The following is a 121,896-nucleotide window of genomic DNA, read 5'->3' as shown; positions in this document are numbered from 1 at the left end:
TCCATAATACCATCTTCAGGCCAAGAACAAAACTAGCTCGGCTCAAGTTCACAGCCTCGTGTTTTGAATAGGTAACCCTCTGAAAGCACATAAACAAGGTGAGCTATCTTCCTCCGAAACCCCAGGGTTGGCCACTGCCAGCTGCCCCAGTAACACGCCGAGGGTACTGCAACACCTGATTTCAGCGACGGAGGATCACTCAGCGCCAGGGGAGGTCTGCAGCGCTGCTGGCAGGACAGGCCGATGCTCTGACACCACAGCCGCTGCCTTTGGAGGCAACACGTATGGCCTTCACCGCACCTAGGGAAGGAGGGAGCAGCAACGCACGCACACAGACTGCGGCACATGGATAATCTTTATTGGTAACATCAGTGGAGCACCAGTAAACCATTACTGACTGTAGTGGTGACACACAGCTGAGGCACATGCTAAGGCACTTTTATTATATAAAAAAAAAAAATTTAAACTTTTTTGTGACAGCAATTGGGACACAAGGCTCCTGCATTTAGAGCGCTTCAGGCATACAGTATGGCGCTTCAAATTTAATTATTTTTACTTCGCTCATAAGTAGGTCTAAATGCAGCATATACAATATGGTTAAGAATACAGGTAAATCCAGCAACCAGTGTATGGTGTAGAAAAGTAAAGACTATCTCTATATAACCATGGTCCCAATAGAAAGGCAGTGATATAGACCTTTATTTTTTTTCTTAATTACTTATTACGAGAGATACAAAGGCCTTACATATATCTGTGCAGATTAAAGGGTTTTTAATATACTCTTAGTCAATGGTGCACAATAACTAATCCCAACCCCTGGTTACAGAGCAGGTGCAAGAGGCTTGGACATGTCAATAAAAGAAGGATTTCCCTCCCCTTATCCCCACCCTCTGCCCACTACCCTATTAAATTCCCCTAGATTCTGTCTATTACCATTAAATATATTTGGTCCCCCAGAGATTCTCAGACAAGCACAAGGACATTGTTCTGCTTCCCCAGCCTGTCATTAACTACTGGTCCACGCTACCTTAGATGAAACCGCTCAGACGCAGAGACACTAACAGGACATCATTGCACTTCAGAGATCTGTCCAGACAGTAAAAATAAGAAGAGGAAAAAAAAAGAAAAAAAAAAAAAGACAACTTTGGCAAGTCCTCCAGGTAACTGGTCCCGAGAGGAGCTTCCCTCTTCACCCCTCCCTGGAAACATATGAAAGAAGAAAGGCAAATCGCCATGGCCAAAACACACCGTTTTTCCTGAAACTGCTCCCAAACCATCTGGGTGGGCAGATTAAGAGAGGCAGAAGTCTGAGGTCACTGAACATGATTGCCAAAAGCAAACAAAGAGGGAGGGGAAAGAATACAGGAAGGAGCTTCCCTGCAGCTAGAATCGAAGAGAAAAAAAAAAAAAAAAAAAAGGAGATTTACAGCAAAAATAATCTTTCCCTAACCCTACTCCCTCCAAACTGTGTAAGGATTCACCAGCAGACATGCCACGGACAGTTCTACAGGCCTCTGTGGTGGCCAAACTGCTGGTCAGATTTCAGAGCCCCGACTCTTTGGCATTAAATACAAAGAGGATTAGGAAACTGGAAAGAGGAGGAAACTAGGAACACAGATGCCTGATGGCTCCAGATACACAGAGCTGGGCTTGCTCTGCAGATCCCCAGCCAATTCAGGAGGAGAGGGTTTGCTGAAAGTCCAATGGAAGAGGGGAGGGTGGATGGGTCACTCCATCACGTGTAACCTGGGTCAAATGGGAGGACTTATTCAGTAGCTTTGGCATCACCAGCATCTGCCTTGCCGTCCACTTCCTCATCAGAGCACTCTCCTCCACCCTTCCTGACAATTCGACGTGTCACGACAAACGGCAGGTCCCCGCGCCTAGGGAAGGACAGACGGTACGTCAGTACCACAAGGTTTCACTGAACTCACCAGAACTGGGCAGGCTTTGGAAAGAGGTAAGCAAGTACCTGGCCACGCTGTTTGCTGTGGGCAGCTGCTGCTGTGGGCAGTTACAGCAAGACTACGCTGGACTGGCTGCCAAGGTACTGCACCAAATGCTCCGCCTTACCTGAGTTTGCTCTTCAGGGAGCTGACTTCTCTGTTCATTGCATCAGCTGTTTCAGTGGCATCCTCCAGCTCACGCTGGAGCTTCCTACGGGATGCATTGGCTCGCTGGGCCTCCTCTTCTGCTTCCTCAAGCTGGCGTTTCAGCTGCTTCAAGCGCATGTTTGCCTTGTCCGCCTGAGTGTGTATAGGAAAGAGATCAGTGTTTCCCCAGAGTTACAGCACAGTAGTTAGAGCAGCAAAAAGCAGTTTCCAAAGCCCCCTCTTCCCTTTCTGAAGGGAGCTGCCTAGGACTTCACAGCTCCGAGCTTTTCATTAAAAGCATTACTTTTTCTTCTGTGTCATCTTGTAATTATCACAGTGAGGGACAAGAAGAGAAATCTATAGGAAGGTTAATGCTAGAGCCCGCTTACATGCAGATGATGCCTTGGTCATAGAAGGGAAATCCTCCCACCAGAAGACTCACCAATGCTGCAGGTAACTGTACACACCTGATCTTTGAATTGCTCAGCATTACGCCTCTCATCATCCACCTGCAGCAAGATATCTTTCAGCTTCTTCTCAGCACGGCGCACCTGCTTGCTGGCAGCCTGGCGCTCCCTACACAGAAATACAGCGCTGCTCAGACAAGAATTTATCTCCCATTGTCCCCAACAAGATGACAAGTTACAAACAAGACCTGGGCAAGTTAGAAACAAGGAAGATAGCAAAAGTTCTCCTAACTTAGGGAAAAAAGGGGATGGGAGGCAACGTTTCCCAGAAATTACCAAAAAGCACTGATGTCACACAGATATGACCCTTCCTGAAGCTACAGAGGGACAGCAAGTGTATCACAGCTGTGGTTTTAGGAGTGGTTAAGTCTGGAAGAAGCTAGAAGTCTCTACAGTGAAAAACACGGAAGGTTTGACAAGATCTTACATCTGTGCTACCCAGTATACCAAGGCTGAAGCCCTCACTCAGACAAATCAGAGTTTGTTTAGAAGAGCTTAAAATGCCAGTGGGTGGAGGCTTGTAAAACAGACTGAGTTTCTACTAGGACATACTTTGTCTCCATATCCAACTGCTCTTCCAACTGCGCTATCTTTGCTTCCAAGGCCGTGATGGTAGCCTTGTACTTGGACTTCACTGCACTCTCCATCTCCTGCAGTTTAAGCTTAAGTTCCTTGTTCTGGCGCTCCATCTGCTGGCGAGCGTTCTCATTCTTCTGTGCGTTGCTACGTTCAGCATTCAGGTCGGCATTCATCTGATCAATCTGCGGAGAAAAGTACTCAGCATATCGAGTGCTCCAGCCTGAAAGGCTGATTTATTTCTCAGACACATGCTGACACGCAAAGAAAAATGACCCTCAGGGTGAGCTGAATACCTGGAATAACTCCGATGCAGAGGGAGCTGTCTGTAGGCAGGGCACTTCTCAAAATATCTTAGTTTACCCAGATTTTCAAAGTAATTCCTTGAATAACAGGTTTATCAACCTCCTCTTAGGGCTAAATTTGCCAATCACATACAATGCTCTCTGGGGCGAAGGCCATGGTTTGGCACTTAGCACAGTAATTGTTAGTCTTAGTGAATTACAAAAATCCTGAGGCAAGTGGATCCAATATGTGTGCTTTACTAATTTATCATTTATTTGCTGTCTGTCTACTTCCACTACAAAGCAGCAGCTTAAAAATACTGACTTTCTAAGGTGAAAGGCCAAGAACTCAGTCCACTTCCAAGCCAAGGCTCTGGCTGACAGTCAACCAAGTAGAGAACTATGCTCTCCTCCACCAGAGTAAACAAGCCATTTGGAAAACCATCAGCCTAGCTCCTTGGCTTTGGAGTGCTAAGAAAACAACACGCTTGACTCTCAAAGTTGGGCACATAAAATATGGCAGAGAACAGGCAGATTAAGATCATGGTTTCTATAGCAGCCTAACAAATTCCATATGGTTAGTCCATTTGAAGAAGCATAGAACTGGCAGAAAAGTCATTTTTCAAACACATTGTGGCACTGTTCAGCATGCCAAGTTGGAGCAGCATGCTACAGATCATCTTTCTCATAATCCCTTAATACAGAAAAAAGACACTGGGAGTTTTTTGGGGGGTTTGTTGTTGTTGTTGTTTAGAGGATTTTTGGGGGGGTTTGTTTCTTTTGGTGTTTTTTGTTTGTTTGTTTTAATAAACTAGGGAGATTGTTCCAGCTACCCAATGATTTAAATGATCAAAAACAGTGAGTTAACATCAGCCCTGACCTATTTTCTGTATTGTGGTATTCAGGTGTTTCATCTTTCTTGCATCTACAGACTTCTGAGGGCCTGTACTGTACATAAGGCAGCAGCTGGCATTACTCAGAGTGCAGCTTGACAATTTACACAGACTAGAGAACCCCTACTAGCACATGCAGCCTGAATAGGTACCTGAAGATTTGCCTTCTTGAGCCGGTCATTGATTATCTCTGTGTTGCCCTGTTCTTCTTCTAACTCCTCCTCTAGCTGAGCTATCCGGGCCTCCAGGCGTCTCTTTTCCTCCATGGCCAGTGCTCTATAGGACACAGAATCATTAAAACAGTGTTGGTGGCATTAATGCCTTGAGGAAAATTCACCACTTTTAATTTCACAAAATAAGCTCAGTCTTTCAAGAGCAGAGGGGATACAGTGCATGCTGCAGTCTACATAAAAATAACAGCCTGCAAAGTATTTTCTCAAACCAGCTCCTCCACCCTTAAACAGGGAACATTACTCACCCTTTACCACTGTTGTTGGCAATCTCATCAGCCAGCTCATCCCTTTCTTGCTGGGCCTGGCGCTTGGCACGCTCAGCAGCTGCAAGTTCCTGGAATGAAAACGAGATGGTCAGTGATCCAATGGGAAGCTACCAATTAATGCAGCATAGGAAAAAGTAGTTACTGGTAATGGGGTGGTATGGTCTCTAGCTAGATCCAGACTTAATTATAAGACATAGTCTGTTCTCCACCCACCCCACAGCTTCCTTTGTTTTGCACACTCCTATCACAGCGGCCAAGAAAGGGCCAAATTCTGCATTTTGAAGTGGACCTCATATTTGAACAGAGCAAAAAGTACAAAAGAAAGGAAATAACCACTCGAGCTTAGACTGCTACGCTTAAGTTCTTGGCCAAAGAAAACGAATAAACCCTTGACTTGCATGCATATTCCATTACCTCCTGCAATTGGATCATCTCTGCCTCCATGCTCTTCAACTTCTTCTCATTTTCTTTGGCCTGTGCCAAGATCTCTTCTCTGGAAGTACGTGTGTCCTCCAGTTCCCGCATGTAATCCTTCATCTGCGCCTGAAAAGGGAGGGGAAAAAAAAAAAAAAAGGATGAATTTCAGAGCATCCACACTAATGAATTGGGTTTGTTTGTCTTACAGGAAATATGGAGGGAAAACGGAAACAGGGATTCATTAATCTTCAGCTACCAACAAGTTTGCTGTAAAAACAAAAGGAATCAGCCTCTTCCCATTTCACAAGTAACAAGGAGAAGTAGTAATGGAAGCAAACAAGACTACTTAAATTGCAGAAAAAAATAAAAACTTGTCAGATATAGGGACGGGGGAAGGGAAGGTACAGGAAGCTTTCTAGTGAAGCAATGGAATGAACAGTCTAGGGAGGATTTAGAGTTTTTCAGATTAGACAAATGCCTGTAGGAATTACAAAAGCATAACAGAACTGTCTTGGGGCAGGAGAAGGCCTAAATGATATTTAAGTCCCTCTAGCTTTGCAGCTCCATGAGCCTTTCCAAAAACACTGACATGAGGCAAGCACTAGAGTGGGCTTTCCCTATAGCTTGTCTCCTAGGGAATTAAACAGGCAGATGGGGGTTAGAAGGATATTTGAAATGCCAATAAATCTTTCGCAGTAAAATGCTACAAGGTTCTGCTGCTCTTGTGACACTGATGCATGTTCTCATGAGGTGAAATCTCGCATCCCATTTCCCTGGGTAAATGCTCTACACTGACAGCTAAAACAGTTGCAGCATCTCACCTGCAGTTTGCGGAGTTGCTTGATGGCTTCTTCACGATTCTTGTTAGCAGTGTCTATATGGCTTTCCAAATCCTTCAGGTCCATCTCTAGCTTCTTCCTGGCAGCCACGGCAATGGAGCGCTGTTTTCGTTCGTCTTCCAATTCCACCTCCATCTCCCGCACCTGAATGGAGAAATACAGGCATCAGTGTTTCAGCTCCTTGATTTCCCAACAGGTATTTTTCACACTCCCCTTTCAAACTGTACATAAGTGCAAGCATGTGACTTGTTTTCATTCTTCCTGGCAGGGGGATGGGGCTAACATTCCTCACTAATAAAGCTACACTGGTTCCTTTGATAGACAAAGGCTGTTTCAACAATCACACACACAAGGGGGAAAGTCTCTCACAGCTTTGCAGCACTGCCTGGATAGATACCATTAACAAGAATCTGTGGATTGGCAGTGTCTGTCTAACCATCTTTGGACACCAAGTGCCTTTGCATACAGAACACTTTCAGGATTTACAGAGCAATTCTTACTTGTCTAATCAGCTGTTTCTTCTTTTCTTCATTCTGTTCATCACGTCCCTGGAGGTCCCGGTCAAACTGCGCCTTCATGGCCTGTTGGTTCACTTCTAGCCGCAGTTTGGCATCCTCTGTGGCCTGCAGTTCATCCTCCAGCTCTTCCAGCTGTGTCTTCATCTCCTCCACCTGCTGTTCCAGGGCTCGCTTAGCCTTCTCCAGCTCATGGACCTACAGCACAGTACCACATGTGAGGTTTCCTCAGATAATGCAGACAATTTCACCTATCCTAAGAGCAAAAAAGTCTAAGAACAGCGACTTACATAAGACAGGATACAAGAACACTGTATCTGTCCCTTGTATTAAGGCAGAGATACCCCTCAAAGCCAGCTGCTTGCATATGTGCAAGCTGCCAGTGTGAATCACAATTATCTATTAGTGCTGGTCATGTATGTGAGGCAGGGGGGAGAAAGAGAAAAGTATTTGTTATCCCAGTCCTGACCTACTGCAGACTTATCAGAGCTGGACACCTCTAGTTCTGACAGAATTCAAGAAAATACCTTTTAGCCTCTAAATTTTTTCTTTTCCTTCCCACTTATAACATTTTTTGTCTTGAAATATCAGGGTTACTGTCTTCCATTGCCTGGCTAATCCCTGTATTTTACATATCAGGCTCATATCATACCTTCATTTCTGCCACAACGATACAAGTTAGTTTTCAGTTTGCCCCTATCTCATTTGGTCATTTCCAGGCTCTTCCAACCCAGCTTTCCCACTTACTAATGTGATACAAACATAACGTTCACAAACTCACAATGTGTCCAGTATTCTCTACTACATTCCTCTGCGTTCAAACTAGCATAAGCCTTTTGCAGTATCAAACTAATAGTATCACCTGTGTGACATTTCCTGCCCAGATATTTTAACTTCATACTTACACTTTTCCCAACATCATCCTTTGAACTCATCAGGTCTTCCATCTCTGCACGGAACTGCTTATTGATTCGTTCCAGCTCAGCTTTCTGCTCTATGGCTTCTTCCAGGGCCCTGGCCAGGGAGAGGGCCTTAGTCTCCTTCTCACGGGCTTCTGCCTCAGCACGGTCCCGTTCTTCTGCATACTTGGCAGAGATGTTCTTCTCCTCCGCCAATAGCTACAAGAGCACAGCATCAGTATTCTGAGAAATTACTGACAATTTTCTAACAAGGTAAACATGCATCTTTTCATTACTGCCTTCTTAATAGTGTTCTGCCATGGACAGAAGGAACCAAGAAAATGCAGCTTCAAAGAATGAAGCATGCCATCCCACTTTTAATAACTGTGCTGACCCCAAATGAACAAACTTCTGGTTCCCTAGGCCTCCAACCTATTATTTCCAACTTTCAAAGATGATCTGCAAACAACACTTTGAACTTGATCTTGGTCTTGATAGAAATGTTATTCCTTTGGGAAAAGGAGGACCACTAAACTTCTTATGCATGGAACAGAATTGATTTACTTCTATGAAAGCTTATTTCTTCACTCCATATGCTATGCCTTAGTTCAGAAATAAATATGCATTCTCCAAGCAGCATTGCTTAAGTACTCTTAAAGCAGACCTGTCAATTAAGATGCACCTACTGAATGCCCAGTGACTCAAGTCATACCTGATCAAACTTCTTCTGCTTCTTCTCTAGGTTGGAAACGATCTGCCGCTGATGATCGAGGTCCACAGTAAGGTCATCCAGCTCTTGCTGCAGGCGGGTCTTTGTTTTTTCCAGCTTGTCATATGCAGCTGTCTTCTCTTCATAACGCTGGCTCAAGCCCTCCAAGTCCTTCTGCAGCTTCTTCCTGGCTTCCTCTGCTGACTCAAGGCAGCCCAGACCATCATCCATCTTCTTCTTTGCATCTATTGCCTGAAGGACAGAAAAGATTGCACGTGAAGCCATGCCACAGATAACGCTATATGTAGTTTACTGGCACCAGAAGTTGAGGAAATAAATCTGCTCATTTCTGAGGGTACAGTATTATTTGAGGGGGGAGTAGTATGACTGAACTCCCAAAGGAATTCCTAGATAGAAATCTACAAGCAGTTCATACGATTATCAGAGACCTCTTCATTTCCTCTCTCACCCAAATCAGCAGGATCACCCTTTCCCAGGAAAGGTTCTGTTACTACAAGTTAATTCTGCATTTAGATTTTACTTCCTTCAAGACAGAGATGCACTTATGCTTCCTCTCAAAAGTCATTGGTTTATGGGATGCAGACTCTGTACCTGTTGCTGAAGAACAGAGATCTGTTTCTCCAGGTTTCTCTTTGTCTCCTCTTCTTCTTCCAATTGCTCTTTGAAACTGTTCTTCTCATCCTCCATTTGCTTCAGCTTAGTGCTGAGACTCAGTTTTAGGCGAGTCTCCTCCTGCAGCAGCTCCTATAAAGCAAACACACCAGTGGAATTCAGCACTGCTCCTTGGCTTTAAAGGCTCACAACCCTCAACCACTCTCTCCAGAATGAGTACTTCTGAAGTTGAGTTTAAGTATGCAACTTATTTCACAGATAAGACAACCGAAGACAGATTTTAAATAATTGTCTTCCAGTGAGTCAGCATAGAAACAAAATATTCAGAAGGGTCCTATTCTCTTGTACACTCTACTGATTGAAGTATACTAATTCACCACACAAGCCATCCACAGTCCTCCGAGTAGCACACAAAGCATTAAAACCTTTCCCAACAATAGCATGACTGTACTCTGCTACATGACTTTCTCATATTCAAGTATCAAAGAAATGGACAACAGGCTAAAGTGATTTAGCATGGTTAAAAACAACATTGGTCTTAGCAGAATTGTAAGACAGTGGTCATTTAACAACTTAGGGCACCAACATTTGTTGGCTTATGCTGCCAGTGCTTGAGCTGAAGGATCTGTAGAGACTAATAAGGCCAGTCTTCAAACTAGTGCATAATTTTTGTATTGTGCACTATCTTTGAGTCTGTTTTTTAAAAAGAGTAAAAAGTAAACAGAACATCAAAGACTGTTTAAGGTTACTTAGTATCTGAGGTTTGGCACACTCTTCCTTTCCCTTCCAACCTTCTGCTTGGTACTCCGTGCTTTACCAAAAGAGTCATATTCTATTAACTGTAAATGGTTGTTGTATCCCAAAGTATAAGACTAAGCATGATTTTTTTCCTGAAAAAATACCAAATTACTTGAATCTATCACTTTCCCAACATCCACCAGGAAATAAAATTTTCTGCTTAACTTTACAAATTTACTGGAAATCACACACACAAGAACCCTGTCAAATACTTGGCTATGAAGACCTCAAACAAGAACCTGGCATTCCAGTGCAGTTCTAGCAAAGAGCTCTCAAGCAGAAAGGTGATAGAGTAGGACTTCTAAATCTAAGACAGGGAAAGTTACATATGTTCCACATACTGAAGAAGCAGAAGGAAGATTAACAGCTTGTTTCTGTAAAAATGCTCTCAATACCATGCAATATAACCCTTGAGAAAAAAAAGCCAGACCCAATCCTTTGAAGTGTTGTATATCTAGTATTTAATGGCGTCCAGAGTGATTCCTCACTTTAAGAATTTGTAACAGACACCGGCTGTACAATACACAGATGCCTTGGCTTCCAAAGCTCTCACCTGTGTATCCTGAAGCTGTGATTCCAGAGCAGAGAAGTCCTTTGCTAATTTGATTGATTTGCTGTCAGACTGGTTCAACAGACCTGTGACATTGTCCAACTCGACCTGAAGGAGAGATCAGAGTATCAGTTATTAAATGCATCAGCAAAAACAAAGCTAGGAATAAGTGAGCAGCTACAAGACCCAAAAGTGAAAACTGAGGCACCTCTCAACAGTAAGGCATGTATATCATCTCTCAGGGGAATGAATGCATCATTTCCAAAGTCCCAGGGATGACACATAAGAAGTCAAAAAGAGATTTTTTACTTGGGATCACCTCTGTTGCAACAGCCTTCTGGTTTTGGTTGTTTTGGGTTTTTTTAAGGCCTATATGAGATTTTATACAGCCTGGCAAGAATTTTAAGAGCTTCTATTACACTAACTCTCTTCTATTTTATACTATCTGCTTTAGGACTATATCTAGAGTCTCAAAATTAGATTTTCACACTCCAAAAGACAGTGCACACACTGGCAATGCTCAACTTTTAATGACAACCCTCCATAAAGAGGAAGGCAGAAGACAATCCTCCGTGTGAATCAAAGAGAGTTCTTGTTCCCTTGAAGAAAGGAGGAGAAAACCCTGAAGTTTCCACATCACCATCAACCACAATACAAAACTTCAAGACACCGTCTTCCAAATTAGTTACACAATCATCAGTCTGTTTGTGCCACTCTAGGTTTACAAGCAACTGAATGTTTACAGAACTGTACTATACAAACCACTGCATGCTGAAGGGGAGCAGACATGCTAATACTTTAAGAATTACAAAACTCAAATGGCAACTGGTTACTTCACCTTCTCAGGGCTGCTCAAGATAAGTGACATCAATCCAAAGGTCCTGCCCTGGCAAGGAGTTAAGGAGTTTGCATAGTCCTTGGGAAACAAACTATGGATTTGTTTTTTGTAGGAACTTTATCCTCAAGATGAAAAAGATTTTTTGAACTAGCTATGGGGAGGTACCATCCTACCACCTTTTCTCTCTAGCCCTGGGCTGACTCAGAAGCTAAGGAAAACCAATGCCACTCACCTGCAATTTGTTAACCCTCTCAACCAGTTCAGTCTTTACTCTTTCGCCTTCTGTAAATTTCACCTGCAGTTCTTGGAGCTGAGCATCTACTTTTTTCCGCTTGTGCTCAGCATCCCCTTTGCCCTGGAGAAGAACCTTCACCTCATTGGACAGTTCAGCCCTCTCACTTTCCAGTGCTTGTTTTGCTTTTTCAAGATTTGCTTTCACCTGAAGAGGAGAAAAAAAAAAAACAGCAAAACCCCTCAGACTTTAGATATGGGAGGATCCTTCCAACAGAATACTTTTTTTTCTCCCCCAACAAGCAAGCTAACATTGCATGTTTAGCAGCTAAGTTGTAGACTGCTTACTCAGAAAAAACAATTTGAATGGCCTGCCACTGATAAGCAGGGGACAATCTAACAATCAGAGAAGACAACAATACAGGAGGTAGTCTTGCACCATCAGATTTCCAAATTAAAGGCTGTACAAGTCAACAAGTGCTAGCAGTGAAAAGAAGGTCTTGGCTATGCAGTATAACATGCCTGATGGGAAAAAAGAATGAATGCAACAATTTTAAACAACTTCATATATGCTTCATAGTGAAAAATGATCTACCAAGGGAAGAAGAGCACATGTATCAGAAACCTAGTATCACGAACACTTCATGTTCTTCTGCAGCTCTAACACGTGGTCATAGAGCAGCTACCATTTCAGGAAGGTTGACTGCTTTGGCCTTGTGTTTTCTGTTCCACATACCCGTTTGGTTTGTTCTAACTGCTCTGCCAGCTCTTCAATAGCTTGTGAATGTTTCTGCCTCATCTCTTGGATTTGAGCCTCATGAGCCCTTGCCTCATCTTCGAGGGTCTTCTTCAAAACTGTTACTTCTTGTTCTCTCTTTGACCTGCAAAATTCACAAATTCCATTCAGATGCCAAGGAGAGAACCAAACAGATGCATATATCCACTGACAGCATCTCTAATGCAGAAAAATGCCAAGGTCTGTTTAGCCGTACAAGCTATAAAGACACTTTTCAAAGTTAGAACTTAGCATTGCACCCTTCTTAAGCGCAAGCTGGCAGTATTACTTTCAGCCTAAGTAGTAATAGCCTGAAAGTATGAATGTTTCAGGGGTATCACTACTACTATGGTTAAGGAGCAAATTAACTTTCTTGCATCAGGTGAGGTAATGCAGTCTTGACTACAGCTTGCACACTTACCTCCTTCTGCAGTCACTGAGGCTGCTAACCAGTCTACCCTGATAAAGGCAAAGACTTGCTTTGGTAAGAGACTGGATGCAGCAGCATTTACTAGAAAAGTCAAAAGCAAACCCAAATAAGACAACACAGCTATATGTTGGAGTTACCTGAGCTCTTGCTGAGCAGCTGTAGAATCTAGCGTGTCTTCTAGCTCTGTTTTCAATGCTTCCAGCTCTTCTCCCAGATCCCGCTTCTGTTTTTCGGCTTTATTCCTGAACGCTCTCTCTGACTCCAGGTCTTCCTGCAGCTCAGTGATCTGGGATTCGAGTTCCCTGATCTTTTTCAGGGCCATGTTCTTCTGAGCTGCCTCTTCTTCCACCCTGTGTTCAACATAGGGTTCTGGTCAGAGCCAGATTTAAACCATATGTAAATTAAAACCACCTGTCCTACCAAGAATAATCAAGAAAAAAGCTGGTATTGGTCAGCTCTACAATATTACATTCAAACTTTGATCCATGTATCATCTACAAATTCTAAGTTCTATTTCCCAATACTGGAGAGAGCACAATTACTTACCTTAAAGAAGGGGACAGAGAGAGACTGACAACAGAAGAAAGCAGAAGAGAAAGCACCATTTTACACTGGAAATTGGACACTTCACTGAATAGATGAATATAGCAACTACCAGAGAGACAGTGTGTTGCCACTACTTTTTAACCCTCTCTGAAATCTTACTGCTCCAGTGAAACGTGTGCAATGCACATTACATTCATAGTCTAGTTCTGTACAGAGAACGAGGCAGTGAGCAGCAGCCAAAGAACTCTGATGCCATGAATGTGGATCTTAACAGTTCACAGGCTGAAATACAACAGCCACAGATTCCATTTAGTCCCTATTTTGAAGTGACACAAGACAAGAAATACTTCCCGACCTGGTGGCCCCTGAACCCCGCAGGTCAGGTTCTCACCTAGCCAAGGCTGCCTGCAGCTCCTCTTCCTTCTTGGCCAGCTGCATTTTGAGTTCTGCAATCTGAGCCTGCAGCTCAGCAATCTGGTCATGCAGATCACTGGAGTCCCCTTCAAGCTTTCGACGAGTCTTTTCCAATTCTTGCCTCTGCTTTTCTTCACGTCGCAGACGTTCTGATGGAGATGGGGACACATTAAGTTACACAGACGACAAATACTCAGAGAACATTGTATGAGCAGAGAAAATAAAGTTATTTAAGCAATAGTTTCTTTCCTAATAATACAACTGTCCAAACTGTAGCTGGAGTGTATTATTCTGTCAGGACCTATACATGCAATTGCCCCCATACTTTGCCCTCAAAACATATCCGGGCAATTTCCCTTTCCCTCATCTTGCAGCCAAACTTCCTTCCCCCCCCTTTCACTGTAACAATGCCAGTCTCTCCCAACACTCACACCACACAGGCATAAGCACTCATTAAGCGATGCTGAACACAGGGTCTGCTCTCCCTTTACTGAAACTAAATAGGCTGGCTCCTGCTGTGTTAACCTGGGCAGACTCCAGATGAAGTGCCTCTAGCTTGAACTCTGAAGAACTTGTGCAAACAGGATATCAGAAACAGCACTAACCCTGCCAGATTGATGCTGCTGGAAGTAGAAAAGTGGAGACACTTCCACAGCAAGAGAAGAAAGAGAACCAGCCTCTCTTCTCCATTGGCCTGCTGCTTTGGAGAGGATTTTTATTTAGATCAAGGGCTCAGCTGACAAGGAACATAACCTTCAGCCAGCCACTGAACAGCTCTATCAAACCGATCAATAGCACACACACTATAGACTAATTTTTAACCCCTCAGAAACTGGAGAGGGCTAAAACTCTAGAAATGAAACTGAAGTTCAACAAATTTTAACAAGAAACCACCTAAAACTAAACAGGCAAGTCCTTTGCAGGGTCTGCCTTTAAAAAAAAACTAAACCAAACAAAAAAAAAAACCAAACAAACAAAAAACAAAACAAAAACCCTAAAACTACCTTCAAGGTCTGTGATCATGGCCTCATGCTTATTCTTGAGTTTGGCTAAACTCTTAGATTTCTCTTCTTCCTCTGTCAGGTTCGTTGTAAATTCAGACATTCTGTCTTCCAACAGTTTCTTTTCCTGCAGAATTGAGAAGGCAGTGTCAAAGCAGCTGCTGGAATTACAGGAGACTTTTCCAGAGTTAACTGTGCTTAAAGATGCCAATGTCATGAGTGCCTACTCCTGCTACAAGGAAACTTGGAACAAAAGAAATCCTTTCAGGATTACAGATAGTATTCAAATAAATGCTTACTTAAAGATTTGTATTTGATCGCCCTTTCAGAGCTGAAAGGGAAGTCTGTTTATGAAATAATTTCATACTGTTGGGCATAACAACGTATCAGAAAGTTTGCTCGTGGATTGCTACTTAGTCAAGGCTATTTAAATAATATACAATACTAACTTGTAAAGAATATAGGCAGGCACCTAATTTCAAAAATTCAGGTCAGAGTTGTCAAAGACAAGATTGAATTCATTCATAAGTTTCCCTGTAATATGGGAAAGGTCAACCTTTGGTGCGTGGCTCCAGGAGAAACACCTGTGCATCTTTAGCCTGCATAAAGAAGCTGCAGGAGTCTTACCTTAGCCAATTTGAGATTCTGATCTTCCAGAACTATCACATCTTCTTCCAGTTTCTTCAGTTTGGCCTCTGTGGTCACTTTTTCTAGCTGCAACTTCTGCCTCGCGCTTTCTTCTTCTTCAAGCTGCTCCTCTAGTTCCTTCACAATACCCACAGAAAAGCAAGGCATGTGTCAGTGCTGCTCACTAACCAATGTCATAGCACAGTAGCAATACGAGAACTTGGAAGGTTTCTTTACCCTTCCTTCAAGGTATTATTAGTGCTTTCCGTAAGTGACATCTCTGCCACGACTCAGTGCAGCATACTGCATTCTAACAAACAAGTTTTCTGGTAGAATAAACAATGCTATTTTGCAAAGAATGCTATAATTCCTAAAACACCTGGCTTATGCAAAAATTTGTCTCATTATTTGACAAGTGGCCATCATCTTCATCTTCAAAACCAGAACAGCTCATTCCAGATGACTGACTGAATGCCTCAGGCTCAGCACCAGAATCACTGTGTTCTATTGCTATTTCCACAGATAGATTTCTCTATGCTTTTTCCTTTTGTTCTCTCTCTCCCATTTACCTCCAAGCTGAGGCAAAAGAACCACTCTAACCCTTACTAGCCTCTTCACTGACAAGAGACAGCATTCCTAAAGCATTACCTGGATGTTCTGCTGCATTTTCTTCTTTTCAGCCTGCAGATGTTGACACCGTTCTTCCTCTTCCTCCACCCTTGCTTCCAGGTCATGACATATCTCCTCCAGTTCTTGTTTCTTGGCTGTCAGGCGGGCTCTTATCTCCTCAGCTTCAGCACAGAGTTCAGTTTCTGCTTGCAACTGTTCCTGCAGCTGCATCTTCTCTGCCATTAGCTACATTGGACACAAAGCCAGAAATAAGACAAGCTCCAATTTACCAAAGCACTTAGCAATCTGTGTTAAGTGAAGTTATGTGCTCCTGTGTTCCACAGTTACAGTCTTAATCACTGCAGCAGTCTCCTGCTGCTAGTCAAAAGCTAAATATCAAAACAGTTTTGAAGTGTTTGTTCTCCTTCACTAACCATGCACTGCAACCACATATTACATGAGCCTTAACAAATTTCTCAAGACCATATCCATTGGAAATCAGGAGATTGTCTAGTTTTGCCCTACAAAAATAACACAAGTAATTATCAGCCCTACAGAAAAACAATCCTGCTGCCACCTTCTGTGTTCCAAACAAAAAGGATTCCATTAATGATGAGGTTGAATTCAACCAGCTTGCTAGAATACTCAAAGGAGACTTTTCTTCACATAATGGCTATAGAAGGGCAATAGGTGGTCACTGTGCAAAATGACCTGCTAGAAGAACTGAGCTGGGAAAAAGGGCAAAGGATATTGAACAAGATCGCAGCAAAGTTACATATTTCAACAAGTTGGAATCCTGAAGTTTATCCATCAGACCAATAAAGCAGAGGAGGAGCTCTCAAGCAGTTGGCCAGGTAGAGAGAGAATGACTTTTACACATGAGATTTGCAAAGTCACCTGAGCCTGGAAGGTCTCCATCTCGCTCAGTCTATTTTCTGCAGCTAGCTGCCTCTCCTTGACCTTTATTAGTTCTTCTTCCTTGGCCATCATCTCCTCTTCCTGTCTGCTTACTTGCAGAAGGGGCTTCACCTGAAAGGGAAACCAAGGGAATGAAACATGTATAAGGAACAAGGAAAACAAGAAGAAATGCTCTTGTACTTGATAAGCATTGAATAAAACAACATTTTAGGCAAGTGTCATATTTGAAGGACTGACCAATTGTTTTGTTGTGAACACTGGGAGGCTCACAGAGGACTAGATATCATCCACTCTGCCAATAACACACTTTCTGCCTGCCCAACTTTTCCCCCAGGTTGGGATGCATCAGGAAAGGGTTGGGTAAATTCCAGACCTTCAAGGGCTAAGTAGTAATAGCAGGAGAATAAAAAAGTTGCCATACAGAGGGAAAATTCACAGGTAGGTCAATGTAAACAGAAACCAAACACCACCCACCTTTGTGCTCCCCCATCAAAAACCCTTAGAAGTCATTTCATAGGAAAGAGAAGAAAAACTTAAACTCTGCTCTCAACTCTAATTTAGCTACAAAGTCTCATGGCTAAAAAGCAAGAAATCCCATACATTTAGAAAACAGACCATTTCTTCATGTGTTCATTGTCTTATAAAGGTAAAATGACTACAAGTCTAACAACAAGACCAGACCTCAGTGTTTTTCCTTTGCTCTTACAACCCTGGAGAAAAAGATGGCAAGCCATCACCGTATTAACAATTTTTGTCTAGCTAAATTGACTAGCCATGTAGTAAGTGACTCTTTGAAGTGCCATACCACCAAAGCAAGCAATCCTCTTACTCTTCTTAGGTGCAAAGCATTAAAAGATGACTTCTGCTTCTCTGCAAGATTACTTGGATATAGCCTTGCACTTGGTTTATGCAGGCATACTGCATAGCTATAAAATACGCTGTGATATTCTCTGCCTAAATGAATCAAGGTGTAGTTGCAAGCCAGCCCAATTGTAGAGGAAGTAGTTTTTGTGCTCTGGTTCAACCTGAGAAGCTGAAATTGCAACCAAACTGTCAAAATTGCAAAGGGAAAAGTATTACCTTGGTGAACAACCTCCACCATTGCCAGTTCCGCAGTTTCAAATAGGCAGCGCAGTTCCTCTGAAGCACTTTCATGGCTGTCAATTGCTGCTGGCGCTTGGCAAAGGCTCTGCAAGGTAAGTGGAGGTCAGACAAAGGAATCCACAGTAGCACACAATTCTCTCCACCAAGCCCTTCCTTAGATACCTCTACATTTTTACTTTAGAAGGTTCCCCTCCTAAAAAACCAGCAAAATTTCCAGTTAAATTCCCCTATCTGTTAAAGTTTTTTTTTTTTTTTGCTCAGGTAAGAGTGGTTATCCTTTCCTTTATTCAAATTCCTATTTAATAAAGTTTTTCCTTAATGTCTTCTAATCTGAAAAGCCTCTCCATTTTCACTTCAAAAAAGGGAGATCTGAAACAGAGGTGTGTTTTCCTGCCAATCTGATAGACACTACTTTTGTTTTTAGAACTGTACTATTTGCAGTCCTACCTAATAGCTTAAGAGAAATCCTGCACCTCCTGGATCAGTACTGTACTAAGACCTTTTCATTTTCACATTTGCAGTTTGCAGCTCTTCTGTCAAAAGCTTTGCCTGCTGTACAGTATTCCTACAGAGAGGAACAGACTTTACAGCTCTGGTAGTATGTGGGATAGCAGCACACTGTGTTTCTTGGAGGTGCCAGAAGTCCGGCATTACAGAGATCAGAAAACCCTAAAAACAATCATCAACTGTTACATAAAATGAATAAATCATGACCTTTCTGACAAAAAATAATTTCTAGTCAGTTCTTTTTGTAAGAGAAACTTGTACCTGAATGGGAGAAATACATGTTTGTAATGTACTTTACAAAATATGGTCCTTACTTTCTGGCCAGATAGCCTCTGCAGCATGCTTGGAAGCCAATAATGACATCTGTGATCTTCAGGTCTCTCTCTTCTTCAAGATGAGCAAGGACTCCAGCTCTGAAAAACACTTTACTCTGTCCAATTCGATAAAGATTGGAATCCAGCTCCAATGCTTTGATCTAAAATGAGAGAGAGAAGAATTTATCTCCTGCAAAGACTGCTTCATGTGAAACATCACAAAACATATTTGGTGTCTCATGGCTGTAAGATACCCCTTCCCTGCAATGAGCAACGCGGGCCAACCAAAGTTGCTAGCTCCCAATGATGAAGTCCTGTCCCAATTAGAGGAGCTGGAGCTCAGCCAAGCACAGCACGAAATGGAGGTAACCAGAGACAGAAAATACGATAGAAAGCATTGTTCAATACAACACCACATCAAGTATCCAGAACTACAATGATGCTGTGAGGAACATATGCCCAGTCCCAAGAGCCCTCTGCCTTTCCTAAAGGAAACACATCTGTTGATCCTTCCTATTTATTTTTTCCCAGTCCTAATCTTTGCCAGAAAAAGGCACCCCAATCAGCTTTCATGTCCTTTAAAGGATTTGCTGTCAACACTTACGCTAGTTACAAGGAATAAGGTATACTCCTTTAAGACAGAAAAAAAGCGAATCCCTTACAGCCAAATTCAACTCAGTCTCCCCTAGTCTTCAAGCTCCAGAGCCAAAGCTCTCTCTTTGAAGCAGGCAATTCTGCAGAAATTAACTGGAGCCTTCACTGAAAGCATTTGTCATCAACAGGCCATTACAAAAAGTTTGTTGAAGCTCATACTTTAAGCATGTCCTAAAGGTAGCATTAATGCTTCTAAGCATTTTGATTCCATGAATACTGCTGGCATCTCAAAGTGTATGCATCTGTGGAAACAGAAAGATCCTCTTTGCCTAGGATTATTGAACCTCATGCTAGTCAAAAGCCTTCATCTGCAAAGCCAAGAGACAGCTTTTTGCACCCTCCTTCTCTCAGACAAAACATTTGACACTGGAATTTTGGTCTGTGAGTACAAGATATATTTAACATGCACAACTCCAATTTCCACACCACACCCATGAAGTTTATTCTATTCAAGTAGAGCTTCTGGGATGTCTTACCATCAGCACACAAGCCTGCTTTCCATCCATAAATCCTTTGGGAATTGCATTTGGAGTTAAGATTTCATATCTGAAAAGGAGAGAGCATGAGACTAGTTACACAAGTATATTTGAAAACAACAACAACAACAAAATTAGTAATGCATTCCTATAGCATTATGAGTTTGACAGCTTATGGTCTTGTTAGAAGAAAAAAATTGCATCTGTAGGCAGCAGTCTTAGATGGGGTCCTCTACGCCTCACCTTAACTGCACACTTACTAGAGAAGTCAAAGATGCCTTTGGGAGGCTTTGTGCCAGGGAATACCAAGGGACAGATGCTCTGTGTTGCTGCCTTTGAAAACAGTGGCAATCTAGTTGCAATAAAATACTTCCATTTTTGCACTTATGTCTTAACTTTGCCAGGGTAAAGACTACTTCAGATTCTTTTCTAGGCCTTACCTTTGTCTGAATTCCTGGAACACAACTCTGTTGGGGAAACCTTGACGACAAATACGGATTCCCTCCAGCACTCCATTACAGCGAAGCTGGTCAAGGACCAAGTGGGGATCTAGTTTTCCAGCCTAGGGAGGAAAAAGCATATTTTATAAATACCACAAAGCTTTTACAAAAGGGGCTTACCCCCTTGCCTCCCCTTCTTTTTAGTAAAGCAGCCAGTTCTCTCTTTTCCAGTTAGAAGCAATTGAAAGCTTTTATGAACTGCAAAGATCAGTCTCCAAAACTGTGGCAAGTATAAAGTTATTTAGGATGACCTTAAAAAGATGTCCTGTTTTCTCAGGGTATCTTTAAGATCTCTTGTAAAACCTGACAAGAGATAGCAACCCAGCCACATGCCCCGGGAAGCCCATGCAAGACTGCATGGGATGTACTGTTATAAATGTCTTTACCTTTTTCTCATGGTTGGGGATAATACAACGGACGAAGTTGGGGTTGGTGTTCCTCAAGGTAGCCATCAGTTTAGCCAGCTGTTCTTTGTAGAGCTGTCCCACTGTTCGAAACATACCCTTCCTGGTTTTAAAGGCCCCTGGCAATGCTGTATCTGACATACCAGCTACCTGATCCAGCCCAACAATACGGTCAACTAGAGAGAGCACAAGAAAGTGTTAAAATTCTTCCACAAACAAAGGAAGGATTGGAACAAAAAAAGAACATCTGGGTAGAACAGGATAAATGAGAGGAGCTGCAGGATCCTTTTTGCTTCATCTCTACACAGATGTCGACACCTGTACAGAATTTGTGCAGGGATAGGAGCAGGAAGGAAAAAAAAAAAGCAACAGCTCACTACAGGAAGTTTGAGTGATGGAGTCAAACTTACTCCCAAACATATTTTACTGATGCTCTGGATGGTAGCTCTGGAAGAGCAATCTAGAAGTGAATTTCAGATGCTTCTACTTGCTTAGGTTACAATGAAAAACAACAAACCAAGAGTTCTAGCTGCTAGCCCAGCAGAGTCAACTATTAGTTAACTCTGACCCAGAAGGGATTGCAGTTAGAGAAAAAGCCCAGCTTCACTCTTGCATTACAGGCAGAACTGCCATGACCAGTGATCAAAAAAGCCACATCAACTTGTAAACTAAGCAAACACGGTAAAAGGCATGGTAAAAGGCATGACAGATATCAAACCTCAAGATACCACTGTTTGAGTTATTTTTGGAGTACAAGTATTCTGTGACAGCGACATGAACAACACCACTAGGAGAAAGTCAGAACTCCCTGCCCCAACAGTTTCTCCACTATGCCACAGTGACATCCAAGCACTAATGAAGCTATCACCTTGATGGGCAGACTCTACAGATCCTTTTTTTCAATAGAAGCCAGCTAAATCTGGGAGTAGCAGGGGCAAGAAGAAACTAAAGCATTACTTATCCCATTGCTCTTCTACACGGAGATAAAAATTCACCCACCTAACCAAAACCAACTGTATCACTATAAATTTCCACACCCCCAGTACATTTTTACTAAGGGCTTCAAGCTACTACTTTGCTTTATCTTTAGTGGCTGGCTGATGCCTACACTCAGGCTCCCAATCTTCACTTCAGAAACATCAACTTGTGCTCAACTGGCTTCCGATTAAAAAAAACTGCTAAGAGAAACCGCTACAAAAGAAGAAACAAGAAAGGATACTCTGATTTACAGCTAATATTAGCTTAGAACTACTCAATTCTAGAGCAGCTGTTAGAATAGGGTCAAGGTTGTCTTATCAGAAAGAAAAGAAGGTTATGTTACTAGATGACATCACAGGGAAATCCACAGAAGAGTGTCCCAGATTGCAGCTGGAACAATCCTCTTAAAAATCTTGAGCCCTGCAATCTGCATCAAGATAGCAAAAAGGACAGTCACTTGCAACAGAAGATCCAGCTAAGAACAATAAATGAGAACTGATCAGCTGTGGTTCGGTTGACATTTCAAGTCCAAAAGGAGTCTCACACAGTAAAAGGCCTTGTTAGGCACAAGTTGGTGACGGCCATTTTTCATGCTGTACAAGTTCCTTTTCCAAACTAACTTTCTTATAAATGATCAGCAGCTGAAGTCAAATCCCAATACTAGAATCAATGTTAAACTGGGTTTCAGTTTAAATGCAGTCTCAGAAATCTTCCTTCCAAATCTTGCAAGAAATACAGCCTCGCTAGTTCTATGTTCAAACACTTGACAGGGATTTGCTTTTAGCTGTTCCTATGCAAGTCTTGCAAGAGCAACCTTTAGCACCTGAATACGTCCATATTTTTCTTGTATCCACTCTCAAGGTGAGAGTTTTAAAGTCCACGAGGAGCTACTAGCACAAAGCAGAGGAAACGAACAAGAAAGACAAGCAGGTATGACAAAGGGACAAAGAGAAGTTAACAGAAGCATTTCTTGCATGGCTCTAGGATGCATTACACACATGACACGACAGCTGGGTTTCTCAGTCACCTGGTTCTAGATGAAGAATAGGAAAGTGTTGATAGAAATAGGCTCTCTGAACGTTCTGCATCTCTGCAACAGACAGAGACGTCAAAGAAAACCCACCACAGAAAGTGACAGCAACAGTAAGACTCAAAAGCAGATAAATCCAGAGAAGATAGAGCAAAATACTGAACAACACTACAGCAAGAACACACTAGTTGCAGGACTGAAAACGTAGATTCAACCTCAGATCTTGTGTTTGAGTGTTGCAGCTACGCAAGCTGCTGGGACATAATGGTGCATTCATATTTTATCCTGGCATTCTCAGTTTCGAGAAGTAATTGCTATATATGCAGCAAGCTTAATGTAAGTTGATGCAAGTGAACCTCTCTCTTGAGAGTTACAGTGAACTTTTAATGCAATACCACAATCTAAGCAAAGTATGTTCCAGATAATGCTCATCTTGGTGGCTTAGGCTTCAGGGAAAAAAACAACACAGCTCATCAGAGACTTTTGATGATCAAACAAATTCTTCCACATAAAACAAGAGAAAACAAATGAGATTAAGTTTAATTACATACCATCTTTCCACAGCTCAGACACAAACTTATCCGACGACTGGTGGAGAAGAGTAGCAATGTTATCATTCAGTGGATCCATGTTCTTCATCAGCCATTCATCTGCTTTATAATCCACCTGGAGAAGATAAACACATCAAGAAACTTGCGGGGGATTTCCTGCAGCACAAGATGCAACAAGATCCTGCAAAGTCTATAAAAGTAGCACTGAGGTTTGCACAATCAACAGCAGATTACCTAATCATTCTTGGATTTGCCATCTAAGCAAGCATACCTACAAATTCCAAACCCTAAAAATCAGCTGCATGTTCTGTTCTGTCAGTAAAGGGAATGGATTTGCAATGCTAGTTTGCACCACCCAGAGTGTGACACAAAACAACTGCATCATCATTTTGGTGATGAAGTCTTGATGCAAGGTTTCTGAATAGTACCTCTAATCTCACCAAGTCACAGAGAACAAATTTATATTGGCGTCAGTTTGACATGTCTTCAACTATATATATATATAATTTGCAGGCAAATCCCCTTAGGTCCTGTCAGGTCCACAGCAACGGAACAACTTTGTGAAGTCTTCCACTGGTTTCCTATAGGCAGCCATTTTGTAAAGTGGCCATTTCTAAGAAGCAGTGGTTATGCATTATAAAATTCAGGAGACATTCCAATGTTCACATTTTAGCTACTAATTCTTTACCTTGCCAGCATAATGTATGATACAGAAATCAGCTTTGTCTTTCAGCTGTTTTGGCTTCTGAAATTTGGGGTGGGTGCCTTGTTCTTGTACAACTTTTTCCACAAAGCTTTTGTCTGTTGCTTTTGGGAACCAGCACTCTTCATCCAGCAGGGCCAGTATACCAGGAGGCCCAGCCTTAAAGAAGGGAAACATCAAAAACATCGTTAAATACATGACTACACCAATAATTAAGATGTTTAGATGGCTAGGGGGGAGAAAAAAAAAAAAAAAAGATACCTAAGCCTGATCCCCATCACACACATCACATTCACCTGTTGTGTGCTATCAGTTCAACTACTTCCATACTAAAAGAAATTGTTAATAATTCTTCAAAATCCTCATCTGAATTCTGAACATTTTTATGAGGTCTCTTTCATGACATTTGTCTAGGTTGTTTTACATGGAAAATAAACATCTCATTAATAGAAAGAACACTATCACACTGTTCTCCAAATATCCAGGTGTCTAAATGCAGAAGACCATAGCAGAACATTTCACAAACTAGTCTTTACTATTGGAACACCTACTATGAAATTTATAAATTTCCAAGTTTCATTAAAGCAGACTGAAAGCAACAGAGATTCACATCTTCTCATCACACTTGTAGTTAAGTAAGGAAGTTCACACTACTTGTGGTAAGCCACATATGTATCTAGCACCACGCAGATCTACACAAATGAAGACAATTTTGTGAGAGGAAAAAGTGGCTGACTAGATCTATTTTCATGCAATATTTCCTACAGAACCAACACATTTATTGGTGACATACTTTCAAAGACGAAACTGTTCACATCTGCTTCTAAGCATACTACAGTGTCAGTAGAGGATTACAAAAGCGAGAAAGCTAGTTTCCAGTCTAAAGGTAGAGATTACGTGCTCAATGACAAAATTAGTGCACCCATTTCTTGCCACTCGACAGTAGAAGAACAAGCTTACCGGCTTCTCTATGAGGTCAATGCAGGGCTGCAGATCCAGGCCAAAGTCAATGAAATTCCACTCTATGCCCTCCCTCTGGTACTCCTCTTGCTCCAGAATGAACATGGTGTGGTTGAAGAGCTGCTGCAACTTCTCATTTGTGTAGTTAATACACAACTGCTCAAAGGAGTTCAGCTAATGAAGAAAGAGGTAGAAAGATGTTTGAACAGTTGCTTTTGAAGACACCCCTGCTATTCTCTTAGCATGAAAGGTCACATCTACAGTTCAGGAATTTAAGCTAGTGTTCTGTGTGGGGTGGACAGCCCTTTGTCAATAACCCCATTTGCTTATGAACTGCCTTTCCTGTCACATGCCACTGCACCACTGCTGCAATCCCTAGGGAAGTTCGTACACACTGTTCCTCAGACTTTGCAAAAGAATGTTTAGTTGTAAACAGCAGAAGAGTTACAGCAGCTTCTTAATGCAGGAACAGAAGAGACTCCGGTTTTCTCACAAACTCAAGAGCTGGCAGGTCCTCTTCATAGGAAGAAGCAGCAACAGAAGCCTGAAGATAAATTCCTAAAAGCATGTGGACTGGGAAGTCCCTTTTTAATCCTCATATATAAAATCAGAGCAAAGAAAGTGAGGGAAATTTCTTCAACATCTCCAGTTTTCTTCAAACTGTAAGGACAAGGTTAATAACCCACGGTGCATTTTCATGTTAGACCACGCTAAAGTGTGCGGCTACTGAAGAGAATGGTCCAGATCTACTTCCTCCATGTTTCAGTAATTCCTAATCACGTATTTCCACTCCCCTCCTTTTCATGAGATACAGCAACCATGAAACCAAAGGTAGACTGATCAGAGAGGAGGAAGGAAGAAGGGGGGCGGGGGGGGGGGGAAATCAACTTTTCTGCGTCTTAGTTTTCCATTTCATTAATAAATTGGTCCAATTCACCTTGCAGCTGCACATGAGCTAGATCCCGCGTAACACAGGTTGATAGGAGATGCCTGGCTGACATAATGGCAGGATAGTTCTTTTCTGATGGCAGCCTGTGGTTGCTTCAGATTAAGTATAATGCAAAGCCACATTCGAAAATTGTTGTTTCATAGACATAATGGTTTGGCCTATCAGTTCACTGCCACCTATAGAGGGAGCTCCCACTCCCCCTCTTTTCCATCTCTCCCTCAACTTTCCTTCAGCTCTTCCTCTCCTACATTTATCTTGCATCAGCTTTTATGCTCAGATTCCCCTTTGCAGACTGATCCAATTATAAATCACCATAAGAAAATATTTTCCACAGGGCTAGAGAGGTGAACAGTAAAAGCAGTTGCAGGCAGGAGTGGCAGAGGGGAAAAGGAGCAAGTTCACTCCTTTTCTGCACCAAGGAGCTGCTGTTAAATCCGTTTAGCTTTATGTGAAACCACACTCTGACCCCTGATTTTCAGGCTTCTTGCAGAAAGGAGCATACATAGGTCAGAATTTATGTTGGATCTGATTTGGTCTACCCTGTCTTTGTCTTTTCCAAAACTCATTAGCAGGAAGAAGAAACCATTTATAACAATTTTTAGTGATAATAGGTTTCAGTGGATCATCCCTTAAGTGCTTTGGGACAGACTAATGGGACAAAAATTTTAACTCCAGTGGTGATTCATAACTCTACATGACATTTTAAAAGACTTTTTTGTCGGTTAGCAAACTCTTAAGCTGTGAGCTATAAAGAATCAAGAACACCTGCAACTGTGAAATTAAAATAATTCTAATGCACACGCCAAAAAGGACATAAGCACCCGAATATACAGCAATGAGATAAAACATTTGCAGAATACATAAAATACTAAAGAATGAACCACTTAAGTTAGTTAATAACTTCTCTGACAGTTCACATCAGCAGGGATCTCAAATAACAAAAGTGGCAAACACATCCTTTCCAAAACTATACTATTCTTTTCCAGTTTTAAAGTGATTTCCTTCAGCGGTCTTTGCTCCATGGTAAACTGTACTGAGTGCAATGACCTGACATCTCCGTACCTCGAAAATCTCAAAGCCAGCAATGTCAAGGATTCCAATGAAGGATGCACCCTGTCGCTTGGTCTTATCCAATGCCTTGTTGATACGCATAACCAGCCACCGGAACATACGTTCATAAGTGGCTTTAGCAAGCGCTTCGATGGCAAAGTCAGCCTAAATAGAAAAAAGACAAAGATCAGGAGTTACATTATAATCCAAAGGAAGGCACAAATTATACTGTTTCAGCATCTAATGGCCCAACCATAGTCTGAGATTTTCTCGCCACCACCAAACTCACTGAACAAGGCTCATTTCACAGGTTATTCCCAATGAAAAGCAGACAGCACAGCGATACTCCATAAAAGAGCAAAGACTTTGTCTTACTAAATTAGCGTGTCAAAGCCAAATTTCAGGATCCTGCCTGTTGGCAAAACCAATGCCTGGTATTCAAGAAAAATTATGCCCAGTCACCTCCAAAGACTACAGTAACATAGCGTGTTTCATAGGCCCAAAGAAAAGCATTTAATTTCTTTTGTAATTTAGGATTTGTGAAGTCCAATCCCCTCCTCCCATGCCACTACCCTACCTGTGATTGACACAAAAATACTATGTATAGTAAGAACTTAAATATCAAAATGGAAAGGCAGCCTGTGACTATTTCTAGACTTCACTCTCTTCTCCATCCCTTTCATGTTATAGGTGCATGTTTGTTTATACTGAGAATAAGGATGTGTTCATAAAGAAGCCGTGCAGTGAGTAAGCACAGGGGCTTTGCTCCATTCAGGAGGCCACTAGCTTCTAGGTCATGTTTCATTTAGAGCACAACCTGATTCAAGTGCGTTACAAAATTTACAATTGGTTTCAATGGTGAGCAGCAAATTCTTCCACCCTAGTAGCTGACCTACTCAAAACCAGCGCTTTCTATATTACAACAACTTGAAATTGTCATTCTTGCATACAGCACTGAAGGAACTTAATCCCTTGGGACAGCCAGTCACCAAACTTAGGGGAGTTGCATTCTCTTCCCCCCCCACCCCCCCATATGAGAAAAAGTGCTACAGGGGCAAGGCGATTTCTATCTTTATACAGATCAAGTGAGCAAATACTAGAAGCAATATGCATGCTGCATTATTCAAGTATGGTCACCATACATTGCAGCCATAAAGTTGGTTATTAAATGCTACAGAAAGGTCTAATACATTTGTTAGCTTTGTGGCGGCAAGATTAAAGACTGAAGTACTCGTTCAGTTTTAGAGAATGCATACCTGCTCTTTGGTCTGAGCTTTCTGGACATAATCTCGCCCAACTTTGATGCGAGGAGTCAGGATACCTCTAGTGAAATCAGTCACATTGATACCCAAAAGGTGAGACACTTTCTGAGCAGCTAAAGACAGTAAGAGGAAACAACAAAGAGATTCATGTTCTTTTGTTTTTCTCACAGAAAGCAAGAGAAAAAAGAAAACATTCTTTGAGGTAACTCTGTATTTCAGATTCAAGATGCAAAACCTGAACGGTTCACTCTCCTCCCCGAAATGCCATTTAGAGCATATTTTCCATAAAAATAATAGCCAAAAATATAAACACTTAAAGATAAGTTAGCAACCTCTTATATTTCTGCAGTACATCAATAATCAATGTCTAAGAGCTAAGTCTTCCAACAGATAGCCTTCTATCATGTGAAACACGGTACTATTTCCACATGCAACAATGGGCAGTGCAATTAAAATATGTACACATACTTTATACCCACCACAAAACTATCCACCTTACTCTTACAGTTACAAGTCTACATACAAAGTCAGCAAAGAATATTCCTTAACGTCTGATAATATAGGTTTGTAGGAGCAATCATTCCTAGCTTGGTTAAAACACACACATGCTACATATCCCAGTAGAGTAACCCTTTTCATCTGGTCATCACGCGTACTTCCTGCCTAGCCCTGTCACAAGAACAGTGCCACATTCCTGCCCATGGGTGGCTGCAAACCCATGCCAGGCAAAACAGCGCATATTTGTATGAAGGAGCATGTCAACTCCTTTAACACATCATTCACCTTACAGAAAAACAGGACTCCAGCATTCCCTACATACTGTAATATGTTCTTCTACTTGCAAAAACTTCCTGTAGGCTTTTTTCTGCATTTTTCTTTGGGGTGGGAAAAGAAGATTGGTTACCTGTATTGTCTGGCATAGAGGCTTGGTCTGTATTACGCTCCTTCTTGAAGACTATGTTGCCAAGTTGAAGAACACCTGAGATAACCTTCAGCAGACCTTTTAAAGTAATAATAATAGCTTAGTGTCAGGCATCTCCAAAAGCCCTCATATGACCCAGTTACCTTTCCTGACATGATTAAGAAGCCCTTCTCAACATCTCAAAGATCCTTCTGGAATTTGGGAAAAAACACCACAGGTAATTCCTCTATATGACTCCCACTCAGAACACAGGACTTTCCCTGTCCCTCCTATGCAAGACTACGCAGCCTGGAAACGTACCCATTCTCAACTCTATAGTAAAGTGGGAGACAGGATTGACAGTAATGCGCCATCCTACAACATCTGGGGTTTTTTTATATAACTTCTGTTCTCTGTTAGAGGGCCAAAATTCACTATTTTCCTCAATGACTACTGTTAAACACAGGAAAGAGACAGTTATTAAGAGTACAAACCAATTAAGAGAAGGAAGATTTTGTTCCTTTAACCCCGTATCACTTTCCACTCCCTGACCAAGGTCTGTAGTCCATACAGACATATATAATAATGTATGAAGGGCAGCATGAAGTGGGCGAAAGTGCTTGTACCATAACTACTACTAATTGCTAAGCACCCCACCCATGGCTAATGATATATTCATACTCTTCGAATGGTGCATGTCACAAAAGCAGCATCAAATGCTAGGCCAGGAAAGACATTTTTCAATGCTATAGCATCAATTCAATTTTCACTGTGTATCAATCAGAGCTCATTGCATAATAGCTTCCACTTGTCTTGAGCAAAGTAAACTGCCAGTCACTTGCAAAGGGAATCTTGTACCAAAGATTTTTTTTGTCCCCTAATTTCTACCTGTTATAGAAACATTTGTTTTAAAGCGATACCCTTTTGACAGCAGAGCGAACAAAGGCTCCATATATGCTACATCAGGACTAACAGAAAAGAAATATATATGTTCCTAGTGGCACGTTATGAAATCCAGTCGTTTGACAGCTGAATCTGGAGTCCTGGCACTTGGACACACAGCTTATTTTGATGTTGTCTCATAAACGAAGACAGTTAGCATTTAGACTTTACATCAAAACTAAGTAAGCCTACGATCCAGCCAGCTACTGTATGTATTATTCTTCTAAGCATATAAGGGACATCAAGGCACTTCACACTTTGAACAGCAAGTGCAAAACACTAAAGCTATCTTTGCTGTAGTGCTTGGAACCAATAGCTCATCTATGTGACAACAAAGACATGCCCTAGAACATACATTAAAAACCCAACTCAAAAAACTGAGCATAGCAGGACATCCTGACAATAAATTAGGCTGCTAATTCTTTTATTCGGTTTAGGCAAATTTCTCTTCACCCTCTGTACAGCAGTTTCAGTCTCAGATGATTCAGGATATCAAAAAGCATATTAAACTGTGGATAACGACAGCATGGATTTATAGCAGGCTGGACTGTGAAGAGCAATAGTTAGGGTGCAGGCACATATTCCCTACAGCCACAAGAGCTGCAGTGTCTAGTAGGGGAGATGGTGACCTCAAACCACCACAAATGCCTGCTTCAGTGTAGAGAAAAAAACAGTCCTACTTTTAGAAGACCTTATAGGTTTAGTAACTGAGATTTTGCAGAACACTGGTTCCCAACCAGTGAGGCAGGTCATGAATGAGACAGCACAGAGCTCTGGTAAATATGTATTACTGCACTTTGTGCTGGCTGCATGCAATTCTAGCTTCACTGTCACGGTACTGTGCTCCCAGAATCAGACAATATTAATTTCTGATCAGCAGTTTAGTGTTAAGCTGGAAAGAAAGGCACTATGATCAGGCCATTCTCAGAGTACTAATCCAGCAATGGTTGGATTAGATACTTAAAAGCCACTGCAGAGGGATAGGGGGAGCACACAAGCCGTGCACTGCACAAGAGAATGAGGGGATTCTTGCATCTTGGATGTGTTACGCATAAACTGGATATACAGCCCTCAGACTGGGAACAAAAACAGCAAACAGAAGCATGTTTTCATTAGCTGCTTGACTTCTAACCTTAACTGTATACACTGAAACTGTGCTGGTAGATCCTGAGGTGGCTCACTACAAAGCAACTAAGTTTATTCCTTGCACACTGTTCACTTGGAGGGGGAAGTGTGATGGACACCAGAGAAAACAAAACCAACAAAAAACCCAAAACATACAAACAAAAACACCCCAGAACACAAAAAGCTCCAGAGATATGATCTCTTCCCTCTTTCATTTCCTTGCACTTTCAAGCCCTTTAGAAGATTCATACCTATCTGCTCCTCATCTGGGATGCCCATGATCTTCATTGCCTCCATGGTCTCCAGAAACATATCTTTGTCTTGCTGACCCGGGATCGTAACATGCCCGTTGGAAAGGAAGCGATATTTGTTGTAAGGCTCCAGCAGCAGATCAGCTTAGGAAAGAATTAAGAAAGAAGTTACTATGGCTATTACTTTTTTTTTTTTTCTTCTTTTCTTTTTTTCTTAAATAGACAACAAGCTACCACTGAGATCAAAGTTCTGACTTGTATACACTAGCAGATACTGGATGAATCTGGGATTAAGCCCAGTTTCACTTCAGGCTGAACATCTAATGCATTTTAGATAAAACTGGAGTTTTTCTGCTTTATTTCTTTCTATTCCCTCCTCTGGACTACTCCACCAAAGCAGTGTCAATCATCATTATGCCCTAAGTCTATAAGAAGCAGGGATTAACTTGGAAGTAGATTTGCCTTTAATTTCAGACACCTCATTTGTTTCAAGTCAGGTGAAAGTTATAGCTCTTGAAACTGTAGCAACTATGAGAAAAGTCCTCTCCTGTACTTCCTCCAGATCAATTTGTAGCTCTCGCACAACATGGACCCCGATTACCAGGCTGAGCTAGGTGCACTAGGATCCTAGACTTCTCGAGCTGCTTAGGTGCCAGCAGCTTTGCTCCATTCAGTTAAACACCAAGCACATCACAGTAGGACCATTCCTGTACTAGAACGGTTTGTATCACACAAGACGAGACTAAACGTGGGACAGTGATTTAGATAAGGAAGGGCGTAGAGTCATTGCTGGCAAGGAGACAAGTGCAGGAAGGAACCAGAGAAGCAAGTTTTCAGGAACTGAGAAGTGCAGGGGGAGGGCAGAGGGATATATGAATGTATGGAAGAAGTGGAGGAGGGGTGACCATATCTAAAAGGCAGAGTCAAGAAACTATGAACAAACAGGTCCTGGCCTAGAAGTGGTTTGGACCCCCTGTCGTTGTGATGAGGGAACCCCATAACTACAACAAAAATCATACTTACTCTTCAAATGCTCGCCTGCCCCAGATAGCAGGTAGTAAAAGATGTGGAAGGTTCTCTCCTCTTTGGCTTGACGAATTGCACGTGACTTCTCCAGCAGATCTTCAGAGAGTCAAGGCATATGGCAGGACATACAAATCACTTCCTATTCTATGGCAGGAAAAAAAGCTCGTACTACCTGATGTTCTCCTCGTGCCAGTTAACAGGGGTATTGATTTAGCAATCATTATCAGTCAACAACCCACTGAGCTTCTCGCCTCAGTTCTGCCAGCCTCTGAATGACGGCTATGATAAGAGAGACTTAACTGATAAAAAAAACCCCAAACAAACAAACAGAAAAACAGTGGCCATCCATCCCTACTTGCCTTGGACAGAAGTGAGAATGGCTTATGAAATTCCAAAGCTATTCATCTTACCGCAGTTTATGCTTCCATTTCAGCCTCCAAAAAGTAGCATTCATTCATTCATTCAAAGATTTCCACCATGATCACAAAGGTCACAAAATACTGTATGAAGAAACAGGAGACTGCAACAGTAATCTTGCTAGCAAAAATCTAAGTGCTTCCTACCACTTTCTTGACCTGACAAATAGAAAGTCAGTTGCGAAGAGATTGCTAGGTACCATTATTGCCACCTCTATAGCCTTTAACTTCTCCTTTTAAGTTGTTACAGAAAGGATACAGGTCTCGATATTGGCTCCAACAATGTAGCCATTGACATCAAAGTTGATTCTGATGAACTTGCCCTAAGAGGCAGATAACAACATTAAAATTAGTATTCATGCTATCTGGTAACAACAGTAAACAGCAAAGGTGAACCTTCTCTTTCTAATCCAGGAAAGGAAATTCAGAACAGGTCAGGCAGGTTTTAGGCAAAACATAAGGTCAGCCAATAGGCAATGCCTGCTGATCACAACAGCGATTTACCAAACAAGACACCAAACACTTTCAGATATTTCTGACATTCAGACAGCCTACAATTCAAATTCATTATATTTCAGCTTAGATTTCCCACAACCAGGGTCCCTTCAGTTTCATGTGCTGTATGATCTGGACGGTTCTGCCTCCCTCAACATTAGCTTCACCCATTTTCATTTAGTTCCACCTCTAGCTCCCCCATCTGCCTCTCAGATGCTGCCCACTGCTCTCCAGAGCAAGCAAAATAAGGACCAGTATTTGCCCTCCAAGATAAAATTGACTGTAATAAACTTACAGTAAAAATCAGCATAGATGATCCTGGCACAGGGTCAGGTTCCTTCATTCCAGAGAACTATCAGGTCTATTCTGGATAATTCACTGAATTAAATTCACTTCCCAGATTAATTTGAGGGAAGTCACTCAGGCAGTTGTCCTATCGTGACAGCAATTCACCCAAAAGCAGACCAAGTCTTCCCTCTGGGAAGTGTAGAATACTGGCACCCATACTGGACAGTAATACTTACAAATCTTGAGGAGTTGTCGTTCTTTACTGTCTTGGCATTTCCAAAGGCCTCCAGGATGGGATTAGCCTGGAGCAACTGTCTCTCCAGTTCTCCCTAGAGAGAAATCAGAAATTAATAAAGTAGGCAGCGGTTTACTGCATTAACCTTGGGTCAAACCAGCGCTGAAGTTTTAATTCACACTAGCTTGGCATCTGTTGTAGAGAAGCCATATTAAACCTTAGGAGACGATCCCTTAAACCTTCAAAGGAGACTCATTAGTTATCTGGGTAAAACAGAAACATTCACAAATATGCCTTATTCCCTTCCTCAACACAAGGGCATCCCAGTGCTGTCTTTCTGTTAACAAGAAGCCCTGCGAAGCCACTTGGCCATAACATTCCACAGACTTCCCAGGATCAAAGTGAAACACCGTACCATCCAAGATCAGGCCCTCATCCCAGAAGTGTCTTGCCATCTAGGCTGGAAAAGTGAGGAAAATCCCATCTTGCTACTGCAAGACAGCCTTGAACTCTGCTAGTAGTAGGTTAAGAAGCTAGTCTGAAAACGTCTAATGTTTTAAAAAAACAAAAACAAAACAGAAAGCTTGCACTAAGAGTCTACATCTTCCAAAATACAAACAAGCAAGAACCTCCTCTGTATGGAGGCACACAAAAAAAGAGAATTAGTGGTATCCCACAAACTGCATGATCACTTGCATTCTGCTGCCATATTCGCACACTCCTCCCCTCAAGGAACACAAAATACTGGAGCTGTAGAAAAAGAAAATTCAGAACCTTTACCCCTGCTAAATACTAGACCATTGGAGCATATACACCTTTCCCTGCAGGCTCCAGCTATATCCCTGGCTGTTTTTAAAAATTACTTGTCCTCTGTGCTAAAAGCATGGAGTTCTATGTGTTTCATGATTACCTAAAAAGCTTCTAGAGACAGAAAATGACAGTTTAGATTAATGTTTTTCTTTTTAGCAGTTATCAGTAAGTACTCAAGACTTCCTGTGCATAACAGATGGAAATGAAGTTTGATTCACAAAAACTGGAATTTATGGGCAAATTATTTAAAGATATTTCTAAAAGAAAATTGTTCCTGTTCATTCTCAAAGTGCATTATGAAACAGATTAGTCCTTACACAGTCTCTCTAAAAATACATGCAATAAAAAAAAAAAAGAGCAAGATACATGAGAAACTGTACAAAGAACTACAGGTCTTTATTTCTTACTTTCACAATCACCTCACTTAATGCTTGCAAAGCACAAGACCCTCGGTCTCTGTAGAACTGCATATATACAGAAGCTGCTGCTGCACTTTCATTCACTGTCAAGTATGTATAACAAGGGGGTTAGCCCTCGGAAAGGAACCTGAGCTGGGACATCTGCTCTCTACAACAGAGCCAGCATGTGGCTTTGTAAGGAGAAAACCTTGAAACTAGAGTTCAGTCTTTGAAACTGTGTGGCAGTCCCATTTCCCCTTCTATTCTGGCACATGCACTGAAGTTGGAACACTCTTCCCTCACCCCATTCCTCCTCCCCACCCTGCAGTGAGGTCCTAGGCCTTTGTTTGTGACTACAATCCGTTACTATGCAAGTGAGAGATGCCAGCAACGTAGCATTTCAACTCAACTACGGAACAAGGAGGGAAGAGGTAAAAAAAGCCCCTTTTTTCCTCTAAACAGAAGTCAGGCTTTGACATCAAATCTGTTTTCATTATTTGGCTAAAAATAAAGCTAAGGTCATGCATAGCTATACAAAGATCAAAAGTTCATAGAAATCCATACTACAAACTCTGCCGTTATTTAGTACCTCAGGAAGAAAGTGTCATTAATGTCAAGTAGGTGTTGGTAAACCGTAGTTTAGAGGCGATTAGGTCTTTTGAACCACCAAGGTAGCAATAAGCATAGAGAACGCCAGCTCAGGGACACAGCAATATAGAGCTGTGGGGAAAGGAAAATGCTAAAGAGCTGGTCAGGTCGGTTAGCTCTCATGACTTGCCTTAGCACCATGATACAGTGGAAAGAGCAAGTTCTCAGCATGCCATGGCAATAGCACATAAGATTAAGCGGCTGCGATTACAGTGATGTATCCATTCCTCACTGGCACACACTGTATGCCTTCTTTGTTTAAAAAGACAATTCTTTTATGTTTAAAATTTTAAAGAAGTTTTTGGGTGGGATTTGTTGGGGTTTTTTACCTTAAATTTTGACAGTCACCTTTCACTGAAGGAAGACACTTCATTATTAACATTATTATACCATGGGTAATTTTGCAAAGCAAAAAGAGTACAACACAGAGCCGTCCATCACAAGCTTTCTAGAAATTCTAAAGTTCTTATCATTAAGATGCTGCCAATTTTCTGACACCTGTAACTGCCATTCCTTGACCTGAAACAAATTTGTTTAATACTTGGCATGCATTTGAAGTATGTACAGTATTCCTCATGAACACAGAAGCAATAACAGCCACTGGATCTGTTAGCCTGTGGTTGGGCAGCACACACCCTTCAGTACACTTTCTACTGCTCTGAAGTCACAACACCAATTTAAAGCAACTAAAATCCTTGACATCTATCTTGTACTCTGATTTTTTTGCATCTCACACACTGTTTGGAATGATTTCTATGCAAGGCAGAAGTTTTGCCACCACTGATTCTTCAGGAAGTATGGAGAAAGGCATCTAGAAATCACAGCTAGCACGCAATTTAAAAAACTAAAAGATGGGGGAGGGTGTTCGGGTTTTTTGTTTGGTTTGGTGGGGTTTTTTGTTGTTTTGGTTTTTACACTTTAGGGATTTGCTTTTGTATTCTTCTCTGCAGTCATGTGAGAGATTCTCAAATAACTGAGTCCCAACAACTCAGTGGGTTGGATAGCGAAGGGAGAAAGATCATCAATAACCTAATCTTCATTACAAATATTTAAGTATTAGCAACTATTACCCATTAATTTTCTCATTAGCAGTGAACATTCTCATCTTGAAAAAACTATTACATGATTTAAGAAGTCAGCAGAGAAGCAGAGACTAAACACGGGAAAACATCAATCTCAACCTCCATAAATAAAGTTTAATCAAATGAAAAAAAGCGTTCATGTAATTAGATTCAGTAGGCCCCCAAAGCAGCCTTAATGTGCTTAGCTTCTAGCTGCATGGTGTGACTACTATTTAGCTGAATACACTAATGCACTGGGATCAGTGGAAGCTGCCACTACCTCCAAAACAAGACAGCTAGAGTTGAAGAATATGCTTTATAAATCCAATTTTGCTCTGATATTTGGAAAAACAGGGGTTTACATCCAAAACTTCTATTAGGAGACAGTCAAGAAACCTTTCTGGTAGATAAAGCACCACTGCTTTCTATATTATCACTGGTTAAGTTTGGTGCCCAGTCTTACAGCATAAAGGTTAGACACTATCATATTCAACCCTAAAGAGTAAATCTGCCGTGACCAGTGTATCTGAGATCCTCAAAAATTTTAATGTATTCATCTTCATAAACCTTTATAATCTGGTTCCAAGTTTAAGGTTTGTAAAGAATGGTTGCATAGAGCACTCATTACCAATTAACATTTGAAGACTCCAGTTCTAAATCCCCTCTGATAAGGCCAGTGCTACTGTTGAGTCACAAAAGTGGAGCAAAATGTAAGCTACAGGACTTTTTGGAAGAATCAAAACTTGGGGGAGGGAGCGGGAATATCAAACTTGGGCAAATCACCAACCAGTCCAACTTAGGACTGTTTTATTCTCCTAAGCAGGCTGCCTGTCCTGCTTCGGTGGCTGAAATTTTGCTCAAGGATAAGCAGTGGAAGAATACTTAACTCAACCCCATGATTCTATTTTCCACACTTAAAAAAAGAAAAAGAAAAAAGGAGAACATTTCTAAATACAGCTACTGACAGACCATGGAAAAAGCCTTCATATGTCTGAAAGTCTGGCATATAGAAAGTTTTTTTTTTTGGTTGGATTCCAGAAGTTACTTATTACTATGTGTGCGTGCAGAGATGCCTTCTTATTTATATAGTCTACACACATAAGACATGCCTACACATTAAGCTACTATGGGAAAACTCTTATATAGAGATACAGCGGACACACTTGGCATGTGGCTTTCATTACACAGCTCGCCAGTGAACATTTCCAACGTGTTCAGCTCTGGCTAACAAGCTCAGTCCTGGAACACACTGTCTGCAGGGCAGCCTTCCCCCCAACCTTTCTTCACAACCTGCAGCCACATGTCACTGCAGGAAATAGAAAGCTAAACACCTAACGACATTTATCTTACTGGAAACACCACGCACATTAGATGCTTATGGTTCTAGGAAAGCCTGGTCCAATCTTATTGCCCTGGAGAAACACTTCTTGAATGGTATATCTGGGAAAATCCTGCAAGAAAAACCTTAAATGCAAACTGGTATTGAGCAGAGAACACAAGTATTCTTGATATCACTTTAGTCTCCAATCGAACATCCTCACAAAAAAAATTACTGTGCACCACACACAAAAAAAAAAAAATTGTGAATTGTCTATGGATTTGTTTTAGCTGCAGAAAGTGATACTGGTGTGGAGTGAAAAGCTGCTCAAAAAAATCACACAATGGGACAGAAAACGCATTCCTGGTGCAGAACGTGCAGTAAACGTGCAGCTCACCTACGAGGACACAACTGACGAATTCGGCAATAGTCCATCGGGGGAGAGGGAGGGGGAAAAAAATATAAGTGAGACATCTTTAAAGTCCTCCCACATCACCACCACCCTCCTTTCATGTGCTGCTAACACTTGGCTGTTTTCCACCCTTTTAATGTTTTCCTACAATTTAAAAGTTTTTAGCTGATGTCCACTAGCCTATCACTGTATGCGCCAGTTCCGAGACAGCATATATAATAGCGAGACCTAATCTATAAAGGTTTTACACTGCCTGGACTGGTTATAAGCAATACATCCGTGTAAAAAGATCGGTATAGGTGATGCTTCATTTATAGCGTCTCTTGCCCATGCCCTTGGCCATGAATCCAAGAGGTTGTGGATGAGTCTATCCCCACTGTAGCTCCACTGAATTCAAAGGAGTTATGACTTAGAACAGTGTTCCCTGGCCTGCAATTTTTGGCAAACTTTTATTGTTTTATAGTTCACTGTCCTCCTCAGCCCCCTGATAAATGTTAGTATCTAGGCTTTTCTTGAGCAATATGGCTTTTACCAACATCAGCCAATATATATTTGTTGTCCAAAGTCAGCACAGCAGTAACACATCATCAAACCCAGGTCTTACCTGGTCTTTTTTAGACTTGTGTGAGGAAGCAACATGAGCCAGATACTGAATGACCTTCTTGGTGTTCTCCGTCTTACCAGCTCCAGATTCACCTCTGTAAAGAAAATATGCAATTCATTCACAAACAAGACAAAGGGGGATATATTCATATTTCTAACCCCAGAAGGGCTACAGAGCTCATTAACTGCATTCTGGCCACTATGGCACCTCCCTCAAAACCAAGAAGAAACAAGTTGTACTGGCAAGCGGTAGCAGTGTAGCTGGACTGCAGGCTAGCCCTCAGCCAGTTTGCCGCTGGGTGCAGGTTCTGTACGTGTGCAGGGAGAAGGGAAGGCAATAAAAAAAAAAAACCTATGCTTTCTAGTCACTTGAATATGAAGATTGCCAGGTGGCTGAGGAATAATCCGGAGGCTGCTGTAGAGCTAGGGGTGAAATGTAACGAAGTGAATCTTTCAAAAGGAAGCCTCCTGACTGCAAGAAGAAACATACCAATTCCTCAAGCAGAACTGAGGGCCAAAAAATTTTGCTGTGTCTAGAAGAGAAACTGCTGTATCAAGAGTATCTGTTACTGTATCAGCCTCATCAGTATGAATGTACTTAACACAACAGCTGCATCAGATCTGAAGGACTTCTCCAAGCCTTTTCTGTTGACAAAGCTGTATTTCTTTAGGAGTTGGAGCGCAGGGGCTGTTTCAAAACCTCCCTTCTTCCTCCAATTCTTACAAAAATTATTCTGCAGAAAGGATTACATATATATTGGAGGAACTGTAGTGGGACCTTCCTTGACTCTCCACTATTACCTGATTTACTGAGCCTACCCCTAGCATTTACGATTAAGGGAGTCCTCCAACCAAGATTTTTAACACAGACTTTGACATCCAGACAAGCTGGCAACTGTAATACTCACGTGCAAAGGATGGACTGATCCTCTCGATCTACAATACAATTTTAAAAAAAAGTAGTTAGACTGAGGCTCCAAAATTAAATTTCTGTGACAGAACGAAATCGACACCAAAGACAAAACCAGGAACTAGTAAACTCTACCAAGTATCTTCAGAAATATGGCCAGGTTACCCCTTTTCTGGGAATAGATGCCAACCTCCCACCATCTGCCTAAGTATAATGGCACCATTGCAATTTAGTTTTCTTCATCCAGAAAGAATATTGCTTGCATTACAATTTTTCTACAAACAATACAGAACTCTCTCACTGAATGTTTCGTTACCACAGAGCGACAGTTTGATGTACATCTACTTGTTCTTCAGCCCCTTTCCCCCCATTATGCTGGGCCCATATTGACTTAAAAAAGTTATCAGTAAAGCAGTTGAAATGGAAGAGGGAAGGGGCAAGTGCGACAGGAACCATTACAAATCCCAAAGCGCCAAAACCTTACAACAGAGGCTTTCACCCCCAAAAGAAACACTGGAAGCTCAGTGAGAAATTTGTTACTTATTTTGTACAGAACGGACTTGAAAACTACAACGCGAGCAGCAGTCTAAGTCCTATACAGCTGATTTATTTGTGGCACCATCCCCTACTGTATTAACAGAGCAGCTGGTACCAGCAGAAACCTTTTCGTTTTCATGCTGACATACCAATAGACGTACTAATTCCTGTGTTCAATTCCCAGCTGTGCATGATAACATCTTTGCAGTTACAGATCTTACTTCACCCAGCCTATCCACCACTATCTTCTCCCACATCTTTAACCTCCTTTCAGCTTTCACCTATGATTCCACTTCCTCATTCGCAGTCCTGACTAGTCCTTCCACCGTGCCTTCATCCCACTGCTCCCCCACCACCTCTATGTGAACACACTCCCCTACTTCTGCCTTGGTTTCACCTTCCATTCACCCCTCCACCCTGTGCTCCTCCCCCGCCCAGTCTGCATCCTATTCCCATGCCACCAGGAACCAGCTGGGAGCACTGGGCAGACTGGAGAGTGCCTGTGCCTACACCACAACTGCTTTAGTAGCTTGTAGTCATCACAGGGGCAGCAAGACCTGTTCAGACAGGGAACAGACTTGGGCACAGCAAGTCATTCACAGTCCACAAGAGCTACTGGGGCACTCACAGAACAGACTGTGCCACCAAACTCAAAATCCCCATTAGTTTGTAAGTTATCCATTTGGCTGTGCGTTTTTTTGTTGTTTGATTTTAGAGTGGGTTTTTTTGCTTAAGATCAAGACTGGAGTACTACCAGATCATGCAGTCTGAGAACCTGAGTAACACAGCAGTTAGATTTCAACCAGTTATTGCCATTCTCTCCTTTCTCCACACTGAGCTCCAATTTTGTGTTGGACTGAAGTCTAAAGAGAGAGAAGGAAAGCCTCAAACATCCATGAGAGAAAATTCACTGGGTTGTTCTAATAAATTATTTTAGCAATTGGTAACCTTCATCAGTACATTTATGATGTGATTGTCTCCATATTTTAGCTACTGGCTCTTTCTGTTCCTTTCTCCAGTAGCTTAGAGAACCCAAGCGCACTCAGTATTTTCCCCACCAGAGAGTACTTAGACAATATAACTGAGTCACCATTCCAGTTGTTTTGTGCAAGATAAAGAGATTGAGCTCTAATTAGGGAAGGCTTTATAGTCATATAGAGTTCAAGTACCTGAAACTACTCTCCATACCCTTCAACACTGCTACTGCAAGTAAATTTAGCGTTTCAGTCCTATCATCATGAATGCCATATTCATCGAGAAAAAGCTCCTATAAACTCAGCTTATAAAGAGAGAAGTATATCTAGCCTTTGGACACATTTTCAGAGAACAAGGAAAGCAGGTAAACCTACCAAATTTGAGATTCTATCTTTTCTTAAATTATTCTGAAACCAATAATGGAAACATTAGGTTCACATGATACAGATAGGCAACTCCTGCTCTTAAGGTTCTTTACTGGAAACTGATTGTATGCAGATGAGCACAAAAATTGAGGATAATAACTTGCTTTATCCCTGTTAATACTGTTCTCAGAGAGAGCTGATCAGTCCTAAGACTGGAATAAAACAAGCAGAAGAAAATCATCACTTAAATGGTTTTGGCCCAGCAAACCCTTAAGCATTCAAAACTAGATACTGCAGCTTTACTAGCATTACATATTCATTTTTTCAAGTGCTGAATTTTATTCATTGCCTTTAAGATACGCACCCCTTTTGCTGAGGGACAGGCAAAGAGTAGATGTTAGCTCCCAAAGCCCCACCCATTCAAGGTTCCCAGTGGGTCAAGGGCTCAGCAGGCACACGCCAGCCCTCTGGGTGACTGGGCACTTTGAGGGTGGATCAGGGGAATAACTAATGACTCATTTATGGATTGCCTAAGGAAATGTATTCTTCGGTAGTGCGACACCTGGGTGCAATTCTCTATCACAAAGCAGCTATGTGAAAGGAAAAGATTGTGCCTCTGAATAACATCTGACTTTCAAAAGCTTGACTATAAACAAGCAGCCCACTTGTCTGAGAAAAGGTTATACTCGCATTCAGGTACTACAGAGGCTCTTCTAAGGAGCTTGAGAGAGAGGGGGGAAAAAAGAAAAAAATAATAAAGATAACCCTTAGGAAGGTGCTCTTTACTCCCAGTAGTCAATTCTAGTATTGGAATTACTAGCTGCAGCTCCTCATATAGACAATGGAGCCCTAAGCACTTGAGAAGTGCATGCCTTCCCCTTCCTTCTCCTCCAGGAGAGGATCCTTATTCCAGAAAAAACAACACTGGTAAGCAGACAGATAAACCAGCTGCCCAAAAGGAAAAATGACCAACATCAGATAATGCTCAGAAGCTCTTTGGCACTGAACGCTTTTTGATCACAGCAAGTTTTCTTGCACTTAGTTTAGAAGCTCTTTTCGAGCCTCATTCCAATGAGGCAAGGCAGCAACAGCACCCTGGAGTGACCCCAGGAAGTCCTAAAAAGGCAAGCACAGGATTTTTCCACACCTTAACACAGAGCAAGGTGTTGAAAGGTGCTCAGGCAGGAAAAGTCACAGACAGTGTTCAAAATCCTCTCGGCACTACGTTTTCCTCCCCCAACATACTTTCCTGGTGGCCTGCTGCAGCTGCGTTAGTCACCTCTGCTTTAAGCCAGCAGGAACGTACCTGCGAGTGCAGGCAAGTCACCGGCAGCCTGCAGACACTGCCATAAAAGGCAACATTCCTGTTGGCAATCCGGGGGAAATTCTTTCCCAGGACTGCAAAACAGCAGTCATTGGGATAGCTGGAATTCTTCTAATTGTGTACAGACAGACAACTCGAATAATGTGTTGAGCAACAGGAAGCTGGAGCCGACCAAAGGGCCAAAGAGCTAACGCATACAAAAGCATAACTCTGAGACACACTTCCAATTAAGAATTGCTTTAAATGCCAATATTCATTCGCCATACAATACTGACTTGTGCCATCACGAATCAGAATTTGGATGCCCAGACAAGAGGCTACCTCCACCCCCCCCCCTTTTTTTTTTTTCTTTTTTAAAGGCTCATTCAACATGGGCATACTGCACAACTTCAGTCAGTCAGCGCTTGCCTTTACTCCATGGTCAGTTGTGCAAGCAACCTACTCAGCAAAAGAGAATGTGCTGGGTACCATAAACTCAGTTGCTTATAATAACACAATCAAGAAACGCCTGATTAAAAGAAATCTGCATCTGCTTTTCAATCCTAAACAGAGTCAGTTATTAAAAACAATCCAGAATAACAACTCATTAGTTAATTATAGCAACAGTTCTGTATTTCAGAACAGCTGGCAAGGAAAGCTTTTTATCTAGGCTCTTCAGCTCTCATCACCGTAGTATTCAAGTGATCGTAAGAAGCAGCAGCCTCAAGCATCCAGAAACTCAGGAAGTAAAACATCCTTCAAATTTAAGCTATACAGCAGTATGGTTAATAAGATCAGTAGATTAATTTTACTGTATTAAAAAGAACATAGTATCTAACTCATTCTTGACTTTCTTCAGTGCAAAAATAAAAGACCTCATTTTAGACTGGTTCCAGGTTCTTCAGCATACATTAAAAACTTAACTAAACCAAAATTTGTTTTCACAAGAGAGACATCTTGTACAGAAAAAGTCCTCAGCCAAATATTCTACTGCAAAACAACAAATCTGAATGAACGCTGAACTGCTGCGGTCAAATACATTGGCATAAGTGATAAATTAATGGAGCCCCAAACTGTTGAATTTTGTTTTTAGATGTTCTGTGATGGGAGAAGAAAAAGGTTGGAAGGCTAGAAGAGAATGTGCAATTTAAGCTCCACATCTCAGTTACAGAACATCCTAGCAGGCCTTTATCACCCACTTCCTCTGCATGAGTGACTCCAGTTTCAAGCCTGTTCATCTCCATAAAAGGAGAAGTAATATAGCATTCACACAATGGTGACATCATCTTTCCAGCTAAGAGGAAGTGTAGCTGAAAGGCAAAGGCTTGGCTTGCAGTCCCCTGCCTATAGCTGACTCATTAAGGCTAGAAGCATAGCCATAGCTAGATGGTACCACCCACCTCCTAACCACCGAGCGTTTGGCAGAACTGAGCAGCCTGGCCCTCTAGGTTTCCGTTACTATACTGTTCCCCTACCGTTGCAGTGAATGCCTGTAGCCCAACTTAGGCAACTGGCTGACTGACCAAGTTAGAGAGTTGACCTAAAGCAAGAATTAGTCTTAAACGTACGTAAGTGCTTCAACCATGCAGTAGTTTCGATTCCTCAGTCCCTCCTCAAACTTCTCTTCTGACCTCAACATAATCTTACAACCAACGTCCTTCCCTCAGGCTCTAACACAGGAGGAGCCCCAGGCACCTGACACACTCTGCTACTCGGAACCACCCCACTGGCATAAAATCTAATCAAATACGTTCACTGTGGTGCTTTAACCTCCATGCTGGTTTGAGTAGGAGCAAAAACACTCCAGGGGAACACCAGAACAGAGCCTGAGAGCCTGCTTTTGCATTATCATTTAAGGAATGCATTAGAGAGAAGTTTCAAAATGCTAATAACCTATCATCAAGTACAAAAAAAAAGAAAAGAAATCAAATGAAGGACAAACATAGCATATTCAAGACAGCTCTCAACAATAGAGCTTCAAGATGCAAAAAAGGAGAAAATCACTTGAGTTTGCAGGAGCACTGCAGTGCCAAGATTCAGCTTTGCATTATCTCAAGTTTGAGGACAGTCACAAGGAGAAAAGTTCCATTTCAAAAAATGAAATATATCCTACTGGGTCAAATGCAAATATTTATTTCCCCAAGACATTTTTGGACTGGAGCCCATACCCCTTTCTGGAGCATTCCTTAACTGAATCTGGAGATAGCAAAACAGGAAAACAAGTTAGGCTGTAATTTAGGTTACACAAATGTTTATGAAGTTCTGACAGGAAAGAAAAACTGGTATACAGCCTGCAAAAGCTCAGGCAGCTCATGATACTAAAACTGCAGGGAGATACTGACAGCAAGGGCTGAACCATTACATAAGTGACTGCCAGAGAGCTCCTGCTCTGGTTTACAGGAATGAAGCAAAAAGGGTGTGGTAACTACTAAAAAACAAGTGGGCAACAGACTCTTTTTTTAGCTCCTTGTTCTATTGAAAACCACATTTCGAGACACAGATTTTTAGAGCTGCATTTAGAAATCTCAAGTAATTCAAAGGATGTAAAACATTTCTGAAGAAAATCAGAAGCTATGTACATCTTTTCTTGCCATTTGTATACAAACACTGTCAAAGCAAACATCCTCCATAATTAGTACCCAAACTTAACATTGCCCTTTGCATCGGAAATTTGGATAAATCTTGGAACCAAACTAGTGAAACCACAGGCTATATTCGTTTGGTTTTAGTGGAAACAGAACTAGACCTTTACATGCGACTTGAAAGAGACATTTGTGCCTCTACATAATCTGAACAGCTCTGTCAATCAGGTATCCCTGAATTGGTAAGCACACCCAGAATACTGTATAGAAAATAAAGATGCACTTTGGGACAGTGCAATATACAGTGCAGCACAGCAGACCAATGCCAAGCAAGCTAAGAAAGAAGACCTGAGACCAAGGAAGTTAAAACAGAAGTGTTCTACTAGCTCAGAAACTTAAGAAACATGTAAACATCTGAGAACTACAAATAAAATACTTCAAGGTCACATTCTATAGAAGCAGATCTAGAGGACTATTTCTTGTGAAAATGACAACTGGGCCCGAGGTCCACGTGAAGATCTACAACAGCAAATGACTTGTCTTACAATAGCTAACACAGGGCCCTCCCTTAACGTAACAAGGCCAATAAAAATCATGAAGTTACTATGCTTCAGAATTTTTTCTTTTAAACACCAAACTCGGAGACTGCCTAACTCCCAAGTGAATACCAACACAGTCCTGGCTGCACAGGCTCCTTTGCAGACTAATCCACTGCACTAACATGTGGAGAAACTGGATGAGAAAGGAGACGGAGTACATTCACTTGCTATGTGCTGTCTGTTCCCTCTCCTACCTATCTCTTAGTTGAGCAGGTTTAGCTTTGGAGACCAGAATAACTATACTGATCTAACCTATTACAAAAGTTTCAGACACTGGCATTAGAACAGCCATCATGCTCCAGACACCAATGAAATTTCAAGCTTCTATCAGTATTTGACATAGATATTTCCCTCTATGTGTTCCAAATAGACAAACAGGTGCTGTTAAACAGCTTTAAAATATGTTTTTCTAAATAGATCGTCTGGACACCTGCTGCATTAGAATAATGATTTGTTTGCTCAAGACACCACTCCACTTGCAGGCACTGCGCTTCAATCAGCAGCACCAGAAGAGTAATTCTTCTGAAAGCAGTCAGAACTGAGGCTTCTGGCATCCAGGTTACCCAGGGAACAGAAACATTAAGATAAATGGTTGTTTTCTCTGAAAACAAAAGTGTTACACTTTTTTCAGAGTTCTGCTCTTGAAGCATAGGAAGTGTCTCTAAGTACCACACAGCAAAATAATGCTTTCATCTCATTTCTGACTCTTAATGTCTTGGGTTGGAGAAAGGAGGAAAAAAGAAAAAAAAAAATCACTTTGAACACCTTCTCGATCACGTTCAAGGTACTTTAAGGAAGTACTTCTGGTGAAATATAACAAAAAGCAGTTTAACCTCTTGGAAAATATAAATGCCACATGACGGTTTTGTGAATGGAGTAACCAGAGCAGACACAAAAGAGGATCAAGCTCACCCATAGTGCATCAGCATAGATGCCTGAAAAGGGTTAAATAGTTTCTGGATTAGCAGAGGTTGGAATAAAGCTCTCATCATCCTCTCCCTCCCCAATTCTTTTCCTGACAAATGTCCCTTTGAATGGCCTGCTTATTAGAATACCATAAATTGACTGAAAACAAAAAAAAAAAAAAAAGAGTCCAAATCAGTTAACATGCAAGGCTTTTCCGCTCTGTCAGCTTAACAGATAACTACAGACCCCACGCTGACAGGAGTCAGAGTCAACAGCTTGCTGTCCTTCTCCAGACCATGAAGGATTCCCCGTCTTCAGGGCTCTGAAAATAACCTAGGGAAGGCAGCCTAATCCTAAATGCCTCCGGCTCATGTGGAGCTCCGTACCCTTTCATCTTCTATTCGCTATACAGATTCCTGCCATACCACTGGCTGCTGCACCAAGCCTCCCCCACCGCTAAGCAAAACTGAGAAAGTGGAACAGGAATGTTCCTTTCCATTGCTCTAGAGGCTAGCCAGGACCAGAGACACTGCAACAACCTACTCACCTTCACGCCCAGTAGCAGAGATTGGAATTCTACTGTTACCCTTTATAATAAAGAAATAAGGCAGCAAATAACCCTATAACGATCTCTACGTTCTTGCTAACACACATACGCACATGGGAAGCAAGACACACACAGAAAATCTTTCCAAACCTAGTTAAACAGGTCACAGCAGGCTAGTTCAAAAGCTAACTGGGAATGATATTCACATCCAACAAGCGTTCCAAAAAGTCAGTGACAAGCTATCTCGAAGCAGGAAAAGAAGAGCTGGGGTAAACATCTAGACTGTCAATACTGTTGAGAATATTGCATAGCTAGAATTGTTCTGGGAAAGGTAAACACTCCAGCGGAGCTCACAGCAACTTTCCCATGCTAGGAAAACAGAGGCAGGGCTGCCATTCTTTAGCTTTGTACACCAAAGCAATTCAAGTCTGGGATTTCTGAGTTTTAGATGTCATTCAAGCAGTGGTCTGACAGAGACACGTTCTCTTTTCCAAAGGAAAGAAAATATCTATGTAGATTAATCACCAGCTCTGAAGCACCATCAGATCAGGGAAGGTCACATGTTCCTTGCTGCAGAATTGCAGCTGCCTGGATATCCATTGCCACATACTGATGTATCTGGCAGGGATGAAAGACAAGATGCATGCATGTGCAGTTCCAAATGGTTTAACTGTTGTCTACAGAGGGAAAAGGACTTCTTCAGTCTCCTTACAAGAATGCCAAAGAAACTGTTTCTGATTCTACGTAGAAAAGATTTCTTTTTAGGGAACAGTAAACTCTGGTAGGTTAAGTCAATAGCTTGTTTAAGAAAAATATATGTTGGCACTTGAGCTGACAAAGAGTGGACAAGGGAGAAAAGGAAGTAATAAAGGAAGCGAAACAGTGATAAGAGGTTTATGGACAACCATGCTGCCACGTATAGTATAGGCGGTGCATCTGTCCTTGTCCTTCACGGCAGATCCAGTCTTTGTCTGAGGGAAGTGAGGTCCTATATAGGTCCAGGTTCACAGTTTTTTTTTTTCCTCTGGATACAGGATTCCTCTCAGAGTAACACATCAGTAGTGCAGCTGTATTTCTTCAAGAGCTGCCACATCTTCAAGAAACTGCCATCAGTACCTTACCACCAGTCCGCTGCAGCATGTCTGTACGGCTCACCCCTCCCCACCCAAGGCTTTTACAAATATAGCTTAATCTATCCATCACATTAGCTCTCCCATGCGCTCTGCATGGCACCACACGTCAGCAACCTTTCTGAGCATTCTCCACATGCAAAATTTGTTTAACGCCACTAACACAGGTAAGTGGAAGGAGTTTTTCTTGCTCCCTTTCCATTCTGGGCAACCATATTGTTATAGTCCTCCTGTGCTTGGAGGTGCAAGTGGTAGTGAGGGCAGGGGAAAAGCAGAACTCTTTAAAACTGAGTCTAATTAGAATTTTAAAGCATAATTTTATTATACCTAGCCTTTGTTCAAGAAAGTGAGGCTAATGACAATACCTAGGAGAGATAAACACCATAATCATTGCTAGTCATCAGAAAATGAAGGAGTAATCAAATTCATACAAGCCACACGCCAAATCAAACTGTCCATTATATCCTTTAAACCTTACAAAGCATGCCTCTTCATATAACCCAGCTACAAACAGGAAGAAAAGCACAAAATACCTCCATACCTGAACACTCTCCAAGCATCCCAAACACAAGCACTGACTCTGTGAAAGACCTCCTCTCAGAAGGAGGGATATGCACAGGATGTTCAAAGCTCCATTTTTAGAAGTCCCCAAGTGACAAACATGCACCAGGTAATATATACAGTTCCTTACTTCTCATTTGTATACAGGGGTGGGGGGGGTGGGGAGGGGGGGTGGAATAGGTCAATCTGCTTGCTTTCTTTTATTCTGTGAAAAGCCAACAGATGTATTTAATATGGCCTGAGAGTAGATTTTATTCTTAACAGAATAAGAATGTAACAAACAACTTCTGATCAGTAAAACTACCACTGACCATCGCACTTCAAAATGCAGGTTATACTATAAGCTTGTTTAACCCAACCAGACTGTACAACTGGATTTTAAATACTTTCGTTAAAAGCCTCCATCAACCACTACACATACTTGCCCACCTACAGCTATTGTTTCATAGGCTCATCACTGAGAGGGAAAGTTCACTACCTCATTTCTCCCTGCCTGCTTCCCTGAACCCCATGCATTCACACCAGTCTGTTCTTTATGTCAAGTGCAGCTCTTGCCAGACTTGTTGTAAGGTTCTTCAATCCACTAGAGCAGGAGAAAGCTATTCACCTGAACACAAAAGCTGGTATCGAGTAGGTGTCAGGTGCCTGTAAGCGAGGACAGAGGGGGCAACAATGCCTTTTGACAGCACTGAGTTGTTCTCCTACAGTGTTTTGACTGCAATTTTGATTTGTGATTTCAACAAGAGTCGTTATCTCAGTCAGTACTCACCTTGCATCATACTCCTGTAGGCTGTGTCTGTGATGGCATAGATATGAGGGGGCATCTCGTGTCTCTTTTTGCCTTTGTACATCTCCACTATTTCTTCTGAGTATATAGGCAGGTTCTTGTAAGGATTGATTACTACGCAGAACAGGCCTGAGTAGGTCTGGAAAGAAAATGCCCCACCAAATAAAGACAGGTATTAAAAATGTTGTATATTTGCACATTTTAACAGTATATTACTTGGAAAAACAAACAAACCAGTCCTTCTTTAAAAAGTGCTTCTTCCAGTGATGCCGTGTGGGATGCTTCCCACTAAGCAATATCAGAATCTGAGCAACAGCTAAAGTCATATCAACTTGACTGTATTCAACCTGTCCAAGTATGCACAGAGCATCAACTGACACATTAGTCACACTGATAGCAAACTGGTCTGCTCCCTGGCTAATTAATAGTCCACTAGGACTGGCTTTTCTTCCTTTCAAAGTTCCTATATTCATGTCAAGTGTCCATTTCATTATACAAGGTAGGTGCTCAGCTCCTAGAAACATGCATTTTATTATGTTCTGCCTCATGTTTGCTATGGATTTATCCAGTAATTGATCAACTACAGTGCAATAAAGCTTCAAGCCAAAATAGTTACTAAAATAAAAGTAAGACCAGTGTACTCCTTAGAGGTTTTCAAGGCTACTGGACTAGGCTGAATTCAGTGTTGACCCTGCTCTGAACAGGAAGTTGGATTAGATGGCCTCCTAAAGACCCTTCCAGCCTGAACACTTTCGTGATTTATAATGTAATGAGTATACCTAGAACCAGATTCAAAACTGTAAGGTCATTAATGTAGTATAGTTCTGAACTAGTCAATGTAGAAAACAATTCTAAAGTATTCCATGCTCAGAGTCAGCAACATTTGCCAAAGTTACTTCTAATTCATCTCAAACTGTTAATTCATTTATCTGTGACAGCAAACCTTGATTTCCCAATTAGTTTCCACTGGCTTAAATTCTACAGTTCTAATGGAAGACAACTGTCAAAACACTTCTAGTGAAAATATTAAGCCTTTTTGGGGGAAAAAAAATTCTTTGATATCTGAATGCCTAAAAAAACCTCTAACAAACATTTTACTTGCAAAGGCAATAGGAAGAGCAGAAGCTTCTTAGATTTTTCCTAGATATTCTAAGAATAGCATTCCAAGCCTTGCTCCTGGGCTTTAGAGCTACCCTAGTTCCCTGTCAATTTGAGAGGCAGCTGTTTGAAACATCTGGGTAGGAATAGCTTTCTACAGCAACTTGCAGTGCTACCAGTGGAGAGTACAGCACTTTTTTTTTTTGGCACTTTTTGTTTTTATTGCTACCATCTCTTCTATTGTTTCCTCAATGAAAAATGCTTTGGAGTAGTAAAGAGTTCTCCACAATAAGTGCAGAGAGTACTTAATCAGACCTAGCCTCTTTAGCTAGATAAAGGTAAGGATTAGACCACAGTGATCAGAAGGGTGAAAATAGCATCTACTACAGAGTTTACAGTCTTATATCAAAATTTTCTACATGCTGGCTTAACATTAAGTAATTATCCCACTCTTATATGCAGCAGATTCAGATACAGCTTTCGCCCTATGTCCCCCAGAAAGCAAAATTTTAATAGGTATTTAAGGTTCCTTTTCCATACCCCAGTATAAACTATCAGGAAATGTTTCCAGAGCTACTTTTTTTTTTTTTTAATATTTGAGGGATATTTGAGGAATAGCTTACAGAAAATACTAAGTCTCTTCCCAAAGTGGGAAACTATAAAAGTTGGCTAAAAACCTTTTAGTGTAGGACTTCTAAAGTTCCAGGAAGCTAAGCTTCAGTGAGACATTCTAGTCAGGTTAGGTTTGAGGTAGTGCTTGAAAGGAACAGTTTAAGGAGCTTCCAGAAACCAACTTGGCAATGCTGGTTCCTTTTGCCTCAGCCTTAGTTCGCCATCACGTCAGACAGTACTTGTACAGCACAGAATGGCAGCTGAAAGACTGGGTCATGCTTTCCTGACCTTTGACTACACTAGTGGAAGACAGAGTAGGACCAAGAGGTAGAAAGAAGTTGACTCAAGAGTAGCGTGTTCCCAGTACATGCAATATACCTTTTCCTTATACTGGCATGGAAATAATTGACATTGGAGTCAAGTGAACTGCTAGAAGAAAAGCTGTAATTTTATCAGAGTTCTGGAAAACAAGTAAACAAAAACCCTCTAGGCTGCCAGTTCCAGCTGTCTGCATTAGCAGCCATCTTACCTCAAATCCCATGGCAGCAGCAACATGAACGTAGCAATCAAAAGAAGATGCCCTATATAGTTGTTCCCCCCCACCCGCAACAAAACTGTAACTCATGCCACAGACCAAACCTACCTCTCTTTTGAAGATGTTAATAAAGCTAAATGCCTGTTTGCTGTTTTGGGGGGATTAGAAGTGAGAGCAGAAGAAAAGTGGCAGCAAGTACTGTGGTAATATTCCACAAGGAATGTAAAGTTTTCTTGGCTTATTTGTGTGACTTTTTACGGCCACGTTTCCTGACAAATTAGAATTGTCTCTTTTCCAGTAAGAATAGTGTAAAGGTCTGAAACTGGACTGAAGCAGTCTTACTACTGAAAGCAGCAGTTTAGAAAAGGGAAGACATTAATTTCCATTAGAGTGATGAAGCCATGAAGCAGGTATGCAGGAAGAAGCCATCACCTTCTTCCAGCATTCTGGCTGCCAGGAGAAATACCTAAGGGAAGTTTCCTTGCAGTATAATGATCTCAGACAGATGTGTGAGGTGATATTTTTGCCTAATAAAGAGAGGCAACTAATCATGGCTGGGACAGGCAACGGAGTGAGACCACGATGTCACGACTGCTGGTCAAGCACACTGACAGAGTTTTATATAGAAAGCAAGCTGAATTATATTGAGCAGAAGCTGCCAGCCCTACCACAGAGAAAACAAGAGTCATCCTCATCTTATTAAAGTACAAGTAAAGACTTATATGCATAAATCCCTGAACTGAACCCATGGCTCCAATTGAAAGGCTAATCTATTATAAGCATAGCTGGCTTGGAAGTCTGTACTTTGTTTCAGACATTACTATCTCAAAATAGAATTCTGGCATTACTTTTCACTAACTATTTCAAGTGACACATGGGCCAAACTGAAACTACTTTTATTTTTCTAACTGCTAAACTAGCTCTGAAGAGCTGAAAGGACCATCTGCAGCATGGCACAAAGCTTAATTTCCAGGAACTGTTAACTTCAGTGAAATAACTGGAATGCGTAAGGTTGAGTTTTTGAGTTTCACAGTAAATACAAACAAGGCAGTTCAGGTAGGCAACACAGAAGCTGAAAACGATCTTCTGATAAAGCATTCCAAATAGAAAGGGTTAATATGAAAGCCAGTCTATTAGCAAGCCACCTCAGTGCAGAAGCCATCAGGCATGGAAACAGCAAATCGGTGTCAGACTCAAGCTCTTAGTTCTTGAAATGTTTGACACTCCCTGCTCAAAATTTGTCTGCACCAGCCATAAGATTTCCCCCTTCCTTTTATAGGATGGGTAGACAGAAAAATAAAGTTAAAATAAAAGAAAAAAGCCACAAAAACACACAGCCCTGCTGGCAAAGAAGAGAAAGACGACAAGAGCAGAACTAAATTATGCTTATGATCTTTCCAGAGACATTTATGCTAGAGATACATTGCGCGTATTCTTTTTCTTCAAGAGGATTAATGATCGACTAACAGCCACTCCAATGAAAGTATTTTAAGCCTTCGCATTAATCTCCTGACTTGCTGAGAACTGCTGACAGGTGAGATTGGTCCATTTCACAAGTGCACAGAAACACTGTTTTGGCAAGACTAAGATTCTGTAATAGAGCATTACTATGCTACGTTTACTTGGGTGAAGGGTGTGGGGATTTTTTTATACTTCTTAGCATGCAATTAGAAGAACTCCATTTATTACAGTCAGACTATGTCTGAAATTTCAGAGGATATCATGCAAGATATGTGAAACAGTCCATTGCACAGTGTGCAACAGACTTTGAGATGCTGTTGAATTATTTTCAACTTATTACATAACCTAGCAATGTTTCCTGTTCTAAAAATGTTACACATGATCTTGCACATCCTATTTCATCTCAATACAAAGATTCCTCCCTCTGAGAATACATTTTGACCAATAGTAAAAGGAGTTATTGACTACACAGAATAATTAACTGCATCAACCTCCAACCACACTATGTCTCAAAATTTTGATATCAGAAGGTGGGAGTCAGACTAAATTTACATCAGCTTTGCATCCTTCAGATGTTCTCTGATAATTTCTGCAAGTTGTCTATATGCCTTCGTGCCACTCCAGAAGACCAGTGGTCACAGCACTAGCCAGAGCCAGAGTTTCTAGCTTGTGTTCATGCTCCTTAACTTAGGATGCAACAGTTCACAAAGGTTTCTACCCAAGATGGATAGCTAGGGTGAATTCCTGCTATGTGGTGTCTTAGATACCATCTGTCCCTGTTAGGGCAGAAGAGATCATCTCTAACTTGCCACATAAAATGACTACGCAAAAGACTATGTCCCTTCCAGTAGACAAAGTAATAAGCATCCAAAAAAACCCAAAACATACAGATAGAACATACAGATAGACATTGCAGAGAGCTTTTACTTATGTTGCCTTCTCCATATGACAAGAGAGGCAGCTTTTGCATTTTGGCAGCAGAAAAAGGGCAGGGGGGAGGGGGGGGGGAATCTAGACAGACTTTCTTCAAGGACCATATTAATATACATGTTTACATATAAAATTTATTCTTTAATACATGTTGTTTTAATAGATCTTCTAATCTACTGTGAAGAAGATTTCATAGTGCCTAAAAATACAGAACATCCAGCATTTCTACATCCCTCAGAATTCCATCTCAGGCAGTCCCGTTTTAATTCTGAAAGCAGAGGCTAGTTTGAGAATAAAGAAACCAAGAAACACTAGTTCCTGTTTTAACCAGACACTGCACCCAAATTTTACATTGTCCCTGAGTTTAATCATTCATTCTATGCCTGCAGAGTATTAATAAAGTAGAGGCTATCACGACCAACATCTGCTGGCTAAACAGAGGCCACATGAAGAGGAAAGTCAGAAGGGAACTGAAGAACTAGGTCAAGGTTCCGACTTCTCCTTCCCTATCTTTCCCTATATTTTGCCTTTTGTACTCAGTGAAGTAGTTGCTGCATGCTTCGTTGGCTATGACCATTGGACCCATAAATGGTATCTTTGTCATTTCCACAGCAATAAGAAGCAGGAATCTCTGCTTTGTCCATTTTGGGGTGGAAAGAAAATGAAATATTTGCCATCTGTAAGGACATGCAGGCACATATATGCCTTCTCTACTAAGACACTCTGAGATCCAGAATTTTTGTAACACAAAAATCTTGGCATTAGTATTCTTTCCCACTAAAGCTCCAGACGTGGGAAAAAGCAATTCAGATGTTAGGTACATTAGGAATGTGTTTTTATTATTATTTGGTTCAGTTCAGACTCCCTGTTTACCACTTTCCAACTGCTCTCAGTTCTTGCTAAAAGAAAGTTAAATGGCATTCAAAACATCCTGCAAATGAAGACATTAAAATGTTAAAGACAGATTTACCACAGCATTCCTTGAAAGCTTCAACCTTAACTAGAAGGGGATTGGCATAGTTCAGTGAAAAAATTTTAAGTAGAGGGAAGATGCTAAGTCACATGAGGGTTGTATATGGGAGCAATGAAAGGTTAACATACACATTTTAGAAGCAAAGTGATTACAGTAAGTTCACATGCTATGTAATCAAGAACTCTTACCCCAATAGACAAGATTACTTACATAGATCAGTCCCGAGTAGTATCTCTCCTTCAAGTTGTGAAGCACAGAAGCCTCATTCAGGCATGTCAGCTCTGCCATATCTTCCACTTTAGAGAATTTGGGAGGGTTCATCTTCTGGATGTCATCCTTATTCACTTTCACTTTCTTCCCATTCTCTGCCAGTTCCACGATGGCCTCATCTCCTACTTCTTCCTTCAGGCTAGCTGCCTCAAACCCATTCTTCTCTGAGGGAACCCATACCAGCTTCTTAGCTGCCCAGTCAGCCTGAGTCAGGGGGTTATTAATGATGTTTTTGTCCACATAAAGGTACTTATCTGCATCTCTTTGCGACATTGTGTTTTAGAATTGGGGACCTGCAAAAAGAGAAGGGGGGGAGGGGGAAGATATTTTTAAAGCCTCAAGTTGCCTTGCAAATTCCTAGAGACAGACAGGCACATGCTAAGTATTCTGAGTCCCCGGTCACCACAGCATGCCTCCCCCTCCTTTAGTTTCATGTTAGTAAGCACTGGTAAGTTGTCAGACTTCCAATAAGGTCAAGGTTTTGCTTGCCAAAAGGATGAAAAAAACAAACTAGCAAGCAGTTAAAAAAAAACAACCTACAACAAAACATTGACCATTAAGTATTTGGAAGCCATTATTTGGCAGAAAAGAGAAAGCACATTAAAATGCCAAACATCAAACAATTTGTAAGATGTGCCAATACTCATAGCACCAGATTCTATGTTAGTAACATTCAAGTCAAGATTAGCCCTTCACTGCTGTACTTGGTAGAGATATTAGCTCAGAAATATAATCATAAATGTTTAATCAACATTTCTACTTCCTATCTCCTTGTTCTGATAAGCTATGAATCAGATATCACAAAGTCTTAGAAATGCCATATACCAGTCTAGACAATACATGAGACACACTTTGCTTCTAAAAGACATCATCAATAATCTGAGGACACCAGTCAAGAAGGACATTAGATACTCCCCATCGCCAGCTTCGTAGCAACACCCAGCCCACCAGTTTGTATCTTTTCTTCTAGATAATGTTCAGTAGCAAAATACCTCCAAAACAGTAACAGAATTAAACCTGTGGTCAGGAAGTTTTACAGCGAAAAATCCTCTACTGAGATCCTTATATAAAGCTATGGTCAGGTAAAGGAGAGAGTAGTACCCCTACAAGAGGAAGATTTAGGCACCACGCTCAGAAAATGGCACTCTAGATTCAGTGTTTCATCAAAACCAGAACACTACCGCCAGGGATTTTCTAGTCTATAAGGCAGCAATTTTATTGGTGCCATTCAGAAATCCTTTCAATCAGAAGAAAGGACTGCATGCATCAAGGCTCATTAACCATGTAACAGCAGCCTCTTTACAAGGTCCCATAAACATTACTTCTTGGATCCTTCCTCACAAAGATACCAGTGTCCTCAATACATGTTTTTCATAACTTGGATAGAAACTAGAGCTCTTTGCCACCAAAAGAGCAGGAAATTAAAATATCAATATTCATGTCATGGAAGGCTGTCAGGATCTGCAGGGATAACTTTTCTACAGAACATACCTATATTTACAAACCAGCCTGGAAATCAAATAGGTGAAGTCTGACTATAGATACCACAGACAAAAAGGTATTGAGAGCAGGACAGAAGCAGTTCAACTCCCGAAATACGCATGAGAGCAACAATAGATGTTGAGTCCCAGCATTAGCAAGCAGTGAATGAAGCCAGAAAAACATCAGCTATAATAATGATGGGCACAAATGCCCACACCAGTCATTTGTAAGCATGTAGGGAAATTCCTTTCAACAAATGTATCACTGTAGGTGGTATGCAACTTTGTGCCAGAGACTGTACGGATAGCTGTATATTCACAGTCAAAAATTCTTTAGCAAACAAAGAGAAAATTACTCTATAAATAATCGTTTCCTTTAGCTTGAGTTTAAAATCTTTGTCTTAGGCCTTAAAGGATATGCCAAGCAGCTACCCCACGCTTTACCTCATCTTTCCTTCCCCACAGAGTCACTGACTCTTCCACCTCAGTCACCACAACGGTGATTCTCAGAGCAACTCCTTCTCCCTGGCTTTTCATATTTTTACTGGAAAATCCAGATTTTAATAGGAAAACAAGGAAGAGATTTGTTGCAGAAATAAGATGTAGCAATCAGGAGGCTGCCATGAAAAATCTGAGCTGTCAAGAAAGCTCCAAGACCACACTAAATGGCTAGCCTGACAGAGTACATAGGAAATAGAGAAGACTAACAATTCAACAAGAGGTATTGAGACTCCATGACATTGCAGAGTATCATCTGCAGGTTGTGGTCAAAGGGTTAAGAAAAGGGGGTGGCGGGAAGGAGGAGAAAAAGAAAAAAAAAAAAGAAAGAAAAAAAAGAAAGAAATATTCAATTGTGTTCAGAGTTGTATCAGGTTTGGCAAGGCAACAGCTGTGCTCTACCCTCCATTACACAGTTTCCTGCCTATGCAACTCCCAGAATCTAACCAGTTGCCTTTTTTGGCTATAATCAGGCAGGACACAGAGGCAGTGTGCTTCAGCTAAATTCAGTTTCATCATTTCCTGAGGAATCCCAAGTAACCAGCCATCTGAAGTGTCCTACATTACACTGAAACATATTCCTCACTTCCTTACTGTTAGAGTGTGTGCATTCAATACACCTTGGAGATCTATTCTGCGATAAAGACTAATTCTTTTTGGATAAGAAATACATAAGACCACAAGAAATCTTTCAAGAGGTATCCCCAGCCAGTTCTAGATCTGAAGAGAACTAAGGAAAGAAGATAGCTACAGAGAGGTTAATCAAATCCCTTACAGGAGGAGAACCCCTGAATTCTCTCACACACAGCAAGACTGTTCTTCAGCCGCTAAGGGATCACTCTATAGCACCTATCCCTTTTTATTCCCAGGACTGAAAACAACAACTATCACAGTCAGAAAGAACCTAACACGGCTATTCTAAACTCTCACTAGACACTAAGTTTTTTTATGCCACTACTACTAAATAATGAGGAGATTCAAAGAGGGTCTGTACCTCAAACTTAACAGACTTGAAAATTGCCCTATTGCATGGCAGCAGCAGTCAGTCTTATTCTCAGCATCTCAAACTAGTTTTCATATTCTCCAGAAGAGGAGAATCCTCAGGTACCAGGACTAAAAACTGGAGGATCACACTAAGATAACATGGTATTAGTGCTATTCTCAAGGATGACTTCTAAACCCACAGGGCCTCTAAACTAGCAATACCACAAACCAACCGTTAATTTGCCTTCTCCACAAGAACAGTACCAGAGGAATCAGATTCAGCAAGTTCCATCTCATGGGCTCCAAAACTTAGCTTCCTGACTTATGCTGCATTTCACTGGGCATTTCTAAAAACCCCTTAAGTGGTCAAGGAAGTAAGTCCAGTAAGCTCTTGCAGCCCTACAGCAACTCGCAATGAATGCAAGGCATTACCATTTTAAGAACAAATTAGGAAGCAATTTGTTTGCCTAGTAGTTTGCATTTTAGGTGTAGATAATTATGTGGGGCAAGGACATTTATCTTTACATGGCTATTGTGCAACTGTCAGATGAGAATACCGTTAACGATATTTTTTTTGATGCAACACCAGTCTATAGGTAAGAAGACAAAAAAAAAACCCAAACACAGAAGGAAGACAGACCATCCTTGGTTTGAGTTTAAATGCCTCCTTCCTAGTATTGTTTCAAAAAATTAAATACTACAGTCACTTCCCTGTTAACCCAGTAGGCTCCATTATTGTGGTTCGTAGTAGTCTGAGGAACAGGCTTGTCAAATGTTGCTTGTTTTCCGTTATTTCATGTGCCTGAAGACATTTCTTTTGCCATTTTACTAACTACATAGTTGCCACAAAGATGCCATACAGTTACAGATGGAGGCAAAGCAGTATCTACAGCCCTGAATAGGACGGGACCAAGACATTAGTAATATGAAGCCCAACCTCAAAAAAAAATTTCAAGAACCCTTTACATACATATTTCCCTGCAGATTCTTTTGAGATGAACAAATTAAACACTGGCTTTAAGTTAAGATGCCATGCATTCCCTTCGAACTAGGCAGAATTCCCCAAAACCCTCATTTGAATACAATCATATGGACAGAAGTTTGCTTTAGCCTCCTACAATTTCATAGCCTTAAGGCTTGAATTATGAGACACTTCACACACTCCTCTCTCTTAAGTATCAAGTGGTTCCCAAAAATCTGGCAACAAACACCTTGTCTGGCTTAGAAAGGTCCAAGAGCTGCCTCTGCTATAAGGTCCCTTCCTTTGTATTACAGTGTTTTGCAACTGCTAAAAGCATAGAACATTATCTGTTTGCAATTTAATTTTCCAGAACTATTTGTATTATTCCCCCCCCCCAACGTTTACTCTGTCAGCAGCCACAGAATTGTTTCATCTTACTGCTCGGTAAGTTGAGCCTGGGCTATGCTAAACTATCAAGGTAACAGTTGAAGTAGAAGTAGAATGAATATATTGAGAAAAGCATTAATGGCAACGGTTAAAGCATCACACTTACTAACAAATATTAGAGCACTAGCTAGGCAAGGAAAGCACTTTTAGTTTGAGTTATCTGAACCGCCATTAAAGTAGGGATCCCCACACTGTTCATTTTAGGCTTCAGCGTCATTATTAGCAAAGATGCATTACTACATTGGAAGAGACAGCTTTAATCACAAACCATTTCCCCCTGCTTTAATGAATTATGAGAAGTTTGTGTAATACTGGGCTATACAGAACATAAAATAGCCAGATACATGTACTGTATACTTGCTGATTCAGATCACCATTTCAGAACTTATTGCTATAAGACTGAGCCTACGTGAAAAGGGACATATGTGGGTAACTACTATAAGTTTTCTTCTGCTTCGTGTCCACCAGTAAGGCACTGTTATAAAAAACTTTCTGTGATTTCACATGAAATGATCCCCCCACATGGTTTGTCTAGTGACCTTTATACTAGCAGTTGAAGAGGAACTACCCTAAAGATCAGGGTGACAAAAAGAATGAACAATAAATAGCAAACACATTTAGACTAAAACAAGTTAATTCCCTTTGTTTATACAGTTCACATTTTAAAAGTATTCCAGGAACACAGTTCCCATGCCATTTTCCAAACTGACTTACCTTTGGCAGGTTGTGAGAGAATGGCATACAAGACAAAAAGCCCTTTCACAGAGCAAAAGGAATGTACACCATTTCTACAGGCAAGACAAGACTTTTACACTAGGAAATTACAGCACTATCAGTCACTGACAGTTCCATTTCAGTTACAACTAAATTGTCCTCATTGAAGAAACTTGATTCTTTGTTAATACACAGCATTTAAAAAATAATCTGACTTTGAGAAGAAGCTAATGATTCAAACTAAGTTGGGTCAGTTACATTCATATGATGGGAATCCTTGTTAAGCGTGCAATCTGAACAGCTAATACTTGCATTATTTTTGCAAACTCAACTATTTCACTTTCCCCAGCCAGCTGAATACAGTTTATCAAATCAACAGAAACAGTTGCATTAAGTGCAGATAGAAAGCACAGTAAGTAGACTTTAGTGGCCAGACTGCCTACAGTGACCATGAACTGACAATATTAAAAAACAAAACCTAATCCACAAAAAAAAAAAAAAAAAAAAAACCACAACTGTAATTCCCTTGTATTCACTAAGAAACTGTTCAGATCTCATCTGTTTAGGACATACTATGCTGACACTTCACAGTTCCACATGCCAGGATGTTTATGGCAAAGAAAACTGTGAAGTTTGTTAGTACAAACTGCTCCAATTTGTAAGTAACACCTATATAAAAACTGAAGTCTGAATCACTAAGGGTGAGAAATGAATCGCAGGGGGGAGTGGGAGAGGAAGGGAAGGGGAAAAGCTGGCAGGAAGCTGAACTGATGGACTGGTTATATCTGCTTGTTTCTCAAGTTCAGTATATTGTGACACACCAGTGCCTGATGCTTCAGACTGAACTCAAGAATCATGAATTTCAGTTATCCCACTAAAGAATACAACATCAGGCAAGTACACGAGTTTGCAATTAATACTCCCTCACAGATAGCCCCCTGAGCTGAAGGCATTCAGCTAACGCTTACCCTTTTTGTTCAGAATGCCATGCTGCCATGCAGACTCATTTCTTCTAGTTCAGCTTTATTTGGGATTCATAATTATTGCTATTAGGCTTACTGTAGTTCACTGCTTTCCTCTCTAGTCACAGTTTGACGCACACAATACATTGTTGAAAGATTTATTTCACAACTGGAATGCAGATTGCTGGCAATTATTGTTGCATATTCAGTTTGACTGTAGTGCTGCCCAGACTTGCCAGCTACCGTGTTTATTACTGTAAGTTAAACTCAAGGTAGAGCACTAAAGTGCCTCCTCTGTATGCACAGGGCTCCAAGAATCAAGAAGGAGGAATCTACTTATCTAATGTGTAAACGAAACCTGTATTACACAAAAGCGACCTACTGACCAGACTACACATAAGACAGAAGAAAGAAGTTGAAGGGAATTCTGTATCTTCCAGGTGGCCTAAAGGTACCTGGCATGTATCCTCAGAACAACGAACATGGAATAAATGTTTCTCAGTTTCTGTGTGTCCAGCTCTCTTCATCTGCTGTCAGGCACCACTTTCTGGTATGTGTGAAGCAGCACTTGCATATTCTGCTGTAACAGCTGACACAGGAGGTTTGCTCTGTGAAGCTGGGACTTTCCATGGCAAAGTGCAAAGGCCACAAAGCCATATACAAGTAAGACACTGTCCTTGCGTGCCACTTAGCAGTCACCTTTTCTCTCCAAATGAGAGTTTGGTTCAATCAAAAGGCAAGATTGGGAGAACAGAAGCTACAAGCACAGCACGTGTAGATGTAGCATAAATTAATGCCAATCTGAAGAAGCTAGTTTTGCTTACCAAACAGTGAAAACGGGATAGCGCAGGCTTCACCACTGGCTATACAAGCACAGAAATGATCTTGGGCAACCGCGCTGCATACTGTAAAGAAATTAACCACTGTCGGTTATGGGCAAATACGGCCAGGCATAGCTTTCCTGTTAATGCTAGGGAGGGTACGCTTGCCCCTGTTTTAATTGCACCTTCTCAGTTCAGTGAGACACAAAGACACATTACCACGTACATGGCACCAATAAAGTTAATCAGTTCTATGAAGCCTGTGCACATTGTTTAAACACACCAAACACTGGTTTAGGGAGGGGGAGGGTAGCCTTCTGTGGATTTCAAGTCCAGTCTTTAGCATGACAAAGCTAGGCTGGCTGCCACCCAACCCCATTCACTTTGAATAAATATTCAAAGTTTACAATCCTGCATAATACACTTTCTGCAACTGTTGTTTCTCATTAGTGCACGTACAGTACATGCCTTCTCAGCAGAGGAGAGAATTCCTGTTCCAGAGACAGTGTGCCCACAAGGAAAACATTCCAGGGGGAGAACACATTCTTCGTGACCACTCAGCAAAGTAATCCCACTTAAGGAGACAGCTGTAGTTCAGAGAACTGCAGCCCATCCCTGCTGTTCAAGCTGCTTTGCTGGAAGACTTGTTTTCAGGAGGCATAATGGACTGCAAAAGTTCTGATTAGGCATGCAGAATTCCTTAGGGACATTGTATGAGGGACGGAGGAAGACCTTGGAAAGTTTCAGCCTGTCCTTGTTATCTCAGGGTCACTTTTCATCCCTTCCCTAATCTTCTGATTTAAGGCTAAAAAGGTATCTGCCAAGAACTCTCTGGGGCACTGAAGTGTAAGGCAGCTCTTCCAATACACAGTTCTATATCAATTAGCACTGCCTATCATCTTTGTCAACTCCAGGTTTCATTTCATCGCAAGAGGGAACAAGGAATAAAAAAATTATACCTAAATACAGAGAAGAAAAATACAGTTCTGATTCACTCTTTTGGAGACAAATATTTAGCACGTATGTGGCTAAGATAAAGTCATCTTACAGGAACAGTTATTCTTGCTTACATTAACTGAGAACTTGCTTTGATCTCAGCATCAATAATAACTAATTTTCTTTCAGGTCATATTGGAAAGAACCAAGAATCAGTGCAAATACATCTGGCAAACCATTTTTAAAAAAGATTATTTTTACATTGCAGCAGGGAACCAAGTTTCTCTAGACACTTATAGCTCAACCTACTGCGCCAAACTATGACCCTGTATAACCAGTCTTCTGCTAGATCTCATATTTTTATTCTTGTTTCAAATAGTTCTGCTCCACCATTAACAGTAGCTATGGGGATGGTAGGCAAAACCCTGGCACAGAGAAGTCTACCACCTTTACAGGGTCCAAGTTTGATTCTCAACTCTTCTAGCTATATATAGGGATTGATTAAGAGGACCTACCTCTCTGCGAGGGTGATCTTGGCAGTGGGGGGCACGAGGAGAGTGACTCTTTCTGGACATGAGAACAGCAGCAACTCCTACACTAAAAGGAAAGCTACATAGCCTTAAGCTCCAGGATGTACAAGCAGGCCTGGTTGAAAAATAACCTCGCAGAGCATATATATCCTGTTCAAAATGGTCTGAAAAACTTTGAAACATTCCGATTGCGACATTTCCCTACTGCATTCAAGGTCTTGCACAGCTTCACGGCTCCTTACTTAGCTATCCATTATAACCAATGTTCTAGAGAAAGTCCCCAGTGCAGCAGAGCGCACAAGGAACACTTGCCTGGTCTGTACACCTCAGCCTCACACTCGTTTTCCAGTTAGCTTGTTCCTTTCCTGACCAGCTTGTTCCTTTCCTGACCTATGCTTTCTTCCCTAAATGTCAAATATATCAATCCTTAAAAAGGAACAGCATTAGGCATCTCTTATTTTAGAATTCACCCAACCATGCCCTCCTGTCTGGATCTTCTGAAGGACTGATTTTTGTATTAAAGGAGAAGAAAGGACTCATCTTTCAATCAGAAATAAGTAAAACCAAGGGCACTTGAAGTAGGAAGCTAGTCTGAACTGTTACAATCATGGCTGTATGGCATATAAAATGTTCTCTATTCTGGCATTACAGGAAAAGACTTTTTTGGAAAAAAAGAAAATTATCCCCTTCTGACAGGAGACTGATGTACTATGACATCCCACGGTCCCAATAAGAAATATAATTTGCAACTTTCCTACAAAGCTTTCTGGCATAGCAGGATAAAAAACAACATGAGAAAACACTGACCATAGAGTAGCAGAACTGCTTCATGTGTTTCCACCATAGTTAACAACATTCTCCACAGCCATATACACTACAGTGCTGTGGTGGTGAGACACTGGAAGAGGTTGCCCAGAGAAGCTGTGGATGCCTCTTTCCTGGAAGTGTTCAAGGCCAGGTTGGATGGGGCTTTGAGCAGCCTGGTCTAGTGAAAGGTGTCCCTACCCATGGCAGGGGGGTTGGAACCAGATGATCTTGAAGGTCCCATCCAACCCAAACCATTCTAGGATTCTATGATGTTCTTCTCCTTATCTAAACAAGCAAGAGCTGAGCCATTACTGCAGTTGTACTTTTTCCTGTCAGAATTGGTATAATAGTGTGGTAACATTTATCAGTTAAACCTACATCAAATTTTTAGAGCATTAAAGAACTAAAATCTACTAAAATCTTATAGTTCTGCCCATTTGGAAAAAACAATTTGCCATGTAAAAAGATTAACTCCCACTATGTGGAGGAAGAAGATACACTGCTATGCATGCATATATGCCAGTGCTATGCAAACAATATGTAGATACTTAATTTTTAGAAGTTACACCAGTTTGTCTAATAAATTGGCAATCCCTTTTTTAAAGAAAAATTATGACTAATACATCTTTCTCATCACATTTGTATATTCTTATTTTACATCTCCCATCATAGACTGCATTAAACTGCAAGCTCAAGTTCATCTACACAAAACTTTGACTTGGGAAGGGCCATTAAAACAATTCAGAGTAATTTACTGCATATGAAAGGTCAAAGACTTTAGTATCTGCTATAAATACTCATACTGCAATATAACCTAGACGATAAAAGCTAAGTGAACTAGTTTAAGTCACAAATCTTAAGTCACAGTTTAAAGAGTTTTTGTGCCTGTGAAGAAATCTTGTTTTGACTTATGCTCCACTAAGAAAGAAAATTCCCTTTGTCAGTAAGCACACATGTCCATTTGAAACACAACAGTTTCAAGTATCCAATTACTTAATTATTGCAAATAGTCTACCATATACCTGTATCCATACTCCCATATCCATTTATTTAAACAATTCTATAAAGTCTGAATACATTTTCCTTGATGTCAAAAAGAGATAAACACATCTGTATCTGTGAACAACAGAAATAAAGACATCTGAACAACATCTACAAAGAAGAAAATATATTAAATGGTATTCTGCTAAAAAATAAAATTCCATTAATACAAAGAAATTGGTGTTTTTTTGACTACTTCAGATGCACTTACAAGCAAAAAGTAACTAAAATTGTTTTCTAGACAGTTATCTGCAATCAGCAAGTTATGAATTAAATTGCCTGCTTCTGTATACCTTCATCTCAAATCCACCCCTTCTGATCTCTTCCACGACTTGAATGCAGTGAAAAACACAGCCAGCCACCCATCCCCCAACCACCCAAAAACAAAAGAAAAAAGACCAAAGAAAAATGTCAGTACATTCCCCTACATTTTAAACTATGAATGACATGGCCAAAACAGAAGCCAGAGAGTGCTTTTCTTCAGCTACCTAAAAAAAAAAACCTGACAAAAAAATCAATTTACCTCATCAACCAACTAGCTCCAAGTGCCTAGCCAGGAACTTTCTCATCCAATTCATTGGTTTGACTTCAGATTTACATTCAGTATTTGTTGCCAACTTCTTACATTTAAGCATCTTATATTTGTTTGAATATGCCTAAGTCCTAAGATAGACTATCAATTTAAGAAAAAGAAACACTATCAATGAAAGTTAATTTCTACTCATACTTTTCTCAAAATAATTGATTTATCAATTCAGAGCACGGCAAGGACTGGAATCTCTTGCACTAAATGCCAAGCAGACCTACAGTGTAACAGTCACTGCCAAAAAGAGCTTACTGACTAAAAATTTACCTACAAACTGATACAACAGTTGTTTTAAGTCACATTTGGAGAAAAAGACAGCAACTGAAACGAAATTTTTTAATTGAAATTTTGCTGTAGGTTCAATTCAGTATTTCCTTTTTTTTTTTCCTTGGATATTTAAATCAGCTCTAAGTACATCAGTAAAACTAGCTGGATCAAGTGCTAGCCACAACCAACTTTAACCAAACTCAAATCTACTGCACCTCCAAGGTTGATGAAAAGCGCCTAAATTCAAGTGAACTGGTGAAGTCCTGACCTTAAAAGAAAAACACAGATGAATGTATTCTCATCACTACAAACAATAAAAAGGGAAGTAAACTATTACAAGAACATGCTTGAAATCTTAAGATTTTAAACAGGAAGCTGCCCAACAGAAAAAAAATAAAAATCTGACTGCACAGGACTGTCAAAGTTGAGCTGTAAAATTTCTCTAAACCTCTTTCCTTACAAGTTTGAATGCCTACTTTGCTTTTATTCAAATCAGAACTCCAGTTCTGTGTTGAGGCATATATCACAACGGATTTCCTGCCGAGACTCATTAAAATGGTAGTTCTTGGTGAATACAAGTATTCATCAGTTAAGGAAACTTTATAATACAGATTTCCAAGTTAAGTTTCCCTCAACATATATTAATTATGAGCTTGAGTTTACTGAAATCACTCATCCATGTGGTTGTATTTACTACTCTCAGCAGAGTCAGCATACATGCATTAGGAGAAATTTAAATTTCTAGTCATGAAGACAAGCGGAATCCAAACCCTATGTACAAAACTCTAGAGGCATAAATTTCATTAAGAGGTCATGGAGTCAAACCACGGTATGCAGAGTTATATTTCATTATACCTCTCTGCATCCAAGACCGATACATTTGTAATACTTCTATAAGAAATAATTTGCAGTAGACAAGTATGCTAGATCAATTTTACAGTTTGCACTTTGCCATGTTTAAAAAGGATGTGACTTAGCAGTACTAGCTCCCAAAGTATTGTACAATGAAATCAATCCCAGTTCCGTCACTGGAAAATTGTAGACACTACTATTTCTTCAGACATTTTAGGATGCTCAGAAAGGCAATATATTGTGCTGAACAGTAACAGGCCAAAGGGCCATTAACTGAAACTGGGGACTAGTCCATTACACTGAACGTGACTGGGCTGGAGTGAGGTCAGAAGATGTTAAGCCACTACAGTACCCTACGACTGCGAGACGGATCAGTGTTGAGATTATTACTTCAAGTACTCAGAACAAGTTCTCACAGCCACTAAAGAAAAAAGTCAAGCAGATAAACCATAATTAAGATGAACTTGTAAACTGATGCATTTCATTTAGTTGGACAACACCCATTTACATTAGCTTCCAGGGCAGAAGTTGCATTTGTGTTTTTGTCTCATCATACTCTATTTAAATCAGGTTGCTAGTTTCCATCTCTTTCTACACTAGGAAACTCAATTAGAACCATGGTGTGCTTATACTGAAAAGAAATTTAAGATACAAGGTCACCAAGCCACCATTAAGCTAGAGCAATTGCCAGCAAAAACAATGCCGCTGTAGGCAATCCTATGCTATTATAGTTTTGTTCCAACCCACAGAAGACTTAACACCAGGCACACAATTTCTCTACTTAACATGCAAACAACTGTGCCTCAATTATAAACTAAGAAAACGAAGACTAGTAAGATATTTATATGAGAAATCAAAGATAAAAATGGATGTTAGAGGACACAGAGGACATTATTAAGTCAAACAAACAAAGCCATATTAAATCATACACTCAGGATTAAAATTCTGGACACATTTTAGTAGACGTGCACACTAATGCCGGGCCTCTAAAATACACTTTAGTCATCAGTTATCTTCAGCACATTACCCAATAACCTGAAGTTACCAGGCAAGAAAGCAGACGTAGTACACAGGGGTGGGGGATAAGATAACCTTAACTTTGACTTCCCCTTTTGGTAAACCTTGCATTAACCAGATAGGTTCCTGTACCTCCAGTGTGTCCACTTATAATCTCACCCTATTATAGTCACACCAGTTCATAAATGACATAAATCTGGGCAAGACACAGGCCTAGGGATGGGGGTAGAAGCAGAAGATTCAGCAGAATTGGTTCGGAAATCACAATACATGTCCTGTCCCATCTGTTCATTATCATGGAGATTAACAGAACAAAACCCGAATTTTGGGGTATAGACAGACTACTTTAATCTCCCAGTACAACTGAAGTATATTCTTATGTAGTTAGTAGCCATGCCAATATACATACACTCCCTTGTACCTGGATGTGAATAATCTGACAGAGGACCAACCTGTGAATTATTAGTTATGATAAATATTTAGTACATTATTTTTAAAGCCCTGCCAAGATAATAACAGTTCAAGTTTTCAAGATAGTTTGTTGCAGTGATAAATGTAAGTTTCAGCATTTGTAGTAGAAATACGTGCAGTGCCAAGTACTGCTGCAAAGAGATTTAAGCACCTGTGGGATCTGACTCCACCAGACAGTTTTCAACTCAAACATGAGTATTAGAGCTACCACCCCACTATACAGTTTGTTGGAGAGCTACACTCTCCAACATTTTTCATAATAACAAAATAATGTGCTGGACAACACAGATTATTTCAGCCTCCTAAGTGAGAAATTCTTCTCTTTCCTACAACTTTACTGGACAAGTAATTTTATTCAGTTTTTTTAATTATTATTACTACTCATTCGTTACCGATTCACTTAAAAGATTATGGTGTAGCTCTCACAACCTATTTGTCTTCTTAAAACATTCTGAAGTATATAAAAATCCACCTAGAGGAAATAATGAAAAAAAGCTTATTCTTTCTTTTTCTCCTCAGATGAAAATATCACCCTGGCAATTTTTTTCTTACAAGAATATTTTGAAAGAAAAAAAAATAATCCCAGAACCACGGTAGGAATATCCTAACAATCTATGCAAACAAAGTCCAATAAAAGGCCTTCAGTTTCTACACCCATTCTTCTTGGGACAGACAGAACCTGACTATTTTGTCTTCCTGTTTAAACAGAAACAGCCACATGCTACCTGGCAGAGCAAACTTTGAGGTCAAAGTCTCTTCTCCAGAGAACTTCCAAAATCAGATCTTGGCTACACAAGTCAAGCATCCAAGACATGGCACCATAAAAAAAGAATTACAAAACTCACCAGCTTGGTGCTGGTCATGCTCACTTTGAGGTTCCAGGTTCTCCAATAAATATGAGAAGTTCAGACATCCATTTCTATCCACTACTAGCAATTTTGCAGCTACCTTAGAGTTACTGAAAATTTTGCCTGTCTGCCTCCAGAAGGACAGTGCACACGCTATGTGTAAGGGCAACAAATAAAGCCATCAAGAAGGAGAACACGTCAATTCAAACCGTTCCACCTGACATGGAGCATCACAGAACTGCTGCACAATTTCACTCTAGTTATTTTTACAAGGTCAAATTAGCAGCACAATCTTGTGTTTATACAGTTTTGGCAATTGTGGTTAACAACTTCAAAACTTTTCTGTGCTAAGGCAGCTCCAGTTACATTTATCAATTGCTTCCCCCTCATTACAACTTTCTAGTTAACAAAAGTATTCGCTTATCTCATTTAAACTTTGGGAGAGAGTGCTACAGTCGCAGACAGTGCATCTATGAGTCAATACATATCAGCACCATGATTTGCCATTTTTACTGGAATGCCACGGATAAGTGAACTTAGTCACAGTGTTACCTAGTGACTAATTTCAAAAGCATCTTTACACAAGCAGTAACTGATTAGAGCACTGTTACTTTGGAGTTAAAACTTTACTGTATCTAGGCTTACGGACAGGAGATGTACATGAGAGTTAAGGATGTGTAATATAATCTTTCAAGCCATGGTTCAACAGCCTCCATGCAAATTAACTTACATTTCTTTATAGTGTAGGGCAGAGGCACACTAATCACAGTCTGCAGGCCAAAGTCCATCTACTACAGTATCTCTTCAAGTCTGAAGCATAAATTTCTTATGCATTACTTGAGAGATTACTCTGTTTAGGACAGACCTGCTCACTTAGAAAAAAGCTTAGGTTCTTAGTCCACTCTGATGGAGTGCGGCTCAGGACATCACAACATAGGATACAGAAGAAAAACCTATGGAAGAAGAAAGATGAAGAGCACAAATGGTGTTTCAAGAGAAAAAAAAAGGAGGAAGGAAAAGAACCATAAGGAGGAAAAACCGAAAGGAATTTAACAGCCACTGCATAAAGAGGTTCCCGACCAATGCACTTTACTTCTGAAAAATTCCACTTTATTACCAGAAGCACGTTATTGCTTTAAAACTCATTTCACCCTGCGTTTAGGCAAATCCTTATTAAACCCACTGGGTACACACCACCCTCGGGGGCTACGAAACTTGTTACTTTCCACACCTACTAGAGACAGGTTGCTACCGATATCACTAAAAGCCAGAGAACTTTTCCTACTCGGTTGGAGGTGATGCCTGAAAGCACAAGCTATCTGCAAGAGTTTTTACTGCAAGCTTCATCTTGCCCTGTCACTCCCTCCTCCCTCTCTCCTGGCTTCGCTGCACAGACCAAACCGAACGAGGAAGTCGAGATCTGAGGGCGGAAGCCAAGCCCATTGCAATGTCTGCAGGAGGATTGTCAGCCTGTGACTCAGGCTACAGCACTGACAGCTGCCAAGCGGTCCCATTTTTCCCTACCCGTTACTTCCAAAGGACGGACACTTAAACGCGAGGGGGGAAAGGGGGGGGAGACGCACCGGAGGGAGGGGAGAAGAGGACGGTCCGGGCAAAAAGAGCGCGAATAACGCCACCCCACCTCCGAGGCGGCCAGTTAGCGGGGCGTGCAGAGAGGCAACTCCCTGGGCATAACGCAACCGTGCGGCTCACGGCGCGGCGGCACACACGCCCCCGAAGGAGAGAGGGCGGGCGGGGGGGACGGGGAGCACCCCAGGCACGGCAGGTCGGCGCCCAGCCCGGCTGCCTGCCTGCCTCCCGCCCGGCTCCGCGGGGAAGGCGGAGGAGAGCGGCGGGAGAGCGGCACCTCCTCGCCCTGCCGGACAAAGAGGCGCGAAACCCGCGAAAGGGGGAAGCGCGGCGCCAGGGGGGACAAACCGGGGCCACCCGCGCCCACCGCCCCACCCGACCGGCTTCACCTGAGCCCGGCTACGGCGGAGGGAGGGAAACGCCGCGGCGGCGGCTGCGCTCCTCGCGGCGAGAGAGTGGCGTCCTCACGCTGCCGGCTCTTCCCGCAGGCACCGCGACCGCCTCTCGCTCACCGGCACTACGAGGCGCCCGGCCGGGAGGGGCCGCCGCGGCCCAGCAACGCCGCCGTCCCGCCCCCCCGCCGCACCGCCAGCCAATGGCGGCGCGGGGTGCAGAGAGCTGACGGCCGCCGCCGCCAATAGGAGCCGGCCGCAGGCGAGCCGTCGAGGAAGGGGCGAGCCGTTGAGGAAGGGGGCGGTGCCTCGCGCCCTCTGCCGTTAGCAACGCCTGGGCGCGCGCGCCGAGCCCCGCCCCTCGGCGGGCCAGCCCAGCCCCGCAGCCGCTCGGGCGGGGCGCAGCGGCGGCCGGCAGAGGCAGCCGCCGAGGGGCTCGGGAGGGGCGGGCGGCGCGGCCCGGCCCGGCCTCCCCCCCGCCGGCCACGGGGCCTGGCCCAGCTCCCCGCTCCCCTCCTCCTCCCGCCAGTCGAGCCGTGCCAAGGCGCTCCCACAACCCCCCGCGGCAGGCCGTGCCAGGCCAGCCCCACAATGCCCCGCGCCAGCCTCTGCCCCTCCGGAAGCGCTGCCTCGCTGGCACTGTGGAGGGGCTGCGGTCGGCCGGCCCCGGAGGGCCCCCGGGCCTGGGGGAAGGGAGCTCGGGGTCAGCCTGCGGTAGCAGGGCGGTGGGCTGCGGCCCCGTCCTCCGGAGGCCATGCCAGAAGTCCTCGGAAATGGGGGGGGGGGGGGGGGGGGGGGGGGGGGCGGGAATCCTCACCCGGCCAAGAAGTCCCCACCCAACCCTGTTGTCTTAGAGTGCAAAATAACGGCGATAGGAAGATGCAAGTCAGAATTTCCTTTCATCCAATAAAGGGACAGAACTGAGGCAAGCAGAAGCACCAGCGTAAGCAGCCCCTGATGCTGCAGAGGTGCCTGAACAGCCAGTGTGTATGTTAAAAAAGGCTCGAAATGGATTAAGAAAGGCACGCCAATAAAAGTTAGACGTGGTGTAGTTCTGCCTGTTTGCACAGTCCTCTTCAATGGTGAACTTCAAGACGAGTACAGGGGAAAAAGGAGGAAGTGGTAGCCAAGATGCAAGACGAAAGTCCTGAAAAGATTACAACATATATGAGTCCAGATGTTAGATCCAGCTATGCAGATGAGGTTTATTGCACATTTTACAAGCATGCAGAAATGCAAGGCTCCCTCCCTTTGGGGCTTCCTACTTTCTGTGGGGAGGGCAGATTTGCAGATGTAGGTGCCAATGACAGAAAATGCAAGGTGAAGCTTACTGATGACAATATCCAAGTTACAAGTGGAAGAGGCAAATGAAGTGAAAGAGGCTTGAATAAAGAGAGAAATTAGCGGAGAAGTGTCTTGAGTAAGCATCCCTTGTCCAAGTGAAACACTTCAGGTTTAGAAAGATTCACTGCAGCAGTTTGGATGACAATGCTAGACCTTTGTGTCTCAAGACACAAAAGGCTGTGGGAGAAATCAGTGAAAGGTTTGTACAGCTGAGTATCAGGGATAGAGTTGTCATTGTTAACGGCAGAGATGAAAAATGTAAATACACGTACAAAACAGGAATGAGAATTTAATTTGGCAGCGAGAAGGGAACATACAGGACAGGTCTTCACTGGTACATCAAGGCAGAAAATGAAAGGAAGCTGGAACTGTGACAACCAGAGATACCTATGTAACCAGATACCTTAGATGGTGAAACGAACTGCAGTATCCAGTGACTCATTTTGATCCATGAAAAAAAAATTGCCAACATATAGAAAGGATATTTACTGGTTGAAAAAGAGGGGTTTGAATTCTCCCATGAAAGTTAAGCAGAATGAAAACACTGGAGGTAACTACATATCTCAAAAGCTTTTTAAGAACAGGAGAGGTTGCCTCTTCAGCCAGGTGGTTGAGAAAGGAAAGGTAAGCGAAGCAAAGCAGTCAGTATCAAGTCTAAATGAAGCTTTTAAATGAGAAAAATAGCAGATCTTAGCTGGGAAAGCAAATACAAAAGGCATAATGAACCAACACCAGTAGTAATGTGGGAAATAAAAGATAATGACTGCAAGCATGAAATGCAGACATAAAAAGGCTGCCATAAAGTCATTTTTGAAGAGCGTATGATACTGGGCGTTTTAATTTTTTTTTATTCTTTCCTGACTGTCATACTTTGATATGTACTGTGCTCTTTCTGATGCCAAGATTTAAATCTAAGGTCAGGCTGGACTGTCTTCTTAAGGTTTGGCATTTATTTTCTTCCTTTCTTTTTCAAATTTGAGAACCTGGTCCCGCTCCTGTTTAATCAATATAAAAACTTTCTTGATGACTTCAGCAGTAAAGCATCAAAACTGAGCTCAGAACAAAGATTGCTGCAGGTTTACACCATCCTTTCCCTTAACAAAAAGTGTATCCCACCTTTTCTGAAAACTCTTTGTCAAAATTTCCCTCATGGCCAGATTAGTAGATGTGTGGTAATTGAGGCAAGTGAGATTTGAAATGGCTGTTTTCTGTAGCTTGATTACTTTGAAAATAAGTGCAACACTTTTTTGTGTTGATTTCGTGGCAGGAAGTTACCCAGGAAAGGAGACACACCTCAGAGAGAAAGACGTATGACTAAAAAAACCTATCTTATTAATTTTATACATCTGTTACTTTCTACAAATTCACAGGATGTTTATTTGGATCCTTCTGATCAACTTCACTCACATTTTCCGTCGATGTTTGCAAGCCAGCATCCTTTGGAAGAACAAACCTGTAATGGTCATTGAATTCTGAAAAATGTCATCTCAACAGCAGACAGATTTACCAGTTTGGTGGGAGTAAATTAATGGTACCGTAGTATTTCTAGAGGGGAAAAAAATCTACTAAGCAGCAAGCATCCAGAGGTGCCTCTTCAATTTCCCAGTCTTAACTGCAGACCAAGCAAATGCCCACTTTGCTGAACTACAGCATTTTCCCCTACACTGGTCTAATCCAAGACAATTGGGCTTAAGTTTGTTGACAAACAGCAATGCCTGGGAGAAGCCTGCACTTCTGTGATCAACAATAAGTGCAGGGACATTTGATTTCTATATCTGACAAACAGGTAAAGTGGCTAAATTAATTTTGGTGAATAATTTCCAATGCTTTGCGAGGCAGAAGAAATCTCTTCCAAAACTAGTTTCTTACTGACAAGCTTGAGAGAGTGAAACAAGAAGAGTGACAGGACAAAAGGTGTTTACTTCATCAGAGAAGTCACATTGCTAAACGCTAACCACAGTGGCTTTAGACAGAAACCACACGTGTACAGATCTGGAGAATGTCACAATCTGGTATTGCTAAGAAGCCTGAGCTCTGCTTTTGCAAAAGCTTGAAACATCAGTAGTTTCAGTGCATATTCATAATTAGAGTTTCTCAAAAAAGGCAGATCTGGAGTCGCTTTAATATGTACACCCATGCAAAGCAGCAGCTATAAATGCAGATGAGAACTTGAAGGGTTTTCATGTACTGTAACAGAAGGAAATGGCTCTTTGGAGGTGGGTCTGTAGAAGAAAGCCACATGCCTGTGGACTTCATGCCTATGTCCTCTAAACAACCTGAAATTTGTCTGCAATTTAGGCACCATCTCTTAGCCCATAACTTCCTTTTCCCCTTATACCAGTTCTTTATTGTTCTGCTCCTGTAACAAATGCCAAATCCAAACTGTGAGAGTGCAGAAGGTGGAAAGACATGAACTTAAGATGTGAAAGGAGTGAAAGCAAGTGATGTTTCCACTGGGGGGTCAGAGCTTACAAATTTAGTGACTAACCATTTAAGCCCAAGTTCTAGCTCTGTTCATCCAAATTTTACCAGGAGCAGCTGACATAAAAGAGCCGCGCTGTGCCACACTAAGGGAGATGCGGCCCGGTAGCCTGCCTCAGAAGCAGCCAGTAGCAGATGTTAGGAGGAGAGTAGCCTTTTTCTTACAGAATGATGTTACCTTTAGCATGACTACCCAACTTCTGGCATGGCTGTGGAAAAGGTATGGTTTAATTGGCTCGTTTTCATGTGTCGGGGTGCGATTCCATCATGCCCTCTTCATCAGCGAAGCTGGTTTAAGATGTCTCTTCTCCCACTAGCCATTTGTTCCTAGTACTGTGTCATAGTTTACTATTGCTCCAGCGGTGCTGATGCAGATGTTTCAAAAGCCATACTGTAAACTGCATCACTGAAGTAGAGTTAAAAAAGAAGGTTAAGAAAAAAGATCAGTTCACTGATCTAGTTTATAGGCCCACAGAGAGATGCATCAGCACAACCGAAGGGATTAAACTGAGGCACTGTGGCAGGAGTCTTTCAGATTGACTTCGCTGATGGAGAAAATTTAAGAAGGAACTATACCTGCCCCCCAAGACCAGGGAGGAGGGGAGGAGCCGTACCTGGCATACTCTAGCATTTAAAACCGTTATTCTACTTCTCACCTCTCCCTGACCCTCCACCCACACAGTCCCGTGTGAACAACCTGCCGAACTCCCGCTCCCTCATTGTGGTTCTTGCTTCAGCTTTAGTAAGAGAGGAACATGTTTTTACTGTCTTAACACATTAATGACAAGATCTGCAGCTGAAAAACAAAGCATTTAGATACAGCACCACTGCTCGTTTGGGATACCGTTCAGAGGCATAAATCTCTACTCATTGGTTATGTAGCGCAGTAAGTATATTGAGCTTGTGCCAGAGTCCCTCCTTTCAATAAAATGGGAGTGATACCATCTTGTAGAAGGGACCTTTATTGGGGAAGCAGGTTATCAAACAGCTGTGCTCTGACTGAAGTCATGGAAGTATCCTCAGATACACACCTAAATGAAAGCTTCTGTCTTAGGCAGAGGAAAGCTCTTCTTGGAGCTTGTGAGTTCCTCCAAACCCTGAGATGGGATTACAGCTCCATTATGCATGGTTAGAGACACCACATTCCCAATCTGACATACTAAGAATAATGGCCCAGAGCTCTTTACCTCCAAGGAATTCTGATATAATCATCTCTGCCATCTAAATGCAAGCACAATGCTAAGCAACGGGCATTTTTTTAGTTCAGTATATCCCCTTCCTAACCTTGTTTCCTCTGGTCCTGTTCTCTTGCTGCTCACTATTTTCTATTCAGCTTTAAATTTGGAGAAAGCTGGCATCCAACACCGTTATACAACAGGGCCAATGGGAATGCAAGCCATCCAGCAGAAGTATCTTTGCCCCCAGAGTTTTCTGCCTTGGGCCTCCCCAGACTTGTCCAAAATGCCAGCAGAGCACAACCTGATACCTGCCTTAAATAAGCACGGCAGCTCTTTGCTGCAGAAAACAAACTGAGCATTTTCACACAATCCGTTACAGCCTAGCTCCTTCAGTGATAATTCAGCAAGTATGATGCATGTAATTTTAGGCTTGTCTGCCCTGGCCTCTCAGCTCCCTGGTTCAACAATTGCTAGGGATCCTTTATTAATATCTCAAATACCTCCTTTTCCTTCTCCCTTTCTCAGAGGGGGTAAGAAATGCTTCAGATTCCTGAGTTTAGAAGGGCCTGGGGGCATTCTTCTTACTCAGCAGAGGATAAGCAGAAAGCAGAATAACATCCCTCCCCAGCCCCTCTGTCACCCTGCACCTGTCGTGCTTGTGGTGCTCAGGTAGCAAACGTACTTGCCAGGCTTGGGTCAGATATTGATAAGGAAAAAATACTTTAAAGAGATTGACAAATCCATCTAAACGCTGTTTAATTCATCCTGATAAGGTAGAGCTGTTGAGAGCTTTCTGCCACTTGTGCTTCTCTTTTTCTTCCCTGTGTCTCAGGCTGGGCCATGTTTTCACAGAACCCAGAATTCAGTAGCAGGGTGACTATGCTATTTGGAAAAGAGGACTAAGTTCAGAGAATACATGAAGGTCGTAGTGTTTAGCTAGTTCACATTTTTTTTTCATTGTTTTAATTGCTTTTCAGCATCAGTCACTTTTACGGACCTCTAAGCAAAAGACATCTAACTGGGTGTTTGCTTCCCTCTTCCTCTCCCCAGGCATCTTCCTATAGCAGGAATTCAGCATCCCCTTATTTTTTTCCTCCCTACAAAAACATGAGAGCACCCCTACTTCCAGCTTGCGGCTTTCCTGAGGTTACTGTATGAGCTTTTGCTCCACTAATGGTGCCTTTCAGCTTACCTCATGTTTGCTGTTTGTTTTTGGGCTCAGCCTGCAATAGTAATCAAGGCCAAATATTTGCTCAAATGAAGTGGCTCTGTGGTTCTCATTCCAGGGAGCTGGCTGAGGACAAAGTGAAACTAGCTTGAAATATTCTAGTATGCCCAAGAGATGCTAGGAACAAGGGATTTTTCCAGTGCTGTAGAAAGTCATCCAGATTCTCATTGTAGCTTTCTTGTGGGAACTGCAGGAGAACTAACTCGTTTATGGCCTGCCACAATTAAAGACACCACTTTTGTCTGCCAGAAACCAAAGTCGATCCAGTCAAAGCCAAACTTTGGGACCATTCTTTCAGGCTGCAACCAGAAGGAAGACTCAATGTGAAGTTACGCAAGCATTCATTCTCCCTCTTCTGAAAGACAGAAGCCCACATTTTTCTGATAAGAGGAGGCTATATCCTTTGTGCTTGCAAGTCAGCAGCAGGTCTTATAAACACACCCACAGATTCTCAGCGTAACATATTGCAAGCTCTGTGCGTCTGGAGCCAGTGCATGCTTTGCTCAACAACCCCCCTTTCATTTCTGCCAAGATTCCCTCCCACATTTGGGACTTTTTTCCTGTTCCCTTGAGAGCCTCCTCAATTCTCCCAGCTCCTCCGGCCTCCCACTGTCAGCATGAACTGTTCTGTACAGCTTTGCCGGTCTGCTCTGCCTTCAGAAACATATGGGCCAGTGCAGGAAGCTGGGCACAAAGAAGATCCGTTCATTGCCCTTATTCTCAGCCCCATGTTTGGGTCAGGTGGATGGACCAGAAGACTGAGCTGACAGCACTGGCACAGAAGGCAGTGCTGTCACTTAGCCGGGACTTACTGAGGCGTTAGCTTTGTAGGATGTAAGAAAATACCAACAGAGATACATGAGGTGCCATCACTGTGGGAAACCACCTTTTAGCGGAGATGCAGAGGAGCTCCATTTAACACAGTCACCGTCTTTTCCATTTAGCAAAGCATTCTTTCCTGGGATTATTCTGGAACAAAGAAAGTAACTCACTGGGCATCCTACATGTTTGCATAACACACAATTCCTGTCAAAAATCAATACTTCACTGAGGAGTAGAAGGCTACTGAGCTTCCCAACTGCAGGCTAGCACCTGCTCTGCAATATTTCTTAGCTACCAAGAGACAGGAAAGTGTTAGAGGAATCAAACCCACAGGACAGAGGTGCCTGGGGGCTTCTTGTGAAGTTCCTCTACGTGAGGTAGCAGCTTGTGTTAGGCTGGGATGGAAGGAGTCCTGCAGGCACTCCTGCCTTCTGCACCCGCATAGGAAAAAAAAAGAGGTTAGAAAGCTTTTTGTGGAAGAGAATATTCGGACTTTGAGTTACAGATACAAATCTAAAGCACGAAATAAGAAGATAGTTCTGCTCTCTTCTACCTAGTGGGTCAAGGCATTCAACCTGTGGTAAATCCTGCCCCCTCCCTCCTTGTCTTTTCTGTCTACACATGGTGTAAAAGCATCCTTAAACCACTTGCTACTCTACCATTCTCCTGATTACAACTGCATCTAACACTGAACTTTAAACACACACCTGTACATAAGTTTGTGGCTAATTGCAAGACAGCACAGAGGCCTATAATTCTTTGACTCTTTATAGAGGAATGTACACGTATAAAAGCCTTTTGAATTTTCATAAGCCACCCCTTAGATGTGGGATAGCAAAACACAAAAAAATGAAAACAAGATGCTCACCCGATGATTCAGCTTTCCTGCAAAGTTTCTTCTAGCAGCCATCATAACCCTGAAAATAATCATCTCAGCCCCTTTTTCCTGTGGGCTAAAAACACATCAGCAATGAGGATCATAATTTAAGGTTTTTGTTCCCACTAGGAATCCATGAGAAAGAGCTTTGCATTACGTGGAGAAAAAAGAATCATATGCAGGAAAAGAACGTATGTGTATTTTTAATTTTTTTTTTTTATTTTTTATTTAAGGAATGCTAAATCAGGTTTGGCTTTGCTAGGAGACATACCAGCTGTCTCTGAGCTCTTTTTATTATGATCTCTCTTGTACCTTAATTGAGAAAGCAGGGTGTGGAAGTTTCAACAAAGGCTCCCCTTTGTAGTGTGTTAATTAGCCACAGGAGTTAACAAAACCCCCCAGTTATAAACAATTGCCTTTCCCCAGGCTTACTTTCGTTTTCATGTTACCACGTTTTTACTAATTTTCTATTAGTTTTCCAGAGTGGACAAGACTAATTTCTAAAATTAGTCTTCTAATTAGCAAAGAAAAGTAAAAAAAAAACCCAAGCAGGAAAATATGTAAAGCGGGAGGGGAAAAAAAAAGGTATAATTAGAAGCACTTAAAGATGCCTTTTTTTGTGCTTCTTCAGGATACAGGAGCCCAAGGTCTTTTCAGATCACTACAAAGTCTCCTTTAAAACTGAAAATCTAGATTATGGTCCCCTGGAAGTGATTCTGGGTGTAAATGCCTGGGGATGGGAAAGAACCTGATCTGGATTTGCGTGCCCTGAAATGAGTGCTACCCTCTCTCCCGCAGGAGGAGGAAACGGAGGAAAGCGAGAGGGGCTGCAAGCTGTAATTCTTCCAGACCCTCTCCATCCATTCCATTTGCAAAGCAAAGTTTGCTTTAAAAAGAGGGCCCTGCTTGGCCTGCAGGACATCTTTTTGCCTGCCGGTATCCTGGCTGGCAGCTTGGTGTGCGTTCAGACACAGAGACACACAACAGCTGGGAAGGGAGAGGCCTCTGCCCTCCTCCCTGCCAACTACGCTTCATCCTGATGGCAATGACCTCACCTCTTGGCACCGAGCTGTCTCGCAGGGGAGCGCCAGCCACCCTGGCACTGGTACCCCTCCTCCTCCCTCCGCCTCCCGGCAAGGGAAGGAAGAAACCCAGGGGCTTGGGGAAGTCCTTCTGCCTCAAAAAGACGCACTCCCAATGATGGAAAACTGTACGATAAGGACAACTGCCATTTAATGCTAAAAGTTTTACACCCTGCATTGGCATGAAACCTTTCACACTACTGCTCTCTAATCTTGTTTTCTCTTGAATTTCTGGAGAAAGGTCGAGCAAGGCACTTTAACCCACAGTATCAGGAGAAGCACGTTATGATTCAGTTTCCAGTCAGTGTCACACTTCTCTTGTCGCCTATGATAGTGCTGTTTGCCCAAGACCTTTACAATGTAGAAGGCACCCAGATATTCAAGCGTAGATGAGGGGCTACATCTGTGTTCCCTGAAGGTTGCCTTTGCATCCAAGGAGCTGCCTAGAAAGCAGGGGAGCAGTGTTTATGTGGGACTGGGGAAAGAGTAGCTCAAGCTACAGTCCCAACGGGGTCTGTGTCTCCTGGCCTGCCAGCAGACCTGGAAAAGACCGTCTAGGGGAAAACTCATAATTCTCAGTGGCAGCTTACCAAACATAGCAGTTTTCATTGGGAACAACCTTGCCTCTCTTCTCTGGAAGAGACTGAGGATGGTCTAGTGAAGATACCTAGTGAAGATAGGCATTCCCCCCTTTATTGCTGCACATCAAACCACAGTCCTCCTTTCTCACTGCATTGCAGTAGCGCAGACTGATTCTCAAGCCAAGATCAGCTCCTGTTGCTTTCCCCAAAGAGCTTGCAAGCTCAAACAGACCAGACAAATTCAGTGTGAGAGAGCAATCAGAAGTGAAGAAAGGCTGAGAATGGCCCCAGTGCCTGCAGCAGGTCCCAGGCAGGAGCTGGGTGCAGGATACTACCCCAACTGACCAGTGAAGTCAGAGAACCAAGGACCCCATGGCAGCACAGAGCTGCTTCACATATGATGGAAAATGTTTAAACTGCTGTAGTTGGGGCCCACAGGAAACTTTTGGGAAGTGTGTGCTGGGTCTAAGACAGGAACCAAGAGAGTCAGTGTTTAAAATATGCACTGACAATGAATTGCTTCATTACTTAGAGAAAAATTGAGAAAGGGGGGAGAAGTAAAACTCAGCCACATCAGGAAACAGGCAAATAATTGTCTGACGGATACACTAGGTCTCCTGACTGCTGGTCTAGGACTTTGCTGCTGCTCAGCCCATAGTGTCTTCCTCATCATGATAAGCTTCTCCTTCCACGAGACAGCAAGGTGTCCTCTGCATTTAGGTATTCCCCGTGGGAACGCACTGCATCTCAGAAAGGGCCATACATCCTTCGAAGATCATTTTCCTAGGGAGAAAAGCTGCGGGAAGGTGGCCATTTGAAGGCTCACATACTAAGCATAAGACCCTGAGGACAGCCTCCTCCCTCGACAACAAGAGCAGGGGCTGCACGGCACAGCTAAGTCTCCCCCACTGTGTGCCCCCATGTGCCTCAGGTCCCCAGGGGCTGTGTAGGGTGCAGGGGACCCTGCAAGAGAAGTGCCCCAGCCATGCTATGGGATTAGGGCCAAGCTCAGCAAGGTGGCACGATCCCTGCCTACATGCTGGTCACCACAGCTCCTTCCCTGCCATGCAGTCCCCTGCCTGGATGCATCCTTTCCTGTGGGATCTCACACGATGGAAAAGAAGCAAGCACCAACATCTTGCATAGGGCTGCTTGCAGTCTCTGCTAGTGTCTAGTTTTGCCCTGCTGTACAGTTTTTCTTTCTCCTCCTACACCTTCCCCTGTACTTACACTCTCAATTGAAGAATGAAAGTGGCACCCTTCAAACTAAGGAAACTTTTGGCCCACGAGCAGCTGAAGAAAGGCACATAGACATATGAGCCGCAGCCCCCCTCCCGCAGCACTTTGTAAAGCAAGTGAACAGTCTCAAGCAGAAGGCTTTCTACACTTTGAACAATCCAAGGCAAGGAGTCGCGCAGGGCAGAGCGCCTGGAGAAATTGGACCTGGTGGCCTGGGCTTGCACACCGGTGAGCAGAGACATGGGAAACACTGCCTTCCTGGAGCTGGGGAGGGGAGCCCTGGAAGCCACCAGCAGGAAGAGTCTGACTTGGGAAGGTGCCCAGTCTCGCACAGAGTGAGGCAGGTAATGATCATGCAACTATTTATGGCTCTTTTTCGTTGTGACAACCACAGCCTAATATGGGCAAGAGCGCTCCGCTCCAGGCAGAGCTGCGGAGGTGGAGCCTCAAGGGGCACTCCTGATGCTTGCTCCCAGGCTATCTGCCTGCACAAGCCGCTGACCTCCTTCCCGGGAAAAACCCTGGGAACCCTTGCTGAATCCAGCTGTTTAAATTTCAAACTACAAAATGACCCGGCTCCCCTCCCTTTCTCCCCCATACCTCCTACTAGCTGGAGCTGTGGTGAAGTAGAAGCGTCTGCGTTTGTAATGTTGTGGGTATCTGGGAGCACTGGGTTGGAGAGTCCCCCACATCCGACGTGGGAAACCTATTCCCATCTGGTTGTGATAGTACTGAGAACCGGAAGAAAAAAAGAAAGGAAAAACAAACAACCCTCCCTTCGGCCCCCCCAGTGTTGCTTGTCAGACACTAGCGAGTGTGTGAAAGGCTGCAGCTGGCAAATCTGATACACAAGCTCCGTTACAGATCCTTTTGCCTCTGGATGTGCTTCAGAGCCCCCCAGTATCTCTGACTGAGCTGCCAGTGTGCGCATTGGGTTCTTTCTTACACATTTCAACCCCGTCCAATCCACCCAGCTGAACTATGCTGGAAACTGGTTACAAATAAAACTGAACATAAACATGCTAAAAATGTCACTGTCATCAGATAAGGTTGCTATGCACATAAAATTCCTGACACAAGTTCATTAAACCAAGGACATAAAAAGTTAAGCCACATGCATATGGTGGCTGGGATAAAGGAGGGGGTTCCAGTGAACAGTGATTCGGGCTGTAACTCTGTTTTTGAGCCTGCTGCCAGCCCATAGGGTATCACGCCAGCGTGACTCAATTTCTCCCAATGGGAGAGGGAAAAAAAAAAAAAAAAAAAGATGTCACAGCACCCACCTCCTTCTGCAAACACTATCACGTTTTGGGAAGGAGCAGCAGGCGGGAGGCAGGGATTAGCCACGCCGCATGCAAGCTGCAGAAGGCTGGCCTTTCAGAGAACAAAGCATGCGCTGACTGACAGCCCTCGGCAACCTTTACCAAAACCAGTCATATTTAGCACTCCAGGAGGCAGTTATCTCTGCTTTATAAGAGAGGAAGCAGGCGCCAAGAGCTTCCTCTATACCACGCTTCTTGTAGTCGTGGCGATGTACAAGTCACAGAAACACAGGGTTGAGTGGGCTAGATGCTACCACATGAGCTTACCAGTTCTCAGACACCCAGGTTGACACAGAGGTACATGAGCTGCCAGCTGTAATGACCTTCCCTACCACATACTGAGTTTTTATAGTTCTCAAGCCACATATTTTAATAGCCAAGGAGGGCAGGAGCTCTGGGAGTGGTTCACAGGTGGGAGTGATTTCAGGTGATTCCCCCCTCTCCTGAGCTTACCACAACAGCCACCCTTTCACTGCTTGCAGGTTGTCTGTGGCTCAAGAAAGAGAAACTGTGCACCCTTTCCCCCGGGATCAGTGATGTGGGTTAGGTTAACCTACAAGGGTGGAACATCGTGTTCCTCCTCAGCTTCACAAGGGTCAGGGTTGGGTCTTGACGGCTGCGCAAAGCCAACCCAAGTCTGAGCAGCCCCCAAAGGAAGAAGTCCTGTTCCCCTCCCTCCTCTGATCTTCACACTCCCACTGCCAGTCCCAGATGACACAGCCAGCTGATCCAGCTGGAAACAGACTTGAACCAAAAGAGAGAGAGATGTTTCCAGCTTGATCATTTTCTTGGTCCATTTGACTGCCTGGGTGCTAGAGCGGCGCTGGAAGTGCATGGTCATGGGCAGCCAGACATAAGCTAGTCAGAAACTATGAGGGAATTGCAGGCCAGGAGAGGCCAGAAAGCCTTCCAGTGATACTGTGAATGAATTTACTCCAGCTGCATGGCTGGTCGCAGGGATGTTACAGCATCCCACATGCAAGTGGTTGCAATCAGTATCTGAATTAAGGAACATCTCTTGCCAAACATGTAGGATTACCAAAATCACAGCGTCATGTAGTGTAGGAGACAACTTTGGAGGTCTCCAATCCAACCACCTGCTCGGAGCAGGACCAGCCTTAAGGTTAGATCAGGGTGCTCAGGACCATATCCAGCTGGGTTTTGAAAACCTCTGAGGATGGCAAATGCACAATATCTGTTCTTGCCTCTTGTCCTTTCACTCAGCACCTCTGACAATCTGACTCCACCTTCTGCATAACCTCCATTTGGGTAGTGGAAGACAGCAGTTAGATAACCCCCCTCACAAGACATCTCCTCTCCTTGCAAATCAACCCAGCTCCCTCAGCTCCTGCTCATGTGTCAGATGCTCCAGCCCCCCGGCCAGCTTCATGCTCCTCTGCTGGAGTCACTCCAGTTTGTTAATGTCCCTCTTGCAAATGCAAAGGACGATGGTGAAGCTGCCTGAGGAACTGTCCGTCTCACCTCCTGGAGAAGAGTAGGTGTCTCTGCCCACCTGTACAAGGACGAGTCTTTGTGAGTGTGTTTATTGGGGTGTGTATGCACAGTACCAGCCTGTGTTAGTGCATGTACACAGTGTCACACAGGGAGTCGGTGCATCTGCCTATCATGTAAATATTGGCTCAGAAGTTTAGGTCATAAAAATGGGTGCAGTTCACACAAGTCCAGGGAGCTGTGCTGGATTCTGTGAGCGGAGCTGTAGTGCATGTGTGCTGTGTGAATGCCGTCCGTATGCATACCCAGGGACGTCTGTGCACTGTCCTCCCCTTTCAGTGGCTCTGCACCTTAGCAGGCACAGATCTTCCTTCCCATTGTTATCAGAGAAGATGTTTACAGTCAGGTTTAAATCTGGTCAGGTAGCTTCTCGATTACTCACCTCTCAGTTATTACTCTGCTTCAGTAACCCTGAAGCTCGGGGAGACAGGGTGTACCAGGCGGTAGCTAGGACTGGAAGACAACAGAAATCATGTTCTGCTCTGGTGATGTTGCCCAAGGGCAATGCATCACTGCCATGATGTCATAACTGTGAGGCACAACCTTCAGAGCATAAAAAAGAACACCCATTACTCAGTGTGCCAGCAGGTGATATGCAAGGAGGTAAGCGAGAAGGAAGACCTCAAAACTTTTACCTGCTTGCTGTTTTGGGGATAATGGTAGGCAAAATGACATGTCACTGCAAATCAGTGGTGCCTTTTGCAATATCAGGATTGCAGCATGATGAGAGATCCTTCTGAAGTCTTCATAAAAGATGGGAAATGGGGAAGGCTGAGATGACCTCCAGGCTGTGGGTGGGGGAAATGCACCACAAGGACAGGAGATGTCAGGTACGAGGCTGACAAATAGGTCATGGACATGATCTGCAGGCAGGGAGGGGAGGAAGGCAGGGACAGGGCATCTCTGCGTTGCCGGCTGAGCGTGCAGCTCAGCTCCCCCCAGGCCACCTTACAAAGCCGAAAGCCCCATGAGGAGGCGTCCGTGGAGAGAGGGCTTGGGGCAGTTCAGGGCGGGCCACACTCTTGTTCCTGTGGTGTAGATGGACTGGGCAGGGTAGGGACAAGGCTGGACCAGCGGCTGCCCCAAGCTACAGAGGCTGCAGCAGAATAAGAAAGCCCAAGAGTGCTTGTTCTCAGCCAGTCACATCCGCTCCTCATTTTGCAGCAAGAAGTGCCATCAGACCTCTGTCGTTAGGAGCTTTGGTGCTGCAGCCCAGGGTGCCTGGATGTCTGACACAGAAGGACAAGGGGTGCTGGGTAAAGACCTCCTTGGTGTTCAGCTCCAGGCCGGAGCTGTGGGCTTACAAAGAGGAAGCGAAGCAATGTCATCTGCTATGGGGAACAGAGATGTATACCTGGGTTAATGTAGGGTGAGGTGCTCAAAGGACTGGCCCAGTTTACATCCAGGCAAAGTTTGCTCCCCAGCTATAGAAGATTGTTACAGAAAGGCAATAAACCAAGTTTTCACTACAAACCAAGAACAAGAATCACCAACTGTTCATGTCACCCAGCTCCCTTTAGTCCGAACTGATTTGGGGACTGTCTTAGGTGCCATGAGCAAAAGGCAGTCAGATCAGGTTTGAAAGGCAGAGCTCTTCCAGGGATCAACATCTCCTTTTGAGACCCTTTGGTAAATCCTAAAGCAAGGCAGGGAGGTAAAATACAAACTCAGCTGACTTTCCCCATCAGTTCCACCTCTGGACATACTGGTCCCAGCTGGGATGGGATGGGAAGTCATGTCTGTGCCACCACCGCTGCTGGATATAGGTTAGAGGGCCCAAAATACGTGCACAGCCACCGTAAGCCATGGGACTTTGCTCTCTGCCCAGGGTAGGGTGGCCTGTCCCTCCCAGCTCTGCAGCCTGGCATATCTCACCAGGCTTATCTGGTCGCGTGCCCTCCTCCCTCCCCAGCTGTACCTCCAGGGCCAGGTTTTCCTGCTTCACCCCAAATGCTTATTTTTATTATTTTAAAACAAACAGAGTTGCATCTGTTTTAATTTCCAGAAGAAGGTTAGAGGGAGGTCAGAGCTGACATCTGGGCTGGAGATAACATTCCCGTCTAATTAGCAAGACCCAAATAATGCGGGCCTTCCTGTCCCATCCCCCTGCCCCAGCACGGGAGAGGGCAGAGCCGGTGGAGGCCGGGGCAGAAACGGGGCAGGAGAATGCCCCGTTAGGCGGCATTTCATTTCCTGGTGCCCCCAGACTGAGCTCATGGGGCTGCTGATAGGTGCCTGTGGGCGATGGCTGGAGGCTGCCCCTCCTTCATCTTTGCGTGGGCACCATTTGCAGGTGCTCAGCCTCTGTGGACTCTTTTTCCAAGGAATCGGCCACGGCTTTCCAAAGTGCCAACAGCGCCGCCGGTCACCCCCCAAGCCCATTGCCCGGGGAGAGCCCGTTGGTCCTTTCTGCAAAGTAGGGGTTACGGATTTAAACACCCTGGGCACTACCCGTACTGCTCTATGTGTGGCAAGAGAAGACACCGGAAGACACGATGTTGGTGGGAGGCACAGATGAGATGCATGGTGAGGTCCCCAGACCATGGCTGGGCCGTCCACTGCCCTCCCCTCAGTCTAGGGAGCTGTACATTGGCAGCTCCATCCCCCGCTCTTGGGAATCGGGTCATTTATCAGGGCGGCGCAGCCTGCCGGGCCGACACGATGCAGCTGTTTGTGCGCAGCAGCACCGCAAAGAGGAAGCAGCCACAGCAGGAGCCAGTTTTGGCCATGATGCTGGGCTGGGGAGGCAAAGGGGCAGCAGTGCTGGGGAGACCCAGTTTGTGGGGGCTCCTGCAATTTGTAGACATATCCCCCACTGCAGCAGGGCGCGGAGACGCTGGATTAAAGCCTGACTCAGCTGGGAGAGAGGATCCCTGGCTGAATCACCCTGGGCTCTGCGCCTTCCCTGCAGCTCCCCCACCGTGGGCTGGCTGTGCCCCGCCAGCGCTTACAAAACCCCATGAGATCACGGGCGCAGGCAAGCGTGGCGGGGGCTGAACTGCAGCCAGGTGTTCTCCAGGTGAGATTACAACACCAGGCACATCCAATCCATGCCAAACCCCAGCTGACACCCTTTAGCAAAGCCGGTGACACACCAGCCTGCCTGCCCCATCAGCCCCGTGGGAGGGGGGGGGGATTTGCTGCCGGCAGCCTCCAATGCATGGCTGCCCTCACCGGAAATGTCACAGCCTGTTGATTCCTCGGAGGGGATGTGACCGTCATTCCCGGCCTCGGTATAAAACCGCATGAAGGGAAGGAAAAAGGAGGCAGGGGAACAAGGCTCAGAATTTAACACTGGCAGAGCTCAGCTGCCGTGCCCCCAGTTGCAGGCTGGGAATGAGGCTAGAAACCATTCCCTTGGGTCAGCCATGTGCTGCTGGCCACCACAGGTTGGGCACAGTGTCACAGGGAGGCACAGCATCACGGCAGAGCAGCAAACAGAGATGGCAGCAACCTAAGGAGTCTGCTTGCAGACACGGCGGCATGGTGCCCGTTTCTGTGCTGCAGGCTCCAGTGAGACCAGCAGTGACGGGTCACTGGTTCCCTCATCCTTTTATCTCAAGGGTGCTGCTAGCTTCTGCCTTCCTGTGCAATGCCAGACAGATTAAGAAAACCCCAAACGTGCTTCCTCTGAGCGTCACCGAGAAAACCCAAACTGAGAACAGAACTTGAGCCCAAGGCCAGGCAAAGGGGAACGGGAACTAAACAGGGCCCAGACAGGTACAAGGGGGTTGGTGTGCTGGGCGACCGCATAGTTTAGCATTAGAAATGCAGTGGCAGGCGTGACAGCAGCAACCTTTAATATTGCCCAAGCTCTGTGAAAAGTCTCCATGCTCCTGCCAGGATCTTAGGGCAAAGCCCATGGGACCTGGTCCGGCTGGGAAGGGGAAGCTGGACCTCCTCAGGTGGCGAGCTAAGCTGAAAGAGCTAAGCTGAAGGATCAGCCCCTTGAGAGCAAACCCGGCAAGCGAGAAAGAAGAACACGAGGGTTTTGTCTTATAGCTTCCTGCCAAAAACTGGCACGGCTGTGAACACGAGCGCAGAACAATAAGGTCTCCTGTCCCAGCAGCTGCTAAAGCCGTCACCTGGGGAGCTTCCTGCAATCAGCCAGTGGAAGGACAAAAAGGGGCTCCCACATGCTTTCCTGCAATTTGTCATATGCCTGATCTCTGCTCTGCTCAGTCCCTGCCATCCTCCCTTCCCCCAGAGCCGCCCGTCTCACACTCCGACAAGAGGATGTGGTTACAACGACCAGCCTCTCATGCCGAGCAGGCTCATCCTTCAGCCTTGCTTCTCCAAGCAGCAAGTAGTTCTTTTCTTTATGACTTCTGAGTCACCCGATAGCCTTCCCGCAGACGGTATTTCCCCTGGGCTGGTTCTGCCCATGCTGTGTGGACTTCCCCCATACCTGGGTCCGTGTGGCCCAGAGAGACCCACAGCGCTCCGCAGGTCCTCTCTGCCTGCCACGCATTGCAGCTCCAGGGCCTGCAGTGCCCAAAGAGTCGGCATGATGCTGCCACCGGCTTCTTTTCAGACCACCACACCTTTCCAAGGCGTTAATCTCTGGGTCTGAACACTGCCATGCTGGATCTCTCCTCACGGGTGAGTATTTTTAGAAAGTTTGAGCTCAGACCATGCAGTCACTCCTGAACTATGCCAGGACGAAAAGAAAACAACCACTTTTGCCTGAACAATACAGGCACAGAACAAAAAGCCACTGCAAATGGGCTTTTTCGGCATCACTCAAAACTAGCCGAGCTTTGAAAGACGAAACTTGCAGTCAAAAAAAAAATGAAAAAGGTTCCTCGTGAACAGAAAGGGCTTTGACAATTTACTTAAAAAGCCAGATTAAAGCCAAACAATGTTATATAAATACTGGCGGGCGTGCCGGAGCTTGCACGCAGTACGGCGCTCTGTCTCCATCACAGCCGCTGTGCTAGCCAGACCCAGGGCATTTGTTACCTGCTGGCTGCAACGTGGCACGGCCCTGCGGTTAAAGGTGCCTGCAAGGAAAGGAGCTGCCTGCGCCCGCGGCGATGCGGCCCATGGGGAAGCGTTATTGCCTCATGATGGAGCAAGAAACCAACCTCAGGGGATGCAGCTCCTCTCCATCCTGAGGCCGTGAAGCTACGTGCGTGCAGAGCCGGCTGGGACAAACACCCTCTCGCTGCCAGCTGTGTGGGACCAGCATGGAGGAGTTGCAGCCGCGCGGGTGGCCAGAGGTCACCATCGTCTCTGGAAACCACCGAAATATCTGGTGCATTTTGTACCCTCTGGACAACTCGAAGTGGATGTTTCTGAGGACTCTCGCTGCAAAAATTTCCTGTTTTTCAGTATTGCTCAACCACTCCTCTGCTCAGAGGGGAGATGGAGCCAGGGTGCCTTCAGCAGCAGAGGGATGAGTAGCACGTGCTGAGAAGGGTACTGGGAGCTCAGCCTTCCCCTGAGCAGGAAAGCAAGTAGGTTGGCTCCTGTCCTCTTCCCTCACCAGCTACAGCTGCTAGGAACATCTGTGAGCCCCAGAAGCTCCTAGCACTCTCCACAACAGAGAACAAGACCGTGTGAGTGAATGAACACATATATATATGCGCAGGGACATTTCTTCACAGAAGCTGCAGGCCGCGGAGAAAAAACAGTCAATTTTAGTGCATTTTTATTGCAACGGTTTGGATTACAAGGGCCTAGGAAGATGCGGGCAGGCAGGAGGTTGGGTGCTGCCCTATTGCCCACAGCTGCCAGCTCTCCTCCACCCACGGGGGACAAGCAGCTCTGGCCCGGCCTCTCCGCGTGGGACCGGTCTCCCCATCTCACCACCCAGCAGGGACCCCTGGCCACCAGGAAGGCAGCCACAGGGTTTCTCCTCACTCCATCCCCACTGGGATGTGGGGTGCCACATTTTCAAGCTCTCCCCAGAGTTCTCTGCTGTCCACCCATTTGGCTCCTCTGGGTGTAAGAAATTCAGGGTTTCCTCTGCTGCTCCTGCCTCCATCCTTCCCTGGATGGTAGGATGCACCTCGGGGGAAAAAAACAACCAGGCATGGCTCAGCACACCAGCCCCGCCTGGCAGCATGCCCAGCCCCTGGCTACCATTCTCACTGTGAGTTGCAGCCTCCATTTTTTTCCCGAGAAAGGTTTTAAGAGGGAAAGTGTTGCTGAAATTACAAAGCTGCAGAGGCAGAGAAGCCACAAAGCTCACAAGTGCACCCTGCGTCCTTGAGAAGAGTGGCAGGAAGGCACCTGTGTGCGGTGATGGACTTGAGCCTGCATGGGTTGCAGGGGCAGGTAAACAAGGACATGACCGTGTCACAGGTGATCTAGTTTGGTTTTGGTCTGGAAGTCAAGCCTGTGGTAGTTTTATCTTATCTTTTTATTGCTTAGGGTATTGCAGGGGTGCAAGCTGTTATTCTTTAACTTGCAGCAGGCAGAAACTCACAGCAAGGACTTAACGCAATTCAGCAACACTTTTGAACAATGCTGAGCTTAACACTGCTGCTAGCAGCCTTGCAGAGTTGGAGAGTTTAATTACCAATTCTGTCTGAATCCTATAATTACTTAGTTGATAAAAATTGCAGGAGGGAAAGCTCAAAGTGATGAACAAACTGTTAGGGCAAAGAGCTGGGCCGGGCTGGGCTGCTGAAAGACACTGCCTAGGGCAGCGTTAGTGGCGGCCATTTCCCTGTTGACATGGAGCTGGTCTTTGTTTTGTTCTTTGCACAGGAGGAATCATATAATATATTGATAAAGCAAAGGATTTACTGTCCATGCTGCGTGGCTGAGCTACTGAGGCCAGACCTCATTGGAGCCAAACGTGGCCAAAACTGTCCCCTTCAAAGCTGTAGGGGACCACGTATACACAGCCCGCTGTGTGCTGCAAACCAGGCAACCTGAATTTTCTGTCCTCTACCAGCACTTGAAGCTACTCTCGGTGTAGCTCTCCTAGCAGAGAAGGTAATGCAGCTCTCCCTCCTTGCAGGCATTTGCCGTGGCTTGGAGCAGGTGGAGGATAACATGGAGTTTAGTGGTCAGGCACGAACATCTCAGGGAAAGGAGCAGCTGCATTAGGGTTTGATGCAGGTGTAAAGCCAACAGAAACGCATGGAAAAACCTCCGCTTGCCTGGGATCAGGCACCTTGGACAAGACTGAGGGCAGAAGCACCTCTGGGGTGGAGCTCGGCACTGGGTTCGGAACACACCTGGGGAGGGAGAAGCGGGTTTAGCTGAGCGTTGCTCCCCTTGGGAAGGCACGGACTGCCGTGCCCTCTTAAGATAGCAACCAGGACCATGAGGAGCCGAGACAGATGCTGTAACGTGGGCGTGAGAGAGCAAATGCTTAACAGATCAGAGGAGCAATCGATGTGTTTTAACTCCAAAAGCGAAGACCAACTGCATCCTTGCTGGAGTGAGCAGAGAGGAAACATTTTCACAGCTGCCATGGAAAAAGCATGTACTGCTGAGGAATTACCTATTGCTTCAGCTCTCTTCTCTTGGGAAAGACCAACATCACATTCAGGTGGCATGAAAATTGCTGTGCAACCCCTCTTTTCACCACTACATAAATATACCACTGATAGTGCTTCCCGCTTGCACCTCCTCTGTTATTAACAGCAGCTGTGGGAATTCCTGAAGCCTCCTCCAGCAGTTGGCAAACAGGGAGCTGAATTAAGATCCTACCAGAGAAGACATCCTCACACCTCGAGTCCTGTCCTGTGGTGAAAACTGTGCAAAGCGCTCGGGGAATCTCAAGGTGCCCCCAAACCCCTCCTGCGCCTCTCCACCCGTTACGCTGTTTCTGAAGGATTTCCACAGGGCATAGATCGTCAGCATTTATCTCAAAGAAACAGCTGTGGCTTTCACATAACGTATCTTAAAGCATGTATGCTTTAATAGCTGAATGGCACCTTAGCTCCACTTTTCCTTAGAAGGAAGTGATAAAATAGCTAATTTATACTGCCCCTTAATTACACAATGCAAAGTCACTGTGTTTTTTCCTGTTCTGTAGGATGGTGAAGCATGAAAGTTGACTATTGTCGGGTATGTGACGCTGTTCCCCTACTTTTCCTGCTCATGCAGGAAAATGGAGATGGTCTTTACTAGAAGTGTTTACAGAGCAGGAACACCGAAACTGCAGGGCAAATTGCCCAGCCTGAAACATGAGCAGGACGTGAGCAGCAAAGTTTCTGTGGTCTCCCAAATAAAATAAAATGCCGGTTTTTACTGATCATAACTGACCAAGAGTCCTTTACCAAATTACATCCAAGTGACATCACCTCTAGCAGCAGGCCGGGGGTGAGATCAGCCCAGCGCGGATGGGGAGGTACCCATCTCAGGGGACCAGCACCACCTTGTGCTGCTGCCCAGGGCCCCAGGGGTGATGGAAGCAGGTGGGAGCGGTAGTGCCTGCAGCACTGTGGTTGCAGCAGGACACTCGGGACACTCCCCTGCTCCTTCAAAGGTCATAAATTGTTATTGCAAAGGTGCAGAAAAAAAATGTCTTGCTTCTCATAACAACCTATGCCAGGGAGGTGAAATGGAGCAGAGCCAAAGCAGAGTTAAGAGTGATTGAAGGAAACAGAAGCTGGGGGGGGGGGAAAAAAAAAAAAAGCAGCTTGTACATGGTTATTAAGCACTTACAATGTTCTCATGCAGCTTAGATAAGCAAACTGGAATTAAGCATTACAGTAGGCAGCAGCCCTGGTGCCGTACTCTGCCTACAAGCCCAGGAGGAGGCTGGGAGCACTTAGAAGCTAGGTTGACTGGAAACCGGTGTATACAGGGAGGAGGAAGAAGAGAGGGGAAGGGCTGAAGGCTGCTCGCGATGCGAGCACACAGCTGCCTCCTGTAGTCCAAAGGTCAGGGCAATTAAAGCCCTTTTGGCAGGGCTTACCTGCATGGGCAGATTTAATCATTCACGCAAGGAAGAGGGAGGCTCTCGGGCTCCTCGGGCAGAAAAGGAGTGAGAAAAGCATGGGGGGAGCAAGCACAGCTCAGGTTCCTTGTGCGCAGCGAGCCACTGTTCCTCTGTGCACAGGAGGCGAGTCCTTCTTCTGGCGTCCTGGATCCAGCAGCACCCAAAGGGGGTCCTAGAAGCAGCTCTGAAAGCCTGGCGAAAGTAATCCACTTGTTTATTTTTTGGCACATTACCTTTTAGTAGGGATCAAGTCATGACCTGCGCTCTCCCAGCCCATCGTTAGAAACCAGCCACTGTGCTGCTGATGCTCCCTCTCACCTCTCTGGACAGACAAGGGACTTCCCTGTGATTTCCAAGAATCAAGTTTTATTCTCCAGCTAGACAGCAGTGACCGATAAAGTTCTCTTTATTACAGACCTACAAAAGGAGATCCATAAAATACTTCTCTCTATTTTCTCTTATAAAATTATGATGGGAGCCCATGGATTTGTGGAGTTGTACCTGTCCCAGCAACACGAGAACAGAGGGACAAAGAGACAGGTTTCACAGACAAGGCAGAGGCATTCTCAGCTTTAAACAAACCCACCCAGGGCAGGTATGTAGTGACATCTTGCAGGGAGCAGCTGCCCTCTGCTCTAGGCTATCAGATGCTAGGCAAAGAGAAAAACATTCCTCCTCTTAACTCAGCAGCAGCAGCTCCGCACGTCAGCTCTTTGCTGATAAACACAGGCTCCTAATTCCAGCCACATTCCCCATTTTGAGAATAAGCAGCCCTGCTCCACAGCGCCCTTTACAACTACTGCTGCTTGAGAGAAGGGGGAGCAGGGGGGAAGGGTTACAACACTGTCCATCTTCTAAAAACCCCAAACCGGAAGAAAACCCCAGGTTGTACAAGGCAGGCAGTTCACGTGCCCCTCAGCTCTCCCAGGCAAGGAATGCACAATGTGGACGTGTCCAGAGGCAGAGGTACAGCCACCCTTTTACTTCAGGCTCCGATGAGTTTCTTGAGGAATGCCTCCAGCTGATCCTCATCCTTTATCCCCACAAACTTATCCACAACATCTCCGTTCTTCATAGCCAGCACGGTTGGCACTGCTGACACCTGGGGGCAAGAGAAACAGGGAGACACAGGTGAGCGGAGGCTGTATGGAAGCCCAGCTGTGCCTGGGCCCCAAAAGGAGCTCTGCAGAAGACGACATGGCTACAAGGGAGCTGAGAATACACGGCTCAAGGGTAACACGTCCGCTCGCAACACACAGGTCAGCTGAGCTCCACATTCCTCCTCTCCTTGTGGCCTCGTCTCTGCACCGACTTATGTTGCACTGCCTAAGTCAAGGCTGAGCAGCTTTTTGAGTTTAAACAAGATCCAAAATTTTAAAGACAAACTCAAAGCTAATATAAAAATAACAAGGCAAAGCTTTTCCCCCCTCTCCAGTACAAATTCCTCTTCTCCTTCCCTTTTGCCCTATCACAAGCAACAAACCCAGTCTTTTACCAGGACACCTCTCAGACATGACAACCTTTGGACATTTTATGGCCAGGGCGGTATCAGACTGGACCGCTGTTCTTCTCCAGACAGGACTGGAGCTGGAGAAGGGTCCCCCACCCATCACCGCACAGGCAGATTTCCTGTTCCATCCTACCACGGTAATAACAATGCCCTCTGACCCATCTTTCCTTTTCTGCTCCTGTTTTCAGGGGTTTGGCTGGTCACACACCAGTGGCTGTCCACTGCAGATCCCTGATGATTAGGTAAGAAGTGAAAAAGTCCCTCCGAGCAGAGCCAGCAGGCAGCTGCGCTGCTCCGGGCACTGCTTTTTTAGCCCAGAACAAAGTTTTCTGGGAATTATCCAAGAGAACAGCAGTGGAAATGACAATGCTCCCCAGGGACTTGCTGGCTGATCGGTGACAGAAGAGACCCCGGGGACACGATCAAGAGAAAGAGCAACCAGAGCTCGGAGAGCTGTGGCAGCGGAGAGATCTGGTCATGTTTCTGATCCCACAGCTTCGGTACCTTTATCTCTGCAAAGCCTCCCCCCCCCCCCCAACACATCCTGTCCTTATCTCGCCTGCTGCCTCCCTGCCAGCCTGCAGGGCCTTCCCGCGTGTGCTGCCAGCCCTGCTGCCAGCAAGAATCTGCAAATCCTTCCTCAGAAAACCCGCCAGAGGGCTGGCTTGCCTCCCATCGGGAGCCTGAGATGAAAGGGACATTTTGTGCTTCCCTTCCCACCCGGTCCCGGCTGGCCAGTCCAGGGTGGCTCCCTGCAGTCTGTCCTCAGGGCTTGCGCAGGCTCCTCTGAAGGGATGGGAGCGCCGGGGCTGCTGCAATGCGCGATCTTCAGCTCCTCCTAGTGACGGACGGGAGCGGATCCGGAGGGATCGGGCCCCAGCACTGCCGATGCTGCCGCCAACGTGCTCCCTTGTGATTTTAGGGGTGAGAAAGGACGGTACCGGCACTGCACCCAAGTGGTCTCCCCCCCCCCGAGAAGGGCAAAGCTCCACTGAGCCTCCCTCTGGTTTGCAAAGTGGGTTAATAACGAGCAGAGTTGCCCCAGGTCCATCCGAAAACCCAGCATGCCCAACCAGCAACAGCAAGCATCGGGCCATTATGGCCTGGGTGAGGAACGGGCGATTCTTCGAAGCACTACAGAGAAGCAGCTAGCACAGAGTTACAGGGCTCGGTGTGCTGACCGGTGCACCCACAAGCTTCACGCGGCCTCGATCCGTCCATCTCTTCCCCTTTTTGTGCTGGTGAGCAAACCCTGACAAGGGGTGGCAGGTCTGGGGCTGGCGCTGCAGAGCTGGGTGAGAACCAGGGGCACTGAGCAACTTGCCTCTACCCAGAAAACACAACGCTTTTGACAGCTTGCTTCCTTCCTGCTAGCTGCAGCAAGGGCAGCCTGGTAACGGAGCACATACTTTTTTGTGCTGCTTGAGAAGGAAATGTCATGGGAATTTCTAGAATGCAAAGTTGGAGCCTTTTTTTCCTTCGCCGCCCGCCCCCCCCATTTTTTGGGTCCCATCTGCACTGAACCTAAACGAACCCTCCTCCTTCCTCAAGAGCATTCCTAGAGAAAAAGTGAGGCTGCTTTTGATCAGCACTGACCACACAGATAAACAAACATGGCCATCCAGGCTATTCCTGGCAGCAGCCGTACCGAGGGAATTCTCTCCCATCTGAAACGGGGGCTTTTATACAAGCTCGGATGCCACACAACAGAGCGGGGGAAGGATTTCACCCAGGCTTCAGGATGAGGCATAACACAGGCGTAACATCGAGCTCTGCTGATGAACGACCGTTCCTGTATCCAGAAGCTCTCCCGAGCTGCCCACCCGCAGCGGCCGGAGAAGGGGCTGCCCTTTCCCAGTGGCCACGTGCGCAGGCAACGGGCCAAGGCAAGAGACGAATCTGAAGCATTCTAAGAGACGGCAGATTAAACAAAAGTATTCCTGCTCCCTTTCTGCTCTCGGGGCGAGAGGTCAGGAGTGGGCTGGAGCAGCATAGAAAGGCCACGACCAGAGATGAAAGGTGTTAGATAAAAGGAGGAATCCCCAGAGAAAGGACTTTTGCGCTGGGCATAACCGGACGGGGAAGGGCGCCAGGGATGTTTCTTGTCGCAGGAAATGCGTCCCTGCTCCGTGCTAAGCTGGAATGGCTGGGAGCCAGGGGCAGATGGCAGCGCCTGTGAAGGAATGCACTGGCATTCCTCAGCTCTTCCAGGGGGTCTCTCTCCCCCCAGCCCTGCCTCCCCCAGGCACTGAGGAGGCTGCTGAAGCGGACGTTGTGCAATCGGGCGGCAAGCCGGGGCTGCGTGCGTGGGCAGGGGAATAAACATGGATGGAAGGAGACTTCCTGGCAGCTAGTGGAGGAGTTGTGGGGGTGACATGGATTGTGAAAACCTCCGAAACAAAAACTTTTTCAGCTTGCAGACATCTGATCCCCAATGGAATGGCTTTAAAACAAATAAATCTTTCCTGATCCCTCCCAAATACAACCTTTGGTTTTCCTGATCTCTCCCAAACACAACCTTTGGTCCTTCTTTGATCTCGACTTGCTGTCTTCCCATCAGCCCTTATGCTCACATCTCCTTAAGTGGCAACTTCCCAGAAGACGAAGCAAAACCAAGCACGTGCTCCGCACACGAACCAAATTTCTGCCTTGAAAAGGGTGCCCCAAACTATGAAGATCAAATAAAAAAAGGTCTCTGTTACCTCTACCCGTCTGCAGCTATCCTACTCACAGACACTGCCTAGGGATGGCGTTTTAGCCACAGGGATAATGGTCAAGACCAGATACACGCATCACTCCGAGACCGGAGGATGCAGCAACGATCCCCAGGCCCTCCTGCAAAACAAGAACCTCATCATGTTTGTATATGAGGCTCCAGAATGAATTGCTGGAAGCCGGCCCCTGCCTGCAGCCTCAATCCTGCCTGCACCTGTGCCACCAGGGCTGCAAGACAGGCGGACCCTGCAGACAAACGCGTGTACACAGCAGGCTGTGCAGCTGCTTGCTCACCATGGGGTGGGAGAGCACACACAGTGTGTCATCAAACCTGCACAACTCGGGAACTTTCAGCCTCTTTTTAAAGACCTTTCTTCACATGCACACACTCTGTTTGCCATTTTCCAGTCATCTGAGATTATCCTCTTGTAATTCCAGCTAATTCGATCTACTGGAAGGCTTGGAACAATACAAAAGTTAAGCTAATAATCTCTATTCTCTGCTCCTTATGGTGGGCGCTACCAGTGCCTTGTCTGCATCTATTAGGATTTACGCACTTTCTGACCACCACAGAAACCACCTCACCCTCTTCAACTTGTTCTCACCAGCACCCTCGAGCTACGCAGCCTTCGGGCTCGCAACACGCAGCCCTGCTCAGGAGCCAGCAGCCACCCTCCTTGGCCTGGGGCGTACCTGCAAGCACACCACCACCGAGGAGAGCACCGGAGGCTCTCACGCTCAGCTTGTGGAAGCTGCAAGTCACATTTCTGGGCACCAGCTGGGTGGACGCGCCACCACAGCACAGGCAGAAAGATCTCCTTGGGAAAGAGTGGGAGGGAACAAGCTGTTTCTACTTCCTTCTCCTTCCGGCACGGCACGGTGTGGGAATGGCACAGAGCATCTCCTCTGGGCTCAACAAAATGACAGCTTGCTCAGGAGATCGTTCACACTCTGCTGGGTAACTTGAGGAGCTTCCTGTGCTAGCCTCCGCCCTGGCAGCAGGACTTCATCCGCAGAGGGGAAGCAGCTCCATCTGCATGACACGGGAGTGAAAATTAAGCACCTTCTTCCTTGTAAAACACAGCAGCAGGATGTCCTGACTCAGTAGCCTGAGTTGTTGTTTACAAGGAGAGACAATGGAGGCAACCACAGTTGTCAGAGGAGTTTTTGTGTTTCTTAAACTACCTAATCACTGACACAGGGAAAAAATAAATATAAATCATGTAAACCAAAGCTGTGGCCTCCTCCAGTCACTTTGCTCCTTCCTGGGAGCAAGGCAGCACAGGGAACGCACCCAACAGGCGTGTAAAACACTAGTGTAAGCACCAAGGTCTGTGCCTGTCAAGAGCGGGACACGTGCTCCTGTTGCCTGTGTGCGTTCTCCAACCTGTCCAAACAAAACCCACGCTGTCTCCTTGTGCTGTGGCCTAAAGACGGGACATTATCACCCAGCAAGAAGTCTTGAACAAAGAAGGGAAAGAGAGGACAGGGTGGCTGCAGGAAGAACCACGTTCAAGAGCAGAGCAGACTAGGGCTTGTTACTTCACGTTCCTGCCCTGCACCTGAGCAGCCCATGCACGCAGTAAAATGCCGCGTATGCTGCAGGCTCCTCAAGGCCAGGCAAGCATTTACGTCGACAGATGTCTGCAAGGCTTAGAGGACACCTGTCTGCAGAATTAGAGGTGGGGATGCTGAGCACGAGCAGCAGAGCTGGAGGAGAGCCAAGCAGCAAAATCCACCTACTAACGAGTGACCCGAGGGATCAGGAACCTGTAGGCACTGGGCTTCCCCTCCCCACCAACGCCACTGCCGTGCAGGCACACCTCTCTCCAGGGAGGGACCTTCTTTGCACCGTCAGCAAAAGAATGTGTGCACTCTTCCGGCTCCTACCTCATACTCAATAGCAAGGTCTGTGTGATCGTCAATGTCCACTTTGGCCATCAGCACCTTCCCCTCCTGCTTGGCCACCACCTTCTCTAACCTGGGGCCTAGGATCTTGCAGGGGCCACACCACCTGATGGAGAAAGAGGAGAGGGGACATTAGAGGGGGCAAGCGCAGCAGCAGCCGTGGAAGGCTTGCTGGTACGCCAGTCCCTTTACCACCATCACCGTTCCATTCGACAGCCAGCCTAGAAACACGATTCCTGAACCACGGCTTAGAAAAACGTTTCTCTCACAAAGGAGCTGTCAAAGGGTGGGGTTTTTTTTTTGGGGGGGGGGAAGGGGCAAGGGGGCAGGGGCTGAGTGGAAGAAGAGGTCACCATTTAGCATTTGTGGTGCTTTTGATGTCATTTCAAATCACATCACAGTCTGCTCTGCCAGCCTCAGTGGTCCTCCTGCCCGCTCTTCTCAGCCGTTCATCCCTCCCCTGCTTTGTGTCCTCGCTGGCGCGTACGCGCAGAGCTGTGACCCTGCTGGCCACAGAGCTGCCCTAGAGGGAGAGTCGCTGCGTGTGCGGGGGTTGCAGCCCACACTCCAATCAGTTTATGCCAATCATTGGATCACAGACTTCCCCTCCACACTCACTGCAGGGTTTACAGAAATTCCCCTTTAGCTGCAAAGCTCACAGAGGCATCACGTCTGTTCAAAGAGAGACCACCTATTCCAGACCCAGGTGCGGCAACAGCAGATGTTGCCAGGCCCCGTGCACAGAAAACACCCCCTGCATCCTCTAACTGCACCAGTTAGGATGGCATGAACTTACTTAGTTCAAGGAAAATATGAGTTAAAGCTCTAAGTGCCCTTTTCTTTTAAAACTGAAGCTCTGGGAAACTTTGTTCCTCCTCAGCCTCCCTCTGTATCAGGTTTCACGCTTTCAATTATTTGTCCTCTCCTCTCTGGATGATCCCAATTAACATTAATTTTGTTTTGCCAGTTCGGTCTATTTAGAGCAGAAGCTTTCAGGCTGTTTCGTACTGTGTTTGCCCAGAATCAGCCACAACAGGCTCACGTGACAGCACTGTGGGACTATGAAAATACATGAGAAAACAAAGACAATCAGTATTGCTAATCCAGCAGATAACATCTAGGAATATTTTTACTGGCAAGAGGATGACAACATTTTTATCAATGACAAGTGCTGCCGTTGGTATCACGTGGCTGTTATTTATTAATAAAGGCATTTGCTGTCAAGAGTCCTGCCTCAAGAGCACGTAGCATAAGAAAACCGGAAAGGCACAACATGACGGTGCAGGGTTATACCAAGTGCAGCGTTCTTCCATGGCTGTTAACACCATTTAGTGTATTTAAGAGGACATTTAATCCACGAAGCTAAAAAAGGGAGATATCAGAGCTTTTTCTCGAGGTGTCTTTTGCAGGATGATGCAATGCTGGGGCCAGGGTGACACCGAGCACTTGGGAGGTTCAGCCAGGCTGCCCTGGGGAACTCCTTCACGGCACTTGTGTTTTACACTCCTGCAGGGTGTAGCTACACCTACGGTGGTGCAACCCCAGAAATGAAACCTCTCTGGATGGTGCTGTAAGGGCAGAAGCACCTTTTAACACCAGATGCCCAGCAGGGCGGTCGGCAGCTCCACAGCTTGGGAAGCCCTCGGCCACATTTGCCTCCCCCATGTGCCCAGAGTGCCACCGTGTCAGGAAAGCAGCAGGGACACATCAGCACCTGTGATGGCAGAGAGGGGCACGAGAGCTCTGGGGGGGAACTTACTGCGCGTGGAAGTCCACCACAACGGGTTTGGGGTTGTTCACCACCCGGTCCTGGAAGTCGCTGCCGTCCTGCACATTGAAGGTGCTCCTGCAGCCAGCTGAGGTGCCGAAGGCCCTGCCGGGGGGTGCCCGCGGTGCCAGGGGACCCCGTGGGGGCAGCGTCCTGGGGGTGAGGGACAGCAGCTGCCGGAGCGCCAGCCTCTGGGCCATCTGTGGGGAGAGGCGGAGGTGTGTGGGGTGAGGCGGAGGTGTGTGGGGTGAGGCGGAGGTGTGTGGGGTGGGTGCACCCCGCGGCCGGTCCCACTGCAGCAGGGCCCCGCTCAGACTCCCCTCGGCAGGGCAGCCCCCGAGCCAGCAGGTGCCCGAGACAGAAACCTACGGGGCATCGCACGGGAGCGCTTACTGCCCCTGTGCCCAGCCCTTGCCACCCCCCTGCAGCTCCAGCCCCACAGCCGTGGGGTCCCACTCGCCACGGAGCCCCCAGCGACAGACCCCGGCTTCCTCCCCATTTCTAAGGGGCCGGGCCCGCCGCCCCAGGCGCGGGGCCCCCGTTTCCCCCAGCCCTGCAGAGCAGAGCCCTCGCCCCCAGCCTCTTCTTTCCCACCCATAGGGCAGCCCCCCGACCGCGGGACCCCCATGCCCCTGATACCACGGGGCACGGCTCCTTCAGCCAGAGGGCCCCAGCAGCTCCCATCGGTGGGACAGGGCCCCCCAGCCACGGGGCTCCCCCTCAGCCCCCCAACCCGGTGGGGGAGGACACCCCCCCGCCCCGCCAAGCCACGGGGGCCCGACTCCCCCCTCCAGCCCCAGAGGGGAACACGCCCTAGCCGGGAGGGCCCCGTTCCCTCGCCGCCATCGGACGGGTCCCCCCAGACCCGCAGGACCCCCCGGGCCGCAGCCCCCGCCCCGCACCTTCCCGGGCCCGGAGGTGACCCACGCCCAACCTCACTTCCGCTTAGTGCCCCGCCCACCCGCGCGCTGATTGGCCGCTGCCGCAGGAAGGCTGCGAACAACGCAACGGCCACCCTCCCAGCCGATTGGCCGCCGCCCCAAGCGCCGAACTCTGACTGGCCGCCGTGGCCGCCCTTCAACCCCCTTTTCACCGCCCCGTAGGGGAGGGCGGGCCGTGTCACGCGGGGCGAGCCCTGGGTGCTGATTGGCGGCGGCGCCCTCCAATGGGCGCCGTCAGCGCGACGCCGGGAGCAGCGCGCCTTCCGCACGTGGCGCGGGCCCCGGCCCGGTTCGGCCCCGCCGCCTCCTGTAAGCTGTGCTGGAAGGACGCGGCCCGCAACCCCCGGCCCGCCATTAACTCCCTTCCGCAGGACGCACGGCGGGGCAGGGCGCCGGGACCGGCCCGCAGCCCCCCTCGCCCGGACGGCTGCAGAGCAGCGCGGCCTCTCGCTCCCCCGCCGCGCCTGGAGCCGCAACCCCCCCACGGAAAACGTATCTGCTCCGGCAGCACCGGGCCCGGCAGGAGCACGGCTGGAGCGGCGACGCTCGCTCAGCCGCCCGTGCGTGGCAGTGACTCGGGTGCCCGCTGCCCGGAGCCGCTGGAGGTCAGCGGCAGCAAAGCCTCTGGGGCCTAAGTTGCCAGATCCACGCCTGGGAGACGGGCAGGGAGTGCGCCGGAAGCGTCAGCAGGTGCCGTTTTTTAGATCGTCGCTTTTCTAAGGCGAATCACGCTTTAAGGCAACACCTGCACGGCGAACGCACGCTCTGCAGGTCTCTTGTGGGATGGCATCGTACCTATCGTACAGCGTGGCGTGCGTTGCAAGTCGTGCGAGAAGCGGCTGAGGGAGCTGGGGGTGTTCAGCCTGGAGGAGAGGGGGCTGCGGGGAGACCTTATTGCTCTCTACAACTACCTGAAAGGAGGCTGTAGCGAGGTGGGGGTCGGTCTCTTCTGCCAAGTAACAAGCGAGAGGACAAGAGGAAAGGGCCTCAAGCTGCGCCAGGGGAAGTTTAGGTTGGATATTAGGAAAAACTTCTTCTTCAAAGAGTTGTCAAGCACTGGAACAGGCTGCCCAGGGAAGCGGTTGAGTCTCCATCCCTGGAGGTATTTAAAAGATGGGTAGACATGGCACTTAGGGACACGGTGTAGTGGTGGACGTGGCAGTGCTAGGTTAGTGGTTGGACTCGATGATCTTAAAGGTCTTTTCCAACCTAAGTGATTCCATGATTCCATGATGGAAGAGGAAACATCTGGAGAAGGTGCCTGTGAGTACCTACAACAGGGCTGCACTCAATGTCGGTGCATACGGGGAATGAATGAACAGGCTCTTAGTGACAGCCAGTCAACCCGATTCAGTCGCAGGCCCCTTTTCTTCCCCCGGACAATTCCCAAACAGAAAGCCCACGGTGCCAAGGATGTAGCAAGTAGCGGCACCACCCAGACAACTATCGGCCACAAGAGCCATTCCCAGGCTGGCCTGGGAGCTGGGGCAATGGGATGTAAAGCCTGCGGAAGGACGCTGATCGACACCGACTGAGAAGATGATAGTTTCCCCCTTCAGCTGCATGTGAACACTAAGATCTTCCAGCGGCATCGCTAGCATAGCCCACTATTCCCAAAGAGGAGCAAGAACTCATTTGTCATCTCCTTCTCCTCTTCTGCTCCCCCCCCCCCTCCAAGCATGAAGTAGAGGCAGGGTAGGAACTGGGGCTCTACAGAAACAGCAGCCGAATTCGAAGGACTGGGACAATTTTAGGTACCCGGAGGTACAGCCTCCCCTGTCTGGGGTATTGGGCAGCACGAGTGCGGAGAGGTATATTCTTCTAGGTGCTAAGGGGCTGGAAAACGTGTGTGGAAGCAAAAGCCTGTTCCCCCTCGCCCCTCCTCTATTTCCTAGAAATCACAGGGACAACATAAGGTGGAGCCCAAAACTGCTCTTTTTGAGCAGGGCTGGGCAAGGAGCCCACAGGGAGGTGACAGAGAAATGCAGGTGGCTGACAGAGGGAGCAATAAAGTGCAGGCAGCCTCCCAGTCCATGCCGGTAAGGCCTCAAGGTGACTGGAGGGGAATAAAAGAAATAGAAGACAAGCATTTTAACAACATCAAAGTCCACCCGAAACGTTCTTGATGGGACGTAGTGCAAATAGGAGAAATATTGGTCATGCTTTATAAAAGACAGGGGTTAACCTTTCAGGCTGCTTGGTGTGGGTGAAGAAAAACGTGAGGACAGCGGAGCTGAAATCCATGGAAGTCTCTGTGTCCCAGGCATTCCAGGCAAGCTACTCATCCTCTGTGGAGAGAAGGGTCTCTTGTAGTGCTCTCCAGGAAATGACAAGTTATCCCACCTATATGGTAACTAAAAAAAAGACCACCCCTCTTCCACACCAGCTACGCAACTGCCCTAACTCAAATGCAGGAAAAATATCATGAAGTTTGCCTGGAGTACCGCTTCGGGATTCGGTGCACAAACAAATCTTCAAGCCTATGCAGCATACCGCATCCAGGGGCCAGAGAGCCTGCACCAGGCTACCACAGGATGCAACCAGCTCACCTCAGAAGAGGGACGTGACATTCTAAGTTACCCAGGCGTTCCTGCACTCTCTCTTCTTTGACCCCTGGATGTCGCTGCAGATACTGGCCTGCGAGATAAACACCATCTTCAGGCAACTCTGAACTCTGCCAGGACAAACGTGGGAGCATCAGCGTCACTGGATTTGGGCCCCTTGCTTATCCTTCAGAGCACGTTGGTCCTCTTTGTAACAGCAAGATCTGAGCAGGTCTTTGGCAACTCATGATCAGTGGGATGGAAAAGGTGCACGGGAAAGGGCAGAATCCTGCTGTGGATCTCTGTTACAATACCGTCACAACAGCACCTATGGGTTTCAGTGTGGAGTGAGAAAGGTTAAAGCTCATCCTTGGCATTAACAAGATGCTGCAGCGGACGAACGGGTATCGCGTGATCTCTCAGCAGCTGGTCCTGTGACCCTTCGCGGCTGTCAGGGGGTCTGTCGCCCAAAAAGTCTGCGAGAGTGTAATCCTCCAGCAGGCCAGCCTCTACTGCGTGGCGCCGGAGCCCCTCGCTCCCCACAAGCCCTTGCATTCTCACGTACCCCTGCTGACAGAAGGGAGGCAGCTTCTGACGTGTGAAGGCAAACAGGAAACAGGACTCTGCAGGGGAAAGGATCAAAAATCAGACGTGGCAGAGAATAACTCCCATAAACTCTCGAGGACTCATTCAGAACAAAAGGCAGAGAGGATGAGGGAAGACGACTGGAGTGTCCCACCTGGCACCCGGCCCCGGATGACAGCAGAATAATTGACTCAATTCTACAGAGCTCAGGAGATGCAGGGTGGGATCTCCAGTCTGCGCTCTGAGAGGAAAAGGAGCGGGATTTGAGTTTGCAGCCCTCCATCATCTTCTTTGTACCACAGGATTGCTTCCCTCTGTGCAGCACATGGGGTTGCTGCAGGAGGTTCCCAGACCAGTCTTCAGACCAGGAAGGGAGGCAGCAGAGGCTCTCCAGCTCTCACATCCCAGCACTCCCATTTCCCATGGGAAAGCAATCCCATCATCGGTACATGAAAAGAGCTCTGGTACTCGATCGCATAAAGAAATGTTCAGATAATGGAGAAGGAAGGAAAGCTGCAGGTAGAAAAGGAACCAAATCAAACCTCATACACCTTTCCCTAAATCTGTGTGTGCCTGGGGCGGTCTCTTTCTGGTAGTGAGCAAGAGCAAAAACTATTTGGGAACATACACACAGCACTGTCACTTTTTACCATCTGGGGAGCGCATCAAAGAGGTGTGACTAGCAGTGAGACCACCAGCTCACCACAGGGAGATCTCAGCTATTTGCAGAAGAGATCGCTCCTGTTGCGAGTCCCTCGCATCCCTCCTCCTCTTCCTGCCACCTCGACCCTGTGCTCAAATTACCTGCAAAGAAATTGCGCAGGTCAGTGCTGAGGCAGTTCTCCAAAAACCGCCTCAGCGGCAGGATGTGAGCATTCGGGGCCGTCCAGTCTGTCAGAAAGTCCTCCACAATGTGATGGACAGCATCTGGGCGAGGGAGAGGCCAATCTGGGGGCCGAAGTCTCATCTCGTGCTCTGCCAAGAGAACATTAAGGGAATCTCTCAGAATCAAAATGGCATTAAAAAGAGGTTGGGGAGGGGAAAGCAGCTACAACAGCTGTTTCAGCTTTTGTCCTGACCTTTTTAATCCCTACCTTACTTTCATTTGCAATCCCCTCTGCTAGCCGTGTCCTTAACAGCCCTGTCACTGCACAGCTGCCCCTCGTCCCTGCCCGCAGTACTTCCTGTCATTTCACTCCCGTTCCCCCTGGGCAGGGACTGCCAGACGGGCTGAGCTGCGTTCAAGCTGTAATGCTGCTACCCATCACGCTTCCTTCCATGCACGGCAGGCCAGACCCTGACCCTAGGTTTCTGGAGATGAAGATTCAGCACACTCATTTCCCAAGGAAATCTATTCTGAGAGTGTTTGCTGGATATAACACTCATCTTCAAACCCGTGCCTTTGGAACTGCCTCTGTCACTGCGTGACCTCTCAGACCTGGGCCGGCCACAGAGAGCAGCTTTCTTTTGGCAGCAACACTGAACAGCCCAGCCTCATCTGCCAGGACTCTGCAAAATACATGCAGGGTGCCAGCCAAAGGAAAGCAACGTTCCCCTTTCTGGGAAGGGGGCAGTTCTCGTTCTCAAATGTGAGGTCTCTGGTACAACCCCCGCACCCTACACCTCGTATTGGTCTGACCGATGGAAACTTCATGCCAACTCCCAGCTTTTTCTTCAGCTCACACAGTGGTGGCAGGTGTCCCAGAGGATGGACGTGAAGGAAGTGGAGAAGGGTCTGCAATGCCTTCAGGTACCCCCTCCCTTCTTTGGCTCTGAAGTATCATCATCCCTCTCCGTTTTGCTCGTATCAGATAATTAGCAGGGAGAGGCAAGAAAGCTTACCTGTCGGGAGCCGTTTGTAATAGTAAATAACAGGGTGCAAAAAGTTGGACTGCCAGGCATGCTGTGCCTCTCCCACGGCTCGGTTGTAGTAGAAGACATCCTTGTCAGCCCCAGAGAAATTCCTTCCATACTCCATGATGATGACAAACAGCCCATTGGGAGCCTTTCTCCCCGTCTGCATTTCCAGCTCGGCGAGGACTCCGACCGGGTATTCTTCCAGGTATTCAAATGCTGTGGCGTTCCTGTGAATTGCAACCACAGCCATCAGACTTTTCCACCACAGAAAAGCCAGCTGGGATCCAACACCCCCTCAGCTGGTCAAGGCTAAGGCCAAAGAGCCATCAGATAGTAATTATTTGTGGTCATTACAGATCTGGGCTGGACTTGATGCAGAGCTTATGAAGGCTGCAGATACTGTTACAAGGCTCCATTATTTTCCCACTTTATGCGATTCCTCTCTGTGTGAGCACTGCTCAAAGAAAGCTTTTCCCTGGGGACAGTAAAAAGGTACTACACTTCTGACCCTAGAGGGAAGGTCTGGACCATTTCAGCCCCTTAAGAGAGAGAAGTAATTGGCAGAATTGGGCATAGTGGCACCAGTCGCGGCAGTGATACAGGTTTTGAGGTGGCTGCCTATGTGACGGTAACACCCTTAGGCAGCAATGGAGCAATTTGTGTGGTGGCACCATGGGAGGCAATGGTAAAGAAGAAGGAACGAAACGATGGAGTGCAGTGCTGGGAATAATTACTCACTCACTCACTCTCTCAGCAGTATGATGTCAGCCAGGACACTGAACATCTGGTAGAGGCCCGAGGCCTCGTTCACCCGCTTGATGATGGAATTGGTCAGCTGTGTAATAGGGTAGACTGTGGATGGCCAGGGGACACCATGGTGACGATTTTCCAATAAGCGGTGGACTGCACGAGCTAAGACATTGAGAGAAACAAAGACGGCTTATTTAAAAACCCAAGCTTACGCTTTTAAGAAATCCAATCACTCTGCAGCGGCACACACAGATACTGGCAGGACACAATAAATAAGCTTTACAGCTCATCCGTGCTCAGGATCTCCCACCCCAATCGCTGGTAACTGCAGTGGAGATGCCCTCTGAAAGCTGATGTGATGCTAAGTGGTTGGTGAGGGGGCGGGGGGTCCTTGGGGATATTTCATTACTTCCGAGCAGTCCTTTAATGATAAGGATGGGCACACACACACAGACAGAAATTCTCTCTACTGCCCAGAGCCGCTGGGTTTTAACTCCACAGCACAGACCTCTCACCCACAGCCTGTCACGAGGCAGAGCATCTGGCCGGCAGAAATCTATTGTGTTACATAAATAAGAGACAATGGGCAAGAGAGACACAAGACAAAACAAAGACAGACAACCAAAAACTTCAGATATGACCCCAAGTCACTTCTCCTCCACTTCAGACAACGCAGCTGCAGCTTGGCTGTGCTTTGTTCTTACTGCCAGCACAAGACTAAGGGTGATCTCTTTCCAGCAGTAAGCTATGAATTGTTCCTTCGAAGGGGGAACAATTCCCACCTCTGCCCTTTCTGTACACCCAGTACTCACTTGTATACCGGAATCCATGGATAAAGCCCCCAGCAGATTTCCTGAAGTCAACAGAATGGCTAGCAGTGCCAAGAACAAAGAGCCCCCGAGTGCCTCTGGACTCGTAACTAGGTTTGATCTGAGGATACTTCTTTTTATTCCCTTTTCCTGGCATCATTCTAAGGGATCTGATGTGCAAAAGAGAAGAGCAGGCTGTCAGGAAGGGCAAGGGTGGAAAAATAAAGTGTTTCTGATAAGGGACACACTATATTGCAGCCACTGCAAGACACTGCTTCATGCCCCCGCTGTCTTCAGTGGGATTTACTGCTGTCCCAAGAGCATAAAGTCAATGAGGATCTTCCAGAACACAAGGGTGCTCATCTCAAGGTAGCTCTGGACAAGATCAAATTCCAGCCTGAGCCACTGACAGTGAATTTTGGAAGACAGTGAAGTTAGTAGTATCATTTTCAACTGCAGGATGTGTTAGAAGACAAACCAAGGTTGAGCGAAGGCTGCATCCTCAGGGTAAAAAAGCAGATAAAACCTTTCTGTAGCGATCTGTACCTGTACCATCCTCATTAAAAAAAAAAAAAACAACAAAAAACACAAAACATTGCTAGCCGCCTCCATGTGATCTGGCAGGTCAGGATGTTAAGTTCTAAAGGCACAAACTTTTTCTGTGTCACTCAGGTCCCAACACTGCCATTTGCTCAGCCCTGTAGCCCATCAATCAGAGGGCAATGGCACATGCGTTTGCACTGGGACACGGCTGTAGCCACAGGGTAAACAAAGAACTGTGGTAGCACCAGGTAGCTCAGAGCCAGGAGAGGACCTCCCCTTCCCCTTCCTCCCTAGTCAGGCCCTTCATAGTCTCTCACTCTAACTACCTGCTTCACTGTAGATCCTGGTTCTCCCTCACCTGTTGTAGATAGAGAAGTCAAACTTCCAGCCCAGGCAGCGGATGACACGGTCGTAAGGTGCACGGGTGGCAAAATTATCCAGTTCATCCTGCGGGAGGGTGATGGAGTCAATGCCTGCGCTGGTGTTCCTGTTATCCAGGTAGAACCGGAGCGTGATGTGCAGCTTCCCTTTCTTGTCCTTGACAATAGCCAGATCTTCCAGGTCGCCCTCCAGAAGCCCATCCAGAGATTTCAGCTGGTAGGTGTCCAGCAGGCCATTGTTAATTGCTCTATGAAAAAGAGGAGAATGTACGAAGGCTAAAAGAAGGGAGGAGAGGTGGGATCCATGGTTCTGTCTCAGCTGCTGAAAATGGGACACCTTTACCAGGCATCCCACGCTCCCCTTCAGTGCAAAGGTTATCCCCAGAGCCTCAGGGCTCACAGGAATAGCACAGGTAACACAACCTCACTTCCCTTGCAGGATGTAGTCAACCTCTCAGCTCTCCTCTGTGTTACTGCAAGCAAGGGAACAACTTGGGAGCCAGGACTTTTTAGTGATACAGTTTCCAAGGGGACATTTTCCTATTTCACACAGACCCCAAAGAGCTCTCATCAAGCTCCTGTGTTCAGCAACTGCAACCTGGACTGCTTTAAACCAAGGACCTAAGGACAGAAGGCCCCATGTTTCCTCCGCGACCCCCAGGACCACAGCACCTCCTGTGCCAGTCCGGCTCATCGCCTCGGCAAGAGGCGATTCTCCTTGTTTGTACCCCAGCTGCGTTAGAAAGAGGAAGAGGAGCGGTTTCCTACCTCAGATCGCCGACGTAGTGAGTGGCCCATGAGAGGCGCACACGGGACCGGCTCACCATGTGGATGAAATTCGTGACGCCCAGAATGTTCTCCGCCGTCTCAAAGGCTGAGTTCCCTCGGCCCAAGATCAATACGGTTTGGCCAGCAAAATCCTCTGGGTTGATGGACACAGTCTCGTAACCCTCAACGTATTCTGAGCCAGGAAAGTTCACCACGTTGGGGACCCACATCCCAGTGGCAACTAACAAAGAGCTGCAAAACCAGGGATAGCAATAGGGAATGCAGGAATTACAGGAACGGGGCCATTGTTCCATCTCATCACTCCTTCCTCCTCCCGCTGTGGAAGATGGCTGTGATGTGCCCCCTCCACTGATCCAGACACTCTGGATCAGCTGCACAGGTCATGGTTTCAAGAGAAACCTCTCCCCAGCTTCACCTAATGACCTGCTCCTCTCTTCTCTATCCTCAGGCCAACAGAGATGACTAGGAACATCGCTATATATAGCAAAAGTCAGTGCGGGTGCTGTACATATACATCTCCCTCCGTTGTTAATGAATGTGCAAGTACCACTCATTAGTACTATATATATTGTCAGTGAGTACGTAAGTTTCACAGGTTGATTATATGTTGCATAAAAAATTGCTTTAAAATTTGTGTTGCCTTTTAGTACAGCAGAACAAAAGTAATTTTTAAGAAGGATAGAACATGGTTTCAATATTTTAAAATGTAACTCCTAGTCATAAAAACATGTTAGCAACATCACTAATTGTTAACACTAGAAGTAATCATTTTATATCTCTCCGTAAGAGCTTTTACTTGAATCTAATCTTTTGTGACTTAGAGGGAAAAACCAGGCAGCCGAGGCTAGCAGCACTGTCTGCTGTCCCAGCCTGGCTCACGCAGCTCCCGAGAGCAACTCACTCGTGGTGCGTGGGTGTCTGGGATTGCCTTCTGTCCCCTCCAAGCTCGCCAGCCAGCGCACCTCCAAGTGACAGCCAGCGCGACCTGCTGTCGTAGAGCTGAGGTTCTCAGGAGAGGTGAGAAATATACTCCATATGTTCACATGAGTAACTTCCAGACGTTTTTTAGGAATGTAGCTTGGTGGCAGTACGAGATACACAGGTGCGAGTATGACAAAGGGAAGGGGAATTCAGGAACCAGCAACCTTGAGGGTTATTCCTCACACTCAGCTCCTTCTACTGCAACAGCCCCACTTTTCTCTGGTTCCCTTCTGCTGGCTCTGTACTAACCCAGGGCTTCAGTTGGCTGGGACGCACTTTTAAATATTGGTTCTTCTAAGCACGTGTGGGTTACCGGAGGTGAGGTGTCGCTGCACTGACTCACCCAAGTTTGTAACAATAAAGGCAGCAGTGGCTACAACTCGGTATGACTGAGGTGTTTTTTTTTCCACAGAGAGCAATTATCTAGCTTACATATCAAGCATGGAAACTGCAGTGATGGCAATCACAGCCAGTTGGTGTCTGCCCTGCCAGCTCCTCAGCCGCCCAAGGCATAACGTTGCTCGCAAAAGGCAGTGCCTTCCCAAGAGTAGTTATTCCACCCACCCCGCCAATGCCTGCAAAATGTTTTTCCCCATGATGGTTAAGCCCTAGTGATAGTGGCCAAGTCTCCGAGAGGCTGTGAAACCTCTATCCTTGGAGATGCTCATGCCTCAACGAGGTAAGGCTCTGAGCAACCTGATGTTGCTGGCCCTGCTTTAGGCAGGGGGCTTGGACAAAATGACCTTCACAGGTCTCTTCCCACCTAATTTATTCTATGATTTTGTGACTTCAAAGATGCCCGTGGAGAGCGGTGTGGCTAGCCCCGGGTTCGCTCATTACCTGCACTTGTAGTTCTGCCTGTCCTGGTCGGTCAGGAGGAAGTAGTGGCCGTTCCAGGCCTGCCCATCCCTCTCCAGCGTCACATGGACGATGGCCGTGTTGTACTGAACCCGCAGCTTCAGCAGGGAAGCAAAATCCTCCAGGTAACGCACCATCGCGTCAGCGTTGGGGAAGAAGTCGCGGGAGTAGCGCTGGAAGAGCAGCTGGCGGTCGTGGCTGAGGAGCGAGTTCCAGTCGTGGCGGAGGTTGAACTCGCCGTTGGATTTGCCCGTGTACCGCTTGTTGATGCTGATGAGCTTGCGGTGGCGAGGGTAGAGGGCGAAGAAGCTGCCGGGAGCGTGGCTCCGCTCGAAGACAACATAGTCCCGGCTGGCTTGCTGGAGGAAATAGGCCGCCTGCAAGCCCGAGGGGCCGGCCCCAATGACGCAGTAGTCGTGGTAGAGGAAAGCGGCGCCACTCGCCACACGCAGGCTGCCGGCGTACAACGCCAGGCCCAGGAGCGTCCCGCAGACCGCCGGGGCCATAGCGGGGCCGTGACAGCCACCCCTGCCGGGGAGAGGACCGGGGAGGCGTCACCCAGGTGGCGAGCGGCTCCGGCGGGCGGAGGCCTCCCCACAGGAGACCCCCAGCCTGGCCCGGCCGCCATGGTGGCCCTCAGGGCCCCAAGCCGGGGTGGGGGTCTTGGGGGTGGGGCCCCACTCCCTGTCAGCCAATAGCAAGAAGGGGCCCAGGTCTTCCAGCCAATGGGCACACAGGGCCCCCTGCCCCATCCAATAGCAGACAGCGCGGGGCCAGCAGGCGGGAAGGCGGGGCAGCACCTGTGGGCTCATGGCCGCCAGCCCCCGCAGTGCCCCTGTGCCCCAACAGCCAATGGCAAAGGGAGGCGCGAGCCCATCAGCCAACAGGAGACGGGGTGCCCCACGCGGCCCTCGCTCCCCCGCCAATAGGGACCGGCCGTGACCCCGCTGCCACCCCCCCCCCCCCCGCCCCCGGCCAATGGCGTGCGGGGCGTGGCCGCCACCCGCGAGGCGCCGCACGTGACGCGCGGCACACCTGGCCGCCGCGAGCCGCCCGGACCCGTCCCGCCAACGGCCGCACCTGCACCATAAAGCTCGCGCCGCGCCGCTCCTCACGCGCAGCACCCCGCACCGCACACGCCGGGGGCGGGGGGGGGAGGGCAGGGCAGTGCGCGCCCCGCGCCAAGGGGCGGGTGAGGGGGCGGTGCGCGCCCGCGCCGCGTCACGTGACCCCGCCGCCGCCGCTTCCCGCCGCCAGCGCCATGGCGCCGCCGCGCGCGTACCACGTGTGCGGGGAGGTGTGGCGGGGCGCTTAAAGGGGCAGGCGCCGGCGCGGCTTCTCTCGGAGCGGGGCCCGCGCCCCCGGCTGTCCCGCCCCGGCCCCGCGGCTGTCCCGCCCCGGCCCGCCCGCCCCCAGGCACACACGACACGGCGTCACTGAACGAAATGAATTTTATTCCGCTTTCTCCCCCCCTCCTCATTCATCTGGAGAAGAGGCGGGTGCGCGGGCGCAGCCCCCCGCAGGGAAGGCGGGGGGTGCCCGGCCCCCTGCGCTGTCCGCAGGGCTCAGCTCTCTTCCTCTGAAAGAGAAGAGAAAGAGGCATGAAGCGAGCGCAGCTGGGGAAAGAAAAACCCGCAACCCCCCCAAGTAAACCCTCTCCGCCAAGGAAACGCCACAAAGGTGGCGGCAGCGGCGACCCGCCCCAGCCCCTGCAGCCCCGTCCCGCAGCCCCGAATCACAGGCACACCCGCGTCACTCGGAATCACGCGCTTCCCACTCCCGAGAAAGTTACGCAGCGACCTAACGCATCCCTAACAAAAACCAGAGCAGCCAGGCTAAGTTTACAGCCGAAAAATAAAAAGCTGGAAAATATTTTTCGTATCACAGAAGCAAAGGGTTTCCCACTGCCGAGAGAGCACGCCCCGACGATCACAGAGGGTTTTCGGCGGCAAAGCAAAGGCCGGGGCCGTCACCGCGGCTCCCCCGGCCCTCCGAAACTCCCGGCCTGACCCTCCGGCGGCGCCTCAGCTTCAACAGTCGTTTTGTAAAAGCTTCACTGAGCTACCTCCATCCGGCTGGGTCACCACCCATTTTAAATGTCTCATCGGCAAATCACTCCCATTTCTAAAAATGTAGTAAAAATAGAGCCCGGTACCAACAGAAATCAGCACCCCCCGATCCCGGTGCCGTGGAACGAAGGGCTCCTTGGCCAGCTCCACTTCCCCACTCGCTGCTCTGGACCTGGGTCCTCTCCCCCACCCCCGCTAGGATCAGCCCTCGCTCGGAATCCATCCAGAGGCACAACATCTGCATTTCCAATTCTCAGCTCTTTTTGCCTCTGACCGAGCACTCCCGACACCGCCCCCACGCACCGTTCCCACCGCCCAGCCCCGTCCTCGGGACCGCACGTTCTCCAGCCTCGCTCCTCTGCTGTCACTGCACTCGTCAGATCTCACCCTTTAGGTCTGGTCTTTACCGTTGGTCACCCCTTTTCCTCCAGACCAGCAGATCACTTAAAAGCATAAATCACCAAGCCTGCTACGAACCTTCCTCTTCCTCTTCTTCCTCCTCATCCTCCTCATCTTCATCGGAGCTGAAGGTGCCATCAGGCAAGCTGTAGATCCGGATCACCTGCTTGTTGGGGTCTTTGAGGATGAGGTACTTCCCCTCATCCAGCTTCATGCAGATGTCGATGACGCAACGCAGGATGCCCCACGCGTTCTCTATGCTCAGGTTAATCTGGCTGGCAAACTCATTTGGCTTGAACTGCTGCGTGCCCAGGATCACGTGGCGGGCAGAGTCCTTCACGTGGTAACGGGACACGTACCTAGGGGGGCAAGAAGAAACCAGGCGGGCATCAGGAGATTAAGTCCAACCACCACCAAGAAAAGCACCGTGATCAGTTTGGGTTTGTTTTCTGGGGTTAAAAATCCTAATACTCCAACATTGAAAGCCAAGAGGATCTCCTGGCTACGAGCTGTCGACCAGTAAGGCATCACTACCCCAAATCAGATGGGGTGGTACAAAAGGCAGAGAAGAATTGGTCGCATGGATAAAAATGAAACAACAGCATGATTAGCAGGGAGTTTGGACTTAAAACACATGTGAATCCATCAGTCCTATATCCGAGGACAGAACCTAGAATTGCAGAACCAGCTGAACCAAGTCAGCAAATGCCTCTTGTTCATTATCCACAGAAAAAAAATAGTTTGTATATAAATATATATGTAATATATATTATCAGCCATATCATCTGCTGTGAAAGCTACCAATGGGAGTCCCAGCTAGGGGACTCACTAGCTCTGTGCCGCTGCTGTGGAAAGAAACCACAGTAAAAGCACTCTGACCAGGACGCCTGGGCAACCGGATGCCTGGGAGCCGCTAGCACACAAAGCGGCTCACCCAGGCCACCAACAGCAGGGCACAGACTCAACTGATTTTAAGCAGTTTGAAATGGGCTGTGGCAATACCTCCCCTGCAACCAGCTTCTTGTCAACAGGGCACTGAGGACCTCAATCAAATTGCTGACAGCACAGTCACTGCATTTATTTCCCTCGTTAGCGATCTCGGCAAACAGGCCGAGAGCTGCGGAGGCCACCTGCCCCTCACGTGCGTGAGGTCTCACAAGGTCAGTCGCAGCAGAAGGCGCATCAGCCGGATGCTGAGGGGAAGCAGTCTACCCCAAGGCTGGTGTGCTCACCACAAGCTTTCCCCTCTTGGCCACTCAAAACGTGGAGTGATTTTATGATTGCTCATTCTACAAATGGTTCGCTTTGACATATAGTGGGTGAAATCATGGAAAACGCACCTAAAAGGTGTTTGGTGTGAAAACCCCATCTTACCCGAGTTTAAGATATTCTGATCCAGCCAGCAGCGCGCAACATGTCCAGCGGGCTAATTTGTAGCTGTTGTTTTTCAGCTCTGTGGCAATCACAGCTCCTCTCTGAGAGTCAAGCTTCTGGCGCCAGTCTACTCCATTGCAATACTGAGAGGAGAATCAAAACTAGGGTCAACCCAACAAGCCGGCAGCAGTCACCTCTCCAGCCATCTTAACAACATGTAGGGAAGTTTCTTCTGTCTACCTTACGATACCAAACAAGGGAATGCGAACAGCAACCTCCAGGGAAAGCCCTTGCACTGGAGAGGGGCAAAAAAGCAAACAGCAGGAACTGGCCAACATTTGTGGCACTGGTTAGGAAGGGAAGTTTGCAAGAGAAGCATGGGAACAGACCGGCTACTGTGCTGAACAAGAGGGTTCAAACCAGCTTCTTCGCATCTGGGGGAGAATCCCATCAGCACTGCTTGTCCACCAAAGTTATGGGCCTTTGGTGGAACGTAACCGCCCGGGGGACACCGCCAGATGTTTGTCTCATCTTGCCTGCTGTACCTCGCATGTCAGGCAGCAGTGAAGCAGTTAGAGCTAGCTTTGGGATCTCGTTCTTCCTCACCCTGGAATCCCACTCGTTCAGTGTTTTGATGTTGATGAAAGACACTTCTCCATTTGCTCCTGTCATCACGCCATCATGTTCACAGCGGACAATGAGATCTATATCATCTCCCAGCTTCCACCTTCGGTATCTGCCAACAAACAGCCCAGGTGGTTATTTCGGACCCTTGTTCCCTTCCAGATCCATGCAAGCACTCAACAAAATCCTTTCTTCCTCTCTCTGTTCACTGTGAGGACGCCCAGGAATCCCTCTCATGGTAAAGCTTCTATCAGTAACACTCCTGACTCATTTGGCCTCTGTATCACACTGACATCCTGCCCCCTTGCCAAACTCGGCATCAGAGAGAGAGATCAACGTACCTGTATGCAACAGAGGCAACTTCATTCTTATCCATGTCATCCTCCACAAAGGGGTTTGGGTTGGGAAACTTGTATTTCTCCTTTCCCTGCAGAAGAAAACAGTAGGGCATGTTAGGAAAAAAAACCTGGGGGAGCTCTCCCCTACTGGATAAATATTCTCTTATAGCAACAGTAGCTAATTTCCCTTATATAGGGAAACGCTAAAACATTAAGACAGCCGATGAGAAGCCTCATCTTCACGTTAGTCACTTTGCTGTAAGCAGCGCTTCTACTGGCACTTCAGCTTCACTAAGTGTACTCAGAAGCCCGCCTGCTTCACCACTGGGAGTGGGATTTCTTCTTTGTGGAATAAAGGTGAAAATCTTTCTGCAACAAAGTCACACAGCTCACCAGAAGTAATCCCACCTCTCTCGAAACTGAAAGAACATTAGTATAACACACCTCTGTCAATTAAAACACTTCTGTGCTGTACTAAAGCAGCCTTAATGAAGTCTCTTCTTGACACTCTCTGACACACAGACCCTACTACCCAGCGCTGCTCAACCTTACCATCCTCAGACACTGCTGGGAGAAGTTGTGATTGATGTAGGTAGCTTCCATGGCAAGGTTGCGCGGAGAATTAAAGGAGTTGCCCTCTTCCTGTGGTGGTTCGTTGGCTGTTTCACTCACTGTCAGGAGGTCTGGGAAGAAAACCAGACACAGGCAGTTATACTCAGGGGAACAGCTACATCAGCTTCAGTGAGCCTCTAGCCCCACATCGGAGCAGATAGATAGAGAAGTTACCCCCACAGCTAGCACAGCAATCAGCTTGTTCCAGCTGTCTCAGTCTGGACATCGAGACATAGAATAAACTCGGAAAAAAACCATAAAGAAAGCCTAGACTCTCTAACTACCATAACAGCAACTTCTTTCAGGCCTTTTCCTCACCAAAATCGGAATTGTCCCTCTTGTCGAAGAAAAGCTTGGATCCAACTCTCTGGACAATGATGTCCCAGGAATAGACAGAGCGAGTGCAGCTCATCAGCGTGGCCAGGATGGCATCTGTGGCAAACACATTCCCTTGGGTCTTTGCCAGCTACAGATACAGGAGGAGGAGAAAACTGTGTTTCAGCAGAAGTGAACAGACACCCCGTCCCCTCCCCAGCCAAGAACAGAAGTGTTAGCAAACCAGATCATGAATTTCCTCTCCCACGCTGAGGAAGCTAGACTGGTAGGTACATCACCAATTGCTAGACAAAGCATGAGGTACCAGCCAGCAATCCAGGCCCACTCTCAACCAAACAAGGAAAAAATAAGAAACCCACTACAAAATGTGAATTCTCTTGGGAAAAGGCATGGCTCCTTATTGCTGATCGGGCCAGAGAAAGAATCTCCAAGCTTTGCTCATCTCCAAAAGCAGAAACCTCAAGAACCAGGTCTCTGACATGGAAGTTTCTTTCCCAACATATCTCAAGTACCGGCCTGCTTCCCTTTCCAGAATTACAGCTTTTCCTTGTCCCGTATTCCTAGTTTTGCAGTAATCTAGCTCTGCCTTGGACCTAAGAAAAATAACACCACCTGCTTCTTTTCCTTTGCAAGCTTAGGGATCTGCAATTTTTCTACCCTTTTCTTAACTTTGGTCTGACGGTAACAGCTGGTCTCTAACAGCACGCACCAAGAAACATACTACCGGGTTTTACAAACCAGTAAACATACCTTTCGGATAACTGGGTCATCAGTAGTAGTGACAGTATGGAAGATGCGCTTAATGCTCCTCAGTAGCTTCTCATTCCTCGTTGTAATGCGGTCAAAGGCTTTGTCGTAGTATTCTAGGGCTCCACAGCACTCTCTGCAGAGGTAAGAGGACCACCTTGATACCCCCTCTACAGATAACACCACGTGGGACTGAGGGGCCTGCTGGATGCTCCATTACCTCCCCCTGCTTTGGGTACCTCAATGAGAACACTGGGACCAGGCCAGGAGACCCTCGCCCTCCTGCTTTCCAAAAATCCGGTCAGCACAGGAAGCAAGCCCACGGCTGCTTTAGGAACTCACATGTCTTGTGGCTCCGACACCTCCAGGTAGCGCATCTTCATCAGCCGAGGGAAATCCATCTCTTCTTTCACCTCCCAGTCACTGCGAACTTCAACAGAGGAGTCACGAGGCTTCTGCTGTGCGGCCAGAGGTAGGACAGAGAGAGAAACGGAGACACAGCACATCAGGATTTGTGCAAGAGGAGCTGCCCCGTCAGCACAGCCAGAGAAACCAAACCAACACAGGGGGCAGAAAGCTTGCTAGTTTACCTGTGATTTTTGGTCCCATTTCTGCCTCACTCCAAACTGCTTCTGAAACTTCTTTTGTAGGCGCAAACGATCTCTAAAATGGCAAATGAGAGAAAAGCCATGAAGAGAAGCTCTCGACTCCTACGTGCCACAACCATTCCTACGCTTCCAAATTACCACCAGACGAGCAATGCTTTTAGGCACCGAGCCACTGAAACATTTGCTGAGCTGTCTGTTGGTCAAGATTCCCGAGGCATTAAAAGCTCTCTTCTTTACTCTGAGCAGCTCTTTAAGTATTTTCATCTCCAAAGACTGCAACGCAGTTGTCAGAAAGGGTACGCTCTGCTTTAAAATGTCCTGTTTACTTTCAAAATGTAATTCAAAAATCCTTCTAAATTCTTCGATAGCTGTTTGAAACCCAGGCTTATAACTACCGGTGACATCAGCAGATCATCAGACTTGAAATATCCTGAAATTCTTCTTTGCCAACTGTTCACTCTAGTGGGTTCTGTTACAGTAACTTAACAAATTTATCAACAGTATGTTCACACACTCCAGCCCAAGTATGGTACGCTCATTATCTGCAGCCTCACCTCTCCTTCTGCTTGGCACTCTTTGGCAGTGTCTGCATGCTGAACTGCAGCATGTTCCGACGGTCCTTGTCTCTCCGAAGGTTCCTCTGTGAAATGAAGGGAAAAGAAAAAAAAAGAACATTTCAGTTGCAAAATAATTCTGTGCTGCTGAAGCTCTCCTTTGAGCCCGTTCCTGAAAACACGTTACCTGTGCAAATCGCATACGATTCCTCTGGTATGCCGTTTTCTGCGTTCGTGCTGTATCCACCAGTTGGAAGCTAGTCTCATCCTCCTCATGGAAATACGCATATTGACTTCCGCCACCAAACTGCGATGAGTACTTGTCTGGAAATAAAACAAAGCATCTTGACACCAAGCTTCTAGGAAAAAAACCCTGACACTTTGCCCTTTTCTCCCCCAAAATTCCCTCCAACTGCCTTCACCTAAGTCTGATGCATAAACTGGGACTCCTGCCTTAGGCCAGCATGTTCCCCCCCCCCCCCCCCCCCCCGCCCCAAGCCTCCCTG

At 45.6% G+C, this 121,896-nt stretch overlaps 4 protein-coding genes across 9 annotated transcripts in view; all 4 read right to left on the bottom strand.

The window, feature by feature from the left end:
• Window positions 1-337: 337 nt before the first annotated feature.
• On the bottom strand, window positions 338-72,373 carry MYH9 (myosin heavy chain 9). Of its 2 annotated transcripts, XM_087763822.1 has the most exons (42): window positions 72,216-72,352; window positions 62,885-62,965; window positions 55,954-56,306; window positions 50,117-50,273; window positions 39,841-39,868; window positions 38,934-39,027; window positions 33,684-33,776; window positions 32,924-32,987; window positions 32,246-32,344; window positions 31,223-31,366; window positions 28,908-29,003; window positions 27,998-28,116; window positions 26,754-26,906; window positions 24,743-24,916; window positions 23,768-23,941; window positions 23,080-23,194; window positions 20,503-20,696; window positions 20,057-20,178; window positions 19,617-19,686; window positions 18,487-18,647; window positions 17,642-17,750; window positions 16,541-16,672; window positions 15,683-15,889; window positions 15,035-15,172; window positions 14,411-14,534; window positions 13,384-13,555; window positions 12,584-12,796; window positions 11,978-12,122; window positions 11,243-11,449; window positions 10,176-10,280; window positions 8,804-8,956; window positions 8,195-8,443; window positions 7,489-7,701; window positions 6,569-6,781; window positions 6,051-6,212; window positions 5,227-5,355; window positions 4,792-4,880; window positions 4,466-4,589; window positions 3,113-3,321; window positions 2,561-2,669; window positions 2,074-2,246; window positions 338-1,883 (listed from the first exon to the last, which is right to left on the bottom strand). In XM_087763822.1, exons 3-42 carry the CDS (start codon window positions 56,284-56,286, stop codon window positions 1,766-1,768), a joined length of 5,883 nt encoding a protein of 1,960 aa, XP_087619948.1. In that variant the 5' UTR covers window positions 56,287-56,306; window positions 62,885-62,965; window positions 72,216-72,352; the 3' UTR covers window positions 338-1,765. The 2 variants fall into 2 exon arrangements, with proteins under 2 accessions (XP_087619948.1, XP_087619947.1); XM_087763821.1 differs by lacking the exon at window positions 62,885-62,965 and having other exon boundaries at window positions 72,216-72,373.
• Window positions 72,374-95,180: 22,807 nt separating this feature from the next.
• On the bottom strand, window positions 95,181-103,730 carry TXN2 (thioredoxin 2). 3 transcript variants are annotated; one of them, XM_087766764.1, is made up of 4 exons: window positions 103,628-103,730; window positions 102,685-102,893; window positions 100,908-101,031; window positions 95,181-95,894 (listed from the first exon to the last, which is right to left on the bottom strand). In XM_087766764.1, exons 2-4 carry the CDS (start codon window positions 102,891-102,893, stop codon window positions 95,778-95,780), a joined length of 450 nt encoding a protein of 149 aa, XP_087622890.1. In that variant the 5' UTR covers window positions 103,628-103,730; the 3' UTR covers window positions 95,181-95,777. The 3 variants fall into 3 exon arrangements, with proteins under 3 accessions (XP_087622890.1, XP_087622889.1, XP_087622888.1); XM_087766763.1 differs by having other exon boundaries at window positions 103,596-103,671; XM_087766762.1 differs by lacking the exon at window positions 103,628-103,730 and adding an exon at window positions 103,333-103,427.
• A 1,670-nt stretch (window positions 103,731-105,400) lies between these two features.
• On the bottom strand, window positions 105,401-114,930 carry FOXRED2 (FAD dependent oxidoreductase domain containing 2). The gene is made up of 9 exons (XM_087765562.1): window positions 114,810-114,930; window positions 113,712-114,257; window positions 111,870-112,121; window positions 111,080-111,349; window positions 110,182-110,348; window positions 109,366-109,531; window positions 108,605-108,846; window positions 107,567-107,737; window positions 105,401-106,800 (listed from the first exon to the last, which is right to left on the bottom strand). The coding sequence occupies exons 2-9, from the start codon at window positions 114,233-114,235 to the stop codon at window positions 106,535-106,537; spliced, it is 2,058 nt and encodes a 685-aa protein (XP_087621688.1). The 5' UTR covers window positions 114,236-114,257; window positions 114,810-114,930; the 3' UTR covers window positions 105,401-106,534.
• A 232-nt stretch (window positions 114,931-115,162) lies between these two features.
• EIF3D (eukaryotic translation initiation factor 3 subunit D) overlaps window positions 115,163-121,896 on the bottom strand; it is a 7,993-nt gene continuing 1,259 nt past the window's right edge. The window contains exons 4-15 of one of the 3 annotated variants that reach the window (XM_087767243.1): window positions 121,578-121,714; window positions 121,391-121,476; window positions 120,819-120,891; window positions 120,571-120,686; window positions 120,232-120,364; window positions 119,464-119,611; window positions 119,086-119,216; window positions 118,537-118,622; window positions 118,178-118,307; window positions 117,572-117,714; window positions 116,276-116,556; window positions 115,163-115,308 (exon numbers count right to left, since the gene is read on the bottom strand). In XM_087767243.1, the coding sequence (XP_087623369.1) occupies window positions 115,295-115,308; window positions 116,276-116,556; window positions 117,572-117,714; window positions 118,178-118,307; window positions 118,537-118,622; window positions 119,086-119,216; window positions 119,464-119,611; window positions 120,232-120,364; window positions 120,571-120,686; window positions 120,819-120,891; window positions 121,391-121,476; window positions 121,578-121,714 (1,478 nt within the window). In that variant the 3' untranslated portion in view covers window positions 115,163-115,294. Of the gene's footprint in view, window positions 115,309-116,267; window positions 116,557-117,571; window positions 117,715-118,177; window positions 118,308-118,536; window positions 118,623-119,085; window positions 119,217-119,463; window positions 119,612-120,231; window positions 120,365-120,570; window positions 120,687-120,818; window positions 120,892-121,390; window positions 121,477-121,577; window positions 121,715-121,896 lie in introns of those variants that run through there. The other 2 variants (XM_087767244.1, XM_087767245.1) reach the window with 2 other exon arrangements.

Source organism: Nipponia nippon, unplaced genomic scaffold, assembly GCF_047370975.1.
Source record: "Nipponia nippon isolate SJK-2023a ecotype South Korea unplaced genomic scaffold, ASM4737097v1 scaffold_3, whole genome shotgun sequence".
In the NCBI taxonomy this organism is placed as follows: Eukaryota; Metazoa; Chordata; class Aves; order Pelecaniformes; family Threskiornithidae; genus Nipponia; species Nipponia nippon.
This window is presented reverse-complemented; position numbering and strand designations above follow the sequence as displayed.

Coding starts and splice junctions, on each gene's coding strand:
- MYH9 (XM_087763821.1), bottom strand. CDS start 56,286: ATGTCGCAAAGAGATGCAGATAAGTACCTTTATGTGGACAAAAACATC. Junction 39,869..50,116: donor CTACAGGAGTATGATGCAAG/GTGAGTACTGAC, acceptor ATTGTATTGTAG/ATCGAGAGGATCAGTCCATC. Junction 15,890..16,540: donor TGGAGACCTTCCAGGCTCAG/GTGACTTTGCAA, acceptor TGTCCAATGTAG/CTAATGGCAGAGAAGATGCA.
- TXN2 (XM_087766762.1), bottom strand. CDS start 103,377: ATGGGAGCTGCTGGGGCCCTCTGGCTGAAGGAGCCGTGCCCCGTG. Junction 102,894..103,332: donor TGAAGGAGCCGTGCCCCGTG/GTATCAGGGGCA, acceptor CTCTCCCCACAG/ATGGCCCAGAGGCTGGCGCT. Junction 95,895..100,907: donor ACCTTGCTATTGAGTATGAG/GTAGGAGCCGGA, acceptor TCTTGCCCCCAG/GTGTCAGCAGTGCCAACCGT.
- FOXRED2 (XM_087765562.1), bottom strand. CDS start 114,235: ATGGCCCCGGCGGTCTGCGGGACGCTCCTGGGCCTGGCGTTGTACGCC. Junction 112,122..113,711: donor AGGCAGAACTACAAGTGCAG/GTAATGAGCGAA, acceptor CTGGTTTTGCAG/CTCTTTGTTAGTTGCCACTG. Junction 109,532..110,181: donor CCATGGATTCCGGTATACAA/GTGAGTACTGGG, acceptor TCAATGTCTTAG/CTCGTGCAGTCCACCGCTTA.